The 139849-nt window shown below is 41.3% G+C and overlaps 1 protein-coding gene across 2 annotated transcripts; it reads left to right on the plus strand.

The window, feature by feature from the left end:
- Nucleotides 1–1192: 1192 nt before the first annotated feature.
- On the plus strand, nucleotides 1193–97247 carry TAPT1 (transmembrane anterior posterior transformation 1). 2 transcript variants are annotated; one of them, XM_074951646.1, is made up of 15 exons: nucleotides 1193–1482; nucleotides 20957–21087; nucleotides 35247–35365; nucleotides 41338–41361; nucleotides 47139–47301; nucleotides 52935–53070; nucleotides 54790–54887; nucleotides 55180–55249; nucleotides 66615–66695; nucleotides 67661–67770; nucleotides 77583–77642; nucleotides 79775–79843; nucleotides 82707–82783; nucleotides 89502–89662; nucleotides 94552–97247. In XM_074951646.1, exons 1-15 carry the CDS (start codon nucleotides 1242–1244, stop codon nucleotides 94779–94781), a joined length of 1770 nt encoding a protein of 589 aa, XP_074807747.1. In that variant the 5' UTR covers nucleotides 1193–1241; the 3' UTR covers nucleotides 94782–97247. The 2 variants fall into 2 exon arrangements, with proteins under 2 accessions (XP_074807747.1, XP_074807748.1); XM_074951647.1 differs by lacking the exon at nucleotides 41338–41361.
- The last annotated feature ends 42602 nt before the right edge of the window (nucleotides 97248–139849 follow it).

Raw genomic sequence — 139849 nt, forward strand, 5'->3', positions numbered from 1 at the left:
GAAGGATGGTAGTGCCACTGCTGGTGGTAGTGCCACTGATGGTAGTGCGCTGCTGCCTTCAGAGCTGGCAGAGCCTCAGTCAGCAGCCGCCACTCTCCGGTTGCCCATCTCTGAAGGCAGCAGCGCAGAAGTAAGGGTGGTGTGGTATGGAATTGCCACTCTTAGTTCTGTGCAGCTGCAGGCAGGGTGCTGCCTTCAGAGCTGAGCGCCCAGTCAACAGCCACCGCTCTCAGGCCGCCGAGCTCTGAAGGCAGTGCAGAAGTAAGAGTGGCAATAACACAACCCCCCTAAAATAACCTTGTGACCCCCCTGTAACTCCCTTTTAGGTCAGGACCCCCAATTTGAGAAATGCTAGTCTTCCCCATGAAATCTGTATAGTATAGGGTATAAACACAAAAAAGACCAGATTTGATGGGGGGAGACCAGATTTCATGGTCTGTAATGCGTTTTTCATGGCCGTGAATTTGGTGGGGCCCTACAGATAGGGAAAATTTAAGTCTCACTGCAGAAGCTCTTGCTACAGGACTCAGCTGAGATTGGCTCCCCATTGTATTAGGCACTGACACAGGCCCTGTCCTGAAGAGTTTACAAGCTAGTCCAAAACACACTGCATTTTAGTAGAAACACTGTTGGCTTTATAGTTAATAGTTTACCTTGCCCTTTCTGTCTTATATTTGAACCGTTTGTTTCAATGTATTTGTTTGAACCTGTTGTTTAATCATTCAAATTATTTTAAATTGGCTTTATTATTTTACATTGATTTTTATATTATGGTACAGCAACCTGAATGTCTTTGTGGTGAGGAGCAGAGTGGTACTTAATGACATTATTTCTTTTATTATAATTAAGCTCAGATGATGATGATTATGTGGGGGCAGAGGATACCAGGCTAGAATGGCCTATTAGGTCTGTTCTGTATTAAATCCTCTCCCCAGACTTAACAGCATCTAAACAGCTGGATCTAGAGTAGACTGAGCCCCAGATCCCCTCACGGCTGGCTGTGCCCCTGGGCAGGTTTGTGTGAGACCTGAGAGAGAAGAAACTTTAGCTCTAGTTCAGTAGGAGGCTCGTGGAAAGTAAATGGTTAACAATATCTTTGCCTATAGCAAGATGGCGACCGGAGTTCTCTCCTCCCTCCCTGGGACGTGAGGGGCGGCCAGGATCGTGCGTGAGCGGCGCATGGCGATGACGCACATTGGGGGCGCGGAGCAGTGGAGTTGGTTGAGCTGCTGGAGGCGAACATGGCGGGCGTCGCTGATGCCGCCGCTCCCGGCAGCAGCGGGGACGGGAGGCGAGGCGGCGCCCCGGAGCAGCTGCAGCAGCAGCAGGACACGGGAAGGGGGGAGCGGAAAAGCAGCTGTTCGAGCGGCGAGTCCCGGCCGCTTCTCGGCGGCTCGGGGCAGCCGCCACCGCCGCAGCGAACCGAAACCCTGGGCTTCTACGAGAGCGACCGGGAGCGGAAGAAGAAGAAAAGCGTCTCAGGTGAGGGGCAGGGGCCCGGCGCCGGGAAGGGAGGAGTTGGGGCGGGGGGCTGGGGCTGGGGCTGAAGGGCGGAGAGAGAGGCCGGTGGGGTTGAAGTTAGCGAGGGGAGAGGCTGGGGGTGAGGAGCGTGTTGGGTAGGGAGGCCGGGAGTGCAGCTGTCCCTTCCAGCTAGCTGGACTGGGGGAGCCTTCCAGGCAGCCCGGGACCCCGAGAGCAGCAGGCTCTGACGCGGAGCCTTCAGAGAGGGAGTTTGGTTCCGGGCTGTCAGAACGGTGGTCATGTGAGTGCTGAGCGCGTAAGTGTCTCACTGATGCAGTCAGCAAACACTCTGTGTAAAGTCTGCGGCCAAAAGTGTTCAAACGTGGGTGCCTAAAGTCAGCCTTTTACGTTTGGTTTTAGGCTACTAAATGAACGTGGTCTGGTCAATCCTCAGCTCCTAAATTCTGCATATTTCTTTAAGAGCATTTTAGGCACCCGTGGTTGAAAATTTTGGCCAGAGACTTTAAAAACTGTGCAACATAGTTCAAATATGGGTGGTATGTAGCATCTGTGGTAGCTTAAGTGACGTAAGATGACTTTGTGGACTAGTAAGCAATGTCGTCTTAGTCATTACATCTGCTTATTTTCTCCTTATACTTTGGTTTGGTAAGTGACGTACCTTTAAAAAAAGACCTAAGTGGTTTAAGTCTTTCATTCAAATTTATAGTAGTGTTCAATAAAGGAGAGTGGAATAGTGGCATTTCTATATTAGTTTAATGTAATGGGTACAATGATAAAAAGATCAACTGCAATTGATAAGTATTATAAATCAATGTTAGGAGAAGTCAGGGGATAACTTATTGCTTTAACTTCAGCTAAGAAAACTATTCCACAAAATAGTGTACTGTTTTCCAAACTAATCTTACAGAGATTCAGATCTGGACAGGTACTGTGTTTTGTCTATTCTACTGTTCAGGTGTGTTTGTCCAGTGTTCTCTGTCACTTACTGAATAAACAGTTTTTGATAAATGAATTTGCTTAATACAGAATATTGTAAATAGAGAAATCACAGTATTTAGTCTGTAGAACAAAATATAAGTATTGTATATTGTGTAAGCCTCCAAAAATATAATTATGCATTATTAATATTTGTCTTCTTCAGTTTAGCTACATTTAATGTAAGGAAAATGTAACAATTTTTGCCATTAAGCTACAACTGTATGCAGACTTACTCTGGAATTGCTGATGTTTCCAAGTCCTGTATTCTGTCATCTTTAGAAGAAACAGATAAAGCTTTTATCATAAAAATTAAAAAAATTAATTTAGTGTAGTTTATTGTGTTGGTGGTTCAGATTTAATTCTTAAGATTCCAAATATTGATTATATATGAACTGTTAATACCTTGCTAAAAATGGCTTTTGAAAACAGGCTTGAAGAAGAAATCAAACTTTGAGTCTGTTCATCTCCCGCTTTATGGATTTAAGCATAACTTTACATAACAATAAACATTAGAATAACTAAAATCATTACTGTGTTTTCTAAACTGTTTAGTAAAAGCTGAATTATTTCCATTAAGCTTGACGAGTGTTATATCAGCCTCAAATTCTACTGCATTCCTGACAACTGTATTATGTCATAAGATTTATAGCATCATTGTGCCTTTGTGGTATTGATGAAATTGCATTAACATTAAATCACTACAACTCTATTGATTTAGCTTGATTACAATATTACAAATTTTTTTATAGTAAAATGGAAATGGAATGTTATATTTAGGATTTATACTGATGTACCCAAAAGGTTGTTGAGTAAATAGTATGTTAGGTATCTTTATAAAACATTTTCCTATGCAGAAAAAATACAAAACATATATTTTTAACATTAGTTTTGATTAACATTTAAATTCAAGTATATAAGAGCCAGTAGTTCATAATGGATTTTAAGAATAAAAACACCTTTATTTAGAAAAAGTACAATAAACTGTCTTTGCTTAATGTTTACTTATCTTGATATAATAACTAAGAGAACTTCACTTATATCTGTCTCTAGCAGTATGCTCAATATTGTACAAGTTCCCAAAATTGAAAATAGTTCTTTCCGTTATAAGCAAGATAGCTAGACAGGATGTTCTGGGGAGGCCACAAGAGGAAATAACTGATTTTTCTGAAGCTTGTATTGTCATATTGATTCGCTTCTGTGGGCATTGTGAAATAAGTATATGTTTAAGATGGATTCAAGTTAAGAGAAGGTAGCAGCTTGACATTTTGGAAATGACAAAGCAATTTATATGTAATGGGAGCATAGAGTGAGCCACAGATAAGGTAGTGCTTACATTTTTATAAATGGGTTTCTCCTTTTCTACTTAGTGGTTTATATTATATTTATCATGTGAGTATCTACATGTTGCAGTTTACTTTAGGTAAATCAGTATCTTTGTCCTTTAAAGAAAGTCAGTTTTAACTTCTTACATTTGGAGGGAGCTAATGCTTTGAATATCAAGTACTTCAGTCTAGATTTGTCCATTGAGTCCTTGTTTTCCCTTCTGCTACTGCCGGTTCTCAATTCTCGCCTCAGGTTGGGAAATGGCAGTAGGGACATAGCATGTATTTTGGGCAGTCAGGATGAGGATAGAACTGGCATACAGTTGGTAGTTACCAGTCGGATCATGAGAAAAGCACATGTGGTCCTGACAACACTGATGAAAGTTCTTTTTGAACCTCCTCTCCATTCCTATGACTTTGGGTTTTTTATACAGAAGGTCATTTTCTGGATGGCAGTGCCTCTGGCTCTCAAAATACGTTAGCTTTGGCTCCCAGGCTCTTATCCACAGTATACCGGATTTAACAAAGATAAAGTGGTGGTGTAGACTAGTTTGATTCCTTTCCAAGGTGATGTCAGATTTCCACCTTAAGCCTATTATCCTGCCAACTCCCTGCATCCACATGCCTGTCCATCTTGATGAGGCCCTTCTCGAAATGCTCAATGTTAAAGATCCTTGGGGTCCTATTTGGAGCAGAATAGAGCCCTCATAAAGTCCACCCAAGTACTTTTTTTCAGTTCACACTAATTCATTGAGGAATACTGTTACAAAGAGAGAAGGAGTACTTGTGACACCTTAGAGACTAGCCAGTTTATTTGAGCATAAGCTTTCGTGAGCTACAGCTCGCTTTTTGCGAATACAGACTAACACGGCTGTTACTCTGAAACCTGTTACAAAGAGGACCACGTCTACATGACTATCTGATTGCATTTCATGTTGCTTTGACCTGTTTGGTCTGAATTAGACAGCTATGTCACTCTGCCTGAGCCCAAGGTTATCGCACCAGCCTGCCTTAGTGATGTTTCCATTATCATGGACATCTGAAAAGCAGTTAGAAGTTCTTCTCCCCGTTTACCAAAAGAGGTTTTGTTTTGCTTTAGGATGTCCATTATTTTCAGTTGACTAAATTTTTACATGCCCCCCTCCCCTTCACTCATTCTACAGTCTTGTATGCTGTTCTTGATACTGAGTTTTGAGAAGAATCTTAGTCCTCCTTGTGATGTATATTTTAAAATATATAAACCTACCTGTTAACTGTGAACCTTGCCCTCATTGCTTATTTGTTCTCATTTTCTCTTCCGCTATCCCTGAGGCTTCTTTCTTTCTGGGAGGGAGAATTCTGCATAGATACCTTTTGGAGAAGGAAAATTGCTTGCTTGTATTTTTTGCTTCTCTCAAACTAACCCTTGCAGGATTCCCACTCACCTGCCCATCTTCCCTCAGTTTGGAAGGTATTTGTTGAAGTGGGGTTTTTTGCCTTGCAAAATGCTTTGCAGTTATTTTTGAGGCACATTTCTATCTTATATTTACATTGTTTTGGGAGATTTGCCTCCTGCAAGGAGTGCTATGAGGAGACTCATACTTTGCAGGAGTGATGCATTATAGCTAAGATTTTGTCATGGAAGTCACGGAATCTGTGACTTTCAAAGACCTCAGTGACTTCAGCAGCCGGGAGCTGTAGGGTCCTGCCGCTACCTGTGGTGGCTGAGAGCTGTGGGGCACCCCCGCCACTTCCGGCAGTGGGCCCCCCAAGCCCTGAGTCGCTGGTACAGGGGGTACCCCACAGCTCCTGGCTGCCACCGGGAGTACCCTGCAGTTCCCAGCTGCCTTGGGTGAAGGGGTACCCCAGCTCTGAGCTGGCAGAGGGGGCCCCAGGACCTCCGAGCCCAATACCTGGTGGGGGGTCCTCGGAACTCCCAGCCAGCCCCCGCAGCTGCTCAGCGGCTCCTCATTTTGTCAGTGATGTTTTTAGTAAAAAGAAAGATATTTTCAGGTCACAGGCTTCCGTGAATTTTTCTTTATTGCCCGTGACCTGTCCATGTTGTTTTCTAAAAATATCTGTGACAAAATCTTTGTCTTAATGATAACCAGTAGTTCACGTAACTCATCATTTACTGCACCCCTCCATGGGTTAAAAAATACAAAAGCTGAGTGTAATGGCCTTTTCATCTTAAAAAGGCTAAGACCCAGGAATGAGAATCCTATTGATGGTATTTTAAGCGAAACAAAATGAAAGGGCAAGTAACGTTCCTTTTTTGCAGTAGAAAGTTTTCAGTTTAACTTATTTGAGTCCCTGTGCAATGATTCCAGTATTATTGGAATTTCAGTTAGACCATAATAGTTGTATATTGTTGCTTTTATTCTGAATCTTAATGTTCTCAAATTCATTTTTACCAATCATGGTGAGATTACGGGAGTTCAGGAAGGAATAGCATAGTCTGATGTTTCTGAGGATCAAACTATATATCTTGTTAGGGTGTCTAAAGCATCTGTACGATATTTACCTGATAAAGAAAGGGAAGTCCTCTATGGCCTGCATTGTGCAGGAGGTCAGACTAGATTATTACAGAGTTCTCTTCTAGCCTTAGTATCTGTTGACAGTAACTGGTATAGAATAGGATAAGTCAATTCTTTATGGCCTATCAAAGTGCCTCAACCTTGACAGGGTTGTCTCTCTTGGGCTGGCTGAGTTTACACATAACATATTCCTGCAGATGGGAGGAGAAGCTCCTAGTCTGAAGAATCCCTGACTCCATCTTTTAGAGACTGAGGAAGTCAGCTCTGCAGCTTTTCCAATGTCGTCTTTGCCAAGGTTCAAGCATTCCAACCCAGGTCAACAACTGGTAGCATCAAATATTTTTTACTAGTGACCTTGCTTATTAGCTTCTCTGGATGGTAGCACAGAAAACCTAGGCTGTCACATTTAAAAACAGGTCTTTAAATTTGCTTATTTGCCAGGATTGCACATTTTTAATGATACCTCCATAAATGTTCTTTTCAGTTATGAGATTCCCACTGTGCAGTTGGATTTACTGAGTTGGGACTTCATCTCTGACTGTCCTCAGTACTTTGACCGATCAGTGGCTATATAAAGCCCTGAGTGAGAGCACCATTTCTCAAGTTATTCCCTGCTCTCGAATCATCAGTTACTGACCGTATTGATTGATGAACTCATCGGGGATGGAGCTAAATCCCCAGTTTAGTAGGCCAAACTCTGAAGATACTGCTGTCCTATTCAGACTGCAATTGATGCAGATGGGTGGGGCAGAACTGGGGTAGCCATGAAGTGGAACATTTTTAGGCTGGAAGTTACAAAGTTTCTAACCATCAGGGGCTCTGGAATAGCCTTCCAACAGGAGTAGTGGGAACAAACAGTCTAACTAGTTTTAAGATGGAGCTTGATAAATTTATCAATGTGATTATATGATGGGGTTGCCTGCAATATAGGACTTGACTCCAGTCCTATATTCTTATTAGGCTCCATAATGGAGCACTAAAGGAAGGTGTGGTCTTATAAAAGCCCATCTTCCTTCAGTGTTCTGCTCAGAAACTTTGTATATGAGGTTGGGATGAGAGCACCAGAAGATGTGGATCCCCCTCTCAGTTCCCAAAAGAATCACAGGTTTGGGGACCCAAAAGCAGATTTTAGGGATGGTGAGAGTTGTGGAGAGAGAAAATTAAAAGCAAATTGCTGAAAGGGAGAATGTCCGCTTGAAAGTTAGTCAAGTTGAGGAAACAATGTGATTGATTTCGTGTGCTACACTTTCCCCTTAATCTCCCTGATAAATCTCTTTCTCTAATCTTTCAACTTGAGGAATTTAAGGAGTTGCTTGTAGCAATAGTAGGTATAATATTTCCAGAGACAAATGTGATTTAAAAAAAAATTTTTTTTAAGTCTAAAGTTCCACTGATCAGTTAACTCACCAAACAAACAACCCAAAAGAACCTTAAATATTTGAATCCCTGCATTGAAAGAATGGGGGCAGATTTTCTTTTTTCTCCATCCTGCAATAAAGATGAAATTGAAGCCACTGAAAAAGTGTTCATTTGGAACAATGGCTTTTGCTGTTCTTTGTTTTTAGATGGTGTTCCATTCCATTACAGATTTAAGCTAAAAGGAACATTCCATCCTGAGAGTAGTTGTCACATTGATGTTACCACTTCCATGATTTGTAGGTACAAATAGCAAAATAGTGGTTATCACCATTGAAATATAGGGAATTGGTATTAGTAATATAGAAAATGATCTGATTAGCCTAAGATTTAATTTTGTGGGTTGAATTGTGTTGTTTTAATTCCTATCAAACACTTGTTTAAAAACTCTTACCCAAACTGTGGAAACAAGTACAGTTTGATGTTTGTGGCAGTGTGGCCTAGTTGTCAGAGCACAGAACCTGGAGTTCTTAAACACCCTGCCCCGACTTGTTTTTGTGATCTTGGACAAGTGATTTAACCTCTGTTTCGCTGTTTAAGTGGTGGTCTTAATTTTCTACCTCAGACATGAGGATTGATTCATGCAATGTTTCCCAACTTGTGGGGCATGTCTCAGGCCATGTATATGCTATAATGACTACAGCAGTATAGCTATGGTGCCATAGCTCTACTGGCATAGTCCCATAATGTAGACACAGCCTACAGCAATGGAAGGGGTTTTTCTGTCGGTGTAGGAACACCATCTCTCGAAGCGAGAGTAGCTGGGTCAATGGAAATATCCTTCCATTGACCTAGCTGCGTCTACACCAGGGAATAGGTCGGCATAACTACAGCTCTCAGGTGTGTGGATTTTTCACACTATAGCTGGGTCAACCTGAATTTTAAGCATATACCAGGCCTCACTTGGCCAGTGTGAAGGACAAGCCATTGGAGGGCATAGACAGACCTCCCTATTCTTCACCAAAGTGTCAGCTTTCGTTTAAAAAAAAGTGTAGCTGTTATTGTTGCAAAGAAAACCTTCAGAGTATGAAGTTTATAACCAATACCCAAGGCCACGTTTACACTATAAACTTACATCTGTATAACTATGTCACTTGGGTGTAAAAAATCCACATCCCTGAGCGACACAGTTATACTGACCTAACCCCCCCGTTGTAGATAGTGTTACATAGATGGAAGGGCTTCTCCCATCAACATAGCTACTGCCTCTATCTGAGATAGCAGAGTTTCTTCTGTCGGTGTAGTTAATCTATCAGATAGTAGAATTTTCACTGAAGCGCTACAGCGGCGCAGCTGCACTGGTGCAGCATTTTAAGTGTAGACCTGCCCTGAGTTTGTAGAGAGCCAGAAACAATAGCTCTGTGGTGTGAATTGCCCCTTTCATTTCAGTGGGTGCTAACTCAGGTGCCAGTGGTGATACCTTAAATGTCAACATTGTTAACTCTTTCACCTCTCTTCAGACCAAATAAGAAAGGAGAAGTATCATTATCTACGCTTTCATTTAGTAAAGTAGAGCAAGGAGGTGGAAGATGTATAAATTAAGATGTGTAGGCTGTATGCACACATGGCAGGGTTGCAGAGGCAGGGATGAGGCTTCAATTGGTTTCATTTTCCTGATGCTCAGTGTGAAAAATTTGGGAAATACTGGAATAATGCTTGTAAAGGAAGTGCTCCGTTTAGTGCTGGGCCTGTATCTACACTACAAATTTTGGTCAATGCAAATTACTTTGGTGCACAGCCAGTGAAGTTTGTATATTGCACAGTTGCATGCATACTTGGCTGCATGGGCCAGCACTGTGCATACTCCCCAGGAGTGCTTGTGTTATGCAAAGCGTGGTACACCACAGGAAGGTATCCCAGTGTGCTACGTGCCACCATCTGGTTATGCTTAAAATTTGGGAATTTTTTACAATGTGTTATGAAATAGAAATGACTTACCCAGGTATTTCTGGGAGCCACAAGTCAAGTTCCCAGCATGCAACTGTCTCCATCCATGTCCAATAATTTTCTCACCTTTTTGATGTCTGCTATCTCTGACAGATGTATAAAGCCTGCAAGGCTATGCACTATTCTCATAAATGTTGCAAATGCAGGACATGATTCTCCTGTATTTGCAGATCCTCTGGAAATACTGCAGCAATAGGGGACATGATGATTTCTTAGACAACAATTTTCTAAGGGACATATGAAAAAGAATTCAGGGTTGTTGGTGTTTACAGAGCAACTGCAGATGATGGAGCCTGAGAAATGAGCATTGACTGGTGGGATTGCATCATAATGCAAGTTTGGGATGATGAGTGGTGGCTGCAGAACTTTTGAACATGAAAGCCACATTCCTGGCTCTGTGTGCCAAGCTCAACTCAGTTCTCTAGTGCAGGGAGGCCAGAATGAGAACTGCACTGATAGTGGAGAAGCGACTGGTGATCACACTCTGGAAGCTTGCAGTGCTGGATTGCTATGCATCAGTTGGAAATCATTTTGGAGTAGAAAAATCCACATTGGGGGGGCTGTTGTCATGCAAGTGTATAGCACCATTAATCATTTCCTGCTATGCAGGACTAACTCTGGTGGAGGATTTTTAGCAGTGGGGTTCCCAAAGTGCAGTGGGGAATGCATATCCGTATTTTGGCCCCAGCCCACCTTGCCACCAAGTATATCAACAGAAAGGGCTACTTTTCTGTGGTTATGCAAGCATTGCTGGATCACTGGGAACACTTCACTGATATCAGTGTGGGTTGGTCAGGGAAGGTGCCTGGCTCTTGCATCTTTAAGAGCACAGGATTCTTCAGAAAGCTGCAAGCAGGGATGTTCTTTCCTGACCAACAGATTACCAGTGGTGATATTGAAATGCCAATAGCTATTCTGGGGGCGCCTAGTCTACCCCTTGCTGCTGGCTCATGAAGCTGTGCATTTACCTCACGAACAGACTCAGGGATTCCAGAGTAGCCCTTCTGTTGGTTACTTTCAGGGTCCCCAGATGCTGACTTATTAATCTGTTCCTGCAAGGTGAAAGAAGGGGGCTGCCCTAGTGAAATTGCCAAGATTTACCAAGGATCTCCCTATATCCTTCAGGAAACTCCTCAGAACAGACTAGATCTGTTTACCTGTGGGAGGACACTGATACAGCCCTCCACTCAAAGAATTGACATCCAGGCTGTACACTTTCCAAAACAAAGTATTTTCTTTATTTAACACATTTTCCCTGATCCAATTAATCTAAACATAAATCAAAACAAAAATCCATTAGCACAGTCCTTGGGTACAGGTTAAAAGTACCTGAACCATAAACATATAGTTAAAGCAATACTAAGTGACTATATTATGCATGTGGTGATCAGTCATCTGCAGTCGCTGACAGCAATCTTATATTTCAGGCAAGTCTACACTACCGCATTACATCAGCTGTGCCACTGTAGTGCCTGGTGTAGATGCGCTGTGCCGATGGGAGAGCGCTTTCTCCCCAGCATAATTACTCCACCTCATTGAGAGACAGAAGCTATGTCGACAGGAGTGCATCTGGACAGCTCTTTAAGTCGATGTAACTTATGTCTCACAGGGGAGTGGGGTTTTCACACCCCTGAGCAACGTAAGTTACATCAACTTAAGCAGTAGTGTAGACAAGCCCTTAAACTTTATACATATAGAACAGTGTAACATTCATAACACAAACACGCATCTTTGTTAACCGAAACATACATGCATATACTTATTAATCCTATTTTTATTCTACATTTACACTATAGCTAGCATGCTTATTCTCTGTAGGTGTCTCTTCCTCTGCTCTGTCAAGGTCCTTCTGCTCTGTTCCAGCTGCTGCTACTTGCTGCTCCTTACCATTCGACTGACTGACAACCACACGCTTTGGCTGCTGTCTGCCTTATATACATATTTTGGCCTGTTCTGATTGGTTATTTTTTCAACCCTTCCTTATCTTCCAATCAAATTTAGACCCCTTCTGATTGGTCTGTACTTATAGTCCAATCACAGCTACTAAATCTAACCTCCAATCAAAGCTGTAACATAACAAGTCTTAGTATTATAGTCTGTTTACTTTTATGGTCTGGTGACTCTCACCTAGTTTTTGGGCAGTATGCCTTACTCACCTCACCCTGCAGTGTTGGAGTGATGTTTTCTTGGCCCAAGTCTCATTTGTCTGCCTCAGGAAGCCGGGGAGCTCGCTGGATAATTCGGAGGCAGAAGTGTATTGCCATGTGTATGGACCAGTACATGAACGCCTGGAACACAGTCTCACGAGCATACAACTTCCGGCTGCAGAGGGAGAGAGCCAACATGTGACCGGCTTCCAGCACTCCTGACAACATGCTTCAGTACTGCCCCCTGCTCGGGAAGAGTGACTTGATTCCTGGACTAGCCGGAGTGGCCCTGTGAGAATGAAAGGAAAGGTGGTGGGAGTGAAATCCCTGTGATTTGGTAAATTTGGCATTTTCATCATGGTAGAGCAATAAAGCCATGTCTGGAACCTCTCCCCGTTTAAAAACAAAACAACAACAACAAACCATACTAACCATAGGCGAACCCAAAAACTGCTATTTCACTCTTCTTGGCTGTGTGCCAACGTTTTACACACACCAGTTTACCAAAACTATTAAACTATAAACAATTACCTCATCCCTTTTAATCTGTATCCAACTGTTAATTTATGCATCCTAATGCTAAGGTCTGCTGTTGCCACTCTATTTCTTAACAACCTAGTTAATTTTATTTTAGTTCTTCTCTTATTTTTCAATTAATGGTGGCAAGTCAATGTTTTCAGTGCTGTGCTTAGGAAACAGAATAGAGCAGCTCAAAATCTTTCTTATCTATGTACTTGCCACCTCGATGGCACCAGGGAAAGATTCAACTATCAGCTCAGCAGGTTCAGAACAACTTATTGAACATGCTTTTTGTAGGTTGAAAGGATGCTTGTGGTATTTATTCACTGGATTGGATCTCAGTGAGAAAAATATCTCCATGTTTATAGCTATATGTTGTGTCCTGCATAATATTTGTGAGGCAAAGGGAGAAAAGCTGTTGCCAAGTTGAGGGCAGAGGTAGAGCGGCTGTCTGTTGAATTTGAACAGCCAGACACAAGAGCCATTACAAGATCTCAGTGTGGAGCTATCCAGGTGAGGGAGACTTTGAAAGAGCATTCAAATGGTCATCCACAGTAGTGTGTTCTGGTCCCGGAGATTCGAGTGCTGCTAAAAATCGTGTAGTGCTTGCTTTACATTTATAACTGACTGGGTGTTTTCCTGAACAAAGAATTATGTGGTGCTTGTTGTGCATTTACAAATGCTCTTTGCTTTGGTTACTGTTATGCATTCTGAAATATTCGTTGTGAACTAATAAAGATAACTTCATTCTCCAAAAACAGAACTTCACTGAGTTGGAAAAACAGTGTGCAAAAAAAAAAAAAAGGCAATATAATACCATTTATTTTAAATACAATTTTATTTAAATTAACAGAGTGAATCTTTAAAATTAGGATTTAGTCTTTGGCTAAAAGTACACAAACTTTTTTTTTTTTCCCATGTCAGGATAGGTGAAGCTGTGGTTTTCCTTGCTGTCCCCTGGCGTGGAGTGGTAGGGTAAGGATGCGACCTGTGATACGATGTAGTATGTTGTAGGGTATAGGGAGCAGTAAGCATGGAGATCTCAAAGATTTGCAATGGGTGGGAAGTCTGGGATTTTTGGACCTGTAGGTCAACCAGGATCTAAAGCACTGGGTTTGTTGCTTGAGAAGACACATTATTTCCTGTTGCATTTCCTTCTGGAATGCTGAGCCTTTCACCAGTCCTCTTGGTCTTTCTCCATGCTGTTGGTCCTATTGGGCCTCCAGGCCCTTTGTTTGTGGTCCGATGCAGCACTAGCTTCCAGGATCCCACAGACGGTATCCTCTTTAGTCCTCTTCTCTCTCCACATCAGGGTCAGGTGTTCTGCAGGCATGGAGGGGCACCCTTAAAGCTGCCACACCAGAAGCTGCTGATAAAGAAGACGTACCATTGGATTTAGAGTCAGAAAGAAAAGAGATTAGTTTCAAAACTCCCTTTCTGTATTCCTATAAATACTTCAGCTAGGAAATGCTTATTGATGTTTCAGCTTTGGACCACCTCAGTACAGCACCACTCTCCAGTCCCAGCCATGGTGGGTATGGCCCACCATCGGAGAATTTTCTGTTGCATGAAACTATAAAATTTCAGTCCCTATTCCATGCATATGAGCGTAGGGTAATGATACTGAATATTAGCACTGTTTTCCGTAGGTAGTGGTGATTTTAGCTGATATCTCACTCCTGAGGGTCACAATGGCACAGAGAACACAGCTGCTACTGGTGTCCTGAAACCGCTTGGGCCCATATGCCACTAGCCCATTTACTGCAATGGTGACAGTCTAACTTATCACAGAGCAGCATGGGAAAGTGTCCTACTGTGGTAGAGGAAATAAAGCAACTGTCCCTAGAAAACTTCAGGAGAGGATTGCAGAGTACCTCCATAAAACTTTCCCCAAGATCTCTCAGGAGGCTAAGGGTATGTCTACACTACGGAATAAGGTCGAATTTATAGAAGTCGGTTTTTTAGAAATCGGTTTTATATATTCGAGTGTGTGTGTCCCCACAGAAGTGCATTAAGTGCATTAACTCGGCGGAGTGCTTCCACAGTACCGAGGCTAGAGTCGACTTCCGGAGCGTTGCACTGTGGGTAGCTATCCCACAGTTCCCGCAGTCTCCGCTGCCCATTGGAATTCTGGGTTGAGATCCCAATGCCTGATGGGGCTGAAACATTGTCGCGGGTGGTTCTGGGTACATATCGTCAGTCCCCCCCTTCCCTCCCTCCCTCCGTGAAAGCAAGGGCAGACAATCGTTTCGCGCCTTTTTTCCTGAGTTACCTGTGCGGACGCCATACCACCGCAAGCATGGAGCCCGCTCAGGTAACCGTCACCGTATGTCTCCTGGGTGCTGGCAGACGCGGTATGGCATTGCTACACAGTAGCAGCAACCCATTGCCTTCTGGCAGCAGACGGTACAGTACGACTGGAAGCCGTCCTCGTCATGTCCGAGGTGTTCCTGGTCGCCTGTGTGAGGTCGATCAGGAGCGCCTGGGCAGACATGGGCGCAGGGACTAAATTTTTAGTGACTTGACCAGGTCATTCTCTTTAGTCCGGCAGTCAGTCCTATTGAACCGTCTTATGGTGAGCAGGCAGGCAATATGTCCTTTTGCACCTTCTGCTGCCAGCCAAAGATGTAAAAGATAGATGGAGTGGATCAAAACAAGAAATAGACCAGATTTGTTTTGTACTCATTTGCCTCCTCCCCTGTCTAGGGGACTCATTCCTCTAGGTCACACTGCAGTCACTCACAGAGAAGGTGCTGCGAGGTAGATCTAGCCATGTATCAATCAGAGGCCAGGCTAATCTCCTTGTTCCAATAAGAACAATAACTTAGGTGCACCATTTCTTATTGGAACCCTCCGTGAAGTCCTGCCTGAACTACTCCTTGATGTAAAGCCACCCCCTTTGTGGATTTTAGCCTCCTGAAGCCAACCCTGTAAGCCGTGTCATCAGTCGCCCCTCCCTCCATCAGAGCAACGGCAGACAATCATTCCGCGCCTTTTTTCTGTGCGGACGCCATACCAAGGCAAGCATGGAGTCCGCTCAGCTCACTTTGGCAATTAGGAGCCCATTAAACACCACGCGCATTATCCAGCAGTATATGCAGCACCAGAACCTGGCAAAGCGCTACCGGGCGAGGAGGCGACGTCAGCGCGGTCACGTGAGTGATCAGGACATGGACACAGATTTCTCTGAAAGCATGGGCCCTGCCAATGCATGCATAATGGTGCTAATGAGGCAGGTTCATGCTGTGGAACGCCGATTCTGGGCTCGGGAAACAAGTACAGACTGGTGGGACCGCATAGTGTTGCAGGTCTGGGACGATTCCCAGTGGCTGCGAAACTTTCGCATGCGTAAGGGCACTTTCATGGAACTTTGTGACTTGCTTTCCCCTGCCCTGAAGCGCATGAATACCAAGATGAGAGCAGCCCTCACAGTTGAGAAGCGAGTGGCGATAGCCCTGTGGAAGCTTGCAACGCCAGACAGCTACCGGTCAGTTGGGAATCAATTTGGAGTGGGCAAATCTACTGTGGGGGCTGCTGTGATGCAAGTAGCCCACGCAATCAAAGATCTGCTGATATCAAGGGTAGTGACCTTGGGAAATGTGCAGGTCATAGTGGATGGCTTTGCTGCAATGGGATTCCCTAACTGTGGTGGGGCCATAGACGGAACCCATATCCCTATCTTGGCACCGGAGCACCAAGCCGGCGAGTACATAAACCGCAAGGGGTACTTTTCAATAGTGCTGCAAGCTCTGGTGGATCACAAGGGACGTTTCACCAACATCAACGTGGGATGGCCGGGAAAGGTACATGATGCTCGCATCTTCAGGAACTCTGGTCTGTTTCAAAAGCTTCAAGAAGGGACTTTATTCCCAGACCAGAAAATAACTGTTGGGGATGTTGAAATGCCTATATGTATCCTTGGGGACCCAGCCTACCCCTTAATGCCATGGCTCATGAAGCCGTACACAGGCAGCCTGGACAGCAGTCGGGAGCTGTTCAACTACAGGCTGAGCAAGTGCAGAATGGTGGTAGAATGTGCATTTGGACGTTTAAAGGCGCGCTGGCGCAGTTTACTGACTCGCTTAGACCTCAGCGAAACCAATATTCCCACTGTTATTACTGCTTGCTGTGTGTTCCACAATATCTGTGAGAGTAAGGGGGAGACGTTTATGGCGGGGTGGGAGGTTGAGGCAAATCGCCTGGCTGCTGGTTATGCGCAGCCAGACACCAGGGCGGTTAGAAGAGCACAGGAGGGTGCGGTACGCATCAGAGAGGCTTTGAAAACCAGTTTCATGACTGGCCAGGCTACGGTGTGAAAGTTCTGTTTGTTTCTCCTTGATGAAACCCCCCGCCCCTTGGTTCACTCTACTTCCTTGTAAGCTAACCACCCTCCCCTCCTCCCTTCGATCACCTCTTGCAGAGGCAATAAAGTCATTGTTGCTTCACATTCATGCATTCTTTATTCATTCATCACACAAATAGGGGGATGACTACCAAGGTAGCCCAGGAGGGGTGGTGGAGGAGGGAAGGAAAATGCCACACAGCACTTTAAAAGTTTACAACTTTAAAATTTATTGAATGACCGCCTTCCTTTTTTTGGGCAATCCTCTGTGGTGGAGTGGCTGGTTGGCCGGTGGCCACCCCACCGCGTTCTTGGGCGTCTGGGTGTGGAGGCTATGGAACTTGGGGAGGAGGGCGGTTGGTTACACAGGGGCTGTAGTGGCAGTCTGTGCTCCAGCTGCCTTTGCTGCAGCTCAGCCATACACTGGAGCATACTGGTTTGGTCCTCCAGCAGCCTCAGCATTGAATCCTGCCTCCTCTCATCACGCTGTCGCCACATTCGAGCTTCAGCCCTCTCTTCAGCCCGCCACTTACTCTCTTCAGCCCGCCACCTCTCCTCCTGGTCATTTTGTGCTTTCCTGCAGTCTGACATTATTTGCCTCCACGCATTCGTCTGTGCTCTGTCAGTGTGGGAGGACAGCATGAGCTCGGAGAACATTTCATCTCGAGTGCGTTTTTTTTTCTTTCTAATCTTCACTAGCCTCTGGGAAGGAGAAGATCCTGTGATCCTTGAAACACATGCAGCTGGTGGAGAAAAAAAAGGGACAGTGGTGCAAAAAGACACGTTTTATAGAACGAGTACACTCTTTCACGGTAAACCTTGCTGTTAACATTATATGCATAGCACATGTGCTTTCATTCCAAGGTTGCATTTTGCCTCCCCCCACCACGTGGCTAGCCCCTCCCCCTACCCCCCTCCCCTTGGCTAACAGCGGGGAACATTTCTGTTCAGCCACAGGCAAACAGCCCAGCAGGAACGGGCACCTCTGAATGTCCCCTTAAGAAAAGCTCCCTATTTCAACCAGGTGACCATGAATTATATCACTCTCCTGAGGATAACACAGAGAGATAAAGAACGGATGTTGTTTGAACGCCAGCAAACATACACTGCAATGCTTTGTTCTACAATGATTCCCGAGTACGTGCTACTGGCCTGGAGTGGTAAAGTGTCCTACCATGGTGGATGGAATAAGGCTGCCCTCCCCAGAAACGTTTTGCAAAGGCTTTGGGAGTATGTCCAGGAGAGCCACGAATGCCAGGGCAAATTAATCCTTTCACATGCTTGCTTTTAAACCATGTATAGTATTTTAAAAGGTACACTCATCAGAGGTCCCTTCTCCACCTGGCGGGTCCAGGAGGCAGCCTTGGGTGGGTTCAGGGGGTACTGGCTCCAGGTCCAGGGTGAGAAACAGTTCCTGGCTGTCGGGAAAACCGGTTTCTCCGCTTGCTTGCTGTGAGCTATCTACAACCTCGTCATCATCATCATCTTCTTCATCCCCAAAACCTGCTTCCGTATTGCCTCCATCTCCATTGAAGGAGTCAAACAACACGGCTGGGGTAGTGGTGGCTGAACCCCCTAAAATGGCATGCAGCTCATCATAGAAGAGGCATGTTTTGGGCTCTGACCCGGAGCGGCCGTTCGCCTCTCTGGTTTTCTGGTAGGCTTGCCTCAGCTCCTTCAGTTTCACGCGGCACTGCTTCGGGTCCCTGTTATGGCCTCTGTCCTTCATGCCCTGGGAGATTTTGACAAAGGTTTTGGCATTTCGAAAACTGGAACGGAGTTCTGATAGCACGGATTCCTCTCCCCATACAGCGATCAGATCCTGTACCTCCCGTTCGGTCCATGCTGGAGCTCTTTTGCGATTCTGAGACTCCATCATGGTCACCTCTGCTGATGAGCTCTGCATGGTCACCTGCAGCTTGCCACGCTGGCCAAACAGGAAATGAGATTCAAAAGTTCGCGGTTCTTTTCCTGTCTACCTGGCCAGTGCATCTGAGTTGAGAGTGCTGTCCAGAGCGGTCAAAATGGAGCACTCTGGGATAGCTCCCGGAGGCCAATACCGTCGAATTGTGTCCACGGTACCCCAAATTCGACCCGGCAAGGCCGATTTAAGCGCTAATCCACTTGTCAGGGGTGGAGTAAGGAAATCGATTTTAAGAGCCCGTTAAGTCGAAATAAAGGGCTTCATCGTGTGGACGGGTGCAGGTTTACATCGATTTAATGCTGCTAAATTCGACCTAAAGTCCTAGTGTAGACCAGGGCTAAAAAGGACATACCTGGACACTTAATCGGAATCCTGCACAGGCTTCCTTCTCATCTCCAGCCCGCACTCCCTACAATCCAACAGGGGAATGAAAAACAGATGCCCACTCTACCTCTGCTTGTTGAATCTCTGCCTCTTCTTTTATGAATAAAACAATGAAAAGTCTGTACCTTTCTCTTGATAACAGGCAACATCTTTAAATTTAAACTTTGTAAGGAAAATGCATGCTCATCCATGCTCACCTGATGGGACTGGGTATACTGTGGCAGAGTCTCAAACGGGTCCTGGCTCATGGCATGGCTGGAGTCCTCTGCTGTATCTTCCTCTTCCTCCTCCTCATTGTTCATGGCAGTGGTCTCAGCCTCAAGTTCTTCCGAGGTATCCATAATGGTCTTTGGGGTGCTGGTAGGGTCTCTGCCAAATGTGACATACAGTTCCTTGTAGAAGCTGCAGGTCTGCGGTGTAGCACCAGATCTATTGTTGCGCTCCCTGGCAAAGTCCCTTCACTTTCATATGGCGGTGCTGCTGATCCCTTTCATACCCTTTTGCCTGCATCCCTCATACAATATGATCTTAGATGTCTATGTTTGTACGGCTGGTCCTTAGCTGTTGTTGCACAGTCTCTTGTCCCCACAGGCCCAGGAGATCCAATACTTCCTGTCTAGTCCAGGCAGGAGAACTTCTAGCGCATGGAGCTGGCATGGTTGTTTGGGCAGTTGCACACAACAATGGCAAGCTGGTAGGTGTGCTTGCCAACGTGGGCAATTAGGAAAAGTCGCTTCAAAAACATGCAGGGAATTTTAAAGGGGATGGTGGCTTCTGGTCTCTGTAACCCCTGGCAGTGGAGTATAAATTGTGACTAGAGTGGTCACTGCTGCAGGGAATGGGGTATTGTGGGACAACTGCTGGAGGACTGTTAGGGTTGACACAGGTCATGCAGTGTATACACTCGCACTGCGTCAATTTCAGTTGTCTGTGTGCCATTCAGGGAAGTGATTGTAGTGTGTCACTGCAATAGAGCACTTATGTTGGCCAAAGACAAATTGGAGTGTAGACATGCACAAATAGGTTGATGCAAGGCATCTTAGTTCAGCCTAACTTTGTAATGTAGACCAGTCTAAGTCTTTAGGGAAGTTTTATGCCCTGTGTTATTCAGGAAGTCTGGGTTGATGATCATAATGGTCCCATCTGGACTTGGAATCTATGAATTCACATCATCATAAGAGGAAACACTTCCAAAAAGTGTTGAGTACTACTCCATGCCATCAAAATGGAAGTTACTGTGAATGTTTGTAACACAATTTAAAAAAAAAAAAAAAAAAAAGCTCTTATCATTGCCATATCAGATCTATGTGCCATTGAGAGGTCTAGGTTTCTTCAAATGGTCACAAGTGTGTCTGATTTGTGATGATGATTTTTGTGCATTGAATTAGTTGGTCATGTATTTATGAGCATTTTAATATGGGTATCAGCGAAGATTTTAATAAAGTATGAAGAACACACTGTCAGTGTCTCTGAGAAGGAAAATATTAAATATTTGAAAGCTTTCAATAACACTAAACTTATTTTAGAAATTTCTTAAAGACTAAGACCAGGTCTACACTACAAGCTTTTGCAAGCATAGCTGTGCCTGTCAAGGGTGTGATGAGGTGTGATCTCTCACTGACCTAGCTGTGCTGGTAAAAGTACGTAGTGTAGATGCAGTTATACCAACAAAACTGCACTTTTGCAAGTATAGCTTATTTTACTCTGGGGGCTGGAATAAGCCATACAGATAAAAACAGAGTTGCCTGAATAAACTGTATCCCCACTAGGAGTGCTTTGCTGGAGTATACTGACAGAGAGCTCCTCGTGTAGACCTAGCCTGAGTTAAAGGTTGTAGGAGGCTTTACAGGTCAAGAAATATTTGCGGGGGGCTTGAAAAAAGGACGCATAATTGGGCTTGTCATTTTTAGAGTTAAGTTAATGTATGATATATCTTCTGTACAGGTTTTACTTGTTTTTATCTGTTTTCCTCTGTGCAGACCTTTCATTGCTGAGGTTCATCAGTGCTGAACTAACAAGAGGTTACTTCCTTGAACATAATGAAGCAAAATACACAGAACGGCGAGAGAGAGTATACACATGTATGCGAATACCAAGAGAATTGGAAAAGGTGAAGTATTCTTAAGATGTTTGTTTTGGTTTACCTATTCAAACCATAGCTGTCATGTTAAGCTATTTAGAATCATTTAATTCTTCAAAACATATTTTTAAATTAAGAGCTTTGTTTACAAACACCAATTGTGGTGGTAGTTAATTTATTTTGAGATCAAACTTGCTGCTCCTCCTCACTCTGATTCCAACATGCAGTGTGTGGGTGGTGGTCACATGCTGATATCATTAGCAGAAGATAGAAGGCAGTTGAACTAACCTAATTGCAAGTCCTGAGCATCAACAAATAAAACAAAATTCACCTGCTACTTGCAGTCAGAAAATAAAAGCAGGGATTGGAGAAAATGCATTTGATCTCAAAATTCACTTCTGCTTTTACAGTAAAATACCAGTGTCTTTTTTTTTTTAAAGCCCTTCCTAATCTAAAAGCATATTGGGGTGAAAATGATACCAGCTCTTTAAAAGTGTGTCACTGTGACTGTTACTCCATTAATAACAATGCAGTTTAATTTTCATGAGGTGTCCCCCCCCCTCTATTCCTTTCCCAGAATCTAAATAGAAAAGAATATGATCTTCACAATTGATAGTCTGGGGCCTAGGAAAAAAATTTTTTGGCCAAATTTAAAATAAATTAGGGGAAAGGATTCCTGATCTGACATAATGGTGTGTTCAGAAAGACTTCAAATTGTTTTGTAACTCTGTAACCTCCCCCCTCCGTCCCCCCCCAAAGAGTAAGGTAAAAAATTTAATTCACTGAAGTCATCTAGTTAGCATCTGCTGCATAGGGTCAAATTTTAGTTTATAAGACCCACATTTTAAAAAAATAGTTTTTTAAATAGCAAGATCAGAACCTGCTGCGGTAACAATGGCTTGCATGCAGTCCCAGACACCAAGTTGGGAAGCAGGTGACAGCTAAGGGAAGAGGTTGTTTACTCTCCAAATCTCCTGCTCAGAGTGTAGGAAAAAGGAGGGTATGTCTCCCTGCTTTGCTGGGTTCCTGCTTTCTCCACTTCCTTATGACCGTTTGCTCCTGAGCACCTTTTACAGGTAGAAAGGAGAAGCAGAAGAGATTGAGGGACATTCTTTTTCTTCTTGTGCGTCTCCCAAGATCTGCTAGAGTGGAATAATGACATCACAAGAATGAAAATTGAGCAGTTGAAGGGAAATACTTTTTTTGTCCAACTGTTCAAAATTCTGTTTTCATATTTCTGTTGACCCCTATTTACTACCAGTGACTAACAAATATTTAAATAGATGAACTTTTGTTAAAGTTTCAGCAGTCAAATCTCTTCATCTAACTTGTTGGATTTTACAATAAATATTCTTGATCACCTGGATGTCCTCTAGAAAAACCAGGGCATAGCAAACTTGACATAATTTTTTAAAGTCTTTTATATATCATAAAAAAAGGGCAGAATTCCAGTTTTTCGAAAGTTCTTTGCAGATCACCTAGAAGATGAAACTTAAATTCAGATTACATATCAGTAACTTAAGGGTAAAAGTCCTTAGAATATTGGTTAGCAACAACCTTAAAAAGCCAAGAAATACAGTGCTAAGGTTAAACTTAAAAGAAACCCAAACATGCAAAAGTATGACCATAAGTGTGTAAACTGCCTAACTGTTTAACCATGCCAGTCTCCCTTATTCCCTTACTGTTTCCTTTTTTAGCTACTTAGTAAAGTGATGTTTTTGAACTAATGGCTTCAGTACCTTTTAATACTGATCTCCCCACTGTCCACTATATTTCTGTGATCATTTGCCTTAAGCAAAGCTATATCATATATGGAGAGGAAAGCTATATATTTCTCTCCAAGTCTAGGTTAAACTGTGATGTCTCTTAGCAGCTGGCTTTTCTCTCCTGGGATTCTTGTGATGCTGGAACAGTGTGTAGTTCCATTTCACTTTTGACTTAGGTCATAGGCTTGAATTGTACATGAGCATAATTACATTTAGAGACATTGCCAGATATTATTCATACAGTCAACAGTGAACAGTGAAGACATAAACAACTCACATCAGGAAAGTGACTGGGGGAGAGAATACTGTTGTTCCCTTCCAACAGCCAGAGGGGGGTGAGGAGGGATTAAAGTTTGACCAGGAAAAAAGAGAAAGCACTGCGTATATCTACACTGTCTGTGACGATAGACTTGCTTTTGGCAGGGCTTGTGCTAGCCCTCTAAAAATAGCTTTGTAGGTGGTGTTTTGAAGTTGTAGCTTTAGCTTTGAAGCCTAGGGAGAGGTTTGCTTGCTGGTGGTCAGCTCCCCAACTCCACGGACAACACAAGCACTCAATGCTAGGCCTACACAGGCCCTGCTGCCCATCTACTTGTTAGCAGTAGGCCAGTAGGAGGAACATTTGTGGGGGTGTGGCAGGGCCTGGGTCAGCCTCCATGGAGGCTGTGGAGGGAGCACCATCCAGCCCCGCTCTTCCCCCGGCTCTGCTCCAGTCCAGCCACGGCCCCAGCCACAGCTCTGCTCCCGCCTGCAGCTGTGGCTCCAGCTTCGGCCCCTGGCACCCAGCCTGCCACAGTTCCATACCCAGCTACAGCCTGAGCCTCAGCCCTCAAAAGTGGCCCACTCCTGGCCCTGGCCCCAGCCTCGTCTCTGTTCCGGGCCCCGCTCCCAGCCTCAGACCAGGCCCCAGCCTCAACCTCCTTATCTCTATCCGTGTATTCTCCTCCCCGCACCCCCAGAGCTGTGGCCCAGCTCCCGCCCATGGCTCTCTGGGTGGGGGCATAAACAGAGGTAAGGGGGGGCATGATGTGAAAAGTTTGGGGATCACTGCAGTAGGCACACTTCAATCCCCGAGCCTTCTCTGAGAATCTCTCTGGAGTGTGCAGCCCCTGTTCCAGTGGACACTTGTATTCACAGATTCGCTGCTTGCAAAGAATAATACACCCCAGCTTACCAGTTACACCTCAGATCACTTTTCCATTTAACACACTTTTCTTAGATACATTTGTAATAAAAACAAGTAAAAGCTTATTTAGCAAAATATAGAGATTCAAGTGGTAGCCAGTAGAAGTATTGGAAACAAATGGCTATGTATAAAATAAAATTATAACATGCATTCTGGAACCTAGATTTACTTAATTAGATATTTTCATTTCTTACAGAGCAATGCTCACCCAAAGTCCATCCAGCATTTTACAGCCAGGCTTGGCTGTGATCTTCCATTCATGAGACAAGTCATGATGTCAGTTTGCCTCCTTAGTGAAAGACCGTGGGTGCCTGTTTGCACCCCAAGATATAATCAGACAATCCATTGTCATTGATAAGTAGGACACCCCCCTGCTGGTTGTTTTTTCACATCTACTCCTTTTGTGTAGATTTTGCAATCTCTTAGGCTGTGTCTATGCTATCACTGGTGATGTCCTGTAGGGGACGTGTAGCTACATGCTGAAGTGAAGAGCAAGTTGCGTCCACATTGCCAGGTGTGGCTATGTGGCTAGTCACGTCAGTGAAGAACTCTGATTTAGGGAGGCAGTGGGGAAAGTCTTCAGCAACCCCCCACTACTGGAGCACTGCAATGAGGAAAGGCTCTGGTAGGGTCGAGACAGAGGGGAAAGAGCTTCCTGAGCGTTTCCCCAGTAGCTGAGTCTTTGGCTATGGGGAAAAGCTCCAGTAATGGGGAGCTGACGGAGGCTTTTTCTGCTGCTGAAGTCCTTCCCTGAGGTGGGGGAATAGCTCCAGCAGTGGAGAGCTGCTGGAGAACTTCCCTGCTGCCTCCCCCTCCCCATGGAGCCTTTTGTCTGTGCCAGAGTGGCAGGATTCAGAGTAACAGCCGTGTTAGTCTGTATTCGCAAAAAGAAAAGGAGTACTTGTGGCACCTTAGAGACTAACCAATTTATTTGAGCATAAGCTTTCGTGAGCTACAGCTCACTTCATCGGATGCATACTGTAGAAAGTGTAGAAGATCTTTTTATACACACAAAGCATGGAAAAAATAGCTCCCCCCACCCCACCCTCCTGCTGGTAATAGAGTGGCAGGAAAGGCTCCAGCAGCCCAGAGGCAGCAGAACATTCATAGAATCATAGAATATCAGGGTTGGAAGGGACCTCGGGAGGTCATCTAGTCCAACCCCCTGCTCAAAGCAGGACCAGTTCCCAACTAAATCATCCCAGCCAGGGCTTTGTCAAGCCTGACCTTAAAAATATCTAAGGAAGGAGATTCCACCACCTCCCTAGGTAACGCATTCCAGTGTTTCACCACCCTCCTAGTGAAAAAGTTTTTTCTAATATCCAACCTAAACCTCCCCCACTGCAACTTGAGACCATTACTCCTTGTTCTGTTATGTGGTACCACTGAGAACAGTCTAGAGCCATCCTCTTTGGAACCCCCTTTCAGGTAGTTGAAAGCAGCTATCAAATCCCCCCTCATTCGTCTCTTCCGCAGACTAAACAATCCCAGTTCCCTCAGCCTCTCCTCATAAGTCATGTGTTCCAGTCCCCTAATCAATTTTGTTGCCCTCCACTGGGCTCTTTCCAATTTTTCCACATCCTTCTTGTAGTGTGGGGCCCAAAACTGGACATAGTACTCCAGATGAGGCCTCACCAATGTCGAATAGAGGGGAACGATCACGTCCCTCGATCTGCTGGCAATGCCCGTACCTATACATCCCAAAATGCCATTGGCCTTCTTGGCAACAAGGGCACACTGCTGACTCATATCCAACTTCTCGTTCACTGTAACCCCTAGGTCCTTTTCCGCAGAACTGCTGCCTAGCCATTCGGTCCCTAGTCTGTAGCGGTGCATTGGATTCTTCCGTCCTAAGTGCAGGACTCTGCACTTGTCCTTGTTGAACCTCATCAGATTTCTTTTGGCCCAATCCTCTAATTTGTCTAGGGCCTTCTGTATCCTATCCCTACCCTCCAGCGTATCTACTTCTCCTCCCAGTTTCGTGTCATCTGCAAACTTGCTGAGGGAGCAATCCACACCATCCTCCAGATCATTTATGAAGATATTGAACAAAACCGGCCCGAGGACCGACCCTTGGGGCACTCCACTTGATACTGGCTGCCAACTAGACATGGAGCCATTGATCACTACCCGTTGAGCCCGACAATCTAGCCAACTTTCTATCCACCTTATAGTCCATTCATCCAGCGCATACTTCTTTAACTTGCTGGCAAGAATACTGTGGGAGACCATGTCAAAAGCTTTGCTAAAGTCAAGGAGCAACACATCCACCGCTTTCCCCTCATCCACAGAGCCAGTTATCTCGTCATAGAAGGCAATTAGATTAGTCAGGCATGACTTGCCCTTGGTGAATCCATGCTGACTGTTCCTGATCACTTTCCTCTAAGTGCTTCAGAATTGATTCCTTGAGGACCTGCTGCATGATTTTTCCAGGGACTGAGGTGAGGCTGACTGGCCTGTAGTTCCCAGGATCCTCCTCCTTCCCTTTTTTAAAGATGGGCACTACATTAGCCTTTTTCCAGTCGTCCGGGACTTCCCCCGATCGCCACGAGTTTTCAAAGATAATGGCCAATGGCTCTGCAATCACATCCGCCAACTGCATTGCTAAAACTAGCAGGATAGGCAGGAAGGCACGTCTTGGGCAAGTAAAGAGCTATGTAGGGTATGTACTCAGGTATATACCCACACCCTTCTGTCTCTTGTCTTTTCTCGCGTAAGCTGTGTCTTGTCCTATATGCTGCTATTTATACTCGTGCTGGGGTGGGGGTAAACCTTATACATGCTCTACACCCAGCTGAAACTAGCAGTTGGTTTGGCACGTTTTTTTTTCTTGACGTGACAAATCCATGCTGGCTATTCTGTATAACCCTATTATCCTCTAGGTGCTTACAAATTTATTGTTTAATAATTTGTTCCAGTATCTTTCCAGGTATCAATGTTAGGCTGATTGGCCCATAATTCCCTTGTTCTTCTTTGTTCCTCTTTTTAAAGATAGGTACTATGTTTGCCCATCTCTAGTCCTCTGGAACTTCACCCATCCTCCAGGAATTCTTGAAGATAATTGCTAACAGTTCTGAGATCGCTTCAGCTAGTTTCTTAAGTACCCTGGGATGAATTTCATCAGGCCTTGCCAACGTGAATACATCTAACTTATCTAAATATTCTTTAACCCGTTCTTTCCCTATTTTGGCATTTGTTCCTTCTTCCTTGTTGTTTATATTAACTATGTTGAGTATCTGGTTGCCATAACCTTTTTAGTGGAGACTGAAGGAAAACAGGCACTAAACATCTCACCCTTCTTGATGTAATCAGTTGTTAGATCATCTTCCCTGCCAAGTAAAGGACCTATACTTTACTTTGTCTTTCTCTTGCTTTTAGTGTATTAAACATTTTGTTATTGCCTTTAATGTCCCTTGGTGGGTGTAACTCATTTTGTGCCGTAGCTTTTCTGATTTTGTCCCTATGTGCTTGTGCTAATTTTTTGTACTCCTGAGCAATTTGTCCATTTTTCCACTATTTATAGGAGTCCTTTTTTGATTTTCAGGTCATTAAAGAGCTACTTATGGAGCCATGTTGGCCTCTTATTATTCTTATCTTTCCTTCACATCAGAATAGTTTGCAGTTGTGCCTTTAATATTCTTCTTGAGAAACTGCCTGCTCTTCTGGACTCCTTTGACTCATCATTACCTAGAACTTTCCCTGTTTAACAGTGACTACAGTTCTAACTTGTCCGTCGGAAAGAGAGAGGGAATGAGAGGGAGGCAGGACAAGAAATTAGAAGGTATTGGGATAAGCCTTTCTCTCATTAATGGGTTATGCCTTGAGTGGACTGTGCGGTCATGTGCCTCCAGAATCCTGGTTCCATGAGTAAAGGAGTGGTGAGAAATCCCCCTTCTCCTTGTGCTCTTACCAGCTGTTTCTGCTCTTTCACAATGGTGCTGAAGTAGTCAGCAATGAATCTGCAAAGGATCACACAATCATGACTGGGTTTTTTCAGCTCCTACTGGCATCTTTACATGAACACCTTGTTCATTAACATAGGAATGAACATGTCTAGTCCAGGGAGCATTTTAAGATGACCCAAATTGTTGGGAACTGGAGAAGGGGGCGGGGGGATGACTGGGTGGATTGGCTAAAATTAGTGTTACCTCAGCTGTGACCAGACTTTGTCCTTTGTTCCTCAGGCTGTGGGGCTTGGGAGGCTATAGAAGTAACACATGTCTACACTTAAAACACTACAGTGATGTAGATAATCCACCTACCCGAGAGGTAGCTGGGTTAACAGAAGAATGTGGAGCAATGTAGTTATGTTGACCTAATTTTCTAGTGTAGATCATGACGAAGTCTGCAGAGAAGAGGAAGTATCTTACTTTGAGCATCCGAAGAAACTGGTTCTGAAGGGAGCAGTCTCCAGAGCTTAGTTGGAAAGGGAATAGCTGCAATGCAGCTGTCTGTGGGATGGAAGAAAATACTTGCCAACATTTGAAAGCTAAAAATAGATACGTTTGGGGAGAAATATGGATTCACCTCTCAATTTTATTGAAATATCACTGACCAAGGAAACTAGCAAGCAATTTGCAAAAAAATGAATTGTCCCTTCTAAATGGAGCTACTTACTGTGTATGAAAATGGGGAGAAGTGAAGGACTATCCCAGAAGATGCCTGTGTGCCCCCCCCCCCAAAAAAAAAGCATTAGAATTCAGACAGAAAATAGGGAGAGAGACTGATGGAAGGAAGACAATACCAACATAGGAAGTAGATGACACAAAAATTGAGAGACAGAAATGACCAACTTAAATTTAGGGGAAGGCAGAGAGTGGATTTTTATGAATTACCTGACCCTGTCGTCCCCCCCCCCCCTTATTCTTAAAGGGGTGAGGAGAAAGGAACAGTTCTCTTCCCCTCTCTTTATCATTGAGAGGGAAACTAAATATCGGAATGTTCTCGGACCAATAATATGTCTTCAAGATTTGCTGTAAACCATTGATGCTTGCCATTTCCCCCTATATTTTCTTTTAAAATTTTATTTTAGCAAATAGTTAACTTTTGAAAGTCTTGAAAAAAATCATAATGTACACTAACAACTAAAACTAATTTTAAAAATATATACCTTTATGGACGGGGGTGGGTGGGTGGAAATTTAGCAATATGGATTTGATTTAAATCACTAGTCGGGAAGACTCGATTTTAATCATGGATTTCTACATAAAAGTTCATTCTTGTTGGTTGTTATAACGTGAATACATATTCTTCACAACTCAGAGATAGATGTAGGTTTCGTTTTTAGAAGGTGCACGCTATACATTTTTAAAGTGATTTTTTTAAAAAAAAAATTTTCAGATTAGTTTTACAGCTATATCAGAAAATGAATGATTGGTTATTTCATTTACCAAAGGGAATTGATGCAGATATTTATGAAGTCGTTGGGAGATGAACTATCTCCAATCAACAGGTTAATCATTAATATTTGGAGGATTTTCTTGCCATGTATTAGAAGGAGAACGTCACCAGACAGACGTTTAAATTGTTTTATTTAACTAAAACAACAATATTATGTATTCTGGATTTTTTTCTTCAACAGCAAGCACATAATATTTTCACAAAAAAAGCACATGAATTTAGTTAAACATTCGTTTTTTAAAATCAGGTTTGTTTTTGTTAAAATAGTTAAATGAAATATTAAAAAAAAAAAAACCAAACTAAAATTAAATAGACTAGGTCAGCCAGGTCAACATGAGAAACTTAAAATATTGGCTTCTGCAGCTAACTCAGTTGTCTTCAACTTCATTTTCCTGTTTGTTCATAATCTGGAAAAGAAAAACAAGCTTTCCTGCTTTTTCAGGTCTCAAACGATTTCTCAATTTGGAATGAATTAGTCCAAAGGAAGAAAATATTCTTTCTACACTGGCAGAAGAAGCTATTACTGTTAAAAGTGAGATTATCACTTCAACAGTCTCTGAATCCAAGTGCTTAAGTGACTTCCACCAATTCACTGGTGTGACTTTCTTTAAAATATCATCAGCAAACATATATTTCCAGAATGGTTCACCCTTAGCTCTGAAGTTTATTATATTTGGCATTATGGAGGGATGATTGCTGGATCATAGAATCATAGAATATCAGGGTTGGAAGGGACCTCAGGAGGTCATCTAGTCCAACCCCCTGCTCAAAGCAGGACCAATCCCCAATTAAATCATGTCCATGTCCTAGCCAGCTCCTCCTCTTCAGCAGTTAAGGTTTGATCCTGGTACCGAGTATTGAGAAAGTGCTTGTCCCATTCTTTTTTTAATGCTTGTAATTGAACTGTCATTGCATATATCTCTCTTTAAGATCTCACTCAGTTCCTTCCAAATTTCAACAGCATCAGCAGTAAAACAGCTATTTCCCTGCATTTTGTTCAAGGCTACAGAAATAGGCTTCAGGGTACTCTGCATGCGTTCAACATTTCTCTTAAGCTGAATGTTGAGAACTTTGGCTGTGACAGTGCCATCTATTTTTTCACGATTTTGTTCACAAACTGTCATGAGATCAGGCCGGTTCTGATATAGTGCTCAAAACAGTCCACTACGGAGTTCCATCACATGTCTTGTGGGTGAGTTAGCTTGGTTCCTCCCACTTTTTTCAGAGCAACTGCTGCAAAGGGGTTGTTACAGAAGTATTTTGCAATTTCAACATTAGCCTTTATTTCTGGAACCCTGAAGTCTTTGGCTAGGAGGTGCATCAAATGAGCACTGCAACTGTATGTTGTTAGCTTGGGGCTCTCTTCTAAATAATTTCTTCTCATCTTGGATATGTTTGCAGCATTGTCTGTGACCAAGCTGTGTGCTAGACATTTGAATTCTTTTTCACAGTTTGTTATAGCTTTTACTGCTACTTTTTGTAAGTATTCTGCTGTGTGAGCTTTCCTGATTGTTTCTGAAAGGAAGACATTCCCTTCTTCTGTTGTCACACAAGCATATACAACAGGATCATTGTGGACATTGCTCCACCCATCAAGAATCAGGTTAACAATTTTACCCTCTAGACTTCTTGCACACTGCTCAATTTCTCTTTCATACACTTTATCCAGCAGTTTGCCTGAAACATCTGCTCTGAGTGGACTGTATCCTGGTGTTAATGACTGAACCATGTTAATGAAGTGTGGGTTCTCAATCATAAGGGAATGGAGTGTTTGTTGCATAAACAAACTGGGCAGTTTTTCCATCAATTACCTCTTTTTCTAATCTGGTTCTTATCACAAACTTATCTATGGTTGTTTCTGGATGATGGAGATTTTTTTTTCTTTTTGCTACAGGTGATAGATATACTGTGGCTATGTGACATACATGATAACTCCGAAACTATAGAAAATGATGGTGATCTTGAAGGTGGATAGTCGTGTGTGTCCCCCCCCGCCCCCCTTCCCCACACACCTCCTTTTTGGGTCAGGACCCCTACAATTACAATACCATGAAATTTCAGGTTGTAATAGCTGAAATCGTGAAATTTACAATTTTTAAAATCCTATTACTGTGAAATTGACCAAAATGAACCCTGAATTTGGTAGGGCCCTAATTATACTATAAAAACAATTGAAAGGTTTTGATAAGAACTTGATAAGAAAGCTATTGCCTTCTTTACACAAATAAACAACTTTAAGAAATATAGCACAAAATAAACAATTTACAGCAATGACTGACGCACGTAACCCTGGATATATTCCTTCAGACAGACTTAAAATTGCAAGTCCACTGCTACATGTTCCACACAAGATAATGAAGGAAAATTTTAAAGAATAATCACTTATATTATTAAATTGGGGAACGCACTAAATAGAAATCATGGCTACAAGCACCCATGCAGGGAAAAATGTGTTCCGACATAATTCTGTTGATTCTATGCCTGAGAACAAAACTGCAGAATGTTATGTTAAGGTTATTGAAGATGCCCTTAAAGAATACAGAGATCAGCATGATCTAAAAAAGTCTGCCATTTGCTCAGGCAAGGGAAATAAAATGGAAAGGGATGAGAACTACTCAGGGCAATCATCAACTTATTGGTATTCAGCACCTTATTTAAATTTTATTGTGAGAAAGAAATAATCCATTTTAGAGCAAAAGCACACTGGAAATTGAGAAATTCTTCTGTAATCATCATTGTGGCTGGTTGAAAAAAGAGTTGCTGTCCTAATTTCCTTGGGACATTTGGACCTCCTTAGGCACATTGTCTCTACTTTGCATCCAACGGTTGGAATTTACACTAGCAGGGACAGTACTCTTTTTTATTAAAACCATAAAATGTCTTTTATACAATATGCTACAGAGGTTCACTGAACATACAAAAACAATTGACAGGTTTAAGAGATCATACGGACTAACTACTCTTTCAACCAAGATGGAAATCTGGCTTGATCTGATTAGCAGCAAAGAACTGGAACCACATATGGCTAAAATTGAAAAATTACTCAGAAGTTATGGCACAGTTCCATACTGTAGTAAATAAAAGTGGTTCTGAATACAAAGAACATATATTGTGCCTAGAATAGGACAAGGAGTGTGCTGGATTATATTCCTGAGTTACTTCTTCTAGCAAATTAATTTGAATATTCAGATTTCTACTCCAAATCTACCTTTGTGAAGGAGATTGTCAGCATTAAACTGTGTAAGTCAAATCAAGACAATTGAATTCAGAATGTTGTCAGGGTTTGTTCTGTTTTTTCCTCCACTCCCCACTCCAAGACATTATGCTTTTGTCCAGTCAGTTCAGCATCTAGTGAGCATGTTCTTAGCACACTCGTGGTTTGATTTGAAAAAATTGTAGTAGGCTGGCTTTTGAAAATAAATTTATAAAGCTGGTAAGTATATTGAGATCTAAGAGCAGATACAAAAGCTGTGGGCCTAACTAGCTGGGAGATTGGAGACTCAGTTATGTTATCTTGTGTAACGTATAGAACTGTAAACTTTTCATTTTGGATTATGTATCTATTTGAAGCATAAATGGGCTTACAAAATGAGTTGCAGAGTATAAATTTGTTTCATTTAATGAAACCTTGATATGTTTGTTTTTAATTTTCCAGTGGGTATTTTCCGTGGGGGTGGGGGAGAAATCACAACGGCCCTGTTCTCCCAATCCCTCTCTGGAAGTTCGTGTTATGTCTTACCTGTGTAACAGAATTTGATTGTATACAGATTCTATCCGGGATAATTTTTTGAAGCTTAATGCTTGTGATGCTCTTGCTCTTTCTGAAAATAATTTGTGTTAGAGGTATTTAGTTTCAATGACTAAAAAAATCAACTACAGGGTTTTGTTGCTTAGCAACATTCAAGTGTAATTTTAATTTCATGTTGGTGTGTATTTAATTTAGTAAAGGGTTAAAGCTTACCTGGGAAGGTGCAGTTCTTTCTAAGCAGAGCTTAAAAAAATAGCCTGATGCTTACTAGCCAATGTGAAAATGCATGTGCTGCTACACATCCTGAAATGTAAAGGAAAAAAAGTATTGCTTGTTGTACATTATACAGTGTATCTTTTTCCTAAATTGTCTTCAGTGACTATTTCCTCCTTTCTCTCTTGCAATACTGTACTTTCTCCCAATCTCTCCCACACACATTTTCCCAGCCTCTACACACATGCAGGCACCCACATCTGCTCTCACATAGGGCTTTGGAGCAATTACCAGTCATATAGTATCCAGAGGATATATATAATTTACTAGACTCATTCCAAGAATAATACAAACACTTTCGGGGATTGGGTAGTGTACCACTGCCCAGGAACAGTCCCTGGGTGAGAAGCCACCCCTACCCTCGTCTGTTGAGACACAGAAAGATGTTTGGGATTTCTACCAGAATGTTGTTGTTTGACCTTTCTCTGGGACTGCATATTTCATATGGTCTCTGGTTAATAGATGTCTGAAGATGCTACTTAGCCCCCACTGGCTCCTGGAAAGGCATAGGAGTTGTCTGTCTCTCTCCTTACCACCCCAGAACCTCTTGACTGCTGAATGATCAGTGCGTATCTGCAATTCTCCGCCTTCGTTAGCCACTGTTTTTGGCTCCTCTTTCCATTGCTCATCTCTGCTATTGCTTGTAGTTTCTCCATTCAGCAGCCAGGTGATTCTTCTCAATCTCTGTTCACATGGCTCTGGAATAATAGAGTAAATTGATCATACTTGTAACTTTAAGTGGTCATTGTTGTTTCTACATTGGATATGGGATTATATTGATATTTTCCATACAAAAACTAAAGTTTACCTGAGTTTGTCACAGAATTTCCAGGCTGCCTTACTAACAGAATCTACATTTGCTTAGTTACCACAGAGTACCTGTGAACTTGGCTGTAAGAAGAAGGGAAAAAAAAGCTGTTTCCAGCCTTAAGTATCTTGCGTGCTAATTTACACCCAGTTTAAAGTTTTTGTTACCTTTAATTTAAAAGATTAACTTCCTAAATAAGTTCTCTCCCATAAGATTGGACAAGAAAAGTGGGTGATACCCCTCAAAGAAAATTAACATTAGCCCTGGCCTGATATGGTAGAACAATATTTTAAACACTGATCTTTTATCTAGTTAATCAATATATTTCATCATGATGGGAAATAGATATTTGTGAAGACAAACACATTAAAAAGAACATCTGTAAAGTAGCCATCCTTTGTATTTTAAAACCTACAAATCATACACGTTGTAAGAAGAGTGATCACTTTAGATAAGCTATTACCAGCAGGAGAGTGGGGTGGGGGGAGGTATTTTTTCATGCTTTGTGTGTATAAAAAGATCTTCTACACTTTCCACAGTATGCATCCGATGAAGTGAGCTGTAGCTCACGAAAGCTTATGCTCAAATAAATTGGTTAGTCTCTAAGGTGCTACAAGTACTCCTTTTCTTTTTGCGAATACAGACCAACATGGCTGTTACTCTGAAACCTCAACTGTGTAACCTGAGTAGAAGTCAGAGCTGGTGATCTGCAGTTTCATCCAAGGGCAGTTCACCTATTGAATAAAAATTGAGACAAGTGAGCTGCGGAAGCCTGCAAAGCTTCTGCTATTTGGACCTCATGGAGCAGAATATTTACTGAATAGATTTCCAAGTTTACCACATGTTGCGTCCTACAGTTCAGCTGGCTAAATAAGTGGAAGTATTGTGCATAACTGGGGGTTTACTATTTTATATTTTTGTTGACTGACTGAGGTCTTATATGTGAAATTATTACAATATAGACAGTTGTGTAAAAGGAATGACATGTTTGTCTTTGTTTTTATAATCTAGTTGATGTTTTTTGGCATCTTTTTGTGCCTGGATGCTTTTCTCTATGTGTTCACCCTGCTTCCTTTGCGAGTTTTTCTGGCATTGTTCCAGTTCATCACTCTGCCTTGCTATGGCTTACGGTAAGTTTTTGTTTTGTTTTAAAAAATATTACCATCTTTAAATATTTTAACTAAATGGTTAACTTTTTGTAATTAGCCTATTTAATTTTATGGCCCTTTGGGCTCAGACTCATATTGATAATGGATTCCAGTGTTGTGAATAGAAGGTCTCACTTAAACCTACCAAAACAGGAAAAAAAGTCAAATTAGTCTTAACACTCATCACTAACTCACCCCTTTGGTTGGCCCACATGTTGCCCATAACATCATGCAGACACGTTTTTTTAAAGGGTTGAATTAAATAGCTACATTTTTTTAAGTGTTGAATTAAATAGCACTTTTAATTCAGTGGTTGTTGATGGGCACCTTGATGCATTGTGGCTTTGTGTTGAAATAAACACTTAGGAGAAAATTATTTTGCTGTGAAATCAAAGGTAACCCTTTTCCTATATAAAAAGCATGATTTTGCTTCAATAATGAAGTAAATGCTGGGTGGAGTGGGCACCTTACTTCAACAACCAAGGGTACGCATACCCCTGGGGCTATGTAGAGATCTTCCAGGGGGATACATCAACTCATCTAGAGATTTGCATAGTTTTACAACAGGCTACATAAAAAGCACTAGCCAAGTCATTACAAACTAAAATTTCATCCAGACGCTTCTTTCTGTCTTGCTCTATATACTTTACACTGAAATATAAGTACAATATTTATATTCCATTTGATTTATTTTATGATTATATGGTAAAAATGAGAAAGTAAACAATTTTTCAGTAATATTGTGCTGTGATACTTTTGTATTTTTGTCTGATTTTTGTAAGCAAGTCTTTTTTAAGTTAGGTGTAACTTGGGGGTATGCAAGGCAAATTAGACTTCTGAAAGTCGTACAGCAGTCTAGAAAGGTTGAGAGCCACTGCCTTACTAAAATTATTTAAGGAACCTGACTGATTTGGGGGATTGGTAATGAGTATAGAGACTTTCACTCCTAGATCAATAGTTCTGATTGTTAATGCATAAAAGTTATTACCAGCTGATAGAATCCCCCCCCCACCCCCCCTGGCTGAGAGAACAAAGATTGATTGGATGCAGGCCTGTCCAGAGAAATGTGAGGACTTGATATATCATGCTCATTAGGGCCCCTCCCTCTCCTTTTTCACTTTGTTTACACAGAAGTTATTGCCATTTTGGGGTGCCCCCTGATCTCAGGGCCCTGGTACAGTTGTCACCAATTCTTCTCCCCCCGCCAACCCTGAATAGATGCATAGATTAAATTTAGTTTAATCCTGAAAAGAGGGTATCTCCATTTAGATGTTATACAAACCCTTGAGTGTATTACACTTGAGAGATTGCAGTACTGGTGCCTATGCGGTAATATTTATTTGAATTAATAGAATATTGTGTGGCTGCAATCTGCACTTTCATAAGCACTGCATTGTCCTAATAATAAAAAGTCAGCTTGCATTTGTATTATATAGACAATGTTTTGTGGGTTTGAAATGTTTTATTTTAGAACATATCTTTTTAACAGAGGGAAAGCTAGTGTGATTTACATGAAAAAGACCACCATAGCTTTTAAAGTGTCTTCCTGTTTTGTGTTGTGAAATTTGTGTGCGCAAATTTGGTTAATGTTTAAAACTATTAAAAATGGACACTAGATGGCAGCCTTCAGTGTATTTTATCTTGCTGTTTCATGAGATTAATCTGGGAGTTTTTCATAATGCGAAACAAAGATTTTTCTTACCATGTACGTCTGTAGTATAGCACAGTACTACAGTTTATCAATTTTAACTTGTTTGTTCATCACCAATTAAACAACATCCATACAGAGTCTTACAAGAGGAGATGTAATCACCAAAATATTAAAATACAGTTCAACTCTAAAACTGTCATTTAAAAATGGCATTGTGGGGATTTATTCTCTTGATTACTTCCTTTCTTTTTACACAGTTTACAAGTAAAATGTTTTCTTTTCCTTGATGCCAGCCTTGCAGAGCTAGTCTGGGATCAGGAAAAGAAGCCTCTTCTACTGTGCATAATAATCTGTAATAAATATCTATAGACTAAACGTTGTTTTTTAGATGTACCTTGGCAACCCCATTGTCTTCAGTCAGGTTTTACAGGTGTGGCCAAGAGCCAGTAATTTAACAATTTGGTCCACTAATTTAACTTTTTTTTAATGTTTGAGCCAGAATCCAACTCATTCTACTATTTTGGCTATACAGGGCTAAAAGAAGTAAGTAGTAGTAAAAACCTTTCATTGCTAATATCAACAGCTATGATTTTCAGTAAACCTAAGGAGCAGATCTTTTCAGTGAGTAAGTTCAGTTTTGTTCAAGCACTTTTCAAAACAACTTCACTCGAAACACACCTTTGCAAATACATTTAGCGAGGTAGACTCTTCATTAGAGTAGATTATCATACATTGTCTAATTCATGGATGTTTTAAATGTGATGACTTCATATAATGTTCACACTTAATTCATGTTTACAATACACTGTAATTTTGTTTAGCATGACATGATGATGCTGTTCCTAGGCATTCTGAGTTCTCAATTTTACTTTTGTTATTTAATAACCACTGATTTGATTTGGTGTAGCAAAAAATAAAATTTGGGCTTTGATTCCCAAAATTATCAGTATACACTTATGTATAGCTAAATACCATGTCAGTAGGTAAAGCATATCTATAATTACTGAAGTTATTGACAAAGCAAATCGCTGATTAACTTTCTCTTCCTCACACAGTTCAAGTAGGTGTTCTGCCCTTTGGTTGGAAAGATTTGACTAGTTCTTCCTTATAGCTGTAACCTGTAACATCATATTCCATTCTGTATAGTAAATAAAAGTGCTCCTCCCTTCACTTGGACTTTTTTCTCAAGATCTCATTAGGGAAGTTGATCAGTGTTCTGTCTCACTTCTCCTTTTGCTCTTCATTTATTCTATTTCCTTGTAACTTTACTGTTCTTTATAAAATAGGGATTGTATTTCCCTTCCTTTTTTCTTGGAAAAACTTAAAGCTTTTCCTTTTATGTCAGGCTAATCTGTATTCGTGGTAACATGTATGGTGCTTAAATGCAAAGAAGGAACTGTACATAAGAAACATATGTGTATATTTTAATATCCCCATGAAACAAATTAGCTGAAATGTTGAACAAGGAGATTCCCATATCTGGGATAAATTTCCTGTCGCCATTCTACTTGAGCATTGTCAGGTTTTGACATACCTACTTTACAGGTTAGAGAATATAAGCTCTTCAACAATTTGACCACTAAGTTATTCTAGGTCACTTTCTTTGGTCTAGATTTAAATCTGTTGTGCAAATTCTGGTTCATTATATTTGTTAGAACAACATTAATTTTTAACTTAAATAGCTATATCTTCACAGATGCTCAAAATTACTGAAGCTGCAGCTTATCTACAGTACATTCGTAGTTGGAGCAATTCAAGAGTCTGTCACTAAGTGTAAACTGCCTGTCATTCTTGCTCAGCAAAACTGGCAGGACTTTGGTGCTGTTTCCCTTGGGACTGAGTGATAGTGTGTATTTTTGTAGTTTGGCAGGCCTAATTTCCTTAGGTCTGTGTTCCAAACATAGAGTGGGTGTCTGTAAAGATTTGACAAATAGTTTAGGAAGTTAAGTAGAATTACGAAACTCTTAACTCAAATAATTCCAGTGACTGATGTCTTCCTCCAAGGAAGAAAAAATTCTCCTAAATTCAATAAATCTTTTTTTGCTATTCTTACTGTTAACTAAATTCTGGATACTAACCAAGATATTCTTCAGCCACTCAATCATGCTGTGCTGGAACACCAATTCTAATGTAAAGGATTTCCAAAAATTTGTTGGAATAAATCTCTTACGATACTTCTCAAGAGTAGATTCTTAAACTGTACTTCTGAGAAAAGTACTAGATGTTTCCTTGACAATTGAGCCAGATCTGATTAGTTCAGACAACAGATTTCCTAAGCATCTTAATCTTTTGCTTGTAGAATTTTATAAGGATATTGATCATTTATTTTCAGCCTAGCATAGCTAAAGGCCCATGAAGAAATGATAGGAAGATCTTTGTTCATAATAATATTGGTACAAAGAGTCATAGGATGAAGTCTTAAAATTGCACATTATCCAAGACAGTTTCTTAGATATTAGGACTAAAGAGGATCCTATAATTCTATAATTAAGCCATAGAATGAGTAAAGACTAGATTAAATTACATCTTTGTTCTTTCCTGAAAGTGAGGTTTTTCTATAATCTCAGACATTTTTTTTTTTAAAGCAGCATTCTAGAAAATACTGAACTAGATTATAAATTTTCTCATATGGGAAGAAATGTCAGTATCTAAGTATTAAATCCTTGGAGTGTTTCCCTAAAATGTTCAAACTTGTTCTGTGGTGTGGAATTCAACAGATCTATCTTTTAAATATACTTGGTATACAGGGTATGTTATTGCTCTGCTCATTTCTTCCTAAAAAGAATAAGTAGAACTAGGTCCAATTATAATTAATTTAGCTCCCTTCTAGGCTTAATTGTAGTGGCTATAACTATAAAATTCCCCATTACCCATTTTGGGCTTCAGTCCTTTCAATAGGAAATAAACAAATGTTACTGCTTTACTTCAAAGAAAGAACTATAGCAGAGAGAACCGTCTAGAAAAACCAAACATACTTTTCCTCTATGGATCTTGTTTCTTTGTCATATTGTCAGACCTTTTTAAAAAAGTAAACTGGAGTTTCCATTACATACAGACTTAGTCCCCAGCTGTTTGTTTTGTTTTTGGGAAGGTGTTTTTTGTGCTAAGAACTAGTTCCAGCCCTTGTACTCGCATAGATTCTTCACTGTCTGATGAAATCACTGAGAAGGCAAATGTGTGTCTTCTTCCATCAGGATATATTCTAATTTATTCCTTCTAAACAAAAATCCAAAACCCTGTCCATGTGCATTCTGTGTATTCTACGTTAGAAAAGCTTATCAGTGTCAGGGCAGACGTCCATCTTTCCTTTCCATAACTACGTAGTGTAGCGACATTACAACCTTCTCTTTCTTTCTCTCTTGTAAATCAGACTGAAGGGAAGAGCACTTTCACTTCTTTATAGGATGGAATGTGGTGTCACAGGGAACTTCACCATGGTGAGTAAATCCTGATTTTCCTTTTATGCTATCAGCAAAATTCACATCTACTTGTAGTCAGTAGACTGACTGATCACAATATATAAATGGACAACATAGGTAGATTATTAATTAACTTTCCTGGGTAAAACGTCTGGCACTTATACGTTGCCCACAGACGTATGGCTCTTTATAGGAAAGCATAAAGGCTAACCCTTGCTATTAGAAATAGACTTGTATAAGTCACATAAGACTCACATAATAGTCTTATGTGACTTTTCCTGGCTATGGAAATATAGTTTGATATTAAAAATCAGTTGCTTTTAAAAATTTTGTAGGTAGTGTATGTGTACCACTTCAGCCAACGTATAAAAAATTCTTAACATCATAGCCCCTGCTCTGTTTTGATTAATTATCTAGCATAGTACATGGTCTGTTTTTACTTTGTATAGTAATACATTGTATTCCAAATGCATCTCTGCACCATCATAGTTATGTTTTTTGCTTGTACTTTATTTTTTAAGCAAATTTTTAAATTAAAACTACAGGAGACTTGTAAAAACTGTAACTCAGTTAACTGAGTGACATTACTTTGTATCTCTGGGTGACCACAAGACCAACTTCAGTCTCTGGATTTTTGAAAATATATCTGCATTTCACCAGGTGTAAAAAACTGAGCTAATTGTTTTGTTTTTCAGAAAGAAAGTTATAGATATTGTGAAAATTTTTAGACTTATTTGCAAAATAAAATAGACACTTAAAATTGTGCTAAGTTCTTCATTTGCTGACTTTTAATATTATTGCTGCTTGTTATTTTAAAAGGAAATTAAGTGAAATTTTTTTATTGTTCTCACATGAAGTCTTATTTTGCATTTATTCTGTGACAGCTCTCATCAGGGCCTAAGAATCAGGTTGGTTTTATGTTACGTTCTTAGCATGGTCTTGTGCTGTGTTGTTTGCATGTAGTTTTTGTGGTGTTTGAAAGGTGAAGTGCCATTTAATATTGACAAACTTAGCCCCATTTTGTCCTATATTTCAAATGGAGGTGTATGAGCAATACCTTAATATTAGAAACCAGTTGAGGAGAACTGCACGCGCACATGCACACACAGTCACACATACACCTTTTCCAAAGCAAAAACTGACACTAATTTCAGTCTATATGCAGGCATGCTTATAGCAAACTCATTTTGGTTTTGTTTTCCCTGACATTTTAATTAGTAAAGATATTTTTATGAAAAATAAAAGCATTGTTTTTTAAGCAGTAGCCTGCTCGTTCCTGTTTATGCCTCATTTAAAGTCATAATCCTCTAATTCAGTAATATAATTATGATGCTGCAAGTGAAGGATTAAGACTTCAGTTGAGGAAAAATTATATATATATAAGGAGCTAAAAGTTTAACAATTCAGTTTTCATGTAAATATCAGTAATAGTTGTAAAAAAGGAGAAACGAAAACCAATTTAGATCTGTTAGCAATAGTTGTATTTAAATCGAATGTTCTTTGACTTTAAAGAGAGATGTGGTCAATACACTGAGGCTCAAAATTTAGAAGTGATTTATTTTTAAACGTACAATGCTTAATATTTAATGGAGAAGTTGTAATGAATATTTTTTTAAAATTCAAATGAAAAGATTTTTGTTTGGACTGAAAAATTCACTTAGTTTTGCGACCGAAACTTGAAGTGTTTTTAGTGCATGAACCAGACAGTACAACTAACTAGCCTGTTGCATTATGTAAGTTCAGTGAAATGCAATAGGTACTCTATATAATTAAGTAAATTAATTTTTATGACAAAATCTGGCTCAATCTAAGATAGTATTAATAATGTGTTCATTAATAACTTGATATGTTTTTAAAGGATTTCAATCATAACTATCTTACATTTTTGTATAATCTGTAGTGTGTATTACTGTGTATTTATTTGTATTACAATAGCGCTATGAGCTCTGTTTTGCTAGGTGCTATACAAACACAGAACAAAAAGTCAGTCCCTGCCCCAAGGGGCTTAGCATCTAAGTATAGAACAAGAGACAGCAGATGAATATCAACAGACAGGGAGTACAAGTAAACAACAAGACATTTATTGATCAGCATGAAAGACTGTGTTTGCTGCATACTAGCAGCCTTACCTACAGCAGCTGTGATGTGAGGACAGCAGGAATAACAATAACAAGGTTGTCTAACACTTCCCATTATAACAGCCTGTCTTCAATTGCTTATAACTTTGTCAATTTTTAACTGCTTAGGTTGAAATATTCCATGCTTAGTGTCTGCCTCAGATTGTTTTGTTTCTGAAAGTTTGAGCAAAAATGACTCACCTGTTTTTCAATAACAGGGCTAGTGAAAAATAAATAGTTTTGCTAGTATTTATTAAAAAGAGTCTGAGTCTTTTGGAATGGCTCTAGTGCCTCAGAGCTTTGGAACAGTAATTCAGAATTTGGCAGGGGATCAGCTGGTAGGCTGAACAGAGAATAAATTGGGTGCTACTTTTTACGCTCTTTCACATATGCAACAGCGTGATAAAATTACAAACAGAAATGACATTAAAAGGCAACAAATTTTAAAATTGATAATCAGTTGTTGCATAGTTCATAACTCGCTGCCAAAGAATATTGAACCAAAATATATATAGTCTTATATAAATGTAATCTTTTTTGAATCTATTACACTTAAATTAGTTAAGAATTTTAAAAAGGTAATAAACTTTCTGGAATAAAAACCAATCATTTACTGCCTGGTATTGGAAAGAAACGTCTCTTTTGGGCATATTCCTGAATATTTTTCCATCATGAGGATTTATCCTCTGAAGCATTAATCAGTATTTGAGACGACAAGATGTTGGACTAGATGGACAGTTTGACTGGATCGAATATGGCTGCCTGTGTGTTTGTCATCTTTTTGTATAGTCGTACATTTTGAATTTATAATCTAAAAAATTTAGAAAAGTACCTAGATGTTGCAATTTAACACAATACAAAGTAAATATAACGTGATATTAGAATTAGGGAGAGAAGATGGATAATTTTTGTGCTTCTGTTCTTTTTGTTTTGCAATCAATTGCCACTTCTGCTGTGTAAGAGCAGCTAGGACAAGGATATTTTATCCAGATGGCCCTTTACTTACAAACAAACCGTACATAAGAAATTTGCTGTCTCTTGTGAGTTAATGCTTAAAACACAACAATAAAAACCCCTCATGTTTGTTCTTAGGTGTCTTTGTTGCCTTTTTGTTTTTAGTTTGGCTTTTGTTTTTTGTGGTGGGCCAATAGAAGAAATGCCATCACTGATTCTCCTTGGGATAAATTTGGTAAAAATCAGTAGCCTTGCTTCTCTTTAAAATATTGGCTGCACTGAGTAAAATTGTGAATAAGTTTATTATATCATTATATTATGGATCCTTTATATGTGGGATAAAGATAGCTAAAAATGCACTAGCCAGATTATAGGTTTTGGATGCCAAACTCTCATCAGCTTTATACATTTAATTGACTTAGTTATTCTGGATACCAGTAAACCAGTGTTTTATTGTGGTTCATTTTACTCATGCTCTACCAATTGTTAAATAACTTCAATGGTACAGCTGTTAGAACAAAGAAGGGTTTGGCAAGGACAGATGGCAATGCAGTATGAGCCTGAAACTATTTTTCTTCTCCTAGAATAATGTACAGTACAAATACTGTAAAAACAAATATTCTCTGCAGTTGAAATACTCCTGAAATGTGAGCATTTGTAATTTTTTTCTTCATAATGATATTTGTGTTTCTGATCTTTTGCACAAGTTTAGACACTTGGGCTTTGTTTCTCCCAAACAATAGATGGAGACAGAACTCCTTCCTACTGTTTGAGATGTACGTAAGACATTTGTTTGGAATAGCATGGGTATAAATTGACTTATGATTGTTTCAAAAATGAAATTTAAAAAAAAGTCTTCTGAAGCAAAGAAATTTTCCCCTATTTGTTCCTTTTCATTGGTCAAACATTGTTCTTTTTCTATAGTTTTTGCATTATATTGCAATAGTCAGGGATGTTTAAGGGGCTGGCAGTAGCTACTCATGTAGGTCTTAAACTGGCTTTTCTTATGTCAGAAATATAATAATTTTTAAAAGTAGATAATTTTTCCCCATTAGCTCATATTTAAAGCAAAATAAATTTGAGGTTAAAATAACCTTTTTTACGTTCTTGACAACTGGAAAGATCTATTTAATTGATGTGACATTAACATCACAATAACCCTTCCTAGCCTTTGATATATTGCCACTATACATCTCTGTACATCTCCACTATATTCTTTTAAGTACCATAACACAGTGATGAACAAAATAGCTTGGTAGGACAAAAAACCCAAATGAAGGTTGGCCTCTTGTGTGCTCATAAGAGGGTGGCCTCACTTACAGCTTCGCTGCCTGGCTAGAGCCCTGAGAGAGATTGAGTTCTTTGGTCTGTACCAACATCTATGGATGTTCTATGGAGAGTGAGCTAGTGAATGCCCCAAGATTATCCTCATAAACAATAGTAAAGTAAATTGAAACTTCTGTGCAGTGGATTATGGAGAAAACAAATTGTTCTTTTCTTCACTGAAGGGAATCGGATTTTTTTTAGGCTGACTGTAATTCAAGATTCTAAATAAATATGTAAATAATCAGTTGGAATCAGTAAACAATTGTGTGGAGTGTGTGTAAAACACTGCAGAGAGTAGGTGGGCTTCTGATTTTGTCAGTCCAAGGAGAATGTAGAATTTGCCTACTTCTGTTAAGTAAAGTAATCAGAGACAAGATAGGTGAGGGGTATTATCTTTCACTGGACTAACTGTGAAAGATGCTACCTCACCTACCTTGTGTTTCACATGTCCTGGGACCAATGTGGTTTACAATAGTACTGCAAATAAGTAAAGTAATCTGCTGCAATGGAACTGTATACCTTACGTAATTTATGTACACCTAACCTGACATATTCATTGTATTTTTATACCACAATTTTTGCTTTGGAAATGTACTAAAATGTAGAGGGGTTTGTCAACATTTTATATTCTGATAAGGTACCAGTTAAATCTGATTATGGCTCTTCCTTTAATGTATCACTCATAGCATCTCTGCCATATTTTATAATTTCTATATAGAGTGATTTCATTATGTATGTGTATCTGTCCAGGCAATTTCTCTCTTGCCCATAATTTTTTAATTTCCTTAGGCTGGTAGAAAATAAGGGCTTGTTCACTCTTGCAAATGTACTGAAATAGCTATTCCAGAGTAATTATTCCGGTATAAGCCCCCATTTACACACTAATTCTTGTATATGAGTGCCTTTTTAATTCACTTTTTCCAGAATGAGTATTCACAAAGGGGCTTAGACTAAAATAACTATTCCTGAAAACATAGACAACCCTGAAGATAAAGAAACATTCTCTGTATCCAGCTTCCAGACAGTTGCACGTCTACTACAGCTGGAGCAAAGTTGCCTTATCATTCTGGGCTCAGCTACTCCTGAATTAATGATCATGTTTTAACACTTGTGAATGCATCAGAAAGTTCTAGTGTAGACAAGAACACAATCATAATAATAATCATTGTAACTGGTCCAAGTTAACTGTAGTGTCCTTGTTTCTACTAGAGCTGTCATTTGTTAGTAAACACGTGTTAAAACAATTTTTAATTCAGATGTAGACATGCTTATGTACAGTACCTCACAAGATTGTTATGAGGCTTAATTCACTAATGTTTCCCATGTGCTTTTGATATTTGGCACTATGGTGCTTTAACCCTTTGACCCAATCTGTAAGAATTTTAAGTGTCCGGCATCTGGTTAGTGCTCAGTAGTTGGTTATAAGCATTGATAGGTGAGTATCTTCCTTGGAATTTCATTGTGCTAAATATGAAGTGTGGGTGTCTTGGGGCAAGTTGGCATGCTTTGTATGGTTTTTGTTAAAGTACGTTGAATGGTTGGTAGCCCATACTACTTAGGCAGAAGAATATGCCTGGAAAGTGTTATGCTGTATACTCTTACATTGGCTACGTGTTTGGGAGCTAACTTGGGCATTTCAGGTTGTGTGCTTTTGAGAAAGTTGCAGAATCTTAGTACTAAAAAGAGATATTGAATAGTATATTAGGGGTTTGTACTCCAACCCGCAGCATCTCGTTCAGTCCTTGAGGGGGCCATTTAGGGATCTGGGGCAAAAAATCTGGGTCCTGCTTTGAGCAGGGGGTTGGACTAGATGACCTACTGAGGTCCCTTCCAACCCTGATATTCTATGATTCTATGATCTCATTCTTTGTACTGCAGTCTCAGAGAAGGAGGCTTCATTTCCTTCTCAAAGAGTGAAGCAAGCATGGCTACTTCTGTAAGGGAGAAGATTAAATTGATATGTGAAATGGCCCAGAATGAAAGGTTCAGTAAAAGCAAATATACCTATGTGCACAAGGCTCTTGTCAAGGTTGGGAGCAAATGAGATTTTATTTGAATTTCTGGGGCCTTAACAGCTAGTAGAGAAGCAATCCTATTCAAGACTGATCTGTAATTTTGTATAATTGTTCCTAGTGCACTGCTGCTTGGTTTTTTAGCTCAGCAGTAAACTCTGTTTCAAATACTATGTATTCTTAGCCAGCAGCCTCTGTCAGTGCATATCAGCTAGTGGCATTTGTATTTTGTGGCTGTATAACATATAAAGAATTATTTTGTGCTTTATATTTCAGTGATAGACGTTTACTACAACCTGCTCAGGTATGTGACATTTTCAAGGGAGTTATATTGGTCATCTGCTACTTCATGATGCACTATGTTGACTACTCTATGATGTACCATCTGATAAGAGGACAGTCTGTCATAAAACTCTACATCATCTACAACATGCTGGAGGTAAGGGCATTGGCATCAAAAGGAAATGTCAAAGTATGCTTTCTTTCAGGATATCTAATATATTGTTATGACTTTTGTACTTTATGACTTTGGTACATCTCTCTAATATAGTAGGTAGAAAGATGTTACACCCCAAGGTGGACTTGAACATATAGCAAAATAGACCTGGACATGAAAATATCTAAAAGATGCTTCCATAAAAAAGGGTGCAACAACTTTGTTATAAATCTTCTTTCATAAATCTGTTTCTTGTAATGCATCAGAGTTAATTAAGTTAAATAAAAAAAAGAGGGAGAGCAAGTGAGAAATAGGAAACGGAGAAGGGAGTTTTGGACTGTAATTTGAAATGCAAGAGTCGGGGACTGATAGTTTGAAAAAATTATTTGAAATAGGAAGAGCTACTGAGAAGGTTTTGCCCAGTAGCGGCAAAATCCTATGGAAGAACAAAGAAAAGGCAAAAGGTAGATGAAATTTATCTGTTAAATTTTTCTTTTTAGAAATGTGCCTTTTAGTATGCTTAGGCTTTCAACCTCTCCCAATCCATACCATCAGACAAAAGTCTGAGTACATGGATAGAGTTTCTGCCATGAGTTTAGAGGAGTGTTAGAGAAACAGGGAAGGGAAGGAAGAAAGCAGAGAGATAGACAGCCTGTGAGGTAGGATAAAGGGAAGTCCTGTAAAAACTCAAAGTATATGTGTAACGGGATTCACGCACCATGGTGGTGCCTCCTGCTGGCTGTCTTGGTAATTAGCTCTGTGCCTGCTTCAGGTGGTGTCTTGCCACTTGTCACTCCTGCTCTAGGACCCATGTCTCTCCAACGACCATGGCATCCTCTTCAGCAACACAGCCCACTGGCTGTGCAACACACCTTGCTCCCCACTTCCAGGGGACCTGCAGTCCGCTGTTCAGCCACTTCCCATAGTGGCTACTGCAACATATTGTCTGGCCACTTCCTCGTGACCCCAGCATCCTCTTTGCCCTTGCCTTGTTGCAAACCCCAACAGTCAGCCAGGGGCTCTCTCTCGCTCCCCCGGTCCCTGCTTGCAGAACTGCTCTTCCTGGATGCTGGCAGTTCTCTCACCCTTCCAGAGGCACAGTCCTTCCTCCCTGGGCTCCCAGCAGAGAACTGCTCTCCTCTGCCCTGCAGCTCCCTTTTTGTATGGGCTTGCTTAGCCCTGATTGGTTGCGCCTTTCAGCCCTTCTCTGATTGGCTGCCTCCTGCACAACTTCCCTAGGTCTCTATTAACAATTAGAGACCAGTGTGGGGCAGGTGCCCCATCACAATCTGTTTTTGTATTATTCATTATAAATATAAAGCTTTTGGACAACTGTGGTTTTCTTATCACTAAAATGTAACAACGGTAAATAACATTTAAGAAAATGTAATTGGATAAGGCTTGAGATCTGACCTAAGATCTGCATATCTGTAGCATGTAAATGGCATAATGTGTTTAAGAAGCTACTACAGCCCCTGTTGTTCTGCCAGGATACTATAGTGTTCCTAATAGTCCTTGAATAATTAGTATGATACAGATGTCTAACAAAACTTTGAGGATTATTGAGATTGGGCCATGGTTTGTCCAAGTCTGGAGATTTTGGTTCTAGACATGAATTATTCGCTACTGCTGTTTGAAAATAATGAATAAGAGGGACATTTCATAACCACAATATTAATACACTTCCTGAAATAAGCGATGAGTGTGAACCACCTTGGATGTGTAGTTATTAAAGCTTTCTTGTCTTGCATGTGATTATTTACTTTTAAATAATCTCGAAATCAAAATGCAAAATTCAGCACTCTGAGATCATGTGTACTATGATATTCTAGGGGACATTCATCCATATATCGTTTCTTAATCTCTGACAGTATGAGTGATCATGACTTAGTAAGTAAATCTAAGTATGGTACAATTTATTAATGCTCAAAATCATTTCATTTCAGTTTAACTGTTTCAAAACACTGAACAAATACAGTGATGGCTACTTATTACAAACTGTAAAAGGAGACTTCAGTATTTTGCTCAGCAAAGCAGAAGGCGTGTCATCCCCCTCACTGAGTTGACAGGGAGAGAGTTTGAGAGTGGCTTTACCTGAATCCAAGCAGAACCAATAGTGCACTGCCCTGCTCGAGAGTAAGGAAATAGTTTCTGCTGCTCTGAATTCTGTGTTCTGATACTGCTCATAGCTACTGTAGTTAACAAAGAAAACTCCCTTTAATTTCAGTGGAGAAGGATCCAACTAGAAAGTGTATTGGATTTCCTTGATCTGCCATGAATAACTTCATGCCTAGCAGAGCAGGAAAAGTGATTTCTGCAGGCTTTTTACAAGCCTAAATCACAGCAGAAAACAGAGGGTCCTAGGTCCCACTCAGCATACTTGCTGGGAACATGTTTCCATTTTACCCAAACACAGATCTGCCACTAGCAGTACACCTTTCAGGTTGCCTATATAGGAATAGAGACTTCTTAATTTTTTTTAAAAAGGCAATAACCAGATTTACATTTGTATCAAAATATACTTAACTCAGATTTCTGATTTTGAAATTTTAATTTGGGGAAATGATTAGACTGACAAAGACGTTTACAATGATGTTTTCGGCTATCTCTGGGTCAGAGAAAATTGTCTTGCAAATGGATTTGATAGAAATAAAAAACTTCCAAATAATGTGCTGAATGCTGCCCCAATAACCAGGCTTAAGGGGTGCATTCAGCCCAGTTGGCTTAAAATGACGCTTTTCTTTTTTTAGATTCAGACCCACCGGCTCCTGCTCCTTATGAAGCCCCAGCGTGTGTTATGCTGGTGACACAACATTCACCATGGAACTCTACTGGAGCCTGGAGCCGGCATATAGGGTTTAGGTAAGTCCACTTTAAAAAATCCCAACAATATTGCGTGGTGGTTCCTTGTTTTATACCCTATGGGATATAAAATATTAAAATGTTAAAAGAAAAAAAAGCCTTTTAAACCCCCCGCAATATTGTGGATAAAACCAAACTTACCTGACTCCTTAAGTATTCTGTAGTGGGTGCCACTTCACCAAAGTGCATGATGGGGCATCACACGGAGCTGGAGCTAGGGGTTGTTGACCATCTTCACTGAGAAAAGTAAAAAGCCGAAAACAATGCCATTGTAAATATCCTTTTGAATTAACCTAATTCTTTTCCTAATTTAAAATTTCAAGCTGCTAAATTTGAAATAACTCAGAGTAAGAGATTCTATTGTCATAATGCTGTGAGGGTAGCCAGTTAATACTAAATGCTACTCTTAAGTGTCGTATTTGGGACATTCAGCATTTAACTGTACCATTTGCTGTTTTGGTCAAATCTTCAGCTTTAAGTTTTTTAGTGGTACTAAATAATGAATGTTGGCTTGAGTTTGTTGAACTTTTCTAATTTCTGTCAAAGTTGCTCTTCAATAAGCTCTTAAAATTTGAGTAACAGCTTTATATAAAAAAAAAAAAGAAAAAAGCACTGAGCCCTGGCTGACTTTACTTTTGTTCTATAAAAAACCTTTTAGTTAATGTGGAACAGTACAGTACTTGCTTGTATATCTTCTTTTCTACTCTGATAGCTTTTACTTGTCTCAAGTTGTCATTTTTAGTTTACAAAAGAACAGCTGAATGAAGCATTAATCTATCTTATGACAGTGTTTGTTTTTATATCACGATCTTATTACTACAGTTTAATAAGGAATGGTAATATATTAGTGTTGTCATATTTATCTGTTTACTTGGGTCAGACTCATAAGAGATGGAAAATACTTATTAATTCAGCCAGACATGCTGCCTGAATATAGAATTGTTCTTTAAAGTACATCTTCTAGTACTTCATTTTAATTTTAAATATCCCAGACTTGTATGTATGTACTGGAGGAAGAGGTTCCATCACTTCTCCTCTGAACTGCCTTCAATTTGGCAGTATCTCCAGTTGCTGAGAACTAAATTTAATCACCTTGACCTTTCTTGCTGCTGTATTGAATAGCAAACTCTTGTAATTTGCTATACACGATTATTCCTACATTCCTTTCAGAAGTATTGCTTTCTCGGTTCTTCCTCCCCTGTTGCGTATATATTTTGGATTGCATTTCCTCAGATGTTTGCAGTTTTCCAAATCAGTTCCTATATTACGTTCTGCCCATTTTTCTAATCCCTCTAGATCCCTTTGTATCATTTTTCTGTCCTCTTGGGTATTTGTAATTCCTTTAAATATTATCTGAATTTGTGCCATTTATTCTATGCTCCCGGGCATTAGTAAAGATATTATACGAACAAACCAAATGCCAATCTTTGCAGTACCCCACTAGACATCTCCTCCTCCCTCTTTCCCGAACTTGATACTTCTCTGTTTATCATTACCTTTTCCTTCATTCTTTTTAAATATTTGGAAAAAATGAGAGACAGGCTGGCTTTGTGGCATGATAGTGAACATGTTGCTTTGTGAAAGAAGTTTGAATTGCAACCTGACACTAACCACAGGCTGCCATAGCTGAAGTTGTTGCCAAGGCCCAGGATTTCATGTCATAAGTACATAAGAACGGCCATACTGGGTCAGGTCCATCTAGCCCAGTATCTTATCTTCTAACAGTGGCTAGAGTGAGATGCTTCAGAGGGGATGAACAGAACAGGGCAATGTCCCTGGTCATCCAGTCTCAGCTTCTGGCAGTTGGAGGTTTAGGGACACTCAGAGCATGGGGTTGCATCCGTGACCACCTTGGCTACTAGCCATTGATGGACCTATCCTCCATTAACTTATCTAATTATTTTTGCTCCAGTTATATGTTTGGTCTTCACAACATCCATTGCAACGTGTTTCACAAGTGGACTGTGCAGCGTGTGCAGAAGTACTTCCTTTTGTTTTAAACCTGCTGTGTATTAATTTCATTGGGTAACCACTGATTCTTTTGTTTATGTGAAAGGGTAAATAACACTTCCTTATTCTCTGTCTCCACACCATTTATGATTTTACAGACCCCTATCAGATCCCCCCTTACTCAGGTCTTTTCTAAGCTGAATGTTCCCAATCTTTTTAATTTCTCCTTGTATGGCAGTTGTTCCATACCACCTGATTATTTTTGTTGCCCTTCTCTGTAACTTTTCCAGTTCTGATCTATCTTTTTAGAGATGGGGCAATCAGAACTGCATGCAGTATTCAAGGCGTGGGTGTACCATGGATTTATATAGTGGCATTATGATATTTTCTGTTTTATGTTTCCCAATGTTCTGTTAGCTTTTTTGACTGCCGTGATGTCTCCAAGATCTTCCTTGAGTAGTAACAGCTAATTTAGACCCCATCATTTTGTATGTATAGTTGGGATTATTTTTTCCAATGTGCATTACTTTGCACTTATCAAGTAGGTGTCCAATGCCTGAGTAAGTCCTGCTGAAAGAGAGGTATGGTGGGGTTAAGGAAGAGTAGACCATTTAGGAATATGAATAAGGCAACTATAACATAGCATTGGGAAGCTTTGCAGAGGAATGATGTGTCCAAAAAAGGAAAAGAGAAATCATATGAAAAAAAATTGAGCCTCTAAGGCCTTTTTTGTGGATTGAGCTTTAACTATTGCAATGTATTTAAATGACTTATTTTAATAGGAGAAGCACTGTTTTAAAATATTAAAAGGTCTCTCTCTCTAGGTAGCTGATCGCCTGTTTTCCTCTTTTGGGCAAGATATTTTGGATGCCCTTTATTGGACAGCTACTGAACCTAAGGAGAGAAAAAGAGCTCATATTGGTGTGATTCCTCACTTCTTCATGGCAGTGCTGTATGTCTGTATCCTTCCTTGCTTTTTGTCAGAATTAATTGCAACAATTTTCTTTAGCTTGTTATACATTAGGTTAAAAAGTTTCTCAATAAATTAAAATAAGAATGATTTTAAAACAGAATTGTGTAAAATTATTTGAATATGTTTCTGGGCTTGCCTGAAATTAGATATTCATGTTCATTTTCAGAATAAGATTTACAGTACTTCATTTTTTTTAAAAGTAAAGTGAAACGCTTTTAACCTGCCAAGATGTGAGTTAAGGGTTGTATTTCTCATGCAACAAATTGATGATCTTGCTGACACCAAAAGTGGAGCAACTGGAAACAAATCCCTGAATTTTTATGTGGGGACTCTGAATGAATATTGATTGTGCTTAGACTTTAAGTATTTTCTCACAAGAGGTTTTTAAAACAGCAATTTTACTATCTTTGGTACAGCATAATTGCCCTCCTAATCTGAAAAAAATATGATAACTCTTTAACAATTATTTTTGCTTCCCTCCTACAGCTGTAGGTTTTATTTTCTAGTTGTCACTAGATTAAATACACTCACATACTGTATTTCTCCTGATGTTGCTCTGTGCAGCCTTGCAACACAGTGGTGTTCTTTAGCTGGGGAGGTTGGCTTGAGGTGCCCTTGAGAGAAGCTTGTCTGTCAATCTTCTTGACTTCGAAATTGGGTTATAGAAGCAAGAAACTTCATATGGCTGAAATTCATATCTTCTTTATGGTATTATTAGATTTAAATTTCTTACTGCTTCGGCTATTTCACCAGCCTGCTTTTGTGACAGCTCTTCTGGTGACCTTGTTTTCTCTATGGCTGACAAGATATGGTGTCCCTAACCTAGATCAACAAGAGGTACAGAAACCAGCAGCAGTAGTGATAGGTCCAGAATTAATACATGCCAGTTACAGTGTGCAATGCAGTCGTTACACGCTCAGTCTCCATCTTCTCAAGTACTTTCATGCTATATTGACATTTCTCTTATGTGATGACATTGGGCTCTTTCAAAACAGGAAACCTTGATGCAGCCTGGAACATGATCTGCAAAAGAATGCTGTTTCTATCAGAGTAGAATGAGCTGCCTAGTAGAGGACTTCAGTGCCTTAACTTAATACTATGTGGTTAATGTTGTAAAACAGTGTGGTACATTACAAGCATGCTGTGGAAGTATAAGCAGTTCTGAAACTCACAGGTTTGAGTGTAAGAAATTGCAGTAAGTTAAAGGAGTACTAGTGGCACCTTAGAGACTAACCAATTTATTTGAGCATAAGCTTTCGTGAGCTACAGCTCACTTCATCGGATGATGATGAAGTGAGCTGTAGCTCACGAAAGCTTATGCTCAAATAAATTGGTTAGTCTCTAAGGTGCCACTAGTACTCCTTTTCTTTTTGCGAATACAGACTAACACGGCTGCTACTCTAAAACCTGCAGTAATTTAGAATCTTGTTACACTGCTCATGTAAAAAAGCATATCAACACAGTGATGAAATCCTGGCCCCATTGAAGTCAATGAGAATTTTACCTCCACAAGTACACTATACCTACTAATCTACTCCACTAATTAATTTTTCAGTGATGCATGAGATATTTTTGTATTCTCTATTAATTTTGAGGACAAAATAAGATTTGTCTGAATTTTTTTCAAAGTTTTGGATGATGCTAATATAATACAGTACAGAAATGTACTTTTCAAATGTCATTTTCTTTAACACTGCTGTTTTCAGTCTTGCATGCTATTCTTATAATGGTTCAAGCAACAACACTTAATGTAGCCTTCAACTCCCACAACAAGTCACTGCTTACCATCATGATGTCTAATAATGTAAGTATGAAGTAAATTTGATTTTTACCTCTGAGTAATAAGCAAATGCTCATAAATGAAAGAGATGAACAAGTGACACAGTGCATTTTAGCATCATTGTTCCACAGGACAAATTTTTAATGCTTAGAGAGTAGTATAACTTCATAATTTATTCAGATGCTATGTTTAGGATAACTGAGGGTATATATAAAATTAAGTGTTTGATCATCTTTGGCTTTCAATTAAAAAAAAAATTAACATTCCATAGTACATGGATAATCTGTAATGAAGCTAACTGTGTTTAAAATTACAGTTCGTTGAAATAAAAGGAAGTGTTTTCAAGAAGTTTGAGAAGAACAATCTTTTTCAAATGTCAAACAGTGGTATGTATATTTGCATGGGTCAGAAAAATATTACTAATTCAAAATGTGTTATTATTTCAAGTACAGTCTTCCATTATGTTTATGGTATTGACACGATAACAGGTATTATCTTGAAGTAGACGTTGAGCACTCTGTATTTCTGTTAATGTAGAACTGAATTCTAGATCTCCTCATTACTGCTTTGTTTAATAGGACTAAACCAAGAATTCAGTTTTAGGAACATTGTATTTGCACAAATAACTATGTTTGCATTTTAGTACCTAAATACAGTAACTCCTCACTTAACGTTGTAGTTCTGTTCCTGAAAAATGCGACTTCAAGCGAATCCAATTTCCCCATAAGAATTAATGTAAATAGGCGGGGGATTAGGTTCCAGGGAAATTTTTTTGGCCAGACAAAAGGCATTATATACATTTTAAACAAGCAATTTAATACAGGTATAAGTTTTAAACAGTGTTAAAGAAACAATTTAATACTACAGTCTTCATTGCTTAGTATGAAGCTTGGTTGAGGTGGTGGAGTCAGAGAGTGGAAGAGGGTGGATTGTCTCCCTGCACCTCTTGCTGTTCTTGCAAGTACAGGCACCGACTTTGCTGGGGGGGGGGGGGGGGGCGGGCTCAACCCTCGGCCTGCCCACTCCATCCCTTACCGCAACCCCCCACCCTTAACCCGGCTCTTCTTCCCCCCAACTCCTCCCCCTTTACTCCGCACGCCACATCCTTGCTCCTCCCTCCTGCCTCCTGAACACTGCAAACCAGTTGATTGCCGGGGGCAGGAGGCGGGGGGAGCAGGGAAGACACTCATCCGTGGGGTCCGCCAGCGTGCTGGAGGCATTGGGGGAGGGGGGCTGCCAACCATGGACAAAGCACAGCTTTAAACAAGTATGTTCTGTAATGGAGCAGGGACGTAAGATCGAAACAACGTTAAGCAAGAGGACATTAAGTGGGGAGTTACTGTATGCCAGGAATCTGTCTCTGCATTGTTTAATGTCTACTTAAATACACTCTCAAAATTCACACATTTAACCTACTCAAACACCATTTAAGATTATTTCCAAATTCAGAAATCTGTTGTACACTACAACATTATTAAATACCACTTAATATATGCCGTGTTAGCAAGTATCCTGGCATCTTTGCTATGTTAGCGATCATTGGGGCTTATGTGCATATCACTATCATGTTTTATTCTGGTGAGCAAACAATGTAGTGAAATAAATGTACTTTGAGAGAGTATATTATGACAGAATCATGGTAGTTTTTAGAGCGTGTCTGAAAGAACCGTAGATCTGCACATTAGATAAAATTAAGACCACAAGAGGCTTAGGTCTTGTCTGTGGTACATAAGTCCATCCTTGAGGGATGTAAATTGTAGAGCACGCTAGTATGTTGCTCACCAATTGGCCTGTGTGAACCCTGCTAACACACACTAAAAGTTTCCTGCTGGATGTTAATGTAGTCCTGTTTCAAATGCTCACTAGAGAATTTTTAGTGTAAGCCAATAAGGTCAACTCAGGACAGTTAGTACATGACATGCTAGTGTACACTAATTTACACCCCTCTAGTGCAAACTAACACACTGTATAGACAAGGCTTTAGAGAACACAAACTGTGCATCTGGTGCTTATGATTACGTTGCTGAATGTATTGAAATTTGGAAACTCTCTAGATGAGAAAGATTGTCCCAGGAAGAGAAGTCTCAACTATCCTTTGACTTAAGTACTTTTGTCATAATATTTCAGGTGGCCAGTAGAAATTTTCATATTAATTTCAGTACCTAGATAGGAAAAATATTTTTTTGATGCTTTGAGATATAGTATGATGTTGAAGTGAAGTGGTGTTAAGGGGCTATTTATTCCTGGTATCTCCTCATACAGGTGCAGTGCATTAACCTTAAAAAAAAGAATCTTTTGTTCTTCATTACATGCATATGTGATAGGCAAGACTTAAAATTAAAAATGACATAGGAATGCACAGATGCACACAATCACGCATGAAATAAAAAGCTTTAATTTTCTTTGACACTTTCTCAACTTTTAAATGAAGAAGATACTTTCCTTTAAATCAGGCTTTAGTAAAGAAGCGAAACCAATGATTAACTGTAAAACTCTACCTAAAATGGATCATTTGAAGTGTTCCAAGAGTTAGATTTTAGCAAACTGCTTCATCATTTGAATATCTGACTTGTATATGTGAGACACTAAGATCACAGCTCTGTCACAGCCTTCACTTCTGGAGGGGAATATATCTAGTGCAGGTGATTGGGCTCTTAAGTCTGCCAATTACTTGCTTTTTGACTCTGAACAAGATGATTTGTGTCTGCTTCAGTGAGTTTATCCCTATGGAAAATCAGTGTGATACTACTTCAGTGAATGTTGAGAGAATTATTGTTTTCATGGTGCCTTTAACTTCTTGGATAAGAGGTGATAGATGAGTAAACGTAGTAGAATAATAAAACAATAAATTTAAATAAATCTCCTGTTACATTAATCTTGTCTTTTTTTTTATTAGAAGTCTGTGAAAGCCAAAAAATTGATACTCTTCACACATGTCAGAAAGAACTCTTATCCAGTACTAGTCATGATAATTTCTGGTGGCCAAGTTTAAATATCAACTTTAAAGAATGAAATGTGTAATTAAAATCTGCTTAGTGCGAGTCTTTGCGCCAGTAAAACTGGATTGCTGGAATGTTCGCAAAGTGAACATAAAAATGGGTCTGAGCAAGGCCAAAACAAATTCTCTCTTAAGCTTGAGTGAATGCTTAGAAAATATTTGCAATATTCACCCAGCTCAGTTTTTGTTTGGGACCCTGAAAATCATAAGACCAATCATGGTTCTTAAGTTAGTTGAGTTCTACTTAAAATAGATAGAGGTTGTGTTTATCAACCGTTTCTCATTTATTTCTTCTATTTTATTGTTGGGCACTGTTAGCAATGATCTGTAATGGCAATGTCAAGTTTTGCTCCTAGCCATGGGACGAAGTGAGGCCATGCATTATGCCAGATGGGTATAGAAACAGATGAGTGCATGCAAGAGTGCACAAAACAAGTGAGTTTATTCTCTTCAAATGGATAGATAACTTTTCCTGAAATGATTCACAGAACACTCATGAATCACCACATATTGTATGCCTAAAAAGAGAAAATAAGTTTTCTGAGCTTTCCATGTGTGTTTAGAATTTCAGATGTAGAGTAATACTTTTCTAACAGTATAGATAGTGCTAAATTAAGCACTGCAATTTGCAATTACTGTCTGGCAAATCAATTTGTAAGATTGTTTGTTTGTATATTTGGTAATAGCCCCTTTCCACTTGTGATTCGATAGCTTCAGTTGCATGCAGTGACTTTGCAAATGGGTCAAATCCATGTATTTATGGAATTCAGGGGTTAGTAAATGAGAGGAAAGTATATCTATTTAAAAAAAAAAAATGCTTCAACCTTGGTGAAAGCCCACCATGCTGGCTTCCTTTATACTTTTAAATCTGCCTTATCTTTATTTCAAGCTGTGCTCTATGCAGCTAAACTATTTTTTTCACCAAGAAACCAATTACATCTCTTGTGGTGAAGAGCTTGTGTGAACCATAAAATTCTTTCCTTCAATCTGTTGATTTTCCATTTTTTTCCGTATTGTTAAGTCTCTTCTCTCTGATTTGCCCATAGTTTAGCTCTGCAAACTCCCCTTCCCCCCCCCCCCTTCCTGCACCCATCACTCCTCAGCTGCATGGGGAGGGATCCCTGTACAGGGAGCTGCACCCCCCCATTTGCCCAATCCCCAGGCATCCAGACCCCCCCTCACACCCAGACCCTTCCGCCAAGTCTCATCCCCCCACACTCGGAACCCCACCTTGATGAGCACTGGTCCTGCACCCAGATCCCCACCCCATCGAGCCCCAACCAGCTACACCTGGATCTCTGTCCCACTCCCCCATCATCTGAACTCCCCACTGAGCCCCCCACACCCCAGTGCTGAGCTCTATACCCCCCCCCCATACTCAGCCACCCTGTTGAGCCCCAGCAACCTTCACCTGCAGAGTCCCATTACCATTACACCCAGAACCCCCCAACAAGCTTCTGTGAATCCAGATCGCACCCGGATCCCCCACTGAGCTGCCTGCAGCCAGATTGCCCCACGCTTGGATCCTGCCTTGCTTGGATCTGGCCCACACAGAGGGGCAGGGCCTAGGGTGTTTCTGGGTGAGGCTCATGCCTTGTGCTGTGTCAGAGTGGGTGCAGCCTCCCTGCTGAATTTGTCGCGTTGGAGGAGCTGCATGGTGATCTCCCACTTCTGCACAGTCAGTGGCCTGTGCTCCCACTGCCATGCTGGAGCCTCCACATTTATTTGGCAAATAAAATTTGCAGAATTTTGCAATACTGTATGCAGTATTTTTATTTTTTTGGTGCAGAATGCCCTCAGGAGTATATCTTGGACTTTTGAATTTCCATTTCCAAAAGCTAATTCTCCCCTTTGGGTTTTTATTTTTAAAATACCTTTCTTCTGACCCTACCGTCTGTTCCAGTTACCACCCCATTTCTTTCATTCTTTTAAAATACCTTGGAATAGCTGCTGATTGTCACATATTTCCTTACCTCACTCTACATTCTGTTCTTGATTTCCTCTCAGCTGGGTTTTTGTTCTCATTCTAATGAGACAGCCTTCACTAGTTTTTAATCACTTGCCTAGCGCAAACTCCAAAGGTCTTGCATCTATTCTTATCCCTCTTGACTTAGCTGCTTTTGATGCTGTGAATACCACTTTCTGTGCCTTCACTTCAACATACATGTTTTGTTTTGTTTTGTTTTTCTGATGTAGGATTCCAATGATTTGCCTCCTGCTTGCCTGATACATCTTGGGAGAGTATTCTCTAAAGATACTTATCTGACTAGAATGCCACTCCTGGATCTGTGGATCTGTGCTCAAGCCTGATGGGAACTCCCATAGTTCAAACTACCCCTCAAAATATACTCTAGTTTTCCAAAGTTCAGTTCGTTTCTAACCACATTGAGCAAATTAATTGCCATGAAACCTCAACCAATTGATCATCAGCATTAGTCCCAGCTTGATGCAAGGCCATCTCACCATCATCCCCTTATCCCCCACCATGTCCTTTTTTATAGTATCTGTGTTTTCTTTAAAATATAACTAAAAGTTGTAAGGTGACTTCCTCCGAGGCACTGACTGCCAGTGGATTTTAGAGCCTCCAGCATTGTCCACGCCATCTGGGCTTCATGCCCCTTTCTTTCCTTAGAACAGTTTCAGCTGGGCCACAGTACATTGTTGTGGCTGGAGGTTTCAGTCCCATTTTCGTACTGATATCTGGTTCAAAGATTCTCTTTTCTTTCTTCTGTGGGTGCTTTCACATGTCCATTCGGCTGTAAGTGTGTGCTCGTCTTGGGCACAGTTATTGGAGAACTTTTTCACTCAGCAGTACCCATCAGGGTGGCTTGAGCTCTCTCTGTTGCCATACGCTGTTGTATGCTGGTATAAGAGAGTGGAGTTGCCCCTCACCTTCCTCAGTTCCTTCTTCCCCCAGTGACAGTTGTCAGAAGGATGTTAGACTAGTTATTGTAAATGCTTCCCTCCTTTGTATATATAGCTTCTTCTTGTTAGGAATTAGTTGTTAGCTTGTTTTTACTGATAGTTTTAGTCATAGGTCTTTTGGACTGTGTTTCATTTTTCCATACCGGAGTGATGCTATGCTCACCAGGGTTTACGTCTTGCTGAACTTGCACTAAACACATGCTGGTCTGTGACCTACACTCAGCCTGTTTAAAGTGTTAGGGAGAGTCCCATATCAGTGATATGTCAAATCTGCAAGAGTTTTGAGCTCTGCTTGAAGAACAGAGCAGAAGGCTCAAGTGTCTACTCATGGAGGCAGCATTTTGGCCCCTATCGGACTCAGTGCACACATAGAGCACTCTGAGTACATCGTTCTCGGTGCAGAGAGCATCAGAGATGCCTCTGGTCCCACTCACTGGTACTGAAGAAAAGGCTTAGACCTTCCTCAGGCTTGGTACTGGGCTTGGTCATGTCTGTGCCTAAGCCTAGTAAAGGCAGAGGCTAGGAAACATGCTGGGGAGAGTCTCTTGCTGGAGCAATCTTCACCTAAAAAGAAGGGATTGCTACCTCCCACGCCTGTGCCACATCCGTCGAGGGTGTTCCCTGAAAGGTCTCTGAGTCAGAGCCACCAGCCACTGCCACTCCCATCTACCCTGGAGGCGTATGCAGCCACAAGAGACTTAGCTTCTCGGTGCCGGTATCCCTGGTGGTGCAAGAAGGTTCAGAGTTGGTACCAATGCCTGTGGCTCCTAACTCACGGTGCCATTAACTACCAAGCCTCTGTAAAGGCTGGTGCAGTCTAAGGGCAAGCCTCTGCTGGTTACCCCAATACCTCCTTCCCCAGGGCTTAGGGTACCTGTCCCTGATACTGACTGGTTCCGCCCCTCAATCCCAATGTCCGACAGTTCAGATGCTTCATCTTCAGATTCAGAGGTACATTTGTCTCTCTCATCCAAGACAGAGGACGGACCCTCCATTAGAGACTTGGGAATCATAGAATCATAGAATATCAGGGTTGGAAGGGACCCCAGAAGGTCATCTAGTCCAACCCCCTGCTCGAAGCAGGACCAATTCCCAGTTAAATCATCCTAGCCAGGGCTTTGTCAAGCCTGACCTTAAAAACCTCTAAGGAAAGAGATTCTACCACCTCCCTAGGTAACGCATTCCAGTGTTTCACCACCCTCTTAGTGAAAAAGTTTTTCCTAATATCCAATCTAAACCTCCCCCATTGCAACTTGAGACCATTACTCCTCGTTCTGTCATCTGCTACCATTGAGAACAGTCTAGAGCCATCCTCTTTGGAACCCCCTTTCAGGTAGTTGAAAGCAGCTATCAAATCCCCCCTCATTCTTCTCTTCTGCAGACTAAACAATCCCAGCTCCCTCAGCCTCTCCTCATAAGTCATGTGCTCTAGACCCCTAATCATTTTTGTTGCCCTTCGCTGGACTCTCTCCAATTTATCCACATCCTTCTTGTAGTGTGGGGCCCAAAACTGGACACAGTACTCCAGATGAGGCCTCACCAGTGTCGAATAGAGGGGAACGATCACATCCCTCGATCTGCTGGCTATGCCCCTACTTATACATCCCAAAATGCCATTGGCCTTCTTGGCAACAAGGGCACACTGCTGACTCATATCCAGCTTCTCGTCCACTGTCACCCCTAGGTCCTTTTCCGCAGAACTGCTGCCTAGCCATTCGGTCCCTAGTCTGTAGCGGTGCATTGGATTCTTCCATCCTAAGTGCAGGACCCTGCACTTATCCTTATTGAACCTCATCAGATTTCTTTTGGCCCAATCCTCCAATTTGTCTAGGTCCTTCTGTATCCTATCCCTCCCCTCCAGCGTATCTACCACTCCTCCCAGTTTAGTATCATCTGCAAATTTGCTGAGAGTGCAATCCACACCATCCTCCAGATCATTTATGAAGATATTGAACAAAACCGGGAACCATGGGCAGTGCAGCAGTCTCAACACTGGCTTGCTCCTCCTCCTAAGGGGCAATGGCCCAACCAAGGTTGGGTCGCAGCCCAGTATCAGTGGCCATTCTGGACACTGTGAGTCATTCCCCGACCCAATAGGTCTTCCTCTGCATCCTGAGTGACATGGCAACATTTACTTATGTGGTTCAACACACCAGGCTGCACCTCAGAAAGCTTCTTGCATGGCTAGCATCTGTATACACCTCAAGTTGAAATCATCTGGACAAGGTGATTTGCATGCCAACGTCCGTTTTATTATTCCTGGATTGGTGGACGCTGTGTGTGGGGGGGGTTCCCCTTGTCATGGGGATCCACTCATCATTAGGGTGCCGCCTTCTGGCCGCTCTGGTGATTAGCTCCTTCCAGGTGCTGCGTCCCCTGTGGGGGTCTTTCCACCCATCTCTGCAACTCCAGGTGCTCCTTCTTCACGACTTGGCCCTCAGGCTGGGTCACTGCATGTTTCCCCCTTGTGGGGTATCAAAGTATTTCGGGGCAAACTGTCCCAAGCAGTCCACTCTCCACTACCTGGTCTGTGCCACTTCCCCAGTGGCTGGTAGGAGAATCAGGACGCACACTCTACTCTGGGTTCCAACTCGGGCCTTCTCATTAGCAGCCAAGGTCTGCCCTATCCTGTCCCTTGCTGCTTTTCCCGGAGCCATTCCTACCTTTCTGCATTTGCCAGCCCAAACTCCCTCTTATCAGGGAGTAACTGTAGGGTAATTGCTTCTATAGACCCAAACACACCTCCCTTTTCCCAGGGAGTGACTGCAGACTCCTTCCCTGCAGTCCCCCAGCTGCTCTCAGTTCCTGGGCTTTCTACAGGCCTCTCCTGTTCCCATCTAGCTGAGCCTCATCTGATTAATTGCTGCCCCCTGGCTTCTCCTCCAGGTGAGGCCTGGGCATTTAATTGGCCTACCTAGCCACCTTAATCCCTTCAAGTCTTGTGTCAGGTAACTTTACCCCTCCCCTCCCCGCCAGCCCTCATTTTAGTTACAGATGCATCAGACCTGGGGGGGGGGGGTCCATGCAGACTCAAGGTCTCTGGGAACCTCAGGATCTAATGACTCTCAGAAATATCTGTGTGTGAAGATCTATTCAGCCTTCCTCCAACATAAAGCAAGAAAGAGCTTGCTGATTCTAACAGACAACTTTGCAGCCATGTTTTACGTAAACAGACAGGGAGGGGCACACTCAAGACAGCTCTGACAGGAGGGAATCTGCCTCTGGATCTTTTGCATAACCAATTCAGTTCATCATCTCAGAGTTGCTTACCTTCCAGGGAAGCAGAACACATTGGTGGGTTGACTGAGCAGGACCTTCTCCAATCACCATGGGTGGTCTCCATTTCTAGATATTGCCAAGTCCATCTTCCTGCTCTGGGGAACTCCCCAAGTAGACCTATTTGATTGAGGTCTGGTCTACACTCCAGAGTTTTAGGTTGATGCAAGGCAGCTTACGTTGACCCAACTAAGGAAGCATCTACAGTTAAAATTTCACTTGACCAACATAACTGCCCCACTATCCCGACTTAATAACTCTGCTTCCATGAGCAGCATAGTGTCAAGGTCAATGCAGTGTCAGTGTAGACACCTCATTGCTCATGTTTCTGGCCTTCAGGAGCCATCCCACAATGTCCCACACCAACAGTACAATCAATAAAAGCACTCCTGGTGAGGATGCACACTGAAGACACAAGGAGTCAAGTGTAGACACACGCAAGCGATGTGATTACTGTGGCAGCTGTATGCCGACATAAGTCAGCTTAATTTTATAGTGTAGACATGGCCTTTGTTTCCCAGACCTGAAGAAGAGCTCTGTGTAAGCTCGAACGCTTGTTTCTCTCTCACCAGCAGAAGGTGGTCCAATAAAAGATATTACCTTACCCATCTTGTCCTTTCAACAGATGTGGCAGTTAAGAGGGAAAGATAATAAGAGAAGGCACCTTGAGCAGAGGAAGAACCCAGGGAGAGAGAGAGAAAGTGGGACAGTGTCCACCTGCAAGAACAACAAAAATAGCAGATCTTTAGGCTCACCCCCTGCCTCTTCTCCTGTGTCCCCTAATACAGGGTATGGGGAGCCATCACATATTGAACAGAGTTTGGGACGGGGGCTGGCGGGGGGGCATGGCTACTTCAGGTTTCATTGAGGATCCATACTTTAGAATGCTTCCTCAAATTTTGGAATTTTTCCCTTCACAGTTTTCATAAATTTTTGTAATATCAATGGTGGAGTCTTCGGTACAGTTTTTTGCAATGTTGCATTTTAATGAAACATTGCATATTGATCTAATGTTCCTACGCAACATACGAGACAGAGTGAAGGATTTCATAATTTTTTTGTTCAGTAAAAGAGTATTTGTTTAATGGTCGCTTGAAAACTGCATGATCATTTTTGTAGTGCTGATAATTGTCATATCAAATATAAGCCAAAGTACATCAGAATGCACATGAAATCTAATGGTGCCTGGTTATCCCTAAGCTTTCTTGTAGAATTATCCTTGGAAAAACTTACACCATTTAGATTCTGGTCCTGCTATAATACCTGGTATATTGAACTGTACGTAAAAAGTATGCTTTTTACCTGGTCTTACCTGGAATGGTATCTTCAGTCAAGCAATTTTGAAATTAGACGTTTGCACCCTTTGTTACTTCTGTGGGCCAAGCTCATTGTACACACCAACAGCTTCTTGCATTCCTCCCATTTCCCCACAAGCCCCCTCCCTTCCCTCTCTATTTCAGGGACTCGCTACAACCCCTTCCAACTCTCTCCTGTGAAAGGGAATCTGTGTCCTCCAGTAGCCCCATGCCAGGGGCTCTGTGTAGCTGCACTTCCCTCTGTCCCAAATTCTTCCCCCATAGCAGAGGCTCTGTGTGTGTCCTCATATCCCCCATGCCAGGAGTTCTGTGTGCATTCCCTTCCACCACACCTCTCCATTTCCCCCCTTCTACCTCACCTTCCTGATTTCTCTCTCTCCTTCAGGGCGTGAGTATTTTGAAACTTTATTGGCAGGATAGGGAGAGCTGAAATGAGGGGTATTCAGCTGGAATGTGATAATGGCTGCCATCAACCAGTTGTTCGATCTGCGGATCATGTCAGAGGCAGTTAAAGCTGCTCTCTGCTAACCAGATGTGTGCCAGGGTCTCCATGTCATTCATTTCCCCCTTCTATTTTTCCAGTGTTTTTCCCACCAAAATCAGTAGGGTTCTGCCCACTGATGTTTAGAAAATTTCGCTGAAGTGTTGGAATTGATTGGATGCATTGTTCCAAAGTTATTGTGTTACATCCAAAGCTGAGTAGAAAACCTCATAAACTTGGCCTTATCATACTATGTTTATAGATGCTGCATATAATGTACTGACTATAAGCTGTTGCCATAGGCAGGTTACCAAAGTGAAGGACACAGGATTTGATCCGGCATGGCAAATGATTCTGTATCAAGCTTTGACTGCCTTTGTGGCACTGTCTTTTACCTTAATGAGACCAGAACTGACAGCTTACTCCAACTTGCTTTTAATGGCTGCTTCAGGATAGACTACTAGAGATCTTCTAAATATGGTGCAATCAATTCACTTAAGGCCATTCACTTGCACTGGAGCACCGAGTCCATATCACCCCTTTGATATGTCTGATCTCAGCCTACTAGAGGAAGCAGGAGTTTGAGTTGCAAATTACTTGAAGTGACAAACTGATTTGTCCTTCTGAATATGATTGAGCAATTTCGGGCAAATATTGTCTCTTACTGTGTGTTCAGTGCCTAGTACAATGGCACTACCATAATACATATAAATAACTATTTTATTTGGAGTTGACAATTGCTTTTTTTCCCCCAGATATAAAGGAGAGATTCACCAACTATGTGCTGCTGTTGATAGTATGTCTAAGAAATATGGAACAGTTCTCATGGAATCCAGGTAATTACGCTTTTGGAAAACATGTAATTTTTAAATTATACACTTGTTAGTATGTAATTACAGTACTACAGGTACACATGTAAGACAATCATACATACCCCTTTGCTCAACCCAGCAATCTGAAAGTCAAAAAGCAAGCAGTACTCTTAAAATCGAAGACTCCTATGACCTCAGATCATAAGACCTGAATAATCTGTAAACTATTTCTAGTTTTCTGTGGATTGTGATTCCATTGATTTCAATGGAAGCATATTCCCTTGCACTGTAAATAAACATTGATGTGTTTTGCTAAGTTTTGAGTTATATTTTTTATATTTTTGAATCTACTAGTAAGAAGTCCTGTTAGTGTAGTTATTTTCTTATGCTGGCAAGAAAGGAACCGAGTATAAGTCTGAAAACAAGTTTCCATCTTGATTTTAATATTAGTTAAACTTTGTTATTTTTTAAATACTTAATTCATATAAACATTGGTGTTTGTTCTAATGTAGCAGGTTGGAAATGTATTTAGTGTTATAGGGCCTGATTCTGTGCCTTTTTCTGTAAGACAAAAGGTGTTTTTTAATGCACATTGGCCAATGGATTTACCTTAACCAGATAACATGTTAAACTGTGACTGCTTTGTCTACACTAAGATTTTAACACATGATAGCTAGCACATGTTAAAAAACATACCTTTTGTCCTCGTGAAGATAAGGCCTTACAGTGCAGGGTCTAGCACGACAGAGTCTGATCCTCCTTAGGGCCGTTGGATGCTATGCTAATACAAACAATTCTCCAGAGTAGATACTGTGGTGGGAATTCATCTCTGCAAGGCACCCATTCATTTCTGAGATATAAATATAGATTATAATGCTTTGTACCTTTGAAAGTTTGACTGCTGTATTAAGCAATAATTGCAAGTTTTCTTTACTTGTGGGATCAACTTGTACAGTATAACTGATTTTTAATTTTTTCCTAACCTTCAGATCACCTTTGGGTGTTGTTTCCAGATGTTTGCATGGTCATTGCATCAGAAATTGCAGTGGATATTGTGAAACATGCATTTATAACAAAATTCAATGACATTACAGCAGATGTAGGTATACTATTGGACTTCTAAGCATGTTCTAGTTGTGATTTACTGTGTTTTTTAAGACAGCTATGAGATGTAGAATAAGATTGAGTCTAATGCAGAAAATGTTGTGGATTTTTTTTCTATTAAAGAGTTAGAAAAGCCATTTCATAAAGCTCCAGTAATTATTTTCTTATTAACAGTGCACTTCTGAGGATGAATTTAATGTGCCTGAAACACCTCTGCTTCTAAATTCATAGTTTCAGATCCATAAATTAAACTTGAGACTATTGTGTAACAGCCACAATTCACATAATTTGCAGATCATTTTTGAGGCAGTTGCTAGGTCAAGAAAACATAAAGGTAATGTTTATATTTTACTTTAGTCACCCAAAACATGTACGTTTTTCTAAACAAAATGGATTGTGAAATACAGTTCATGTTTTAGAAAAATCCATTTCTCTGTGAGACGATTGAATTATTCTGTTTCAGTGTATTTTTAAAGATGGAAACTGAGATCAAAAATATTTTTTTCTCTTCTGTCCCTGCAGCACTGAATATAAAGTAGGTTAGTGTTGGTTTCCCATTCCTGTAACTTCTTGGGGCATATGTAGTATGTAGGCCTTCTTTAATGTACTAGATTAAATTGTTTTATGTTGTATGCTAACATGACATATAGACACTACACATGCTATATTTGTCTTCGGCCTGGTCTGCAGTAGAAAATTGTCTGCTTAAATACGTTGCTCAGCTTTGTGAAAAATCCACACCTCTGTGTGGTGTATTTAAGCCAATCTAACCTGTAGTGTAGACAGTGCTTGGTCAACAAAAGAATTATTCTTTTTCGAGGAGTGACCCTGTTGGTGCTCCACTTTAGGTGTCTTGACGCCCTGCTCTTGTAATCGGAGATCTGTGGTAGCAATACCCAGTTGGGCCAGACATGCGCCGTAGCCGTCTCACGCCGCTCCCAGAAGTTACGTAGCAGTGCGCAGGCAACCGGACCCCAGTTTCTTCCCTACTGCCTTTGGCTTGCGTCAGAGTGATCAGCAGCGCCATCTCTTACTTCAGAAAAAATTTATAGTAGATAATTCATTGTGGTAGTGTTAGCTTAGTTATAGTTAGCTTCCCTATCCCCTTGCCCTACTCTAATTTCTTTAATTTCATCAACAAATTTTTTTTTCCCTTCTACCCTCCCTATCCGCCTGTCTCTCCAGCAGGCCTCTACAGCCTTAGCCTCAAACAGGGTTTAGCCCTGTTTTTCTCTGAGACCGACTCTCTCAGGTATGCCAGGCTCAGCTGGTTTGAAACGCTGCTTGACTTGCAGACTCTCCATACTGGTCTCTGACGGCCATGCTTAGTGTGTCCGCTGCCTCGGCAAGACACACATTGCACAAAAATGCCCACACTGCAGAAAGCTGGTAGCCAAGACAAGAAAAGCCAGAGATCTCCAGCTGAAGCTCCTCATGATGGAGAAATTCCTCAGGCCAGCCTCCAACCCTGAATCCAGGTCACCCCCTGGCCAATAGTCGCCAGTGACAGCCTCTGACAGGAGCTCTGCTCCAACAGCAGCTGCCAAGGAGCCTGCTCCTAGAAAGGCTACAAAAAAGTGGTCACAGACCAAGAGTTGTCCAAAAGAAAATGATCTCCAACTGAAAAATCTGCCCCAGTACCAACAGCACCGAGAACGCCGGACCACACGGCACTGGGAATATCTGGCATCGAGAGTTCCCGACAAGCTAAAGATACTACGTGGGCAAGCTCTAATGGAGGTTCACGCTCTAATGGAGGTTCACACACTAAAGTGAAACCTTCCAACTCAGCATCCACTGAGATCTCTGCCCAAGCGGTACAGTGGCGCCACCTGCTGTACCTGTGCTGCACAGCTATAAATCCTCGGCACCGGCAGTTTCAAATCATGCTCCTGGGCCGTTCACCATGCCATCTACAGCACCGAACCTCACGGTACCACAGCAATTCCTGAGGCATGCGGACCTGATAGTGGCCTCAATGCTTGAATATCTTATACCATCCAGATCGGTACCAACTGAGCTGACTACTCCCTGCAGATCAGGCCTTCCTATCCCCACTGATGAGGAAGAAGAGGATGATGCAGTGTTATACACTCCTCGCCACTCCTCACCCAAGCCAGGACCATCTCATCCCCCACTACCTGTGGATATATGAGGATGATATAGTCACCCATGGGCACCCCCCCCCCCCCATACCATTCCCACCTAACTGGTCATACTGGAATCCATGGGCAACCAAAACTGCAGGCCCCCTAGCCAGCCTAGGTCCAGAATAGCCCGGTCCCCTTCACCAACTGTCCCAGCACCCTCAGAAACACAGGAGGAAGACCTGAGGAACCTGAGGACATAACCGCACATGACACTTCACCGCCTGCTTACCTCTCATCGTCGTAACCAGATGAAACCAAATGCCACCACCCCCTACTATGGGGGATGATTTCAAATCTTTTCAGGACCTCTTCAAAAGGGTTGCTTAATCCCTACACATTCTGTTGGCACAGCTACCAGAAGCCCAACATAAGCTCATGGACATACTCCAGGCATCCTCATTGGCAAAGAGAGCCTTGCCACTAAATGATGCTATTATGGAGCCTGTGAAAATCATCTGGCAGACTCCAGCTACTGCACCACCTCATGTAAGAGATCTGACAAAAAATATGTGCCAACAAAAGGAGCTGAATTTTTATTTACACACCCCACTCCAAACTCCTTAGTAGTGAAGGCGGTCAATCAAAAGGGGAAACAACACCAGTCCCGAACGACCCAATACAATAAGGAATGGAAAAGACTAGACCTTTTTGGGTGGAAAGCCTATTCATCAGCTACACTTCAGTTCTGCATAGCTAACTATGCGGCCCTGCTGGCTAAATATACACACAATCTGTTCTCCAAAATGTCAGAATTCAATTGAAAATTTGCCAGATGACAAAAAAAGAAAAATATAAGGTAAACATTTCCAAGGGGTGTCTCATCACCAGGATAGCCCTACAGGACTCCCTTAACCCTGCGGACACGGCAGCATGATCCATCGCCACATCCGTGATCATGCGCCTTGCATCCTGGCTCCATCTTTCTGGATTCCCAAGGAAGGTCCAGGCACCTTAAGTTGAGGACTTACCCTTCGAGGGTCAAAAACTATTAGCTTACAAAACTGATGTGTCCTTACGGACCTTAAAGGACTCCAGGGCAACCTTAAAAACCCTGGGCACTACGTACCTGCGAACAAAAATAAGGCAGGTTTTACAACCAGAGATTCCGGGCTACCCCATACAGTCAGCCACAAAGACAGCGTAGACGTTGGCAGAACCAAGATCAGCCTTCGGCGTCTCAACCATCCACCTCTAGACAATCATTTTGAAGGTGTGGTTGAGGGCTTGAGATCTTCGGACTCCGGAATCAGAAACAGCCCCCCACCCATTCAGAGACCTCCTGTCACCATACTACCCAGTCTGGAACACCATCACAACAAACAAATGGGTTTTAGAGATTATCCAGAAGAGCTACTCCATCCCCTTTACTTCTATCCCACCTACCCACCCCCCTTCCCTGTCCCTCTTCAGGGACCCCTCTTATGAGCACCTGTTACAACAGGAAATAAACCACCTCATACAGTTAGGTGCCATGGAACCCATACCAGTGCAACACAAAGGGAGAGGTTTTTATACACATTTATTTTCAAACTCAGAAAAAGACTGGTGGGTGGAGACCCATCCTGGATTTACGAAAACTCAACAAATTTGTGAGAACAGACGTTTCAAAATGGTGGCTCTAACCACAATAATTCCAGCATTAGAAAAGGGAGATTGGCTCTTGGCCCTCAACCTTCACAACACTTATTTTCATATTTCAATCCGCCCGTCACACAGAAGATTCCTGAGATTCACCCAAGGGAAACAGCATTTCCAATACAGAGTACTACCCTTTGGCCTTTCCACTGCCCCAAGGGTTTTTTCCCAATGTTCTTGCTGTCATTGCAGCTCACCTCCGCAGACAAGGAGTGATGATATTTCCATACTTAAACGATTGCCTTATAAGGGCACCAAAGCAGCAAGAAGCAATGAACGCCACACAGAGCATGATAACCCTGTTCATGGACCTAGGGTTGCAAATAAATGTACAAAAGTCCACGCTGGTTCCTGTCCAAAAGTAAGAATTCATAGGAGCCTACCTTGATTGTCTCACAGCAACAGCAATGTTACCCCAACAACGCTTCCTCACTCAGTCAACCTAATTTCAATGATGATGGACAGCCCACAAACATCTGCCAGAACATGCTTACAAATTTGGGGCATATGTCAGCAACAGTGTTGTTGTAAAACATGCCAGACTCCACATGAGATGTTTCCAGGCCTGGCTTCGAACAGTATATATACCACACAGATACGCTCTCAATAGATGCCACACAATGTCACGCAGAGTAAAAGACTCGTTAACATGGCGGACATAACCAAAGAACGTCTGCTCAGGGAGTCCCTTTCCAGCAGAGAACTCCAACCATTTCAGTCATGACAGATGCTTTCCTAATAGGTTGCAGGCACATCTACTCAACAATACAATCCAAGGCAGCTGGTCTCCAGCGGCGTCCAACCTGCACATAAACTTACTGGAGCTAAGGGCAGTCTGAAATGCATGCTTTCTTTCTCCCTCTAATCAAGAACAATGCCATCAAGATCCTCATGGACAATATAGCATGCATGTTTGATGTAAACCGCCAAGGGGAAGCACAGTCATACTCCGTGTATAGAAGCAATACACCTTTGGAACTTGTGCATCACCAACAACATAGAGATATTGGCATCCTATCTGCCAGGATGTCAGAATACAACAGTGGATCTACTAAGCAGGGATCTTTCACAAACCCACGAGTGGGAGATGGATCCCCGAATTCTCAAATCCATATTCAAACTATGGGTGTTCCCCACCATATCTCGATTTGCACAGCTTAGAATGCCAAATTCCCAAAATATTGTTCCAGAGCAGGATTGGGACTCTACTGCCTAGACAATGCTCTCCTCATAAAATGGGAGGTGCCACTGATATATGCATTTCCTCCAACTGTACTTCTAAGCTGAGTCATTCACACGATCAGGCAGGGCGAGTCCAGGGTCATTCTCATTGCACCCACATGGCCCAGACAAACATGGTTCCCATAGCTGCATCAGATGACAGTGAAACCACCTCAAACCTTTCCCTTAGTACCAATCACAAGATGCGGGACACATTTGTCACCCCAACCTCACAGTACTCCACCTCAAGTGCTGGTTACTCCATGGCTGACTGGGTTCGAGAGAGCCTGTTCTGAGGAAGTAAAACATATATTACTGAACAGTCAGAGGCTTCAATACAAGAAAAACATATATCCATAAGTGGAAACGATTCGGCACATGGTGCCAAGACAAAACAGCTCTTACCACAGTTGTCCCCCCTATCGAGGATCCTCAACTATATACTAGGACTTAAAAAGTCAGGGCTATTCATAAGCTCCATCAGAGTACACTTGGCTGTTATTACCTCCTTCCATGACAAGATGGATGCAGTCACTATATTTGCTCACCTGATGATTAAACGCTTCCTTAAAGGCACTGAAAACACTTACCACACACTAAGAAACCCAAACCCACGTGGGACCTCAACCTTGTTGTACGTGGACTCATGGGAAACCGTTTGAACCCCTTCCAACTTGCTCTTTATTGCACTTATCCATGAAGGTGGGTTTCCTCATTGCCATCATATACACAAGACGGGAAGGAGAATTAGGTGCCTTAATGGTACACCCACCTTATACAACATTCTTTTAATATAAAGTAATCCTAGGACCACATCCTAAGTTCATACCCAAAGTCACCTCCCCCTTTCATTTAAATCAACCCACTTACTTACCTATATTTTTTCCGAAGCCACATGCAGGCGGGACAGAGGTCTCAGACCAGACGCTGAATGTTCACAGAGCATTAGCTTTTCTACACTGAAAGAACAAAAACATTTGGAAAATCATCTAAACTATTTGTTTTCATAACCGAATGCTCAGTGGGTCAAACGGTCTCAAAATCAGACTGTCCAAATGGATATCTGGATGTATCCATTTGTGCTACCAAAACAACAATCTACAACCACCACCAGGAGTTCACATGCACTCCACTAGAGCACTGCCAGAAGCTGTAGCCTATCACTGACATTTGCAGAGCAGCTACCTGGGCATCATTCCATACTTTCACTAAACACTATGCTTTAGAACAACCATTAGCATCAGATGCTCACTTTGGACTTAAGTGTTATCCACTGTCAATAGACCAACTTTAAAGCTCTGCCCCTCCCCTGAGGGGCACTGCTCAACAGTCACTAAAGTGGAGCACCCACAGGAATGCTCCTCGAAGAAGAGGAGGAGGTTACTCACCTTGTGCAATAACTGATGTTCTTCGAGATGGTTGTTCCTGTGGGTGCTCCACTACCCTTTCTCCTCCACTCTTCTTCGGCATTTTAGGCTGATTCTCTGAGGTAGAGAAGGAACAGGGGGATGGTTGGCTGCACACCGCTATGTAACCGCTCAGACCAGCGTGAGTCGGCTACGGCAAGTGTGCGGCTCAATCAGGCACTGTTACCTCAAATCTCTGATTACAAGCGCAAGGTGTTAAGACACCTAAAGTGGAGCACCCACAGGGACAACCTTCTTGAAGTACCTCTGTTACTGCACAAGGTGAGTAACCTTCTCTTCTGTTCACCTAGCCTACTGCCTCTTGGGGAGGTGGATTACCTATTCTCCTGAGAGAACCCTTCCCGTCAGTGTAGGTAGTGTCTACACTGAAGCACTACAGCAGCACCGCTGCAGCAGTGCAGTTGGTTGCTGTGTCATTTAAAGTGTAGACAAGCACTTAAAAACTGACATGTGGACTCAAGTGCTCTTTGTAAATTTGAGAGAAGATGTATTAGCATTTTCTTCTCACTGTCTAAATCCCCTTTTCAAGAAACGAGGTCAAAACTTGGAAGCGCTATTACTTTCAGCATCTTCCTAAAGTAACTACAGTAGTAGTGTAGAAACAAGTTTAATAGATGCACTTAATAAGCTCCCTTATGCCAGAGGCATTTATGCATGCCCTACTTTCACGTAAAGAGTACAGAAAACAGGAATAATGATATGATAGCCAGAAATACATGTTTCAGTTTGCTGAATCAGTTATAGACTGTCCTGCAAGGTTTATTATTTAATACACTCCTTTATCATATTACATGTAGATTCTAAAGATCTATAGCCATTGCGCCTAATTTTCAGAGGTGCTGAGCACATGCAGTGCTAATTGAAGTTTATAGGAGAAGCAGGTGGTTAGCCCCTTTATCCTTAAAATAGCTACATTTTCCTTAGTATCTGAAAATATTGTTTAAGTAGCTTTTCTGTTTTTCTTCCCAGCTGCCTAATATAACATTTTATGGGATCACTAAGTCAGCATATGATTACAAGTCAGTTATTTGTTTCACTTGAGTCTAATGCTTTCATGCAGCTTCTAATTTAAACTATTAACTAAATGTAAAAATCATAGTACCTTCAAACTACAGTACATCCTTTTTACTTTGTGCTATTGGTCTTAACTCAAAAAGATCTGCAAATTAAATTAACAATATTATGACCATAGAGATTGTCTTATATTACTTTGTGATGCTGCTAATCATTTACAAGAATTTATTAGGTAACCAATACCTGACATTTTACATAGTGTCTTTCATAAAGAGACCCCCAAAACTGTGTGCATATTGTGACAGGGTCGGGCCAGATGGCTATAGGAGAGTAATAGAAGGCAGATATATTAGCCCCAGGCTAAGTAGATCTCTTTTCCCTGGGTAAGGTAACAGGGAAGGTTCCAGAACAATCAAGAACCTTCTGGAGACCATTAAGACATGCTGATTAGAACACCTGAAGCCAATCAAGAAGCTGCTAGAATCAATTAAGGCAGGCTAATCAGGGCACCTGGGTTTTAAAAAAGGAGCTCACTTCAGTTTGGTGTGCGTGTGAGGAGCTGTGAGCAAGAGGCACTAGGAGCTGAGAGTGAGAACACGGACTGTTGGAGGACTGAGGTGTACAAGCATTATCAGACACCAGAAGGAAGGTCCTATGGTGAGGATAAAGAAGCTGTTGGGAGGAGGCCATGGGGAAGTAGCCCAGGGAGTTGTAGCTGTCGCACAGCTGTTCCAGGAGGCACTCTAGACAGCTGCATTCCACAGGGCCCTGGGCTGGCACCCGGAGTAGAGGGCGGTCCCGGGTTCCCCCCAGATCCTCCCAACTCCTGGTCAGACACAGGAGGAGTCGACCTGGACTGTGAATTCAGAAAAAAGGCCAAGCTGAGGGCTGCCGTGAAGCTCCAAGGCGAGCAAATCCGCCAATAAGTGCAAGACCCACCAAGGTAGAACAGGAAGTTTGTCACAATGTATATGCACAAAAATAATTCCATCACTGAAATGCAGTCACCACAAGGTGCAAGGCACGATCGTTAAGCAGGATGCAGCAATGCATCACAACACCTAACGCAAGAAAATGAAGGGCAGTATATCAAATTGACATTGTTGAGGACATTTTGGATAGGCAGAATGGCTGGATGCACAAAAGGAGTTAGATGCATAAGTCCCAGTTTCAGGACCTCTGCAATGTACAAAACTCCCACTGAACCCTGTAGGTGCCTTAACTGGCACCTAAATTTTTGCTGTAAAAGTTCCCTATATACCTATGTTTCTGCCTCTGAACTTGCACACTGCAGCCCCAGTCTGGGTGTCTGGACATTTTTCTCTCACCTAAGCCCCAGAGCGATTCACAAGCCAGGAGAAGATAGGTATTTGGGGCCCAATCTAGTGGGTGCCTTCTGAACTAGCCTCTGAGGTGAGTTAACACAAAATAGACCAGGATGGGGAATAGGAGAAGAGGAAAACCTCCCTGATAACTTTTGACCCAGTTGTTAGGGTAGTCACCTGGGATGTGGGGGATCCCTGGTGTAAGTATCCCCCTCCACCTGGGGGGGGGAAGGGATTTAAACAGAGATCTGCCACCTCTCAAGGGAGTACTCTACCATTGGATTATAGGATATTCTGATGTGGGGGCTCCCTCAGTCTCTCTTGTTGAAGCTGTTCCACTATGAATATATATATATATATATATATTTTAAAAATGCATCAGTTCAGGGGGCTAGATTCTGGATCTTCCACATCCTGAGTGAGTGCTCTAAGCCCCAACCTATAGAGTCCTTTTCATGCTTGTTTTCCCTGTCTGTCTCTCTGTGGCCCAAAAGAGACACTAATTATTTATCCGGAATGCAACAGACCTCTGTCCTGCTGAACCTAGCTCCCTTTTTGCATCCAAGCCAATATAACTTCCTATTTGGAATTTGGCCAGAACGTGCGGTTCCTCATTCCTAAATCCTCTTCCAGATATCCCACTTAGGTTTTAGTAGCCACGTTAATCATCCTGGCAAAATATATGTGGCCAGTTGGCTTAACACAGTTAATACTGTACTGGTGAATCTAAAATCCAAAAGTAAATGTATATACTGTAAGTGTGCATTTTAATTCTGTAATCTGATTGTATCATAAACAGTTGTATATTTTAGAAAATTGGCTTCTGTTTGATCATGTATATACGATAGTTGTCCTTAATTATACAGCAGTATGTACCTCCATAAAAGGGCAAGATTGAGTGCTTCAGTTCCTGCACAAGCCTTATAAAACTCTCTTTTCTGATAAATATTTTATCAATGAAATCCTGTTGCTGCTGTAAATTGTGATCTCATGTAAATTAATCACACATCTAATGTGCTGGATTTTTTTTTCCAGGTCTACAGTGAGTACAGAGCCAGCCTGGCATTTGACCTTGTTAGCAGTCGACAGAAAAATGTAAGTGTGAAAATAAAAAGGGCATGTTTTTATTAACTGATGTCATTGTTTTCAGTACAGCAAATGTCAGTGCCAACAGATATTCAGAAAATGTTCTATTCTATAACACTGAAATTATATCCTGCTGTTGTGCATATACAAAATGAAATTAATATTGCACCGTGATCTAGTCACACAACTTCTGTTCAGTTCTTCAAGTTTCTTGCAGTAAATTGCCTTTGATTTTTAGGAGCAGACTATGCTATCACAGGTTCATTGATAAAGTCACAACAAAAGCCTTATTATAGTTACCCTAATTGCAATTTTAATGACTATATATACTCGATCATAAGCCAGTTCATTTATAAGCCGAACCCCCCAAGATGGGTAAGTAAAAATGGAAAATTTGTATGACCCATTCATAGGCCGATGCTACAAGTCAGGGGTCAGCAAACTTTGGCTCCCGGGCCGTCAGGATAAGCTGCTGGCAGGCCGAGACAGTTTGTTTACCTCGAGCGTCCGCAGGCACAGAGGTAAATCTAAGTAAACGAAGTGTCCCGGCCCGCCAGCTGCTTACCCTGACAGACCGGGACAGCAACTGTTGGGGAAATTTTGGGGAGGGGAGAAGCTGGGGGTCAGGGGAGTAACCCCTGTGACCACCCCCAACATGACCCCACCCCTAGCCTGGGAGCCCCCCAATCTCCCCATCCCATCCCATCCCTTTCCACCTTAGCTGGTGTGGGCCAGGGGAAGATGTCTTGGCGTGGCCGCAGCCTGCTCCAACAGCATGGCCGCAGCGTGATCTGGCAGGCAGGGCCAGGAGGCATGGCCGCAGCCTGCCAGCTCCGGAGCTGCAGCTGCTTCGGAGGCGTGGCCAGAAGCGGAGTGACTCTGGCCCTGCCTCTTCCCTTCTGGCTCTGCTGACTGTGCTGCCTCTCCTTGCCCCTTCTTTTGGGGGGAGGGGCTGTGTCACACCTCTCCTTCTCTATACCCGTTCATAAGCCGCCCCCCTTCTCTGATGCTTCCCGTTTTTACTAAAAAAATTTCGCTTATGAATGAGTATATACGGTATGTGATATGTTTTGAAGTAAACTGGCTAAACAAGCTTAACAGGGTTTTCCTGAAGTAATTTTGAACTACCTGCAGCCTTTCATAAAATAGATCTACTCTTCCTTCCCATTTAATCTTAGCATAGTTTGGTGATCTACTATAGTTCTGTACAACATTCATTGGTAATTTTCCTACTACTATATGAATTGTCTATGCAAATACCTCATGCCATGCTTGTTACTCCTACATCATGGATCTGCAGAGGCAGTACATTCGGAGAACTGAGATTACTGGTAAGCAATCTTCCTTTATCAAGCTTATGAATGAAGAAACATAAGCTAAAATCTTTCGTACCTTGCCATGGACAAGAGGGGCTAAATTACCTGGAATACTAATGGAATCTTCATATTACTAATTTTAGGAATAAACTGGATGATTCTGAAAAGTCATATATTTTATATTTCTTTTTGTGATGATGGCTTGAGGAATATGAGTGCTTATATGATATAACTGTTCTTCAGCATCAGAGAATTTTCAGTGCACATGAGAATTCTCAGGCAAAGTAGACCACTTTTATAGTACCAATGAGAACGAAGTCTTTAATTGTTTTTTTAAAAAGGGGTAAGGGGAGGTGTTATCTTGAGCCTAATTACAGAGGAAGTTGGAATGACCATTTAAATTGCTACTGTGGTGCTTTGGATAATCACTTCTTTTTTTGCAGTGTGGATTTTTGCATATTATATTTAGGGATCAAAACTGAATTGATAACAAAAATATCTCGAAGTGGCAGTAGTGCACTTTTGAAATGCTTTGGCATGATTTGAAGTATAATTTCCTAAATGATCTTGATTTAGAGCTCTGTGGCTAATTTTAACAGTCATGTTAGTGTTAATTGTATTCACACATAAACAGATAACTACATTTGCATATCTATGTAGATCTCTGTGAAAGCAGTCATTTACCAGATTTAAATAGTTGCTTCTTTGTCAATGTAATATATATGCTAGTAGTGATTGCTACCTTCCTAGAATGTGCACCAAATAAAATAGGGGAGAGATGCCACAAATTCCAATTTATTTATTTATTTTATTTATTTATTTCAGGCATACACAGATTACAGCGATTCTGTTTCCAGGAGAATGGGTTTTATTCCTCTCCCATTAGCTGTTTTAGTAAGTCATGTATTTTCATTTTTCAGACCAAAAATCTCTCAGTGGTTAGTAAGAATTCTGCTTAGGGATAAAAGCTTAATTCAAGGTCATAGAAAAATGCTTTATTTCTCTGAAGAAACTCAGTGTGAAATAGATAAGGACCCATGTCTTTGCCACCAGGAGACTATTATTTTTGGTGCTCTATTTTAAGGCCACATAGAATCTGACGCTGGAGCAGAATAAAGTGAATAATTATTAGATGTAACTTCACGCCAGGAGCATAAATGCCCCAGGATTTATACAGGCTGCTCCTAAGTTTCCTGGTAGCGTTCATGGTGTTGGGTTTTAACCTGTAAATGGGTTAGGAACCTGATTACCTAAGAAATGCTCTCTGTTTCTCTCTCCATTGCTGCCACAGTTGAGATCAACATACACATTTTTGATGGAGTTTTCTTCATATAACTGAGAGGGAGCTGTCTATTTGGTTATATGGCCACAATCACCCTAATATCTGAGTGGGTCACAAACAATTAATTGATCCTCACAACCCTGTGTGAGGTAGGGAAGCATAATCTTCTTTTTATATATGAGAATGAGGCATGGAGATTAAGTGACTTGCCTAAAGTCACATAGGAAGTCTGTGGCAGAGCCAGGAGTTGAACCTACATCTCTTAAATTCAAGTTCAGTGCCTTAACTACAAAATTGTTCTGCATGAGGGTCCCTCAACTTCAGAATTCACTCCCCTCCTTGGTCCAAAAAAGGCTTAGTTTCTTTATCTTTTGGACATTCTGGAACTCCCTTCCTCCCCACCCCATCCCCCAGTTATGTGGGAAGGAAGTGAGCTAAGGGTTAGAGTGCTTGATTGTTACTTCTGTGGAGAGGTCTGATATATGTATAGTTGTTAGGCTGCACAGCTCATTCTGTTGTAAAAATTATGTGAATGTGAAATGAGCACTTCTTTATATTTTAACACATCTAAATGACGCTACACGTCTGACTTAACACTCAACATAAGGAAATCTATACCACTTGATATATGTGTTAGTGTTTATCCTCCATGCATAGAGGGTTAAATGCAGATTACTATTATGGAATTTATAATGACTTGGGCTGCTATAGTGGAACAGGCTACCGCCATAGTGATTGAACATTTATTCCTTTTGGCAAGTATCCTGATTGTTCAGTCAGAATAGCAAAAGCAGCTGGCTGCCAGGAAGCTGACAGTAGTGCAGGTTTTTAAGGCTCTTGGTAGGAAAATTTTTATAAAACACCTTCAGTGTTTTCTTATCATGCCCTTCCCTGCACTGGTATGTTCAGTGGCTTAGGGCTTGTCTGCACAGGGGAGGTGACCAGAATAACTATTGTGGTATAAACTGTTCTGGATTAGCTCTCTGTGTCCCCCCCCATGTCGGCATGCTATTCCAGAGTTAGTCACTTTATTTTGGAATAATTAGTGCATTTTGTTGTTTCTGAGCACATAAATTCTTCTGAAATAAAGTGACTTTTATTCTGAACTAGTGTCTACAAAGGGAGCTATTCTGGAATACCATATTCTGCAATCATTGTTATGGTCAATTTCTCTGTGTAGACGAGCCCTTAGTCATAATGGCATTGGACAGAAGCACCAACTCAACCAGCAAAGTCCCATAATGTTACTGGTAGAGTGATTAGTGATGTAAAATTGTTGGTTTTTTTGTTGCAATACTGTCCTGCAGGGATCAAGCAAAAATGTTATTGATAACTTTGTCTAGCTAAGTTCAGCAGGGACCAACATTTACTATGGTCATAACTACAGTTATCTACTTAAACTTCCATTATGGATTGCATCCCTATTCTAGCTGGGACTTAAGTACATGTCTAAAGTTCAGCATGTGCTGAAATGCTGTCCTTAACAAGGATGGCCTTAAGCACAGGCTTAAGTGTTTTCCTGAATTGGGGCCTTAAGTGCTACACTGAAAACAAACTTGTGATTTCTTAATGTTCAAACTTTGCAAGCAGACAGATTCCATAACATGCTGAGTCCACAAAACAGCTCAGTCTCAAGTTTTCTTTAGTGCAGAGTGATGCATTACAATTCTGGTTCACTACATCAATATCTTTAATGTGATTTCCACACATACATATTGGGTAGTTTCCTCAGATATTTGTATTAATAACTAGTATCCTCTTCCAGCCCATCATTTCTTTCTTGATTCTGCAATGAAGTCATAATGCTGAACTTGATATCAATCATTTATATAGCAACAGACTGTAGAGTTATTACTAGAATTTAGGGCTGTCAGGCGATTAATCACATGATTAATCGCACTGTTTTGTTTTTGAGTGCAGTTATATAACAAAAAAATCAACATTTCTAAGTTGCGCTTTCGCAACAAAGATTGCACTAAAGTACTTGTATGAGGTGAATTGAAAAATACTATTTCTTTTGTTTCGTTTTTACATTGCAAATATTTGTAATCAAAAATAATATACACTTTGATTTCAATTACAATATAGAATACAATATATATGAAAATGTAGAAAGACATCCAGCAATATTTAATTGGTATTCTCTTGTTTCAGTGCTATTAAAACTGCGATTAATCACGATTAAATTTTTTTAGTTAATTGCATGAGTTAACTATGATTAATCGACAGCCCTACTAGAATTACAACTCTATTGCATAGTCAAGTAATAGCAGATACTCATGTAATATTTATTCAGACAATTCTTGAATAATTAGCAATATCAAGAGGAATACAGACCATTACAAAGTTAATTCTTCTTAGTATAAATGTTCTCATTTTTGTCACAAACTTGACTCGATGTAAATGCCCTCTTTAAATATTGTATTAATTATTAATCTATGTGCCTGAACTGTTTAACTTTTATTTTTAAAACAGCTCATCAGAGTCGTAACAAGCTCAATAAAAGTACAAGGAGTCTTGGCTTATGCCTGTGTTGTGCTCTTCTATTGTGGGTAAGTGGAACACAAAAGAAGCAAATATTGAACAGTATTTACTGTTGTTTAAATGATTGTAAGAAATAATTTGCTCTGTTGATGTTTTAAGGTACAAACATAATACAGTCACTTCTCCATGGAGCCCAACAGGTGTGAAATTTATATAAAATGCATTGCAGAACAGTCATAGTTGGATCTAAAAATAACAGCCATGCACTCTGAGCATCCACTCCTGAGCAATTTGCAGATAAACATTTGCATCGGTTTCAGAGCCTTCCTTTTCAGTTAGTGAGAAGTTATGATTATGGTCAACAAAATGAGACCAGAGTTTAAAAGAGAGGAGAAGGGTACAAAGAGTGATTGTAGGGTTTTGTTTTGTTTTTTTAAATTGGGTGAGACTGCAAAGGATAATACTTGTATTATCTTTCATGTCTGGGTCAAATAGGGTATAAGGAGTGTTTTATATATTTCTTATTTGAATTAAACTTGGGTTATTTTACATTTTCAGAAGTTATTTATAATAATAGGTATTTAATACAGTGATTAGCTTATCATAAGACCTCACAGAATCTTGTACAATAATTATTGTACAACCAGAGGCATAGAAACTTTTCTCAGCTGGGGGTGACTTTGGCAGTTGGCCAGGAGCTCGAGGACTACATCAAATTTGGATAGAATGAAGCAGATGGTAGTCACCCTGATCTTGAGCACACAAGTGCCGCCCTTAGAAAACGTAGGTCCTCACATACATTTAATCTAAATCCAAGTGGAGGTTGCTGTGATACTTGTAGTTTCTCTATGCTGCACTTCTGCATTCGCGATAAGGTAGTTGTGTGCCTCATTTGAGTTTAAGGGGACATTTTGGTCATTTCCCACCTGAAACAATTTTTAACTAACTAATAAATAAGGCTGCAAGTAAATACAAAATGCTAGTGCATTTAAAAACTAAAATTGAAATAAATTTTTATAGTGTGCAAAGTAGACATGTAACTGCTAATGACCACGATTGTATTCAGTGACTGAATACCACTCAACTGCTAAACTGAGGAACTTGGGGGAAAAAAAGATTTTAAATTGAAAGATCATATGACAAACAGTGCTGCCTTGCACATTGGGGATTATTGAAGCATATGGATAAACTCCCTCTGGAAAGAGCTAAAGATGTCAAGCAGTAACCACACCCAGAGAGTCATTAAGGGTATTGTATGGGTGAAGCCTTAAGGTTCCTACCTATTGCAGAGCTACTGCACGGAAGGAGGGTAGATTCCCAGACTCTCCTTTCTAGCCCATGTGGTCTCAGTAAGTAGCCTTGGGCTCATAGGTGCTAACTCTGTGGGTGCTCTGCGGTGGAGCACCCATGGGGGAAAATGGTAGGTAATGAGCACCCACTGGCAGCTCCTCTATCAGCTCCCCACCCCACCCCCAGCGCCTCCCGCCCACTGGCGGACCCTGTGCATCAGCACCTCCCACCTGCCATGATCAGCTGTTTCATGCAGGCAGGAGGGTCTGGGGCAGGGGAGAGGGAGGATGCAGCGCACTCAGGGGAGGGGGCGGACCTGTGTGGGAAAAGACAGGGGCAGTGTGGAGTGGGGGCAGGAAGAGGCGGGGTGGGGTTGGGGTCTTGGGGGAAGGGTTGGGGTGGGGTCTGGGGCAGAGCCAGGAGTTGACTCAGAGCCCCCCCCCTCCACCCCAGCACTTTGGAAAGTTGGCGTCTGTGTTTGGGCTAGCGGTTTCCCAGATATAAAACTCAGGGGCTGGGGCAAGTTTAGAAGAATATCTGGGCATGTTTTCACTGTAACATTAACCCAGATTCTTACATCCACATATAAAATCCTCTGACCCAAGCTGAGTGGTGCTTTCAGGCCCAGCTAGTTGGCCTGTCTGGTGGTATAGACTAAAGCCTGGGCGCTGCTTTCATATGGGCTGGTTACCAGCCCACTTTGCAGTGAGGATGCAAGATAAACCCTCTGAATGCTGATAGTCCTTCAGTGCCTTCTAAAAATTCTCCAACAGTTAGCATCTCAGCTTACTGCAGCACAAAACTGAGGTATGCCCACAGAAGTCCTAGCAACTCTCACTGGTAAGCGCAGCACCAGTGAGGACATTGTAACTTGAGTGTGTCTTTGCAATGTGTCTGTTCACACCCAGGCTAGGCAAAACCAAGTTAATTCTGCAGAGAAGACTGACATCCTGCTCAGGACACCCAGAATTGTGAGCCACTGTTATCCTTCTGCCTCAGCAAATGAGAGTTTTGCTGTTGCTCAACTGTGTATTAGGCCAGCAAACTCTTCAGGACTCTGCCAGTTGGTTTAGCTGAAGACTCCCAATTTAATATACCAGCACTGTGATAGTTTTGTAACAAAACAAGAAAAAGTTTGAATACAGAGATTTAAGTGATACTAGGCAAGAATTAAAGAGATTGGTCTGGTTACAAACAAAACAAAACACGCTTTCTAGTGAGTAAAACTTAATTTTAGCAAGTTACAATTTTGACTAAGCAGTTTCTCACTATGTAAAGTTTCCAGCAGCTCTTGCCTTTCAGGCCAAGAGGATCCAGCTTTCCCAGGTGCTGTACCCTGTTGTCCCCTCAGTGATGGATAACTAAAAAATCTTTTTTGTCCCCTTATATGACTCACACTCCATTGTCTCTACCTCAAGAGACAGGAAGGCTTCTTGGGGTGCAGATTCTGTCCCTCAGCATGATTGTTAAACGCTCTTTTCCCCTGCTCATTTAGCTTGATGGCTTTGTTTACCTTATATGTAAATGTACTTCCATTGTCTTCTGCTGGTAACCAAGCCAGTCAGACTGGTGAATACACATTCCTTTGTCTAGGGCAGATTGAGTTTTATGCTCTGTCTTCCAACACATATTTTAAGAACACATTTCCAACACACATCTATAACTTTGTACCCAACCCATACGTACATCATACAATGATTTCCAGGACCTGCATGTCACCAGTTCATATATAATTTGTGACACTTTTTAGATATATATATTATGACACCAGTTTGTTGAGGCAGTGTGTGTCAGGCCTGATGTGAGTTACAGTTTGGGGTGAAACCCCTCAGCCAGCTGGCTTTGAAGGGCTCCCAGGGTCACAAAGGGTATTTCTACACAGCAAAGAGAAACCCATAGCTGGCCTGTAGCAGCCAATTAGGGCCATCAGGGCTCAGGCTGTGGAGCTGTTTCACTGCTGTGTAGACATCTGGGCTCGGGCTGGAGCCTGGGCTCTAGAGCCCTGAGAGGTGGGAGGGTCCCAGAGCTCAGGCTTCAGCCCAAGCCCGGAAGTCTACACAGCAATGAAACAGCCCCACAGCCCGAGAGCCCAAGTCAGCTGGCACAGGCCAGACACGGGATAGCTCAGTGGTTTGAACATTGGCCTGCTGAACCCAGGGTTGTGAGTGGGGCCATTTAGGGATCTGGGGCAAAGATTGGGGATTGGTCCTGCTTTGAGGAAGGGGTTGGACTAGATCCCTTCCAACCCTGATATTCTATGATTCTTTGCTGCGTAGACATACTCAAAAGACATACCCTCTGTGTTCAGCAGTAAAACTTGAGTACGGCCTTAGAGAGAGACAAAGTGCAGGAATCCTGGGTACAGGGCAGAAGTGCCCGGTCTGTGGTTTCTGCAGGAAGGGAGTTATGTCTGTGTTTTGTTACCACCCCAATTCAAGGAAACAGGACCTGTGCACACTTTGTAAATAAACAAATTGCACCAATAAAACACCTGACTTCAACTTGCCAATTCTGCTCCAAATGGGACACTGACCTTCAAAATGGCACGAGACAATCTATAGTGATGTGTTAAGTAAACATCAATAAAGATAGCTGTGACCTGTTTCTTCTTTGGATTTAGTTTATTAGATTAGATTTTGTCATACGATATGAATTTCAAAGTGAGAATGGACTTTATTCTTTTGCTGTGATCTCAGGTTTAGAATTAGTACATCTCCTAAATCCTCTGAGTAATTCCAAGTTCTGCACACTGCTTTCAGTGTCTGTAATTATAATCTACATAAGTGGAATTATTTGCAATATGAGAGACAGAATTTAGGTATAATACAGACATATGAGAAACACTGCCTAGATAATGCTTTAAGATTTTATCACAAAGGATTTAGACTAAAATAAGGAGGAAATTGTTCTGATGGGGTGAAACAATAATGCTTTATTTAGTTACATAGTTAAATGTAATAAAAAATATTAAGTTTTACCCAATATTTGTAATTTGCGTTTTGATTTAATTTTATGATTTTTCAGCTATTCACAGTAAACTAATCTGACCCACTTCTGCCCTCCCAGTAGTTAAAAACCCAAAGCCCTGTGACAGAAGAAAACTTGGAAGCTGCTATGTAATCCATAACGAAAATGTGGTATTAATACATCAGTTGGGTGGGTTGTAACCCACCAACATCATGATCCAACTCTCATTGAATTGGATTAGGCCCTGAACCCTTCATTTTTCAAAATAATAGTACATATCTGTGAAAGTATCTTGTTTTTGGAAAGGCGGTATGGGGAGAGAAAGCAAGGGACATGTCTTTGTAGAAAGAAAAACTATTATCATAGAAGATTAGGGTTGGAAGAGACCTCAGGAGGTCTTTTAGTCCAACCCCCTGCTCAAAGCAGGACCAACCCCAACTAAATCATATTTGCTATTCTTTCTGCACTTCGAGATGGTTTGCTCCTGTGCCCTCAATAAGGCTTCTTTAAAATACAGCCAGCTCTCCTGGACTCTTTTCCCCCTCATATTAGCCTCCTAGGGGATCCTGCCTATCAGTGCCTTGAGGGCATCAGTCTGCTTTTCTGAAGTCCAGGGTCCATATTCTGCTGCTCTCCTTCCTTCCTTTTGGCAGGATCCTGAACTCGACCATCTCATGGTCACTGCTTCCCAGGTTGACACCCACTTCTACTTCCCCTACCAATTCTTCCCTGTTTGTGAGCAGTAGGTTAAGAGGAGCACGGCCTCTAGTTGGTTCCTCCAACACTTGCACCAGGAAGTTGTCCCCAATACTTTCCAAAAACTTCCTGGATTGTCTGTGCACTGCTGTATTGCTCTTCCAGCAGATGTCAGGGTGATTGAAGTCCCCCTTGAGAACCAGGGCCTTTGATCTGCAAACTTCTGTTAGTTGTCCAAAAAAAGCCTCGTCTACCTCATCCTCCTGGTCTGGTGGTTTCTAGCAGATGCCCACCACGACATCACCCTATTCTCTTACCCTAATAGAAGGGACCTTATAGAACCACAGTTACAGACCTGGGGGAATCTAATTTCACCTAGTTTGTGGTTGCTTGGGTACCAAAGTGAGAAGTTCCTTTTTAAATACTGAAGATTGTCTGCTCTGCATATCCTCCTATCCCTCAAACAGACTTACTTTTACAGGAAAATGTATTACATAAAAATACTTTTGAGAGAGAAATGTTGTATGCTACATTTTTCTCTTTTTGACATGATTTGTGTTAATGCATTGTGTGATAGTTGCGTTGCTACTGAAGTATATTTTGGTCTCTTTATAATGCACAAGTTAGACCTGTGCTAAGGCTTTTAATTTGAAAACATTCACTTTTTCCAGCAAATTTTCTGAATTTAGATTATCACAATGTCTATTAAGATTTCCATAATCAATGGGTTCCCACATTCTTCTCTACATATTTACTATCCTAATGTTGAGTAGGGATATAGGGCTCCATCCAAACCCTATCACAACTGCTGCAGAGCTATCTAATGAGAGAAATAAAAGGTACTCTTGCAGCTCCGTGAGTGAGAAACAAGTTCCGGAGACTCAAATTCTGAGCCCAGAATATCATGGAACCATCAAACTAGCCTGTAAATCAAAGCTCTAAATCACAGCTGCCTTCATCTTCAATATGGAGGCGTAGTCTAAAAATATTAAAGGTCCTAGCATGTGATGTTCTGTCAATAGTAGTAGTAATTAGCTTTCATAAAGTGCTTTTCATCTGTAAATCTCAAAGCACTGTACAATGGTAGAAAAGCCTCTTTCCCGTTTTACAGATGGGAAAACTGAGGTAGAGAGAGCTAAGTGATGTGCCATAGTTCACACAACAAATCTGTGGCAGAGGCAGGAAAGAATCTTGGTCTCCACTATCTACTGGGTCATGTTACTCCCAGCCTGGCTACTTGGATAGAAATGGAATATTGCATGATGGGACTTGTAGACTCTGTGGACCACACACCTGAGGGCTACTGCAATTTGGCCATTTTATGGAAATTAGGTGTGGTCTTTTAACTCCTTATGTGGCCCATGGTGGTTCAAAGTTTGAAAGCTCCACATAGTAGTAGTTGTTATTAGAGATGCTTCAAAGCCATCACAGACTTGCTGTTATTTTTGATATGCTCTTCAAAGTAGATGTTTAGATACTGAGTGTATTGAAAATTTGCTGAAATTCCCATAACTGCTCCATGAAGTAAACACTGATATTAAGTAACTAAAATACTGATATTAGGATCCAAATGACTTCTAGAAACATTTGAAATTTCTACCCTATGAAACCCTTTACATTAAAACATCGAGCCTAAAACCAAATTATTGTGCTGCCTTTTGGGGCGGGGGGGAGGCTGTTTCTCCCTCCCTTAGGACATAAGAAAAAGCCTTACAGTTGGAAGGATTAGCTAACAAATTAAATACCTTCCAAATAGCAGAAACCATACATGAAACTGTTTTTATATGAACATCCACTAATGGAAATATGTAAATGTACCCTTTTATCTTTCAGGTTAATTTCACTAAAAGTCCTTAACAGCATTGTGTTGTTGGGCAAGTCATGCCAATATGTAAAGGAGGCAAAAATGGAAGAGAAGTTGTTCAGTCCTCCCCCTACTAGCACCCCAGGCAAACCACCTAGCAAACCCCAAAGCAAATTTAAATCTACTCAAGGTAAGTTTAACTGCTTGTTCAGATGATCAGTGAAAAGGAAACTGTTTCCAGATTAAACTTAATATTCAGTCTGCTGTTCCCCTCTCTGCTGTTCAACAGTACCTTTACCACAAACTGTACCACATACTAAGTATGCTTTGGTTCACATGTTAGGACTGCGAGCATACACCTAGCAGCTAGAGCACAATTCTGTAAACAGAAGAATTCATTTTCCATTATTCAGTGCTTCATCCTTCACAGACCTAAATATTCTCCACTACAATAAAATTCCACCAGGGTATGGGAAAGGAGGTAGGGAAGCAAAAATGAGAACTAGTACTGACTTTGTGTGCATGAACGTGCGCATTTAGAGGAACACCTTCTTGTAAATGCTGATATTTCACATTTGGCTTGAGCTCTGACAATACTGACGTTTCATAGGGAATATTCCATTGAACTCTTATAGAAAAGTGGGCAAAATATGACATGCAGCAGGTACAATTACTTAAAATTGTAATGAAGATAGGAAGATTTCAGGCAGCTTTTCATTCTGTAAGTGGGATTAATGTTAATTCTCCTGATCTGAGATTTGCCTCCTTGTTTTTTGTTTTGTAGTATATAAGGTGGTTTTCTTAGTCTTCTGCAGTTTATATATAGCACCTTTAACATTGGGTGTTAAAAAAAACCCTCTGTTGTTAATAAATAATTGTAATGGTGTATTAGTTGGGTTTTTTTATATTCCTCTTTGACATAATATGGGGGGGAAACAGAAACTTTCACTGTTCTGATCAACAAAGTTGGATTGTATATTGTCTGTGGGAAGAATTCAGTGGGAGCCCCTGAGAATTTAACAGTGAGGCTTTATTGTGTTCTGCTCTAAGGTTTGCCAAAGACTTGAACAGCATGAAATTTAAGGTGTTTGTTTAGACATCATAGTGTCTTGCCAGCAATACTAGAGTTAAGAATCAGCATTTCAGTTATAAAATCCTATATCTCAACTGTGTCAAATCACATTGGACTAAATTTAGTGCATATATTTATTTTAAAATGGTTTACATCCATAATATTGGGTTTTTTGCTTATATGGTGAAAAAACTTATGTACAGTAGATCTGGATGCTTTTTCCAAGCTTTCACTAGAAAATGTTACAGTATTACAGTGCTAATTTTTTCTTAAATTATAAAATATTTTATAATTTATTTGGATGTGGGACTTAATAATTCATGTTTTAAGGGTTGATCATTAAAACTTACCAACAGTTCCCAGTAAATACATTCTGAAGACTATTTTTTAGCTGAAGCAGCAGTAAGCTTACCAGGTCAGTCCAGAGAGCTTATGTCTCAAATGACACAATTTTATAAGAAGCAGAGACCTATATATTTCTGTGAATGTCATTTAAAAAAATATTCTCAGCTTCTATAAAATCCTCAAAGGTGGAAGAAGCTTAATTCTTCAGTGCCATTACTTCATTTTATAAATACAGTGACTCTTAACAACAATTGTTTCCCTATAAAGCCAGATCATATGTAAGAATTTTTCTAGCTTGCCTTCTCTCCTGTCTATTCATTATTATTGCAGAATTCTGCATTATTGATTAATCCCTGTGCCCCAATTATAGGCTTGAACAGTACAGCCTATATTGCTAGCAATATAATCACCGGTTTCAAGGAATTTATCTAACCTACTTTCCTTCAGCCTACAGTATAAGGATAGTTTATTTTCCTGAAAGTTTGCACCTTTCTCATAGGAATGTACACAGTTGCAATTATCATTGGTAAAGTTTGAAACTACTCTTGAAGAATGAGCTCACTAATTAGACTGGTAATCATTTTTTAAATTGAACAGTGGCTTCCTCTGGAAACTGTTCAATGGGAAGATACCTACCTACATATTGAAGCTCTGCAGCGAACCTTGTTATGACTGTTTTTCCCTGGTGTGTGCATTATGTTTTACTTACACAGGACTTTATTAAATTACTCCAAAGATTGGTTATTTTCCTAAAAAGTATACAAATGACTGGAAGAGGTGATATGATAAAGAAGCTGCTTTATAAAGTAGTTGTCTGGAACAACTAATGATATTGTTTTACACATTGCTGCAATATTTCTGTTGCAAACCCCTATTTTGATGTTTATTACTTTTGTCAGATAATGTTCTCTTGGCTGGGTCTTAAAACAGCTTCTCAAACCAAGGCAGATGTTTTTCAAAAACTCCCTTAAAATATGTCAGTTATCAGTTACCTTGTTTCTAAGAGGAGCAAAAAATACCTTTGTTGCTCTTCCTGCCAGCTTCCCTTTGGGGTGGGGCAAATCATGCAGTTTCAGCTGTTTCAGTATTTCAATATTCAATATATTTTAATGCAGCACAGAAATGTGTTAAGTGTTCATACATAACTGCCTTTTTAAAAATTGCATTAATAACCCCAATGTTCAGTTCTATGGAAACAAAAAGAAGGAATCCTAACAAATCAGGGGGTTCATGGAGATATTTTGGGATTAGATGCCATACAAATACATACATACATTAATTATTTTACCATATCTGAGCCTTCTCTGTGGGATAAAACTTAGGGCATCCAGCTTTCCTGTGTAGATACTTTGGGATACAATCCTGTCACTGGTAACATAGGTAGATTCTTTCACAGAAATCAGATCTGTTACTACTGTTGATTGGGATCATTTCAGCTGGCTTCAGATGGGATGGGTGGAGTAAACAATCTTATTACACAAACCATCAAAAACAGGAAAGTAAACCAGAAACCTACCATATGGCTTTCAGTAACATGCCACAATGATCATGACCTTTATCATCTTGTTTTATTGCATCCCATTGTTCCTCAATATTGGATGACATGCGGTATACTCCTGGCTTTCCTGGACTTCTTTATTTTGCTGAATTTGTATCACAACGTTAATGGAAATTCATACACAATATTTTATTGCATTAATAAGCATTCTAGGATCCTAATGGCAGTGGTAACAAAAAGTGAAGTGGTTTGGACAGGATATTCAGAAGTATCAAAAGGGAAGGAGGAGGATCCGGGGAACTACAGGCCAGTCAGCCTCACCTCAATCCCTGGAAAAATCATGGAGCAGGTCCTCAAGGAATCAATTCTGAAGCACTTAGAGGAGAGGAAAGTGATCAGGAACAGTCGTCATGGATTCACCAAGGGCAAATCATGCCTGACTAATCTAATTGCCTTCTATGATGAAATAACTGGCCCTGTGGATGAGGGGAAAGCAGTGGATGTGTTGTTCCTTGACTTTAGCAAAGCTTTTGATATGGTCTCCCACGGTATTCTTGCCAGCAAGTTAAAGAAGTATGGGCTGGATGAATGGACTATAAGGTGGATAGAAAGCTGGCTAGATCGTCGGGCTCAACGGGTATTGATCAATGGCTCCATGTCTAGTTGGCAGCCGGTGTCAAGCAGAGTGCCCCAAGGGTCGGTCCTGGGGCCGGTTTTGTTCAATATCTTCATTAATGATCTGGAGGATGGTGTGGATTGCACCCTCATCGAGTTTTCAGATGACACTAAACTGGGAGGAGAGGTAGATACGCTGGAGGGTAGGGATAGGATACAGAGGGACCTAGACCAGTGGTTCCCAAACTTGTTCCGCCGCTTGTGCAGGGAAAGTCCCTGCCGGGCTGGGCCAGTTTGTTTACCTGCCATGTCCGCAGGTTTGGCCGATTGCAGCTCCCACTGGCTGTGGTTCGCTGCTCCAGGCCAATGGGGGCTGTTGGAAGCGGTGCAGGCTGAGGGACATGCTGGCCGCCGCTTCCAGCAGCCCCCAGTGGCCTGGAGCAGCGAACCATGGCCAGTGGGAGCTGCGATCAGCCAAACCTGCGGATGCGGCAGGTAAACAAACTGGCCCGGCAGAGGCTTTCCCTGCACAAGCGACAGAACAAGTTTGGGAACCACTGAAGTAGACAAATTGGAAGATTGGGCCAAAAGAAATCTGATGAGGTTAAATAAGGACAAAGGCAGAGTCCTACACTTAGGACGGAAGAATCCCATGCACCACTACAGACTAGGGACCGAATGGCTAGGCAGAAGTTCTGCAGAAAAGGACCTAGGGGTTACAGTGGATGAGAAGCTGAATGAGTCAACAGTGTGTCCTTGTTGCCAAGAAGGCTAAAAGCATTTTGGGCTGTATAAGTAGGGGCATTGCAGCAGATGGAGGGACGTGATCATTCCCCTCTATTCTACATTGGTGAGGCCTCATCTGGAGTACTGTGTCCAGTTTTGGACCCCACACTACAAGAAGGATGTGAAAAAATTGGAAAGAGTCCAGCAGAGGGCAACAAAAATGATTAGGGGACTGGAACACATGACTTATGAGGAGAGGCTGAGTGAACTGGGATTGTTTAGTCTGCAGAAGAGAAGAATGAGGGGGGTTTTGATAGCTGCTTTCAGCTACCTGAAGGGGGGTTCCAAAGAGGATGGATCTAGACTGTTCTCAGTGGTACCACATGACAGAACAAGGAGTAATGGATTCAAGTTGCAGTGGGGGAGGTTTAGGTTGGATGTTGGGAAAAACTTTTTCACTAGGAGGGTGGTGAAGCACTGGAATGGGTTACCTAAGGAGATGGTGGAATCTTCTTCCTTAGAGGTTTTCAAGGTCAGGCTTGACAAAGCCCTGGGTGGGATGATTTAGTTGGGGATTGGTCCTGCGTTGAGCAGGGGGTTGGACTAGATGACCTCCTGAGGTCCCTTCCAACCCTGATATTCTATGATCTGGTTTCCAAAACTGGTTCATATTGTTTTATACTACTTTTATTGTTCGCATGGCTAACTTTCTCAGCCCTCAGTGCAGCTTTGATGATGGACAGATCTGTCAATTTCAAATTCATTGATGTGCTTATACAATTAACACACTTTTTTTAATTCTGATTTTCTGCTCTTCCAACAGGTATTTCCACAGACGAAAGTTTCTCTGCATCAGTTACCAATCAGCCTGTACATCAGAAGGAAAATACTACATCTTTACTTGTGACAAGCAACTCTGATCAATTCCTGACGACTCCTGATGGAGAAGATAAAGATATAAGCCAAGACAATTCAGAATTAAAACACAGATCTTCAAAGAAAGATTTGTTGGAGATAGACAGGTTTACTATTTGTGGAAATAGAATTGACTAAGTTTTCTGAATAGATGTGCTTAGGATACTGAGCTATTGGGACAGCAAATGCTACCAGAATGGACAGTTGCCAAAAAAAGGCACTTAAATATTTATTTAAAAACTTAAATTATTAATGGCAAACGAATATTAATTTTTACAAGTAAGTAGGCTTGGTAGCTGGTCAGATCAAGTAACAGAAATCTTTAACTTGGCTCTTTGGAAAATATAATGGATTGTGAGCCTCTTGTCTATTTGGCAGAGCTACAGTATCACTGTCGTGGAAATAGACTGAAAAAATCAAACTTCTGTTTTGATTTTTTTGAAACCATGCTTCCAGAACATATCATTTTTCATCAAGGTCTCTCCAATATAAGGATATACCTGGGAATATGTGACAACTTTAATAGGAAGCTCATCTTTCCAGTCTCATGTTGTTTTCATAAACACCTGCAGATTTCAAAACTTGTACTTATCAACGAATACATAAAAAAGCACTGGTAGATTAAACAGTAAGTCAAGATAATTATTCTTGTCACCAGAAAAATCTTTGAAGATGTATCAGAATTAATCAGAATAAAATACTACAGTATCTTAAATGAAAGACGTACTGCATAGTATTTTATCTAAAATCTAAACCAGCAAGGGAAATGGATCACAAATACAGAGAATACAGTAAAGGTTCCACATAACTGGGCAAACACAGCTTCATCATTTTTCTGTTCAATTACAATGTGTTCTGCAAGGCAAACTATATACATTTATAAATGCTATATGAAAGCCTTTTTTTAAAAAAAAGCTGAGGCTTGTTTTTTGCAATGGGAAACATTTTGTTACAAAGTGACACTTCTTTATATTGAGAAAAGGTAGTGTGAACTGCAGCCAGCAACACCAGTGTTGCATTAATTCCAGTTAATTCCAATGCAATGGAAGAAATAATTACTCACTACATTTTGGTTTAAACAAGTTGATAAAAATGGCATCTATATATTAACTTAGCTGGAAAAATTGCCCATAGAATAGTTAAACAGAAAATCAGAAGTGTCCATTTTAATTGGTGGGTTTTAAGCAAACTTAAGTAGATGTGAATAGCTTTGTTATGAAACGCTTGGTTTTATGAAGTATAATGCATCTTAATTTCTGGTGTGTGTGGCAAGGTTGGGGGAATTGATGAAAGGCACGTTGAATCCCTCAAGAATGAAATTGCATTTCAGCTCAATAACTAGGCTAGAGAACTGAATCAAAAGACAATCTTTCATCCAATGATGAATCCTACATTTGTTGTTAAAATATAACATTAACCTCTATTTTCAAAAACCTTTCAAAAGATTTAAGTTGATGTCTGCTAAATTATTTCCCTTCGAATTTTATTTTGGATTTTTGATATGATAACAGATATTTCAGTGATGAACAAACCACAGGATTTTTTTATTAACTAATTTGTAATCTATTAGAGTGGAAAAGCCAAAGTTTAATATTTGATTTATGAGTATGAAATGTGGAAGAATACATGCTAATTCCTAAAATCTGCAAAGTTGTATTAATATGACAGAACAGAGAAATGTACACAAATAATGTTATGAAACTGATCAGAATGTGAAGTTGTCATGAAAAATGGCTTTACCATACAAGTCAACATCATCTGCTCTAAAGGGAGCCTCTTGCTGCCCCTTCTCCTCTCCCACCAACAGCAGCTGCAGTAGTGTCCAGAATCAAATGAAATGGTTGGGGGCGAGGGGAAGAGGAGAGTCTAAAATGCTTTTATTTTGGGTGTATTTTATGCTCATTGAGAAATTTACACATTAAAATTAAATTCAGATCTGTGAATTTTTCAGTTATTTAGCAGTTGCTACAGGAAGCTTGGAATGATTTTCATCTGTTAAATGACATTCTGTACCAATTTTATAAGTGCTTCTTGTGTGAAACTCAATAAAATTCAATTTCGTAATCTTTGTTTAAAAAAAAGGAAAAGAATAGACTGGATTTCTTTGCAACAGTTGTCAATTTTGAATACTGCAATGTAACTTCTGCATATTCTGGTTTCACTATGAAGAACTTATTTTTTGCAAGCACAGGACAAGCGGCCTACTTTAGACCTGGTTTTAATACTGGTTTTGTTCTTCTGTATTCATCACTATGTCAAACCCACAGGATGTACTAATTTCAGCCTACTGTTAATCTGAATGCTAATTGTTTAGAGACAGAATCAAATTGAAATCCGTCCATTTTTTTTAAAAGTAGGGTTTTTTGTTTCAATTGCCCTTATATCATCCTGTTAATTTTTGTGGTTTTACATTCCATGTTTCTGTTCCTAGTGTCTTTCCTCCCTTACTGTAAGAAAGACCTGCACAAACAAACGGAACTGACTATACAAAGTGTTGTCAAACGCAAAAGTTTAAAAAAAAAAAAAATCCCAACTCTTAGTGATAGAAAAGTTAGTTGTAGTAATAGCAGATTTTTTAAAAAATCTTCCTATAGAAATGTGATTTGTAAATATGTGACCATTTAAAATGTAGCCTATTACAATATATTGTATTTCCATTTATTCTGTGCACACACTTTGCAGCTGACTGGTAGCAACTCCATAGTTAGGGTTGTGTTCTAACAGGGGCTTAAAATGGGATATACATCTTCTTTTTTTTCCTCTAAAATATCATGCAGGGTTAGTTTTTATGATGTCTGAATTATTTATGTACTTCATACAAACCATACATACTTGCTTTCTTTTCAGAATGTTTTAATAGAAGTCTTCAAAATAGGGCTCTAGCTGAAATTTTTCCTTGTCATCCTAGTTTGTACTGAACACTGTCTATCCACTTAAAACTTTTTAGAGAGGTGTGCTAACTAGAACTGGTGCAAATGCAAATCTGATTGATGGGAACTAGACAATCCAAACCTGACTGACTGGCGTAGGTCGCCAACTCGCTCTCAGTAACTACCCATTTATGTCAGTTTTTATCTTACAACAGGGTTGCTGCATTTCTACTCCCCCACAGGTTCGTCTTTCCCACTCCCTTTCAACCATTAAAAAAACCTAGGAAACTAATAAACAGAAGATTTCATTGCAAAGCACTTAAGGTTGCTACACACAATATACTTGACAAATCTCTCCACAAAAGCAAAGAAATTGGAAGTGAATATTAATGCCTATCTGTAGAGACCCTCTATTCCTCCACCTGCAGGCACACATCACTACTACTGTACACTACAGACCATGTCCTGCAAATTTCACAGCCCCCTAGAACGGCCAGCCTTCCATCACCCCTCTAACTGCCCTTCTACTCACAATCCTTTATTAGATTACCTTCTCCAAACATGATAGACTGTTCCCCAACACTAATAAAGTTTGGTGCAGTATATAATCTGGTAAAGTAGCATGTACAGAAGGACGAAAAGGGGGCAGTTAAATTTGCTATATGTGGTCTGTGGCCCTCACTTGGTTTTAAGGTCACTTTCATTCTGAATGTATGTGTCCACACTGGGGTTTAATGCAGTTTAACTAACTTGATTGAAATTCACAGTTTTCGTTCATTCACATTAATTTTCCTGAGTGTCTCCAGGTATACAAGCTTGTCTGCCTTGCAGATGGAGCAGGCCTCCCAGCCTGGGTAGACAAACTCGCACTAGTGGGGCTCGAGTTGCATGCTAAAAATAGCAGTGTGGATGTGTAGCTCGGGCTCTGCAAGTCCACCTGACACTGTAGGCTCCTCCTACAGTTTCTTGTTCTCTGTTTTTCCCCTCTGCATTGTCCCCTCTTCATCCTTTCTCTTCCTAGTGTGTCTGCTCCTGGTGCTTTTCCTAGACTTGGTGAGGAGGAGCATGTTTCTGATGGATTGACTGAGACAAGCAGGGGAAAGTCAAACGTACTATCAGTTGTAGTTTGGCCAACCCGTTTTACAGGGTAGATATGCAGTTGGGGAGGGAGAAGTTACGAGTCTTTATAACTAATTAGCAAATATTTTCCCTGGGTGGTCTTTAATAGAGTGCTGAATCACAGTACAGTATGGGCTTATGTTACTACTGAACGATCAGCCAATCAGGTGTTTAAATGGACACCACTGACTGCTCCATTTTGCCAGAAGTTGTGTTCTTGTAATTTGTACTGTACCAAGCAGTCTACTGGAGGTAGACTTCTTACCTGGCGCAGTGCAGCATCTGCCATTGTATGACTTGTGAGAAGGAATAAATGAGACATTATTTAAATAGAATAATATTTATAAAATATTTACAGAATTATTACAAAGCACTCACAAGTGCCTTATAATATATTTAAATATCTCCCCTACCTAGATTTGTGCGGGTGGAGGTCAAAGTGCTGTTTGTGCATTTCTAAGATGTACTCACTTGCCACTCATGGAACTTCATATAATAACTCAAGCGATAGGCAGGAAACTCTGTAGAGCCAAGGGTAAGTTTATAAAATGAGACTCCTGTATCTCCTTCCTTACTTGCATACAGTTCAACAGTTTCAGCAGATGTATAAAACTTAAGTGCCTAAATGTGACTACCAAAAATGGATGTCATGTTATGGCCATTTCTTTATTCATGCAGGAGCACGTTTGTCAGATACTTAACATAATCTGTCAGTATGTGCAAATCTGATGTATTAAAAAGCACTCCTTAGTTCCTGTGAAGCTTTATTACAAAGGGAAATGAACCAAGAAGTAGATAACCATGTAAAAATAGTAACTGAGAGAATATATAGCAAAAATAAAGCTCAGAAATGAGCAAGAACTTGGAAAACAATATACCAGTACTCAAATTATAAATATGCCTTATCCATGGCTGATCTGGTAGCAAGTTTTTATTTAGCTAAATGATATCTGATGTGAATTCATATTTAAATTTTAATTAGGCTCGTACCTCTAAATGGGTCTCATCAACTGCCCTAGGAAAAAGAGGAAAGATGTTTTAAAAGGTAGCACCCTTTTATGTATTTTATTAGAAATAAGTAAAATGTTACAGGTTTAACTTTTTAGCTCATGTTCTACAAACTAATACCTGTGGATTTTGAGAGAGAAATTAAAAGGTAATTGTTTGGCTTCAGCAATAGTAAAATCTGACTTTTTTATTTGTTTTTTGTTACAAAAAGCTACAGTGTGAATGACAGTTACCTGGAGCCAATGACAGTAAAAGGAGCTATTAGAAGATGCTTACCTGGGCTTCAGTCCAGCAAAGCAGTAAGTCATGCATGATTTAAGCATGTGAGAAGTCAATGACTTCAGTGGGACTACTCACTCACTCAGTTACAAACATGCTTAAGTGCTTTGCTGCATCAGAGTAGTACAAAGGTGTGTTTAAGAAAGGGTTGTTGCTCAGAGGGCAATTGTGAGCACACAAACTTTTCGTTGGACTGTTTGAATATCTGGTATTATAGGCACCAAATTGGGATGTAAAGTACATTGGTGTCTGTTGCACCAGGCTCTCTTAAATTGTTAGTTCCCAGGCTGAACACTTAACATTGATTCTTTGAACATTTAGTCTGACCTGCACCTTGAAGGAAAGAGCACTACATCCTTTGTAAACTTAATCTGGTTACATTCTACCATGTTTCCTCTTTATAACCCCCGAACTGATTTGCTGAAGTCAAGGAAAGTACAGTGGCAAATACCAGCCAGACCCAGCTATGCATCGTGTATCCCATTTATTTACATTTTTGTGGATTTCATTCTCTTTGCTTGCAAATTTCAGTCATCCTGTCTTGTTTTATTTCAGATCATTGAGAAATAATAAATGGGCATGTGGCATCCATGTATCCCAAAAAGAATTGAAACCAGATTGCCCCAGCTGTCTCTAAGCTAAAATGAATTGCCAAATGAATTTTAAAACCATGCAGAGAAAACTGATAGTGCACACAAGATGCATTTTGTTGGTCTTTAACTACCAAACTTTTTCCATAGGAATATTTTATTAAGCTATGAAAGGTTTGCAGCCTTTCAAATGTTCATCAGCCAAGCAGAATTTCCCCTCAAGCCAAAGTAGGTTTTATAATCATGAGTATTCTGTTAACTTATTTAAGTCCGTCATAATTTAGGGTTTATGTATTGTGTAAATTTCTCATTTTTAGTGGTTTGATTTGTTAAGAAGTTTCCTTTACTGTAAATATCTATTTTTTCAATTACAGTTTTAATAAAGCAACTTGTTTTTTGTCATGCCAGTAAATCGCATCTTAATGAAGTAAGTGCTCACTTTATTATGGCAAACTTCAAATGCTAATTCACAGCTGTGCTGTCTTATAAATAGGAAATTTGAATTTATTTTGGGGATGGAGTGGACGGGACAAGTGAAACAAATAGACTTTATTCATAACTGTCCATGTCCTATATAAAGTTATACAACTGAAATTGTTCTGCCACATGAATGTTACTAAAATGGAGTGCAAAAGAGTGACATATTTGTGCCTTACAAACTAGGACACACTGTAATTTAAGTGAGCAAACTAGTCTCAAGCACACTTTTAATCAGCTGATGAAATCCTAACTTTGTGTTGGAATTGATTTCTTCGGCAATATTAAATGGAGGGATCTTTCCTCTTCATAATGTCCTTTTAAATAGCTACTGTTTGCATTTTAGAGGGCTGGACTGTGTTCATTCTATTGACTTCAAGAAACAAATGACCTTCTATGACTTCTAAAATTTATTTTCACTAGAAGGGCCTTAACTGACTTATTAAGTTACGCAACTAGACCATCTCTCATAGTTATGAAACCTAAAAGGTACCTCTGCATATTAGAAGGCGTCACATGAACATGATTCATGGGAGGGTGAAGTTAAGCAGTTTGTCACAGGTGAATGGTGTGGAGATTTCTATGAAGCTAAAGAGTTCTTTTCCATCTGTCTCTTATCTCTAGCATAGCAACAAATTTATCCACCTTGTAAATTTGAGCTTGTTAATTCTTTGTGTCTTGGTAGCACGTTGTGTTTTCCCCATCACAAACAACAGGACCTGCAATCAGAGAGGATCTAAAATTGAGCTGCTTGAATATGTAAGAGGAAACTGAAAGTCATTAAACTTGTTCCTGATCTAGTGATGGATCTATAGGTAAATCTAAAAATGGTAAGAGCAGGTGGGGGGGAGGGTTGCAATAGTGGGTCCATTTTCATTTTTGTAACTGTGAAAAAAGTCAATTTCCAAGTTATTTGGTCTTTCGTTTCACACCTCTAGAACAATCCATCAACCTGATGTCCACTAGATAATCTGTCATTCAGTAATACTTTTGATGGTGGGAGTGTTGCTACTGACTTTGATAGGTATGTCTACACTGCATTTTAAAACCTACCACAGCGAGTTTCAGAGCCAGAGTCTACAGATTCAAGCCCTCAGGGCTTGTACTAAGGCCCTAAAAATAGCAGTGTAAGCGTTGTGCCTGGGGCTGGAGCTTGGGCTCTGAAGCCCACCTCTCTCCCCTGCCTTCAGAGCCAAATGTCAATGCAGCTGTTTTAAGTGCTGTAGCATGAGCCAGAGTCTGTAGACTTGGGCTCTGAGACCAGCTGTTGTGGGGTTTTAAAATGCAGAGTAGACGTACCTAATAAGGCCAGGATTCCACCGCTAGTTCATTGTATTCATCTCCATATAAGGAAAAGCACTGTTAAATAATTTGCAATACTCTGCTAACCTGATCACCAAGGGCAGTTTTATCTGTGGTGGTCTGTTCACCTAAGCCCATGAGATACTGAGCACCAAAGGAAGTTGAAGACACATCTTAGGCCCCAGTCCTGCAAGCTATCTTGCATAGGCAGGATTCCATGCAGACACAGAGATTTAGTCTGCAGGATTGATTCCTTAGATGGTGGATTCTGTTAGGAATGATGATGTAAAGCACCAAGCAAACTTTGTGAAATAGAAAATTAATCCTCATATATTTGTACAGGCAAACATACTTCGTAGTAGTAGCTTATTCAGTATTAATCACAAGCCTTAAATCTGCATATGTTATGATCAGCACATTTTTGTACAACAAATAAGTTATTGTACAAATACCTCAGACCAGCTGTGCTGGGATCTTATGGCAGGACCTGGGATGGGAATGTGTATCTTGGATCAAAGGAAGGTACTAAACAAAATTTCTTTTTAAAATGGAGCTATTTTGTTGCTCGGGGAAGACAGACTACGCAACTTCATACAACTCAAGCCCTAATCCTGCCCCAGTTCTGCTCTTCGACAGCCATTGGCTCTCCTGTGGTAGGTGCTAAAGTTCCAGTTTGAAAAGTGTCCTCCCTGCAAGTGCTCAAAGTTTATTACATCCAACCACGGTGATGATGAAGTTCCTGCACTCAGATTACACTTGGCCCCACTGAAGCAGGCTGTGAGTGTAATAACTGGATCTTATGAGATGTTGAGTGCCGCCAATGCCCACGGACCTTCAACAGGAATTGAAGTGGCTCAGCACAACACAGAACTCTATCATAGCTGCAGCTAGGTCGTGTTACTAAACTGTTTGCTCATCCCCAGAAGTGGGACCTTCAGCTCAGTGAGGAGAGGGAAATATTAGGGACTTTATACTGCTCTTTTCTCCCAAACTGCTTACTGTATCTGTAGATTCATATGCAAAAATCAGACCAGGCAGTTTGTTATAGCTGGTGGCCAGGCATAGGGCTGACCAGTACAAATAGGAATCCTGCAGCTGGTGGCAGGACTGGTTGTCCCACATCTCACTGAAGCTGAGACTTCACCAGGGACCCTTATCGTCTGAAGGCAGCAACTCTTGTGACATAGCCAACAGGGAACTTCCCTCTGGCCTGAGCAGCAGGACCTGAGCTACACTTGTTTCTACTGAAAACTGCTCTTTGAATATCACTCTCATATTTTTTCACCTCTAAGCAATGGGACATCACGTCCAGATTAGTTAACATCTTCCACCCTTCTGAACACCCAAAACCAGCAGCTGTAATGAGACAATGAGCCTTGCACTGGGTCTTAATCTTGTATTAGTAGCTTATCTGAAAACATATTATGAAAGCAAAGGACCTGATAGATACAACTAGGCTGATCCAACAACTATCTTCTGAGCTCAGATTCAACAGAATGTTTCATGAGGAAGAATTTGTGTTGACAACACAGCTTAAGACGCTTGGAAATGGCAGAACTAGCATGATGGGGCACCTCAATACAGACATTCTGTGCTTTTCTGGCATGTGTCTGATACTGCAGATCTGTTGTGCCTGCCTACACCAGGGTTGCATTTGGATCTGCTGCCTAGGCTGCACATGGGAGGTGACAGGAAATTCTTAAATAGATGAAACCTTGGATTTCTTAAATAGATGAAGCCCTAAAGCAAAGACTGAAACCATAGAGTATTTCTAGTAGGCAATTTTGTACAGTAGGTATCTATATCCAGCTCCACCTGCCCGTGTCTGGCCCTGGTCCAGCGAAGCATTTAAGCATGTGCATAACTGAGTCCAGGAGTGGTCCCATTCCTATTCCCGCTACATGCAACTGATTGCTTGGGGGGATTGCGGGTCTGCTGTTGAAAATTTTTAAGTGTGCAACATGAGTTTGACCTTTTGTTTTGTCCCTTTTTATTGTATTTATTGCTATTTGCTTCATTGATCTGACAAACCATCTAATGGTCATAAGCACCTATTACAATTCCAATGCCCTTTTCCTGTAATCAATGAGTGTTTTGTTTCTTCCTTCCAACATTTTTAAACACAGCAGATGAACTGAACCTTTAGTATTCAAACCAAATCAACCAAACCACAACTCCCAGCATGAAGGAGAAAAAATGCTATACTTCCAATGGAGGGAAATACTGACTGGTCACTTTAATTGACATTATGTGCTCTGTGTTCTCGTTTTGAACAGTACAGTACTTGGATGGCTTGTGTGCCATTTGTAGGAGCAGCCACTATGCCATCTTTTTAACTCTAGGTATTGGAGTTGACTCATTCAAATACTCTAAGAAAGGGAGCCAGGTTTCAAGTCTGTCTCCTTCTTGCTGTCATTTGATATGTGAGTTTTTCCATGACTAATATCCTCCTCATTCAGGCCATATTCTCTGGGTCTTCCAATGATATGAAAATGAGCATTCCTTTACACGTCTTGTTTGTAAAGGAGGATTTTCACACAGGAACAAAACTGCATGAGGAAAAGAAAGGAGCACAAAATTGTTCTTAGTCAATCCAGAAAATTGCCGGCCAAGTTACTAATACTGGTTTACTTGTGGCACCTTAGAGACTAACATTTATTTGAGCATAAGCTTTCATGAGCTACAGCTCACTTCATCGGATGCAACCGATGAAGTGAGCTGTAGCTCACAAAAGCTTATGCTCAAATAAATTTGTTAGTCTCTAAGGTACCACAAGTATTTCTTTTCTTTTTGCGGATACAGACTAACACAGCTTCTACTCTGAAACCAAATACTGGTTTGTGTGTTCTAGCTTGGTTTTGTCATAAAGACATATACTCTGTTTCTGGTAACCTGTTGCCTTGAATATTTTTTGGGCTGTCGAATAGTCACCAGTATGGTTTCATTGCTGAATCAGCTAAGAGGAGGCCTGAAAGGCATGTGGAAAGTGTTATCTTGTATTTAGGCTCTAAGTACAGTATTTTAATGTCTTCTCCAATCTCTCAAATATTGTATAGGATAATTTCATCATGTATAAAACCACAAGTAAATTTCAGGGAATAGAGTGCTTCTATAAGCAGTCTGGAGCCTGCAAAAACTGGGCCATTTATCTGGCTCTTAGGAGACAATAAGGATTTAATTATGCCCAGGACAGTAATACTAATATAATTAGCTCCCCAAAAAGGTTTGATTTGTAGACAAAAGTAAACTTGATAGCTCCAGAAAAGAAAATATGACTGATTGGAAAATGAATCCATGCAAATGTACAACTTTGTACGCGGAACATGGGAATATGTGTAGCCTGAATAAAGACAGGCTTTTCAAGAGAGAGAAAGACAGAGACACTGTATTGTTTAATCTGGTGGAAGCACTATGTAATAGGAAACCTGTTTTGTTTTTTCATTCTGGGCGCACACATATGGACTAGATATTGTGTCACTTGTCTCCTTTTAAACAATGGGCTATATTGTCTGTCCACTGAAGTCAATGGAGTTATGCCAGCAGCAAACAGCCCAATATCTGTTACTAAATACCCTCATAAGAGTATCAGACAGCAGTATTGCAGTGCGTGTCACTGATTCTTTACCAACATTGCTTTAGGAAAAATACCCCCAGATTCTCATTTGAAGAGCGAAGGATAGCAAGAGTGTGTGCAATACATAATCTGCTAAGTAGAAACTGGTCCTAATATAGTCATCTCCTCTGGACTAGTCAGCATCTCTTTGTTTGCCTTTTTCCCCTCACCCCACAAGAAAATCTCAAATTAGGGCCATAAAATACATAGGGAACTCCATGCAGTTTTAATAAAGGAGTTTTCTCATCACTGTTCAGTGAGGAGGTGGGTTTTACTCCCTTTCCCTGGTGGAATGGGTAGGGTGTTAGGTCCCATTAGCTAGGGGACATCCCAAGATCTGCAGACAGCTAACTGCCTCTACACAGGTGACCCATCACACCCCACTATGGAAGTGCTGCTCCTTCAGGAGCCATGATGCAATGGGCTGCCTCACCCCACAGCTGAACAACAGCACCTACACACCAGATCGAATGGAAGTTAGTGCTGCAATTTCCTGTGACTCTGAGGCTCCTTGGTTCTTCACAAGCAACTTCTGTCTGAGACCTGACAAACTCAGAACACCTAATACACTGCTTTCATGGTATTTATTCCATAATGGGTAGCATGTGAGGTCTCTACTGACCGCTTGTAACTTATTGATACTCCTAATCATGTGTATTGGTAATATATAAGGAATAAAGTGACTACATTGAAAATTGTGCCCTTATGGTCTTGGAGGGAAAGCAAGTCACTGGGGAAAAATAGGTCTTGGTGATGGCCCATTCAAGTTGGAGGGAACTGTCACCCTTCCCTGGCTAGGGGATTATGTAACGTATTGCTCAATTGTCTACCTTTGCACCAACCCAGAAAAGTCAATGGAAAACCAGCAAAGATAAACTATAAACATCAAAACCCCTTGAAAGGAAAAGGAACGCTATGACAGCAAGTGGAACACCCTGGCTGGGAATGAAGACTGATTCAGTATATCACAGGGTGGGGAAAGACACTCTAGATCCATTAACTAAGGAACCTCAATGAGTGTGGTGGAGCTTCCTGAAAGACAGGATCATAGCTCCTTGGGGGCCAGCACATGCAGCAAAAGACTGAACTTTGGGGTGAGACTCATCTTTACTGGATAGAAAAGGTAACAAGTGTAGGCCCTAGTTCGTGTTTTATGATTTTTGTTTTGTATGTGACCATTTGTTTTCATCGCTCACCCTTGTTTCTCTTTGAATCTCTAGTCTTTCTTAAATGAATGTCCTTTTGTTTACTACAATTGACCCCCAAGTGCTGTGTGTGATACAGGGGCAGTGGGCTAAGGTAAAACTGGTAAATGCACGCTTCCTTTGGGAATGGAAGAGCTGGGATTTCTGAGGGTATCCACTAATCGGGCTGAATACCACAGGGGGGTACTTTGAATAGCCTAGTAGGGGGGAGGGATAGCCCAGTGGTTTGAGCATTGGCCTGCTAAACCCAGGGTTGTGAGTTCAATCCTTGAGAGGGCCATTTGGGATCTGGGGCAAAAATTGGGGATTGGTCCTGCTTTGAGCAGGGGGTTGGACTAGATGACCTCCTGAGGTCTCTTCCAACCCTCATATTCTATGATTCTGTGAATGGACTCGGGGGGTGGTGGTACATCTATTGTCAATTATCAGGGTGTATAGCCCAGAGAATAGTGCTTGAGTGACTGTGAGGCTGGTTGTTGTGTTGGGGACCTAACACCTAGTTCCCACTGGCAGGACTCCCTCACCCTGAAGCCAGGTGTCAACCAGGTGGCTTCTCCCATCCCTGGATCCATGCAGACCCCTGAGATGGTGTGTACCTGTGAGGAGGCTTTCTTGTGATTGGGTGCATACTGAGCAGCTGAGGATCCTCACTCACCTCCAGGCCCTGTTCTACCTCCTAGCTGATTTTCGCCAGGTTTGGTTTCCCTCAGCTTATGGACATCAAGGTGAGACATGGCCCCAAATAAACTGGGATTAACTAAATGTAGATTGAACATAGAGTGGCGAACAGAAAATGGCCTCATTCAAAATTCTTTTTCTAACTGTAAATAATGAACCTTTGTGTCCCAGCACAAAAGTTTCCTATTCACTTGCCCTCATGTTGAAATAAATAAACGGTCCAGTTACATCCAGCAATTCATTTTAGAGAATATTCTATCATGTCTCATGCCAATGACTGAGAGCCCAGCTTGTTTCCTGTGATAATGATGCTGTTTGATGACAGACAAAGAAAGAAGCTAGTCTCAAATATTCCACTGATTCCTTCTTGAATGGGATAGATTTGTGACCTGGAGTGTGGGAAGTTTGTATACAAAAATATGAACTACTGAAGAACTGTTCTGCTCCAAATCCCATTGTAAAACCAAACATCTCGGGGTTTTCAAGATTTTCCTACATGTAAGCAAACCTTTAACCCTTGCACCACTGGAGCTTTGTAGGCTACCTGGCTAATGATTATATAGAACATACAGCACATAGGTAACATCCCCAGCTTCCAAAGAGTTTAGATAGAGTAGTCTGGTAGACAACAGCAGCCTTTCTCTTTGGGTAAGTATCTTCAAAAGATAGTGTCAAATCTTGGGTCATTGTTGACTCTCATTTTGTGACAACCACAATGAAGCTTGTAAAGATGCAGGACTGGTCTGCACTGGTATGGCACAGAGGGTCAAGGTCAGATCTCAGTTACCCTGGTGCAATCCTGTTTACATCAGTAGGCTTGCACTAGTGTGACAGCAGAATTTGGCCCTTTGTACCTAAGCTACATCATCCTTGTCCATTTGCTAGTGTGGAATTCTTTCCAGCTCCCATGACTTGTGTTGCTAATGGTGCAGATGTTAACAGGCTTGCCTCAGTTTGCTTCTCTGATTGTGCAAAAGCATGATGGCTGAGGTCAATGGGAATGAAAACACCTTATCTTTGTTTCTTGGCTGCTGACTGAAGCGCAACTTGAGGAACGCATTGTCGCAGAGGGGCCAGCTCTATGGTTGTGTCCAAAGAAACACTGATTGAAGAGAATCTGGCTCTTAAATATTTGTGTGAGTATTGTTTAAACATCAGATTAAATCCACTTCTAAAATGTACTGATGTAGAAATGAATCACTTTCCCACTTAGCCTAGATTTACATGTGCTAACAGCTTGCTGAACAATGTGGTAATTGGTTTTAGCTTCGCTCAGCCACAGTCCTACCTGTCTGAATTCTTTTACAGCCCAGTCAGTGAGGGAAGACACCTGAATTTGCTCTTCTGTCAGGGTATAGGATGGTTTAATTCCACCCCTGCCAAACAGTGGGTGAGATCTGTTAGTCATGTCATATCACACTGTTGGTAAATACATAGTTTTGGGGTGAGGCAAGGAGGTAAGCGAAAACAGTATTTAAACAAAAATAATTCCCTAGTGGTGATTTTGGGAAATCAAGATTAGGAAATGGACAAATGTGTCCATTAAGATATGACTGTCTGTAATAGGAAGATAAGGGTTCTGAGGCTTTAAAGGTACATGGGGTATGTGAAATGGAAGCAGCAGGGGTAGGCTACGTTAAAGGTTCCCAACTATTTTGGGCAACTGTGCCAGTTCATAGATTCTCTCTCAGCTGTAGGGTCAGTGCATTTAGATGCATGTCCTAACTGGGATGACACAGTTTGTAGTCTGGGCCAGATTTTTAAGTATATTTAGGTGGCTAATTCCAAATTATTTCAATGGGAGGTAGACACACAAAATTCTTTGACAGCCTCTGTAATACAGAGTGCCAGATTTTTAGTTTCCCTTTAAAATCATAACAGACATAAATGTAACTTAATGGTTCTGCAATGATACCCTGAAGCCTCATCTGTAGATAAGTCAGACCTTTCACTTTACGGGACCTGGAGCATGCAATTAAAATGCAATACAGGCTGCACTCACAATCTTACCATCTTGATGGGAAATCCTAGACGGTGATGCTGTGAAGGAGAAAAGAAAGCTATAAACTTTGCTTGATGTACTTTTTCCCTTGCTGTTCTACGCATTTCAGTTTCCAGGTAGGGGTCAAATATACGGATGTTGTTTTCTTAACTGGAAATGGAAATGAGATACTTAAGGCAAAAACTATGAAACCATGGTGGATCATTCACAGACAGGCAGGAAATGGAATCATCCCTTCACTCCAACAGGCTTACTGAACTTAGCCGTTAAAATGAGACACAGAAGAATGTGGATATGAATTGTTCTACTTTGGGTTCCTGTCCCTCTGCTTAATAAGTCTCATTACAAAAAGCAAGACCACACCCTGTTAATATGGCCTAGTAAGAGAGCCATAAGGCTAACTGCTTTTTTACCCTCCTCTCCCTGTGTCGTCTTTTAAAGTAAAAACAATACGGATTTCCAGAGTAAAACATTTCACAAGAACGTTTTTACTTTTAAATGGCTTAAGACAATTCTTCAAGACTAGCTGATTCCTCCTAAGTAAAACCAATTCAATTACCCATGCTGTGATAAGGTGGGTGAGGTGAAATCTTTTATTGGACCAGCTCCCATTGGTGAGAGACCAGCTTTTGAGCTACACAGAGCTCATCTTCAGATATTTTTCAAGAGCTCTGTGTAAGGCTGGGTCTGCACTACAGACTTCTAGTGGTATAACTACGTCGCTTAGGGGTGTGAAAAATCCACACATCTGAGCAATGCATTTATACCAACGTACCCCCGGTGTAGACAGTGCTGTGTGGATGGGAGGGCTTCTCCCATCAGCATAGCTACTGCCTCTCATTGAGGTGATTAACTACATTGACAGAAGAAGCTCTCCTGTTCGTGTAGGAGTGTCTTCACTTAAGCGCTACAGTGGTGTGCTGATACAGTGTATACTTGCCCTAAGCTCAAAAGCCACAACTACCACAACAGTGCGATGCCACAGTGTTTGGGATGTAAGTTGAAAGCACCAATATCGTTTGCACTTCAATACAGTAAAGATCCCTTTAATCTGAACTAATTAATTAGGCAATATACCATATTTCCCTCCAGGCAATTCCCTAAGCAAACCATTGGAACTCATTAAAGCCTGTGTGTCTCTTCATAACTGATATTCATAGTATGCAATAACATGTGTGCATCAAAATCTATAATTGCTATCACTTAAGTCACAATCATTTCTGCACTTTGATACATGAAATACAATCCATGCACTGAAACAATACCATGCATTCATGATAGCACCTTTTGGCCAGCAATCTCAAAGCAATTTAGAAACCTCAATTAAGCTTCATAAGATCCCTTTCTCCCACAGCAGAGTATATATTACTATTTCCATGTGACAGATTGATCTACTGAAGCACAGAGAATCTAACTCACTTGCCTAAAAATCACTCAGTCGGGTCAGTCCCATAGTAGGGGAATAAGACCAACAAGACTGCGTGATCGGTTCCTGCTTCTACCTGAGAGGCAACGTACTTCCTTGGTGTTTCTGGTTTGGCACAGGGGAATAACTAACTTTGATTCATGTTTTTACCATGTTTGTGCTGGATTTTAAATATTTTGTGGCTGTTTTGTGTGTATCTAGGGGCACACACAAATGCATTTGGAGACCAGTAGTTTTGGTGCACACTTACTGATGATATTACCAGTGTCTCTAATCCCAAGACTTCAAAAATCGTGAGTCAGCCCCTCCAAAAATATAGCATGAGACTGAGTTAAAAGTCATGACATTTTTAAAAAGATACACTTTGAATTGTTTATCTGTCTTCTGATGTTTAAGTCTTTAGGTTGCACATTTTCATGCTTTCTTCTGCAACTATGAAAGCTAGAAACTTACTTTTATTTTTAAATGAAAACAAAGATTCTCATAAAGAAAAGGAGTACTTGTGGCACCTTAGAGACTAACAAATTTATTTGAGCATAAGCTTTCGTGAGCTACAGCTCACTTCATCGAATGCATTCAGTGGAAAATACAGTGGGGAGATTTATATACATAGAAAATATGAAACAATGGGTGTTACCATACACACTGTAATGAGAATGATTGCTTAAGGTGAGCTATTACCAGCAAAAAGAAAAAAGAAAAGGAGTACTTGTGGCACCTTAGAGACTAACCAGTTTATTTGAGCATGAGCTCAAAACTGGTTAGTCTCTAAGGTGCCACAAGTACTCCTTTTCTTTTTTCTTTTTACGAATACAGACTAACACGGCTGTTACTCTGAAACCTATTACCAGCAGGAGAGCGGGGGGGAGAGGGAGAGGGGGAACCTTTTGTAGTGATAATCAAGGTGGGCCATTTCCAGCAGTTGACAAGAATGTCTGAGGAAGGGTGAGGGTGTGGGGGAATAAACATGGGGAAATAGTTTTACTTTGTGTAATGACCCATCTACGCCCAGTCTCTATTCAAGCCTAAGTTAATTGTATCCAGTTTGCAAATTAATTCCAATTCAGCAGTCTCTCGTTGGAGTCTGTTTTTGAAGGTTTTTTGTTGAAGAATTACAACTTTTAGGTCTGTAATCGAGTGACCAGAGAGATTGAAGTGTTCTCCAACTGGTTTTTGAATGTTATAATTCTTGACGTCTGATTTGTGTCCATTTATTCTTTTATGTAGAGACTGTCCAGTTTGACCAATGTACATGGCAGAGGGCAGTGTGTATGGTAATACCCATAGTTTCATGTTCTGTGTATATAAATCTCCTCACTGTATTTTCCACTGAATGCATCCGATGAAGTGAGCTGTAGCTCACGAAAGATTATGCTCAAATAAATTTGTTAGTCTCTAAGGTGCCACAAGTACTCCTTTTCTTTTTGCGGATACAGACTAACACAGCTGCTACTCTGAAACCTGTCATTATGCCAGGCACTGAATTTAGCCGTATGGAGTGGAAATCTATCAACTTCGTGAAAAAACTCGTACAGATATAGACATCATCTTCCTTTCCAAATGCAAACAGATGGACATCATACCAAAAGGACTGAAGATAAAAAATCCATTACAATCTACATACCACATAGACTGTGCTGACAGCTTGTGCCACATGCTCTCAAAGAAACTGCGGAACCACCTGATCAACATCCTCTACAGCAAACAGGGAAAGATTAAGAATGAGCTCTCAAAACTGGATACTCTCATAAAAAAACAACCTTCCACACAAACTTCCTCGTGGCTGGACTTGACAAAAACTAGACAAGCCATTTACAACACAGACTTTGCTTCTCTACAAAAGAAAAAGGACACTAAACTATCTAAACTACTACATGCCACAAGGGGCCACAACAGTGGTTCCCTTAACCCACCCAGCAATATTGTTAATCTATCCAACTATACTCTTAGCCTAGCAGAAGAATCTGTCCTATCTCAGGGCCCCTCCTTCTGCCCCTCCACCCCCATGACATGATACAGTTCTGTGGTGACCTAGAATCCTATTTCTGACGTCTCCGACTCAAGGAATATTTCCAACACACCTCTGAACAACATACTAACCCACAGAGACCTTCCTACCAACACTACAAAAAGAAGGATTCTGGATGGACTCCTCCTGAAGGTCGAAACAACAGACTGGACTTCTACATAGAGTGCTTCCGCCGATGTGCACGGGCTGAAATAGTGGAAAAGCAGCATCACTTGCCCCATAACCTCAGCCGTGCAGAACACAATGCCATCCACAGCCTCGGAAACAACTCTGACATCATAATCAAAAAGGCTGACAAAGGAGGTGCTGTCGTCATCATGAATAGGTCGGAATATGAACAAGAGGCTGCTAGGCAGCTCTTCAACACCACTTTCTACAAGCCATTACCCTCTGATCCCACTGAGGGTTACCAAAAGAAACTACACCATTTGCTCAAGAAACTCCCTGAAAAAGCAAAAGAACAAATCTGCACAGACACACCCCTAGAACCCCAACATTCTATCTGCTACCCAAGATCCATAAACCTGGGAATCCTGGATGCCCCATCATCTCAGGCATTGGCACCCTGACAGCAGGATTTTCTGGCTATGTAGACTCCCTCCTCCGGCCCTATGCTACCAGCACTCCCAGCTATCTTCGACGCACCACTGACTTCCTGAGGAAACTACATTCCATCAGTGATCTTCCTGAAAACACCATCCTGGCTACTATGAATGTAGAAGCCCTCTACACCAACATTCCACACAAAGATGGACTACAAGCCGTCAGGAACAGTATCCCCGATAATGTCACGGCAAACCTGGTGACTGAACTTTGTGACTTTGTCCTCACCCATAACTCTTTCACATTTGGGGACAATGTATACCTTCAAATCAGCGGCACTGCTATGGGTACCCACATGGCCCCACAGTATGCCAACATTTTTATGGCTGACTTAGAACAGCGCTTCCTCAGCTCTCGTCCCCTAATGCCCCTACTCTACTTGCACTACATTGATGACATCTTCATCACCTGGACCCATGGAAAAGAAGCCCTTGAGGAATTCCACCATGATTTCAACAATTTCCATCCCAACATCAACCTCAGCCTGGACCAGTCCACACAAGAGATCCACTTCTTGGACACTATGGTGCTAATAAGAGATGGTCACATAACCACCACCCTATACAGGAAACCTACTGACCGCTATTTCTACCCACATGCCTCCAGCTTTCATCCAGACCACACCACATGATCCATTGTCTACAGCCAAGCTCTACGATACAACCGCATTTGCTCCAACCCCTCAGACAGAGACAAACATCTACAAGATCTCTATCAAGCATTCTTACAACCACAATACCCACAATACCCCTGCTGAAGTGAAGAAACAGATTGACAGAGCCAGAAGAGTACCCAGAAGTCACCTACTACAGGACAGGCCCAACAAAGAAAATAACAGAACGCAACTAGTCATCACAATCAGCCCCCAACTAAAACCTCTCCAACGCATCATCAAGGATCTACAACCTATCCTGAAGGACGACCCATCACTCTCACAGATCTTGGGAGACAGGCCAGTCCTTGCTTACAGACAGCCCCCCAACCTGAAGCAAATACTCACCAGCAACCACACAACAGAACCACTAACCCAAAAAACTATCCTTGCAACAAAGCCCGTTGCCAACTGTGCCCACATATCTATTCAGGGGACACCATCATAGGGCCTAATCACATCAGCCACACTATCAGAGACTCGTTCACCTGCACATCTACCAATGTGATATGTCATCATGTGCCAGCAATGCCCCTTTGCCATGTACATTGGTCAAACTGGACAGTCTCTACGTAAAAGAATAAATGGACACAAATCAGACGTCAAGAATAATAACATTCAAAAACCAGTTGGAGAACACTTCAATCTCTCTGGTCACTCGATTACAGACCTAAAAGTTGTAATTCTTCAACAAAAAACCTTCAAAAACAGACTCCAACGAGAGACTGCTGAATTGGAATTAATTTGCAAACTGGATACAATTAACTTAGGCTTGAATAGAGACTGGACGTAGATGGGTCATTACACAAAGTAAAACTATTTCCCCATGTTTATTCCCCCCCACCCCCACCGTTCCTCAGACATTCTTGTCAACTGCTGGAAATGGCCCACCTTGATTATCACTACAAAAGGTTTTCTCCCCCCACCGCCCAGCACCCCGCTCTCCTGCTGGTAATAGCTCACCTTAAGCGATCGCTCTCATTACAGTGTGTATGGTAACACCCATTATCTCATGTTCTCTGTGTATATAAATCTCCCCACTGTATTTTCCACTGAATGCATCCGATGAAGTGAGCTACAGCTCACGAAAGCTTATGCGCAAATAAATTGGTTAGTCTCTAAGGTGCCACAAGTACTCCTTTTCTTTTTGCGAATACAGACTAACACGGCTGCTACTCTGAAAAAAGATTCTCAAGTAATCAAAGGACTCCAGGAGCTGGGTCCTTAAAAAAACAACAGTGTGAGCACTGGTAAAACTGTGTGACCAAAAAAGTCAATTTGCCCCCCGAGTACTGTCTTCTCATGGGGTGAAATTCACTATAGCACAGAGGGCCCAGGTAAGAGTTTATCCATATAAAATACTATATAATTGCAAAAGTTAATTAAGACTAGTCATGATACTAAAGCTGAAGAGCTCCTGGTTCCCAGCCCAGTGGCCAATATACTAGTGAATGTTGCTTCTAGGACAGACATGTGCTTTCATTTCGGGTTCACAATTTAATAGTGCAAATGTTTGAGCAAGTGCGTTTTTTCCATTTTAGAAAGAATGTGGATTGTGGAATAGATTTTTTGCATTAAAATTTGTCTAAACTTTTCACATGTGAAAAATATTCCCAAAATGCTGCAGTACTGGGCCTTCTTCAAAAATCTGGCAACTCTTTTGCCCAGTTGTATTATAATGAAATAATTTTACATGTACCCAAGTGACTTGATCTTTTTTCCTTTTTATTTAAAAAAAAATCCATTTTTTCCCCCCTTTTTTCTAAATTGGTGCTAAGCTCAGAGAGCCTCTGGCCACAGCACTGGCAAGGAATTCAGAAAAAAACAAAACGTGACATTCCATTCACAGACACCAGATGTCAGTACAAAAGCTATGAGCAACACAGCAATTTGAATGCAAAATGGCAGAGAGCAACCAAACAGTGCAAGCATCACATCAGCTTCTTCTGTCCTCTGGCATTTTCAATTATTCGACCCATCCCTATGAACTCAGAGTTTTATGCCAGCCTCTGAGACCCTCCTTGATATTGTCACTAGTAGGCCCTTTTCAAGTCTTAAATCAAACAACATGTGCTGGATCATCATCTGAGACTGTCATCACATGGAATATATGGCCGAATGAGGGTAAAACCACAGAGCAGGAGATATGCAATTCTCCCCCAAGGAGTTCAGTCACAAATTAGTGCACTTTTTTAATAAGTGTCATCAGCATGGAAGCAGGTCCTTTGGAATGGTGGCCGAAGCATGAAGGGGCCTGCAAATGTTTAGCATATCTGTCACGTAAATACCTTGCAACACCGGTTACAAAAGTGCCATGTGAATGCCTATTCTCATATTCAGATTACATTGTAAATAAGAAGTTGGCAGTATTATCTCCCATAAATGTAAACAAACTTGTTTGTCTTAGCAATTGGCTGAAAAAGAAATAGAGCCTATAAGTCCACTCAGTCCTAAAGTTTTACATTGTTTTGTTTTAGAGTACAGTTATGTAAAAAAAAAATCTATATTTGTAAGTTGCACTTTCATGATGAAGGGATTGCACTACAATACTTAGTATTTTTCAATTCACCTCATACATTTCCTTTTTCTTTTTAGAGTGCAAATATTTGTAATAAAAATAATATAAAGTGAGCACTGTACACTTTGTATTCTGTGCTGTAATTGAAATCAATATATTTGAAAATGTAGAAAAATATCCAAAAATATTTATAATAAATTTCAATGTATTTGTTATTAACAGTGTAATTAAATCTGTGATTAACTGCAATTGTTTTAATCAAGTTAATTTGTTCTGAGTTAATTGAGATTAACTGACAGCCCTAACTAGAAGCAAATGGAAGACCAAGGACAGGGTAGGTCCATTACTCAATCAGGGGCAAAAACAATAACAGAAAATGTGGAAGTGGCAGAAGTGCTAAATGACTTTTTTGTTGCAGTTTTCACCAAGAAGGTTGGTGGTGGTTGGATGTCAAACATAGCAAATGCCAGTGAAAATGAGGTAGGATCAGAGGCTAAAGTAGTGAAAGAACAAGTTAAAAATTATTTAGACAAGTTAGATGTTTGAAGTCACCAGGGCCTGATGAAATGCATCCTAGAGCAGTCAAGGAGCTGACTGAGGAGATATCTGAGCCATTAGCAATTATCTTTGAAAAGTCATGGAAGATGGGAGAGAGTCCAGAGGACTAGAAAAGAGCAAATATAGTGCCCATGTATAAAAAGGTAAATAAGGACAACCCAGGGAATTACAGACCAGTCAGCTTAACTTCTGTACCCAGAAAGATAATGGAGCAAATAATTAAGCAATCAATTTGCAAATACCTAAATAAGGTGATACATAACAGTCAGCATGGATTTGTCAAGAACAAATCATGTCAAACCAACCAGATAGCTTTCTTTGACAGGGCAACAAGCCTTGTGGATGGGAGGAGGTGGTAGACGTGATATATCTTGACTTCAGTAATGCTTTTGATACTGTCTCGTATGACCTTCTCATAAACAAACTAGGGGAATGCAACCTCGATGGAGCTACTTCAAGGTGGGTGCATAACTGGTTGGAAAATTGTTCCCAGAGAGTAGTTATCCTGGTTCACAGCCAAGCTGGAAGGGCATAACAAGTGGGGTCCAACAGGGATCAGTTCTGGGTCCGGTTCTGTTCAATATCTTAATTGATGGTTTAAATAATGGCATAAAGAGTACACTTATAAAGTTTGCAGACGATACTACTGTGGGAGGGATTGCAAGTGCTTTGGAGGATAGAATTAAAATTCAAAATGATCTGGACAAACTAGAGAAATGGTGGAAGCAAATAGGATGAAATTCAATAAGGACAAATGCAAAGTACTCCACTTAGCAAGGAGTAATCAGTTGCACACACACACAATGGGAAATGATTGCCTAGGAAGGAGTACTGCAGAAAGGTTTCTGTGGGTTATAGTGCATCATAAGCTAAAGATGAGCCAACAAAGTAACACTCTTGCAAAAAAAAAAAAAAAAAAAAAAAGCAAACATCATTCTGGGATGCATTAGCAGGAGTGTTGTAAGCAAGACACAAGAAGTAATTCTTCCACTCTACTCTGTGCTGATTAAGCCTCAACTGGAATATTGTGTCCAATTCTGGGTGCCACATCAGGAAAGATGTGGACAGATTGGAGAAAATCCAGAGAAGAGCAAAAAAAAAAAAAAAAAAAGTATATTAAAGATCCTGAAAACATAAGCTATGAGGGAAGATTGAAGAAAATGGGTTTGTTTAGTCTGGAGATAAGACTAAAAGGGGACACACTAATTTTCATCAAAGATTGTTAGAAGGAGGAGGGAGGGAAAATTGTTGTCTTAACCTCTGAGGACAAGATAAAAAGCAATGGCCTTAAATTGCACCCAGGGCAGTTTAGGTTGGACGTTCAAAAAAACTTCCTAATTGTCAGGGTAGTTTAGCACTGGATTAAATTGCCCAGAGAGGTTGTGGAATCTCCATCATTGGAGATTTTTAAGAGCAGGATAGACTAACAGGGATGATCTAGATTGGGCCAAAAGAAATCTGATGAGGTTCAACAAGGACAAGTGCAGAGTCCTGCACTTAGGACGGAAGAATCCAATGCACCGCTACAGACTGGGGACTGACTGGCTAAGCGGCAGTTCTGCAGAAAAGGACCTGGGGATTACAGTGGACGAGAAGCTGGATAATGAGTCAGCAGTGTGCCCTTGTTGCCAAGAAGGCCAATGGCATATTGGGCTGCATTAGTAGGACTACTGCCAGCAGATCAAGGGAAGTGATTATTCCCTTCTATTCAGCACTGGTGAGGCCACATCTGGAGTACTGCGTCCATTTTTGGACACCCAACTATAGAAAGTCCTGCAGAGGGCAAAGAAAATGATTAGAGAGCTGGGGCACATAACTTATGAGGAGAGGCTGAGGGAACTGGGCTTGTTTACTCTGCAGAAGAGAAGAATGAGGGGGCATTTGATAGCAGCCTTCAACTACCTGAAGGGGGGTGTTCCAAAGAGGATGGAGCGTGGCTGTTCTCGGGGTGGCAGATGACAGAACGAGGAGTAATGGTCTCAAGTTGCAGCGGGGGAGGTTTTGGTTGGATATTAGGAAACACTATTTCACTAGGAGGGTGGTGAAGCACTGGAATGGGTTACCTAGGGACAGGGCCGGTGTAACCACTAGGCCAACTAGGCAGCCGCCTAGGGCGCCAAGATTTGGGGGCACCGAAAAGGACTCTGGCAGGATGAGTGGCGACGAGCTCGCAGGTGGGAGGCAGCTGGGCGTGGGGGGGGGGCTTGGGGTCTACCCCCCCCCCCCCGCACGCTGATAGCTCTCTCCTGCCCCCCACCTCTCCCCCTGCAGGTGCCAGCCCTATGCCCAGCCCCAGCTCCCCCGGACCCGAGGAGGTGAGGCAGGCAGTGGGGAGGGAGCGCTGGGCACTCAGGCTGTGGGGGTGGGGCGAAGGGGAAGGCTCGGGCTGCTGGGGAAGGGACTCCATGTGCTGCCCGGGGGCTCTGCCCCGTGGGGGGGGAGGCAGGGGCCTGCTGGTGCTGGGGCCTCGGGGGGGGGGGCACCCTGTGTGCCAGGCTGTGGGGGGAGGGGTGGCGTGGCATGGCTGGCTGGGCTGGATGGGGGAGAAGTGACGGGGGGAGGCTGTATGCCAAGTTCTGGAGCAGGGGGAAGGGTCACATGGGCCGGTCAGGCTGAGGCGCGGGCAACCTGGGCCGGAGGGGGCTGTATGCCACGCTCTGGAGATAGGAGCAGGACTCAGCCGTGTGCCGGGCAGAGCTGGGTGGGGGGGGGGGGGTGCGTGTCTGGTTGGGTGCTGTGTGCCTGGCTGGGGGGGCTCTTTGTGTGCTGGGCTAGGCTTTGGTGGGGGGACCAGCCAGCCGGGGAGGGGGCTGTGGAGTGAGGTGGAGTGCACTGATCCGGGTTTTGGGGGGAGACGCTGTGTGCCTTGCCAGGCTCCGGGCGGGAGGCAGTGGAGTTCTGTGCCGTGGGGCTCTGGGGAGGGCTGTGTTCCGGGGAGAGTGTTGGGGGTGGGTAGGACAAGCGTACTGCTTCACTACAGCACAATGTGGCAATGACATCATTTTTCTTGTCGCGTGCAGCCGTTACCTGTTCTGACAGGCTGTTTATAGTGCTAAGTTTACTAGTTTTCGGAGGTTGTCAACTGAGGCCTATTTTTGTTGAGTTGTTTCAGATCTAAGGCTCTGGCAACTGCTGCTGCATCATTTCGCTAATACTTTGCGTCGTTTGTGTGTGAGTCCGGGGGCGGGGGGCACAAGGTGGAAGTTTCACCTAGGGCGCAAAATATCCTTGCGCCGGCCCTGCCTCGGGAGGTGGTAGAATCTCCATCCTCAGGTTTTTAAGGCCCAGCTTGACAAAGCCCTGGCTGGGATGATTTAGGTGGGGTTTGTCCTGCTTTGAGCAGGGGGTTGGACTAGGTGACCTCCTGAGGTTTCTTCCAACCTTAATCTTCTATGATTCTATGAATACTTAGTCCTGCCATGAGTGCAGGGGACTGGACTAGCTAGCCTCTTGAGGTCCCTTCCAGTCCTACGATTCTATGACGTTGATTAATGATATAATAACTTTGTATCTGGACTTACATTTGAGCTCAATCAATATACTTTTTATGTTTCTTTTTCACGAGTGTTTTGTGTTGGGCTTTTATCATAACTGGTGAAAAATAAAGGAGTACTTGTGGCACCTTAGAGACTAACAAACTTATTTGAGCATAAGCTTTCGTGAGCTACAGCTCACTTCATCAGATGCATTCAGTGAAAAATAGTATTTTGTTGGGAGTCAGAGTTAAGGTTGTGGTGAAATATATATTTCATTATAACTGATTATAATATTGGGGTTTGTGGGCAGTACAAATTTTGATGTCCTTTACTATCCATTTCTATGCCCCTATTTGCTTGGGTTTTCTAATGATGTTGATATGAGCTGAGTGAAACCTTGTTATAGGTTGAGTTAAAATCCCATTGAGATTGATAGGTGTGAACTCACCCATCAGTTAACATATCTGTATGCATAAGCTCCCACCTAAGACAAAAGGTGTGTGTGTGTGATCCTAGTGCCCAGGAGCTTTTGTCTGAGTATGTGTTTTTTGGAGGGGTGGGGAAGAGAGAACTCGGAAACAGAACAGACAAGAACAGAGAGAGAGACAGAGGCAAAAAACAGAAAGTTAAGCAGTAACCCGTGAACACAGTGTGGCCCTATAAAAAGCCAGCGAGAGCACTTTGGGGTACGTTGGCTGAAGAGGCTTGAGGCTGTAAGCTAAGAAACTGCTGGTTTGTTCATGGTTCCTCTTGCATTTGGCGAAGGAGGACTTTGTACAGTCTTCGTAAATAACAAGATTGTGTCAATTTCTGCTTCCAATTTCTGGAACATCCCCAGGGCCTTGAAATTTGACTAGCCGCTCGGGTCAAAAAGGAGCAACAATGTGATAGGTAAACACAGTATTGTCACATACCAGTGTTAGATGGTTTTTGAAATGAAGATTTTTGTGTTTGGGTTAAAAAATCGAAGTATTTTCTAAAGGTGAAGAATAAGATTCAGACACTGGTATTCCTGATACATCAGTGCTTTCTGAATAGAACATCTTACGATGCTTTACATTTTCCTTATAATACATCTTTCTTTCTTTAAAATGTATGCCAAGAACTCTCAAATCTTATTCTTTTTGATGTTGAGTAAAATTGTCTTATTCTTTTCTAGACTTACTATCTTTATGGTATTTGTTATGTTACAGTGAGACGTGAGATGATATTTCTACTCCAAGGTCCCACTTCTGCTTCCCTTGTACCAGATTCAGGGGTACGTTTTGGCTGCTTTGCACCTCTCAGTGCTCCAAAGCACCCATAAACCTGGTTTAATCTTCAATCATGTCATGTTTATGGCTGCTGTGCATTGGCGGAGCATACCTGTGCATCGGCCCACGTATGTCAGGAGTCTCATTGATGTCAGTGGAAGACCAGCAGTAGTGCTCATGTGAATAAGCATGGCAAAACCAGGTCTGTAATCCTTATTTTCACTGTTATAATCATCTCAACTTATCTGAGCTGAAATTTCTCATGTTCAGTCTTAGCCCAGAAATGATTTGTAGGGAAATATTTTTTTAAATTAAGCTTTAAAAAGCTTGCTGTGAAGCTTCACACACTAGCCCTCAGATGAGCCACTTCCCCCTAATCTACAATCCCCCTTCAGACTTCCAGCGTTTAATTTCAACATTGTATCCCCTTGTAGTAAGACCATCCTGACTGATGTGAAGGTGAATTATGTGTTTCACTTACCCAATGGCTCACTCTGTGGGCGCTCTGAGACTCTCAATATCATGGCTAGTGCACATGTATAACAGCGGGAACTGCTACAGGGGGCTGACACAGAGAAGGATTTGGGGCCTGGGCACTCTAAGCAGTGACTACGTTTCCAAAGAAAACTCCCATATCACTGATAATGGTGAAGAGGTAACCATGGAAGCTGAGCCAGAGCCAGATGCAGACGTGAATCAATACCCAGGCAGGATCATTGAATGTCCCCAATCTCCCATCATGTAGAACCCTTTTCCCAGAACACCTGGTCGTGTTGATACAAATAATCCCTCCCTTTTCCGTCTTTCTGGGTTTTATTACTAATTTCCCCTGCACATAGTTAACACTAATGGTGTGTGTCCTTTTATGGCCACCATATGTCAGAAACCTGAGCTCTGCTGGGAGGACAAGTCAGTAGTGCACAAGCTGTTGCAGTGTGATGCAGGCTGCTGGATTTCTGCCAGAGAAACAGCTTTGGATCCAATCCTGTGTGTTTGCCTGCATTTGTTTCCTAGACCAACCTTTAAGCTGATAAGTATCTGCGACACATGGCAGTGCTTTGAGCACACACACAAGACGGGGTCACATGGTCCCCACAGACAATCAAGAACTGAGAGAGAGATGAGGGCTGACTAGCCATGTGGACTTCCTGAGACAAATCTTTAGTCTGCATGTGCTGCTCTATCCAGCTATTGTTCAACCCCCTCCCCAGTAATAAGGAAGAATAGCTCTTATCACAAGCCCTTTCTGAGATTCTCTGAAAGTTGTTTCTGGCGGGAATATTATTTTCTCCAAGGTTTGTGCTAACAATAGTTAGGCAAATGCAAACAGCCCAGGAAACATTTAAACATGTAGTGACTCAAAGCACACAAGGCTCCAGGTTACTCCTCACAAATTTAAGGCCTTAGTGAATCCACTGTCCTGAGCAATTCTGACTCCGTTTGGCCAGACAATGTGGACAGGGCTAAGTCCCTGCTAGAACATGTTTAAATCACATTCTGTAGCCTTGGTCTCTAGTACAGTGGTTTTCAAACTTTTTTCTGGGGACGTAGTTGAACCAAATTGATGCCCGTGACCCAGTGGAGCTGGGGATGAGGGGTTTGGGATGTGGGAGGGGCTCAGGGCTGGGGCAGAGGGTGGGGGTAAGGGCTGGGATGGGGCCAGGAATGAGGGGTTCAGGGTGTGGGAGGGGGCTCTGGACTGAGGCAGGGGGTTGGGGTGCAGGAGGGGGTCAGAGCTCTGGGCTGGGGGTGCAGGCTCTGGGGGGGCAGGAATGAGGGGTTTTGTGTGCAGAAAGTCTGGGTTGGGGGGGCTCAGGGCTGGGGCAGGGGATTGGACCACGGACTTACCTCCCGCGGCTCCTGGTCAGCGGTGCAGCCGGGGTGCAGAGGCAAGCTTCCCACTTGTCCTGGCACTGAGGACCACGCTGCATCCCAGAAGTGGCCAATAGCGGCTCCGACTCGTAGGTGGAGGTGTGCGGCTCTGATCCCGCAGGCAATGCAAGTGTGGAGCTGGTGCTCAGGGCGGGGGCAATGCGCAGAACCCTGTGGCCCCCCTACCTAGAAGTCGGACTCACTGCTGGCCGCTTCTGGGGTGCAGCACAGTGTCAGAACAAGTAGGCACTAGCCCGCCTTAGCTGGGCAGCACCACCGACGGGACTTTTAACGTTCCAGTTGGCGGTTTTGACCAGAGCCGCTAGGGTCCCTGGGTATTGAGCAAGGCGACCCAATGCCTTACATGCTGCAACCCGAACTTTTAAAAACACTGGTCTAGCACACTACTGCCAGATGGTCAGGAGAATTCCTTCCTGAATGTCTAATGAAACATTGAATGGTGAAGACCTGAACTACTCCCTCTGTGTAATAGGGCTGTAAAACAATGACCTGGGCCCTGGAGAAGTGCTTAATCTTCTTTAGATTAAGTATTTGTTGATTATCAGTGTCTTATCTGTAAGTATTCCTTAGGATCTGCTATATCTTTTAAAGACTTTGTTCTCAAGGGAATACTCCATTTGAGGAATGGCTTCTAGACAAAGTGTGATCAGCTTTAACTTAGTGAATTTGGTCAGCAGACCATCCCACTGTTAAGAGTCCCTCACATTGTGATTTGACAAACATTTATCTGGCTGACACAGAACATCCTGCATGGCATGATGCAGGAAGCTGGCAGGTTGCAAATGTCTTTGTGTCTCAGGCAATGTTCTTTCATCTTTTAGGTAAACTGCATTTCCAATAGTCACTCAGCCTATCTTCAGAGCAGAGACAGAGAGTTAATGTGATGCACAGTGGTCCAAATCCTTGATCCAGGGCACCAGGTATGTACATAAATCTGGGGAGAGTCCTTCCCAAAGAGACAGACGCCATCTTAGAGCACTGTGGGAATGGAAACACACACTGCTGGTTAGTCCCCAGGCTATATATCTAACTGCAGAAAACTTGGCACCTTGAATTTTCTGGAGATTCCTCATGCTGGCTTATCAACCTCCACAGATCAAGCCCTTAAGAATGGACAGAAGTGGCGTTTTGGCAATCTGTTTAACAGGTATGGGAGGGCCTCTACCTTACATTTCCTGGCTGTCACTTGGATCAGACTTCAACAAACTTCAGGCAATATACCTATCTTATTACTAAAGTACAACACTCAATGAGAGAAGGACCTGACACCCTGCAATTAAAGCAAAGTGATGGTCATGGTGTTCTCTGCTGGTGATATACTTTACCAGAGAGAGCCTGTTCCTTCTGCATGCCTCGAAGGTACATCTTGTGCCAGAGGAGGCCCAGAGGGATGAGGAGGAGGGATGAGGAGCGAGGGAGGGATGACAAAGGCCCTGCCCCCTTCTGAACTGGTCCACAGAGTGGGCTTGGTGCACTAAGTAGAGATGACAGCACTATGCTAAAGCATGATCTAGCTTGTGCAGTGTGCCAGCACAGTAGGGAGCTTAAAGAGGGATTAAGCCTCATTTTCTGAGCTCCCCTGTTATGGGGAAGGCTGCATGTTGTCCCCTACTCAGGAAAGTACCTGAATTGCATGATCTAGCCCTATTCTTTCTTTGTAGATGTTGCTGCCCTCTTTTCCCCTTCAGTTGTTTCACATTATGAATTATATCCATTTGAAACTGAGTCCTATTAAAATTGTATTATGTATAAAATATGCAAAATGAATTATATATATTTGCAGGGTGAGCTAGATGTAAATTACTAATTGGAAACAAGAATTTCTATGTTGGAACCCTCTGCCCAAAGTGTGGATTTGATTCTTAGGAAGATCTGCATAGTAAGTAGGAGGCTAGTTTATTAGAGAGTACCCAGAATTTTGGTGTTTTCTACAAGCTGACTTTGGAAATTAAACAGAATGTATGTGTAAACAATGCACAAACACATTTAATGATTCTCACCCATTGCTTCTGAAACACAGGAGAACATGACAGCAAGAAGAGTCTAGCATTACCATTTCAAAATAAGTCTCCAAGCTGCACGTATGTAACTACTACTTGGCATTCATTAAAAAGAAAGACAGACAAACTGGGATTTTTATTTTGAAAGACAATGATTTTTTCCCCTCAACCTTCATGAATTTTTAGGTGGCTGCCTGGATGGGAGCTTTTGATGCATGAATTTTTTATGTATTAAACCTCAATTGCCAAAGGATAGATACATAAAGTAGAGTGTGTACCATTTTTTGTGTACAAATGAAAATAAGTGTGTACACATTCTAATTTGTGTATAAAATCTCAGAAAAACAGGTATCTCCTGTGGATGAATCTAAAACAGCTGGCTAAAATAAGATCCTGTACATTGGAAGTGCTAATTAACTTTTTTTAAGGCTATATCTCCTATTCTAATTAACCCCAGGACTACAAAGAGGAAGAGAGATATTCACAGCAAGAGTAGCAGAGATAGTATGCTGATGAAGTCCCCCCTAGAAAACACCACAAATTTACACTGATCAGTTCTTCTCTTTCAGTATTTATAAATGTTACTTTGCAATAGATCAAAATATTTGTATTTTAGGGGAAAATATGTTGAATACAAGTGGAAAAACAAATTGAATTATTTTTTTCCCTGCACAAATCAATCCCGTAGGTCAAATTCTACTGCCCTTCTACTCTGAGTACTTCCATTGATTTGCATGGGGTTACCAGTGTAGGAGGCTACTAACTGGAGCTACCAACATGAGGAAGAATCTGGCCTTTACAAAGCACAGAGTCAAATCCTGCAGTCCTTACTCAGGCCCCCACATGTGGGAATGACCAGAACAGGGAAATGAGGAGAACAGAAATTCCCTGAGTGAATCATTTCAGAGAAGTGGGAGGGTTCCTCTGCCTTCCACCTTGATCTCCCATCAATGAAGCTGAGGGATTCTACCCCAAGAATGCAGATTCTCCAAGCAGGAGTAAGCTATCTGGAGGCTCCTTGGTGTGATGGGTCCCCCCAGGGTGCCACCCAGAACTGGGGTACAGCTGAGCCCACTGTCTTAACAATCAGGGTTCCTTCTTGCACTGTGACATTGTGACAAGCTGCAAAGCACTCCAAGCTTGCACTCACACCAACATCCACAGGCAGGGACCACAGCCAGCTGTGTTCATGAATGCTGTGGCCAGCCACTGCATGAACCAACAATAGAGAAGCTTCAGCCAAAATATCCCCCAGCTCCCCAGCCTAGGACCCCAGAGCTGTACCATCCTGCCCTGGTCAAAAGTCCAACCAGTAAAGATTATTACAATTACCCAGTTTGCCCTTCCCTTGATGTGGAGAGGAATACGCACAAAACCTTTAACTGAGCTGAGATTTTTCCCAAACACTTCATTCAAACCACACTGTTTTAGGTAAAAAAAGATAAAATAGATTTTATGAACCATAGAAAGATAGATTTCAAGTGATTATAAGTGATAGTAAACAGATCAAAGATAGTTACCTAAGAAATAAACAAAAATGCAATCTAAGCCTACTATACTATTCAGGATTTATCAGTCTCTCACGCTGTTAGATAGTACAAGCAGTTTGTAGCTGTTTCATACACAGGCAAGGTTTCCTTTCCTGCTTGGGACCAACACTTCCCCAGTTCAAAGTCTTTGTTCTTTCAGAGGTATTTCCAGGTGTTGAGTTGTGGGAAAAGTGAGACCACTGGTGATGTCACTTCCACCTTTTATAGTTTCTTCCATATAGCGGGAACCCTTTGTTCCAAGCCAAGTTCCCAGCGCAGTTTGTGGAAAAATACAGGTACCAAAATGGAGTTCAGTATCATGTGATCAGGTCACCCGCCCTTGCATGCTTTCATGGCAGCCATTATCCATAGGCTGACTGAAGTGTTCACAGGAAGGCCCATCAGGTCGGGATAAGCTTTTTATATGGCCCATTGTTTTAGTTAATGAGCCATTAGCATTGTCTGGCTCCTTCATTGTTGCACTTGAAAGGCCAGTTGTGGGTGTTTCCAACTTCACAACATCTTTCAGTAACACACACACAGCAAAACTTCATAACTTTTCGCATACAATGACAGCACGTACAGTCCAACAGGATATTAATGTTCAATAAATCAAGACTTTTAGAATGGTACCTCACAATGCATACTTTGTACAAAACATATAATTACATGACAGTGGTGAATATGGGGGTGCCAGGGTGTTGCTTTGGGGCACAGAGTGTCACACTTGGTCTGCCCCTGGATCCCACTGTCCCCTGCCCAGTAAGACTGCAGCCATGCTGCCAAAGTCTCCCCTAGCTACTGACTACCCCTGCAATCTCTCTTAATGGGACAGTGCATTCCAAACCAGAGGGTTCAGTGACATAAGCAGCTATAACTTACCCTGTTTTGGCCTCAGGATTTTGGAGGTAGAGAATGGGGCAAAATTCTGTTCCCTCTTTACCCTCTCCATAGCTTTCAAGCTGACACTCGGGGATCTCCCACAGTTTTCCTTGCCACAAACTACGCTATATTGGAGCTTTCCATAGTACTGCATTTGAAGCTCTGCCCTGCTTTGAAGATCTGTATAATGGAATTGGCAAAATGAATTCTATCTCCCAGCCATCACTACCAAATGAGTGCTCACATCTTTGTAAGAAGCCATAAGTGTAATGTGTAGGAAATGGAAATCTAACATGCCTCCACTGCATTCAGGATGGATACAGTAGTTGGCAAACACAGCTTTAATAGAGAAAATAACTTTGCATAGGAGACCAAATGAGGACCAATGCATAAATGTGATACATTATTGTACAGCTGTATATAATATATCTGTCATATATGATGTCATAACTGTCAATAACATTTTAAAGATTATGGCCCTAATTCTGCAGAGAGGAAGACTCATGAGCCGGTGGGGAGACTAACCCCGAGCTTGTGCGGACTCTCGCTGAAGTTGGATCTTTATGCAGGATATTGGTATACATTTGTAGCTAATGTACTGCTACTTCAGGTTCCTTTGCTGAGATTTCCCTGCATCGAGGGGAAAATTGTAGCTAAAAGAATAAAACAATAGCTAAGTATACATTTGCATTCTTTTGTCCTGACATCAGTAACTATGATAGTTATACTAGAGTCACTCTTGCTGAAACATGCTTTCTCTAAAACATGGCAAGAAGAAAAAGGTCTCAAGGACACTGATGTTTTAATTCATTTCTAATGTGTATTCTAATTTCTGAAACAAAAACTTACAGCTGCTGTACTGCCCTTAAATGATACAGATGCCTAGTGACGGTCATAAACAAGCATCCAGGAACTATTCTGTCCTTGCAAGCAGCTCTCTCTAAAGCAATTCCTTTTCTGGGTAGCTCATTGTCAACACTGTAAGTGCAAGAATCGCTGATCTAGATTTAGTCATGCATACCTGAATCACAGTCTGGCTTTGCTTAATTTAGTGCAGGTCATTAAGTATTTTTGCCTCTCTATTACGGTCAAGACAGGAGAACTAATCAAGTGATACTTAGGGAGTCTTTATATGTCATAGCAAAGTACTCTGAGCTAATCACCTACAATTAAACTTTCATATAACAATAACATGTGACTGATGTGGAAATACTTAGGGGTCAAATTTTGCCCTTGGATACCCATGCATAATTCTTACTGACTTCAGCTGTGTAACTGGGTGCACAATTGTGGGCACATAGCCAAGGGCAATATTTGGCCTTAAAACTGTGTTCACGCAGATGCAATTCTTTTGAAGGTGAGGATAGAGATCATCTGCATGACAGCCAGAGCAGTTATGCAGAAAACTTTGAATCTAAAGCCCCGTCTGAACTGGGAATATTACTACACCAATGTAGCAAAGCCCTAGATACATTGCACTGATGTAAAACGGAGCTTGCCCCAGTGTGGATACCCTGTATTATACATGATGTAGCTCTGTCATGTAGCTACCCTGATACAAATATGATATATCCCTGCTATAGACCCTACAAAACAATACAGCAAAACTATTCATTTACAGTTCTCATCTATTTACCTTCCTTAGTATTCAGACTGTTAACCATGTACAGAACTAAATAAATTGATGCCACTTAAATATTTATCAGAAGCCTCCTTGCATCTTTAAATAGAAAACAGGCAGCTAGACACAAACATCAACATTTATCATCATAATTTCTTTTGGCTAGCAGTGGCTCTTCAGGATCCTCTTCATTTTTCCCTTTTCACCAACCTCAAAGGCTCAACAACACCATGACTCTCAGCTAAGTCTAGGGGAGGATGGATGGTATTGTGGCTTCTGCCAGGCTGTCCAGAAGAGATCACTGTGGGGATTGAACACGCCATCTCAGCAGCAAGTCCTAGTCTTTGCCAGTAATGGAAGTTGGAAGGGAACCAAGCTCAGGGCCAAAATGCAAATCACCTGGGTAGCAGCATGTTGTGCTTTCATCCATCCGCTGGGCTGACCCTTATAAAAAAACATTTCAAACTGTGAGCAGATTATTTTCACAACCCTGTAGCAGATATTTCAGCCACACTTTCTTTTTGAAGAGACTTTAGTTAACCTCTGAAAATCACAATCTAGCTATACCTTGAAATTGTTATACTACTCTGTCCCTTTAATGGAAAATGTCTTTTAATAAAATTGACTATGCCCTTGCTAGGAAATTTAAAAGAAAACAGAATGACAGCTATTTTGGGATGACTCCAGTAAACATCCCAACAACTATTAGCAAGTACACAACCTATTCCCATAGCATAAAGTAGAATGGATCATGCCAGTGTACAAACATACTGAGAAGCGTAATTTCTATCAGTGCCTGGCACATTGTTGGTGCTGTAGAAACACAAAACACACATTTCTTGCCACAAAGAACTATTAAAAGGAAAATAAAACAAAAGACTCTTATAAAACTAAAGACAATAAAATACAGAAGTAGATTCTGATCTCAGATAAATTGCTATAAACCTGCAGTAACTCCATTGAATTCGGTGGAGTTACTTTGCTTTTAAAATAGTGTAAATGATAACTTTGGAACAGCCTCTTCAGTTGGGATCACATATATCCAACCAAGGAGGTTGTTCCAAAGGAACTGGAGGAAGACTAGGGCTGGTTCATTCAGCTATGGACTCCCTTAAGAAGTGTGTGAAAACCGTGGTATCTCAAAATGTGCACAGGTGCATCTGGTGAAAAGTCTTATTTGTTCCTTAGTGATTTATGGATGAAGAAGAAAACTGAAGATTTTGAGATGAGGTGTTGGTGAAGATCTTGTGTTTCTCCTGGATGAAAAAGAAGACAAATGCTTATTTTAGAACGCTTATTGAAGAGAAGCAGACCCTGATATCAGAAATCAGTACTTGGTCACATTAGGCATAGCAATGGAAATAACCCTGAGAAAGCTATCACAGAACGAATGGTGAAAGGTCATTGTAGTAGGAGATGACCAGGAAAAAGATGGATGGATGGTGTGTGGCAAATCACTAGGTGGTCAGCTTCTGGATGCTCAAAGTTAGTGATGGATCATGAAGGCTTCTGAAAACTGCTATGATGTCACAAGTATTCAGACATAAACCAATGGGTTTACTTAATTATTTAAGTGATATCAGGATCAGACTCACACAAATTAATAATAATACTTTGCACTTCTTTCCTCTCAGGCTCTCAATACAACCCTGTTTAGTGGGTTAGGATCATTCTCCCTATTTACAGATGAGGAAACTGAGTCACAGTGAAGTTGATTTGCCGAGGTCACACAGGAAGTTTGCAGCAGAACCAGGAATAAAATCCAGATCACCTCACACTCTGTGCCTTAATCATAAAACCATTCTTCCTCCCCAGTGAAGCAGAATTATTAAAATTCTGTCCACATCGTTATCTATTATTACATTATTCTCAGTTCCCAAATAATATCCTGATGAAATATAATAATATTTGCAGATTGGCATCTCAGCTCCAGTTCAGCTTTCAGGAGTGAAGAGTCTAAGAGTTTTCCTCCACAAGTTAAGCAACTTAGTTGATGAGATATACATTGCTCATGAGAAATTTCTTTTTGGTCACAAATTAGCTCAAAATTACTGCATCACGCCATGATCAAAGAAGAGTTAAATCTGGACTAAACTCTTTTCGGCCCAATGAGAAGGACTGACATTCTGCAAACCTGAAATGCAACAACTGAGGAGCCTGAATATAAAGGTTAACCTAGGCAGATTAGTATGAGCTCCCATAAACCTCTTAATGCTCTTCCAAACGCTAATAGTGACTGACATTACAGGGTTTCCTGAAACTGATTTAGGAAGATGAGACATACTTGCAAGAAAAAGGTTGTTTATCTAATAGGAGAAGCAAAGAGTCCTTGATTTAGCTGCTTATGTAATTTCCTTCATTAAACAAATAGTTCCCAAACAGTGCATATACTCACCCAGCTTCCTAATATAGTATTCTGTATTTTATAGCACTTTTCAGATGACAAAATTTTCAGAAATTTTAAATAGTGTTCACAAAAGCACTGCCAGGATGGCATGTATTATTACACCCATTTTATAGAATGGCAAACTGCATCATGGCAAGTAAAGTGATTTTCCCAAGGTTGCCCAGAGAGACAGAAGCAGAGCAGGGTTTAGATTTACAAATGCTGACTCCCAGTCCCGTAGTAGCTATCAGAGACACTACTACTGGCTAAATGGTATGGTAGAGCAGACGTAACCCCCTTCCTGTTTTTGCTTCATGAAATACCTGTATATGAGACTGACCTATATTTGGCAAAAGGACATAAAAGAATTTTAAGAGCCTTAGGGATTTGATCCATTTCTATGAGAGTAATATTAGCTCACAATGATAACAGCAATCCCTGCTAGTATTTCAAATCCCACGTTGACAGCAGAAATGTTGCAGGAGATTTTTATCTCTTTAATGAGGATATTCATTGGTGAGAAAATACAGATTTAAAACTTGTAAGCACCCAATTATAAAAATGTTACCTGACTCACTCCTCCTGACTCCATCCATCCCAAGAGAGCCCCAATGTGACCAGAGACTGGGTTTCACAGTCCAAAGTTAGTAGGCAACACATTTTTCCCATTTGTGCAGTGTTTCAGTTGCCCAAACTTGAGCAACTGAAAATAAGTATGTATTTGACTAGTTCTAACATGCAGAAACTGAGTGCTGAAAACTTGGCTCATAAAATGTATGTTACTAACTCTGCTATAAACTATGAACTATCAACATTTTCTGTGCATGAGAAGCCAAATTTGGCTCTCAGATGTATCTGCATCTCCTGTTGGTTTCAATGTGAACTGCATACCATATGAGGGCAGATAACATTCCCTATAGTGTCTGGTGAGTTTTCAAAGATTTCTTTTGGCAATGGAATTTTTGTCACACATTCTTCCCGCTCTTAGTCACTCACATTTGCGTTTCTTTTCTTTATGTTTTGTGGGTTTTTCTGATGTATTGAGATATTCGGCAAGCGATTGAACCTGACCTATAAAACAGACAGCAATATGCACATTTGGTAATGTGAAATAGATGTCAAATACATGTCAAGATTTTTTTTAAAAAATATGTACTTTATCACTGGATGCTTTCATTTTATCTGCATTCACAAATAATACATAGGAGCACACTAATATGTATCACTACTGTTTACTGTGGTTGAGTTTTTATGGGAAGATTTCTTGTACACTTAAGTCATGACATATGAATTTACATCTTCACTCCTTTCCAAAACAAAATTGCAGGGTGTAAATGCTAAGGTGCAACAGGAACTAATTAGTGCAGTAGAAAGGCATCTAATAGGAGTAACAGGATGAAACTGAGACACTGAGGTCTGTTAGTCTGTAGAACAGTCTCCCAAAAACAGGGTGAAAACCCCATCACTTTGGGCATTTAAAAGTGGACCAGACAAAACACTAGAAGATACATTATCAGAAACAATCCTGATGACCAATAAATGGACTGGATGACCTGATAGAACTTTTCCATCTCTGACTCCTTTGACTGGTTTTACAGATAGCTAAAGTGAGACACAGAGGAATTAAGTAACTTGCCCAAGGTCCAACAGTGAGTCAGTGGCAGAATCTGGGATAGATCCCAGCAATTCTGGCTCTCTCCTTTAAACCACATACATGCTCCAAATTTCTATCATTCAACTCACTAATAATTAAGGAGCAGAAGGGTTGCCCAGCTTCAAACTTATGGAACAAAATATTGGAATAAGAAAACAATAGCTTCCAGAAGCTCTGTCAAAGACCTCTTCTACATCAATAACAGAGAGAAAGGCACAGGGCTCACAGATTTCACATGCTGAATAGAGTCCAGTAGCTAATATTTTAGTTAGAATTCTTATAGCTCATTAATAACAATACTCCCTTTCCACCATCCTTTATCTGTCTTGTCTATTTAGGTTGTAAGCTCTGTAAAGCAGGAGCTATCTCTGACTATGGCATGTGATTGTACAACGCTTAACACAGAGGCCCCAGTATCAGTTGGGCCTCTAGGAGCTACTGTAATCCAATATATAAACAATGGCGATAATGCTATTGGACCCTGATACACATTTCTCCTTACCATTGTTATTTTTAATGTGCTACAGTAGCATGCATTTCTTAAAAAAGAAGGGAAGGTGTTGCTGTATTCTGAGCATGAGCTTTCTCTGCAAGAAGAATGTTACACTAAGAGTCTACCTTCTGTGTGTTAAAGGAAAAGACTTAGGAGTCATCACACATAACCAGTTGAATATTAGCTCCCAGTGTGACGCTGTAGCAAAGAGAACACACACAATCTTTGGATTCATAAACAGGGGAATACTGCGTAGGAGCAGAGTGGTGGTATTACATTTGTTGAAGGCATTAGTGGGACTATTAATGGAATACTGTATCTGATTATGGTGTCCACAGTACAAAAAGGATGTTGACAAATTGGAAAGGTACAAGAAAGACTTGAGGTTTGGAAAACATGTCTTATAATAGGAGATTTAAGATGCTGAATCTATTTAGTTTATCCAAAAGAAGGTTAAGAGGTGGTGATCACAGTCTACCTGTACCTATATGGGGAAGAGATTTCTGAGATTATACGGCTCTTCAGTCTAGGAGAAAAAGACAAATCAAGCTCCTATGGCTGGAAGTGGAAGCTGGACAAATTCAGATTAGAAGTAAGGTGCAAATTTTTTAACAGTGACAGTAGTTAACCACTCAGACAACTTACATAAGGATGTGTTGGCTTCTCCATCACCTGAAGGCTTCACATCAAGACTGGATGTCTTTTCTGAAAGATATGCTACAGTTCCAACAAGAGTTATGGGATTGATGCAGAGACTACTGGGGAAGTTCTGCGGAGGGTGAGACAAGTTGGTCAGAATGGTCCCTTCAGGGCTTCAAATCTATGAAACTATGGAAGAGCTTGTGTGTGTTTGTCCATTTATTCACCAGTGCCCATATTGCCAGACCCTGCCAGTGACAAGAGCAGCTCCAATGGGCTGCTACTCCACCTGCCATGCAGGTGGGTGAGGAGTAGGTGTGCAGGATGGGATCTTGGCTCTTCCTCACCTGAGCCAGCACAGCTGAACCAGAGTAATGGGGTAAATAAGCTGCACCAGCAAAAGGTACAGGTTGTTACTCCCCTGGAGCAGCAGTGAATCAGGGGGCACACTGTGACTCTCACAATCTGATTCTTATTCTGCTCCTAGGGCAGCACAGCTATGTGCTACCCCTTACTAGACTGTAAACTTACAATCCAGCCAAAGACATCAAACCTAAGTTATGCTCAAAAAGTGTTAAATATGTTTCCTGTATTCAGACTTGTACCACTGCTATGACATAGCTACCAAGTTAAAAAGCATTCTGAATTTGGACATGTACTTATGCAAATTAGCATAATTATGGACTGAGTTCTGTGTGCTTTGCACTCTAGAACTGTGGAGGCTTTTCCAGTTCTTAATCTCCATACTCTAACTGTGTTGGAGTTAGAATGCAGAAAATAATCGAGAGTCCATTCTTTAAAAATCACTGAAAAATGCCTGGCTAATCCACGGCATGAAACATTGATAATTCACCCGCCCTTCTCAGGAAAAAGTGTTGGCTGTTAAACTGTCGCCAAGAGTACTGAAAGGCGACCGCTGTTTAAAATTTGAAGCACTTGACCATCCTCTCTGCAACTTTCTCTTGTTTTGTACTCATCATGCACATTCCTGTGCTGAACCTGACAAGAGGAAGGAGAGAGCTCTGAGGCAACCGAGGGGATAAACTCTGCTTCTGCTCTGTACATCTGATAGAAAATACATCAGCAGCTTGCTGCTGCTTTGTAGGTATCCTTTACAGCAGCGTCCGGGGGGGTGCAGAAATCCATTGCTGGTGGCAGCCTGAGGGAGGGAGGAGGGAACTAAACCACAGTGCATTTTACAATAACAATTACCCTCCACTCATTCCAAGCCATTAGAACTTCAGCAACCCGGGCCCCCAGTCGGAGGAGCAAGCTGAATTTAACATATTTTGTGAGGAGCGTTTCAGAACCCTGCCCAGCCCTCCTGCTTGCATAGATTGTAAATGTTCAGTTAGCTGAGTTCTGATCGGTATCAAATGTTGGCATCTCTCTTATAGCTCATTTGGGGAGAATGACGCTGCTCTAAAGCTAATCATAGAAATTGCAGCTGAGGGGCCCTGTCAGGTTAATCCGATGATGTGTCCTGTGGGTGTGCTCCCTACAAGGAATTTCACAGGTGGCATTATCATTCTCCCTGAAAACATAGTGAATGAATTAATTTCATTGCTTATTTTGCTGAATATATTCCATATCCATATTAAAAAAAAAACCCTCACCCTTCTCTCCATCTTCTTTTCTCACATCAGGCATAATTCACTCCAGGGCAGATAGCCAATTGAAGGACTTTGCAACAGTTAATCCTATAAAGTAGGATTACACTGTGTGTAGGGCATGGGGTGGTCACTCTACAACAGAATGAATTTCACTTACCATAAGCAAGAGAATAGGATTGTAAACAGTGATGGGAGTTGACCCCTTTTTCCAAAGAGATGGTTGGCAATGGGAGTCACTAAATAGCTTTCTGTGTTAGGTTCCTGTTTCTGGCTAGCCATGCATTTGCTTTGAATGGGTCTTCATTATTTTGTGGTTAAGTGTTTTGTCCTTAATTTTTATTATTCAGTGTTTAGGTACCCTGTTAAATGAATGAGGTATATAAAATGCATGTTACAGTCTCTCCTCTTGAGTTGCATTGTAACTAACTTTCTGATGTGGTAAATCAATTTGGGGTAGTTAAAAAAATTATCCTCAAGCAATATTTAGTGGTGATGAGTACATCAGCCCTAATACACAGGAATACAGGGCATGAGCTCAAGGGAGGGTGAGGCCCATTGCTGGACTCCAGTGATCTGTTCAATACTTCCACACTCAAGAGCAATACATTCAGCTAGGAGTGAATCTTGTGACAACATCTAGTGTAATAGGGCCCTATCACATGGTGACTGGCCCTTTTAACCTGACAGGGCCCCTCAGCTGCAATTTCTATGATTAACATGGAGATGGGGCCAGCCACACCTGTGCCATAATTAATTAGCCTGAAGGGGCAAGACTAAGGTGGGCCAGGTGATAGCTTAATGGACTGAAAGGACTGAGATCTCAGGCTTGGTGTGGAATTGCAGGGAGCAAAGGGAAGGGAGGGTAGGTGAGTAGAGATAGGCTGGCCACTCCAAGACTGGAGACCTAGGGCTTGATACCAGAGCAAGAAAGGGGCTGAGAAAGGGGTGGGGGGAAACAAACCTGGGGTTCAATTGTTCTATATCAGAGCAGCAGAAAAACTGAAAAAGGGAGCCTAGATGGTAGACTAAAGAAAAGGACAGAGGGTCCTTTTGGTTTTTTTAGGACTCTTTAGTTGGACTTTTGCCATCATGGAAGGGGTTAAGTTTATCAATTGGCTGGAGGGCTAAGCCACATCTCCAGTATAAACTGGTGCCTGGAAAGCTGAGAAGACCAACATCTGGAAGGGAGTGCTGGCTGTGCCATGCTCAGCCAGTGGGGATGCTCGAGGACAGCCATGTCCTGTGACAGGGCCCTATCTGGTTAAGGCCTCTAAGTAGTACCACAATATAAATAATGTAAACAAAATTGTTTGGTTTTAGTGCAAACATTTTTCAGACAATGTGAAATTTACTCTTGTGCAGAAACTTTGGCTTAAGGGCTTGATAGGAATTTAAGTATTCTGGATTCATAAATTGTCTGAGGAATTAAAAGAGCTGGTGAAAAACATTAAACACATCAACTTGAAAGAGATGTTGCATCCATCCCTTCTCCACTAGATGGAGGATTGATTCAAGGTAAGGTGAAAGGGGGCAAATGAACAGGAAAAGAGAAGTTGAATTTCAGAGGATCCCACCCCAAAAAACCAAATAGTTTAAAAAAAATCTTCCCCTCAAAATCAATAATGGTGTGTTCCACCACAAAGGGGAAATTTGTCACAATCACAGTAAATAACCCCTATGTTTTGAGGTATAATAGATGCCATAAAATATCTGGCCCATCTATTCACACTTGAATTTAGAAAGTCCTGAATAATACAAATAGTTATCTTGTGATAGATACAGTACCAGTATTTATTTTTTCCATTAGCAAAGTGCTTTTGAAGGGGTGGCAGCCTTCCCTCCATATGCCATGAATAATTTATAGTGTGTTCAGTCCTCAGGTCCAGCCAAGCTGTACATGACACAGGTCCAGAGGAAGGGGGCATGAAAGTGGTCGTATGTCATTTTTATGTCCCCCCCAACACTGGGACTGGCTAAGAGCTAGTTTCAGCCACTGGTGCAATTTAGAGAGCTTTAAGGCTGTTCTCAATTATGCTGGCTCGTAATGGTCCCCCAGATGCTCTGACAATGTCCTACAGCAACCCCAACATGATCCTACTTCAGGTACCCGATTCTACACCACTGGGGGATTCTCCTGTATCGGGACAATCCCAGACTAGCTTTCCAGCCACTTTGTGCTGTCAGAGTGGTACAAAGGGAGCAGGGACTGGGAGCTGGTATAATATATACTCCTAGCCATGCGTCCTGTCTCCCATCAAACACAATCACAACTGATGGAGGAAACTCTCCTTCCATTTTGGTGCCAAAACCTGTATGGTCTCCCTTTTTTAATTTCTCCATTCCTAATATCCTAATTTGTCAAAATCTCATGTCAAAGCTTGGAGGCAGAAATTAAACACAGTGATTATAGAAAATCATGACAGGAAAGCTCACTAGAAAAACTACTAGCACAGAGTAAATGCATCATGTAATCCCTTGTCATTTTGCATCTTTAGTTAGCTGTGAAATCTGCTATTGGAACTAGTAGTGGCTTTGTCAGATAAAGGAGATGAATATCATTTTAAATCTCCTTGATGAGTTGTCGTGTAGATTTATCAGAGTTGTGAGAGGGGCACAGCACAGTATATTGGCAAGACGTGTAGATGACAAAAAACTGGCTCCCTGAAGAAACTGTGAAGTGATATATAGCTGGGTAAATCCTAAATTCATATGAAGACAATCCTTGCTAAAATTATGCCATAAAGTGGAACAAATCAAATGTTTACAACCAAATGTCATGTTAGTTTCTGAGTTTGGGAAATGAGCAGGAATAAGATCATCCCCTCTTTGAGAGCTTGT

The sequence above is a fragment of the Natator depressus genome, chromosome 4, assembly GCF_965152275.1.
Source record: "Natator depressus isolate rNatDep1 chromosome 4, rNatDep2.hap1, whole genome shotgun sequence".
Lineage (NCBI taxonomy): Eukaryota > Metazoa > Chordata > Testudines > Cheloniidae > Natator > Natator depressus.

What these genes read in the sequence shown, in the direction of transcription:
- TAPT1 (XM_074951646.1), top strand. Translation starts at nt 1,242, where the DNA reads ATGGCGGGCGTCGCTGATGCCGCCGCTCCCGGCAGCAGCGGGGACGGG. An exon ending in TCAATGACATTACAGCAGAT is followed by an intron (nt 67,771 to 77,582) that starts GTAGGTATACTA and finishes TTTTTTTTCCAG; the next exon opens with GTCTACAGTGAGTACAGAGC. An exon ending in GTTGTGCTCTTCTATTGTGG is followed by an intron (nt 82,784 to 89,501) that starts GTAAGTGGAACA and finishes TTTATCTTTCAG; the next exon opens with GTTAATTTCACTAAAAGTCC.